This window comes from Ambystoma mexicanum, chromosome 13 (assembly GCF_040938575.1).
Source record: "Ambystoma mexicanum isolate Mex_15411 chromosome 13, UKY_AmexF1_1, whole genome shotgun sequence".
NCBI lineage: Eukaryota > Metazoa > Chordata > Amphibia > Caudata > Ambystomatidae > Ambystoma > Ambystoma mexicanum.
This window is the reverse complement of record NC_090938.1, coordinates 773,953,187-774,097,365: the sequence shown is the minus strand read 5'-3', so window position 1 is coordinate 774,097,365 and position 144,179 is coordinate 773,953,187. Positions and strand designations below refer to the sequence as shown.

Below are 144,179 nucleotides of genomic sequence, written 5' to 3'. Positions count from 1 at the left end.
CCCAGGAAAAGAGACCCCCCCTGGAGAAAGGAGACCCCCGGGAGCAAGGAACCAGGAAAAGAGACCTCCTGGAGAAAGGAGACCCCCCCAGGAGCAAGGAATCAGGAGTAGAGACCCCCCTGGAGAAAGGAGACCCCCCCGGAGCAAGAAACCAGGAAACAAGACCCCCCTGGAGAAAGGAGACCCCCAGGAGTATGGAACCAGGAAAAGAGACCCCCCCTGGAGAAAGGAGACCCCCCAGGAGCAAGGAACCAGGAAAAGAGACCCTTCTGGAGCAAGGAATCAGGAGAAGAGACCCCCCTGGAGAAAGGAGACCACCCTGGAGCAAGGAACCAGGAAAAGAGACCCCCTGGAGAAAGGAGACCCCCCCCAGGAGCAAGGAATCAGGAGTAGAGACCCCCTGGAGAAAGGAGACCCCCCCAGAGCAAGGAACCAGGAAAAGAGACCACCCTGGAGAAAGGAGACCCCCCTGGAGCAAGGAACCAGGAAAAGAGACCCCCCTGGAGAAAGGAGACCCCCCTGGAGCAAGAAACCAGGAAACGAGACCCCCCTGGAGAAAGGAGACCCCCCTGGAGAAAGGAGACCCCCGGGAGTAAGGAACCAGGAAAAGAGACCCCCCCTGGAGAAAGGAGACCCCCCCTGGTGAAAGGAGACCCCCGGGAGCAAGGAACCAGGAAAAGAGACCCCCCCTGGAGAAAGGAGACCCCCCTGGAGCATGAAACCAGGAAACGAGACCCCCCTGGAGAAAGGAGACCCCCCGGGAGTATGGAACCAGGAAAAGAGACCCCCCCTGGAGAAAGGAGACCCCCCTGGAGAAAGGAGACCCCCCCTGGAGCAAGGAACCAGGAAAAGAGACCCTCTGGAGAAAGGAGACCCCCCCAGGAGCAAGGAACCAGGAAAGAGACCTCTCTGGAGAAAGGAGACCCCTCTGGAGCAAGGAATCAGGAGAAGAGACTCCCCCTGGAGAAAGGAGACCCCCCGGGAGTATGGAACCAGGAAAAGAGACCCCCCCCTGGAGAAAGGAGACCCCCCAGGAGCAAGGAACCAGGAAAAGAGACCCTTCTGGAGCAAGGAACCAGGAATAGAGACCCTTCTGGAGCAAGGAATCAGGAGAAGAGACCCCCCTGGGGAAAGGAGACCCCCCTGGAGCAAGGAACCAGGAAAAGAGACCTCCCTGGAGAAAGGAGACCCCCGGGAGCAAGGAACCAGGAAAAGAGGCCCCCCCCCTGAGGAAAGGAGACCCCCCTGGAGCAAGGAACCAGGAGAAGAGACCCCCCTGGAGAAAGGAGACCCCCGGGAGCAAGGAACCAGGAAACAAGACCCCCCTCCCCTGGAGAAAGGAGACCCCCGGGAGCAAGGAACCAGGAAAGAGACCTCCCTGGAGAAAGGACACCCCTCTGAAGCAAGGAATCAGGAGAAGAGACCCCCCCTGGAGAAAGGAGACCCCCCTGGAGCAAGGAATCAGGAGAAGAGACCCCCTGGAGAAAGGAGACCCCCCACGAGCAAGGAACCAGGAAAGAGACCTCCCTGGAGAAAGGAGACCCCCGGGAGCAAGGAACCAGGAAACAAGACCCCCCCTGGAGAAAGGAGACCCCTGGGAGCAAGGAACCAGGAAAGAGACCCCCCCCTGGAGAAAGGAGACCCCCGGGAGCAAGGGACCAGGAAAGAGACCTCCCTGGAGAAAGGAGACCCCCCTGGAGCAAGGAACCAGGAAAGAGACCCCCCTGGAGAAAGGAGACCCCTCTGGAGCAAGGAATCAGGAGAAGAGACCCCCCCTGGAGAAAGGAGACCCCTCTGGAGCAAAGAATCAGGAGAAGAGACCCCCCTGGAGAAAGGAGACCCCCCCTGGAGCAAGGAACCAGGAAAGAAAGTACTGCCTAAAGGAAGGATGTGATATCTGGAAGAAACTCAGGGAAGTCAGGCTGGAAGCTTCTCAGGAAGCCCTGGACAGAGAGGCTGGCCTGGATTCTGGAAAGAAACATCTTCCAAACCTCCAGGGAATTGTCAGGCTGAGGCTGTCCACCAGCGATCCTCGGGTAAAAGGGAGAAAGACCTGAGCCATGGCAGGAGGGTGACAACATTGGTTGCCTGACAAGGCCCCTACTTTGGGTGGGCGAGTGGGTTGCACCCATTACTGCTGCTGTGAATGCTGAAAGAAAACTCAAGGTCTGGGAGAGACCCATTGTGAATCCTGACAAACCCAAAGACTGGGCGGGATGTACTGTAAACCCCGAGTAACAAGGGCTGGGAGAAGTCTACAAGTGGCTGTTGCATGGCAGAGGAACAGCCTGAGGAGAGAGAACCATGACACTTGAAACTTGGAAGAGTTGAGACCAAAGGTTAAAACAGAGAGGCCTAAAGGAGTGACCAGAGTGAGTAACTACTACAGGAACATTCCCAGAGGAGAACTTCTAGACAACAGAGTTGGACTTTGAAGACCAGGTTTGTGAAGCATTGACATTGGACTAAATGGGCTGCTAATTTAGGGGAGCCAGTGGGTTGAAAGACTTGATAAGATTAGGTGCTAGAAGTGAGAGGGGGGGGCACAGGAAGAAAGAGCTGTTTGATTCACATGGGGGCAAGTCAGATTGGTCCATTGTTATATGATGGATAGTAAAATTAAAAAGATCAGTGGACTCACACAAGGACAAATCATCGTCTTTGTCTGACAAAGCAGAGATTCCTGGGCTGGCAGTTTTCACGTTACATTTTGTACACTCCTCAAGTGAAAAATAATTGTTCATAGACTGTTGACTTTAGTGGCTCCCCTTTGGGGAAAAATGGTAGTATTAATTTACTCCCCAGTTCTTTTTTATTTAGAAGACCCTTAAAGGAGCCCTGTATTAACTTTTTTGATCCACCCTCCCCCCCGTTCTTATACGGGAATCTCCCATAAGACCCCCTGCCTGAGTTATTGGCGAGGTATGTTTTGGCGAGAGCGGTAATGGGAGATTTACGCCCTTTATCATTTCATCATCTGTAATATATAGGGAGGGACCGGTCTTTTTACTCAATGGATTACCACTACATAGAAGCATCTGCAGGTGAGAACAATTAGAGGCACAATTTAAATATGCTACAGAACCAGGGCACACAGCCTACAGTTCTGAATTAGCTGAGGCAAAACAAGCAACACAATTCATACAATGCAAAGGATTGCTAACCATCAAATATCACTGCAGCGGCACCTAGGCACATGGCCCACAGTCCCCGCCCTGCACTTCAGATACAATGACCAAGAAAAGATGTTCACTGTTTAGTGCCTCTACCATGGCTCCAAGGCGCTAAGCCCACAGTCACCGTCAGGCACTGTAGAGGAACACAAGAACGGTATAAAATATTGAATATGCATAAAAGGATGATGCTTCAGAATGGATAAATGTAAGGCGGTTCCAAATAAAAGAAAAATGAAAAAAGTGAAACTCCCATTTAAAAAGTCTGTCTGTCGGCTCCAAGGCTCCCAGCCCGCAGTCACCGCCAGGCACTCTGGTAGAAAGCAAGAACAGGATAAGTCTTTCTCCGAAGTAGATGAATATCGGGACGCTCCAAGGCTCCCGGCCCGCAATCGCCGCCAGGCGCTCGGGTAGAAAGCAAGAACAGGATAAAATGTCATAGATGTCTTTCTCCGAAGTAGATGAATATGGAGACGCTCCGAGCCCCCGGCCCGCAATCACTGCCCCGCAATTAGTTATGGACTCAAGGAGGAAGTGAATCAATTGCCTGGTTAACGTCAGCATTAAAGGAGGCCGCCGGATCCCACGTTCTCCGGCAGAGCAAATTACAGTCAGAACTGAAACTCAGGAGAGCCCAGGAGCCGGTGTACAGAACCCACTTCCAATAGTGGCAGCGTCGCTGAGATATGCAATTTACTGTTCATTGGTGATCGGTTCTCATACCACAAGGCCAGCCAGTTTCCGCTATGCAGACAACGATTGTATGCCTCCTTGGAAGACGCTATACAAATGGTACAAGCGGCAGGGAGGGGTGCCCTAATGGGAAAATCAGACATTGAATCAGCATTCAGACTATTGCCAATTCATAAGGAGAGCAGACTATTGCCAATTCACAAAGACAGCCATCATTTGCTGGGGTTTAAGGTGGGCAATAAATATTTTTATGACAAATGTCTGGCAATGGGCTGTGCCATTTCATTTTCTTATTTTGAAGCATTCAGTACCTTCCTGGAATTCACTGTGAGAGAAAAAATGAAGGAGGGTGGAATGTTACATTATCTTGATGATTTTCTGTTCATTGGTAAAAAAGGGACCGATGAGGGCAGGGCACTCATGGAGGCATTTCAGGGGTTGATGTCGCACATGGGGGTCCCGCTGGCTCCGGGGAAAACAGTGGGTCCAGCCACTACTCTGACAGTCTTGGGGATTGAAATCGATTCAGTAAAGGGAGAGTGCAGTCTCCCCCAGGGCAAGGTGCAGAAATTGAAGGACATGATAAAGGGTTTGAAGGGGAAGAGTAAAGCAACCCTGACGGAGCTGCAGTCACTGGCGGGTAACCTTCATTTCGCGGGGAGAGTAATACCTGCGGGGAAAGTGTTTGCCACAAGTATAGAACTGAAGACAGTGGGTCTGCAGCATGCCTCTCAACACGTCCTGTTGGGATCCAAGGTAAAGGAGGATCTCCGGATGTGGGAAACATTTTTGGCAGAGTCAAATGGGGTCTCAATCTGGAGGGAGGACTGGGCCAGCAGCAAGAGGCTCAAACTATTCACTGATTCATCAGGGTCTCACGGTTTCGGGGCAATCCTGAGGGTCAGGTGGTGCGGCAAATCGTGGCCGGCGGAATGGCATAGGAAGGGAATCACGAAGGACATCACACTGTTGGAACTGTTCCCCATTGTGGTAGCATTTAAGTTGTGGGGGGGAACTCCTTGAGAACAAAAAAGTATTGTTGTGGTCAGACAATTTAGCAGTGGTTCAGATTATTAATCTGGGGTCATCAAGCAATTTGAGGGTGTTCAAGTTGCTCAGGGAACTCACTAAATGCCTGCTGGCATTAAACATCGAGGTCAGGGCTTGGCACTTTCCCGGCGTCAAAAACACGGCCGCTGATTCTCTGTCTCGTTTACAGTGGGAGAAGTTCCGAGACAGCTGCACAGAAGCAAGGAAGGTGATGGCCCTGTTCAAGGACCAGTGGTGGGGGATGATTGGGGTGATCTGAGCTCTTTGATAGACACAGCCCTGGCACCAGGCACGGCAAAGAGGTACAGGGCGTGTTGGGAATGGTTCATGACATTTCAGAGGGATGTGTTGCCAGAGGGTCAGGAAGAGCTATCAGTGCGGCCCTTTGTGGGCTGGTCCTGGAGGATGGGGAAAATCAGAGCCTGGATGACGTTTCATTTGGCAGCTATAGCTCATTATGCCAAACTACGGGGTGAAAAGGACCCCACCAAGGAGCATTACATCACATTGGCCATGAGAGGATGGGCCAAGCAAGCGGTACTGAAGCCCGATGAGGCAGCCCATCGACAGAGTAAAGCTGCACAGCTTAATTAAATGCCTGAACATAGTATGCAGCTGCGAAACAGAGAGGGTGCTATTTACAGCGGCCTTCACAGTGGTATTCTTTGGGGCCTTCAGGGTGAGCCAGCTAGTGCCTAAGAACAAAGGGGGCAAAGGGAATAGCTATTCGCGTTTAAGGGATGTGCAGGCAAGCAGCACTCAGGTGGTCATTAATGTGCAGAGGTCAAAGACCGACCAGAAGGGGAAGGGGGTGGCACTGACACTGCAGGCCATCCAAATGAGTCTAGTATGCCTGGTGGCTGCCTTGGCCAACTTTCTTCAGCAACGACTGCCGTCGAAAGCAGGGGCACCATAGCTTCTGCATAGGGACGGGTCCGCCTTGAGCCGCTTCCAGTTCGAAAAAGTGATGGAGCTGGCTCTGGTGAAAATGGGGTTAACGGAGGGTCGGTTCGGGACCCACTCGTTCCGGATAGGGGCCGCCACGTCCGCAGCAGCCGGGGGCTTGGGGGTGGAGGACATTATGAAATTGGGGAGATGGTCTTCAGGGTGTTTCAAAAGGTATATCAGACCGGAAAAAATTTGATTTAACATGCCATTTCCTCTACTTCTCATTACCAGCGTGGCAAAGGAGGAGGAAGTGCATCGTTTGGTTAGTGGGGCATTTGTTTATTTCAAGGGCCAAGGCGAGCTGGACACCGCAGCAGGAGGAGCTGACGGCTGGCGAGTTCCGAATTCAGTGGCAGGGTGTGCCTGGGATGAAATGGGCGCAGCTACAGGGGCTGCTGAAAAAATTGCTGTGTAAGCAGCAAAGGCCAGATGTGCTGGTGATCCACTTGGGTGGGAACGACTTGACCAATTTGGGGAGGGGGGTCTTGTTGAGGGACATGATGCTCTCTTTGCAGGAGATATCAGCGCAGCTGGGTGAAACGGAGATCGTGTGGTCAGAGGTGATTCCCAGGGCAGAATGGAGGGGGCCGAGAACCACTCAGCGGTCAAAATCGAGAAAAAAACTGAATGGTGACATGGCAAAGTTCTGCAAGGGCAGAGGCTTCCAACACATCAGACATGGCCTGATCAACTTAAAAACCCCGGAGTATTTTTTAAAACATGGTGTGCATCTGTCAGCAATGGTGATGGAACTCTTCTTCTGGAACATATGTACTACATTTTTGGAGCTGTAAAAGGAAACTGGAAAGAGGGGGAGCCACGGTGGGCGGTAACCCACCTAGTGGCGTGGCGGTGTTTGGGCGACCAAGCACAAAAGACAGACTCTGGATGAGACAGAAAGAAGCCGGAAGGGTCTTCGCTCTTCTCGGACTAGCGCCTCTTGGGAGCCTAACGGCGGGGGCGTCTGGTGGTAACAACGAAGGCTCACCTTCCCCCAAAAAAGAAACAGCGCTCTCCCCACCCACGGACACCTGCAGGGGCAGGATAGGCTCAGGCACAACGGCTTGGGAGAGTTGGGCCTACTATGGACACTATACAAAGGTACAGGGGGAAGCAGGTGAGGTCGGACACGGAGCAAGCGCCACACTTACAGACTGGATTTCACGAATTATGTACAGTGATTCTTTTTGTTGTGGAAATAAAACTGCGGCCAAGTTTGCCATTTTTAAACTACTGTCTCATGCCAATTCATTTTCTTGTAAGAAAACAAGGTGCACCGAAGGAATGAGCGAATGATGGCTAATTGGCTATGGGTGCAAATGGACAAATGCAGGGGTTATGGCCGGTGCAGCTCTGTGTGTCTCCATCACCCCTAACACCCGCGTCTTCTTTCCTCCAGGATCTGGTGGATGGGGGTGAACCGCTGCTGTGGCAGGTGGGTCACCTGGGGGAGGAATATGACGAGTGGGGGCACCGTCTTCGAGGCCTGCTCCAGGACAGCCTGCTAGGGCTCGTGTGTGCTCGGGCGTGCCGAGATGGCGCTCCCTGACCTCGAAACCCCGACCAGCGGGTGTGATTATCACACGTATGCCTGACGCAGCGCTAAGATTCCTGGGGGCAAAGGTCGATGAGGTGCTCTTTCCTCCTCGGATCCTTATCTGCTGTGATACCGATCCCAGGCGAGGCTTTATTGCACTTATCAAACGTCAGTCTTATGATCATTTGCTGATGGGCGGGACTTCCGGCATAAGCTCTCTGTTTGCTGATTTACATATGACTGCAAGCAGCAAATGCCAGGGTGATGCGGGGCCCATGTGTCACATGATTCTGGAGTAAGGCGCCATCTACTGGCAACACATCAGATGCCCACTCTGCCATTCCTCTAGAGCAGGATCTCACATCTTTATTGAATCCTAAAGGAAGATGATGCCCAGAAAGGAAGATGATGCCCAGAAAGGCAGACTAGCGCCCAGAGCAACTTCCAGGACAAGCGGAGCAGCGCCAGCCTTTCACTGTGTCTGTCAGGGGGGTTGGTAGGTATGGAAAAGACCCTGGGCTAACGCCCCCTCAGCCCCCCCACCCCCTCTAGCAACGCCTCTGAACTAGGCTCTCGTGACCTCTTCTGTAATGCCCAAATTGGTCTTTTGCAGGACACTTGGCTTCTGCAAAGGGCGGTATTTGATGGCTTAACGGCATTTCATAATCTAGCAAATAAAGGTGATAAGGGCAGGCCCTTTGGAGGCATCATAACCCTGGTATCTAATACAATCCACTCTTATGAATGTATATTGGTCTCTCCTAATCCCAATATATTGATGGTAGAGATGCATTTGTATAATGAGAAGCAAATTATGCTGGTCAATGTATATAACCCACCAGGCAATGAGTATACTGTTGCCATTCAACAGAGTATCTACGAGTGTTTGCTCCATAAATGTACCTCGGATGGGGTGACTAACATAATATTGGGAGGTGATCTCAATTCCAACATTTTGTTATCTAATATGGGAGAAATGTCGAAAGCTGAGAGGTGGATCACTTTCATTAAGGATATGGAATTACTGGTGGTGAACGGTAGCGTGCATGATAAAACTACTTCCTGCAGTACTTGGATCAATGGTCGGTATGCATCTATGCTTGATTTTATATGCATGAGTGACAAGATGTATGACAGCCTTACTGGCAGATATTGAAAAATGAATTCAGTGACCACGCTCTGTTATAATGTATGGTTATGCTTGATATTAGGCCTGCAGATATAGATGCCATGGGGGGATTACTATCTCCAGCCAAGGTAATAGGATTGGATGGTCGGATGCTAACTTAGCTAAGGCAAAAAAATGGTGCGGTGGAATCAATATTGAGCATTTGCTCACATGCTCTGCTGATAACATCATTAGCTGGCTATCTAAGCACCTACATGAATTTATGCCTCGTGGTGGGAAGCTTAGACCTTACAAGAACACTCTAAGTAGAACGAGAGTGTATGATAGGGTTATAAGACATATGAAAAGAGGGATGCGCAGAAAACTGCGTGCTTGTGACTCCAGTGGCAATTGCCCTGAGATGGTGAACAATGAGAGGAGAAGGATCAGAAATACATACCGTAATTATCAGATGGTATCTGGTCTCTGAAAACAACACTAATTGGCAGTATATGGTCCGTCTCCTCATTGATAGGAATACCAGGAAATTCTGGGCGAGTTTCAGAACCCTTGGTAATGCCGGTAACTCAGAGCTAATGGTTCCCATTTATAGCCTTACTTGGGTGAGGTTTATCGCCAACAAATTTAAAGGTGATACAACTATTTTGGTTAAGAAACCTATACCTAAACTGACTATCCTGTGGGAAGATATTCAAAGGGTAATTAAGAATCTTAAATCCTCTAGAGCCCCAGGCCCGGATGGCCTCTGTAATGTCATTTTAAAGAAAAATCCAGATGTCTGGTCTAGTATATTGGGGATTCTATTTCAGAAAATCATTGATACAGGTGTCATGCCTAATTCCTGGAAGATGTCGCACATAATTCCGGTATATAAGAGTGGCCCACGGAAGTTACCTGAGAATTATAGGCTCCTTGCACTTTCTATTTGTCCAGTAAGATCTTCTGTACTCTAATTCTTCAGGAAATCACTAAATGGATTGACAGTAATAACATCTTAGATAAGGCTCAAACTGGCTTTCGTAACGGGTGTTCTACTAAAGATAATATATTTATAGTAAACACTCTTATTGAACAGGCTAAGGGTAAGGATAGGCTACCTTTGTATATGTTATTTGTTGACTTCTCCTCGGCTTTCGACTCAGTTGAGCACAAGAGGCTGTGGTCGAAACTCAAGTTGCTCGGTATGCCTCCCTATCTCTTGAATGTCTGTAAGATGATCTACGATGACAGTAAGGCCAGGATACGTATGGACAATGCAGGTGCACTATCTGAACCTGTCTCTATCGCTAAAGGGGTAAGACAGGGCTGTACCAAAACCCAATTTATGGTAGTGGGTCACAATAGCTGTACAAAGTCAGGCATTCCATGCTCGCTGGGTGTGATAAAGAAGGTAAACTACTACAAGTACCTGGGCTATGAGGTGTGTGGTGATAGAGGAAAAATTAACCCGTTGGTACAACAGAATAAAAGATCTAAAGTTATGGCCACACTAATTGCTGTTATGTCCTTTTAAAAAAAGACGTCTGGCTTTAGCCTGTTGGGAATAACGAACATATATAAGCAGAAGTTAGTGTCTATGTTTCTGTATGCCTTGGAGCCATCTTTTTCAGACTGGTCTGACTGGGCGGATGTGACTGAAGGCATCATATGGCATAGATTGCTTGGTCTCACCAACTATACCCCTGTTCAGGCGGTGCGGCTTGAAATGGGGCTTCTCTCTCTGTCTACCCAAATTGACCATAATAGAGCTAAGCTGTATGTGAAAATTAAATTTGCTCGCCCAGGTACTTTGCTGTATATTCTGAGGGAAGGTTTGGAGGGTGGAAAGATGGATACCCTGAATAAATTCAAAGAGAAAAATCTGCAACTTTTTGCTAAACTTGGTTGGACACCTAGTTGGGACCATGGTGAAGGGGCAGTGTTAAAATCTTTGAAAAATGTCATAGAGAAGTGGGACTGGGTCGCCCGTCATGATAGGGTCTCCACAGTGAGTTCTCTACGCACTTTTGCCAAAATGCCTTTTACATTTAAAGAGCCTCAAAGTTATCTCAAGCTCATGCCTTCCCAGACTAATCGTAGAATATTTCTAGATATTAGACTTAACCGTCTTAATGTTCTGAGCGTGCCGGGATCTTGGATGGATCTACCTGTTGAGAGAAGGATCTGTAGATTATGTGCAGACAATACCATGGTGGAAACAGCGAGACATGTTATTACCTGTTGTCAGAATATGAAATCTATCTATGACAAATATTTTGCCAAATTTCACCTCGACCAAATGTATATTGAAAGTGAAAACATTTGGTTAAGGTGCCTCTTGGGAAGGAGTAAGTGTCCGGTCATTGCCATCACCCAGATTTGCAAGGTGGCAAATCAACGCCTATGCATATTTGAAGATGAGGTCAAATTGCTAATGGACCTTGAGAATGGAGCTGAATAGGGTTCTGCTCAGGTATTGTGTGTGTTGCAATGTTTTTTTGGACTCCTAAGGTTACTTTGCTGTTCTGCTCAGTGTATTATTTTAAATATGTGTTATTTTATTTTATTGTTGAATCTAATGTATGTGTTGGTTTTGTAATGTATATATTGCTTTATTTTAAACTTGTGAAAAGTTCTATGAACTATAACACAATAAAAAAAAATAAAAAAAATAACTGGGCCGCCGTTAGCAATAACGAGCGGCCACCAACACGAGTGAATTTGAAACAGGGCACAATGATCCACAGAGAGCTGGATGAGTGCAAAGAACAGGAGGGAATGTAATGACAGAATTTGGCTTGAAGATATTCATTCCCTTTCCCATAAAAAATCCTGATGGACCATACATAAGGCCTTTATCGGGGAGGTGGAGCAAAAACGCGAGGCCCCAACAGCCAGTCTGGCGGCCGAGTTTTGAAGTACTTTCAACCGCTGGAGGAGAAAAGCCGGCTGAGCAAGATAAAGCGCGTTGAAATAGTCCAACGAGCCGGATGTAAGAGAGGACACAACAGGGGGCAGAGAGGAGAGGGCAGATAGGGTAGAACATTCCTTAGTATGCGCAACTTAAAATGGACTGACTGACAGACCGCGCTAATCTGGTTCTGCATGGTCAGGGAATCAGGAAACATTACGCCCAGGTTCTTAACTGGGAAAAGTGAAGGCAAAGGGCCAAGCCTTATACCAGTTCAGGGTCATGCTCTTTGGCTAACGATTGCACCTATCACTTTTCAGGGGCTAGTGAATCATTCCCTCAGTGGTCTCGAGAACGTCTGTGTCACCTACGTGGGTGGCATAGCTGTCTTCATTGACTCCAGGGAGGAGCACATGGGCATCTCAGGCAGATGTTGAAGGGCTTGACGTAGGAGCAACTATCTATCAAGGCTTCATAGTGCCAGATGGGGCAATGTACAGTGGTCTCACCTTGAGCATGAGGCTTCATAGTGCCAGATGGGGCAATGTACAGTGGCCTCACCTTGAGCATGAGGCTTCATAGTGCCAGATGGGTGTCACGATCTTGGCCTTGCGCAGAGGTAGCACGTACACCTACCTCCCCGTTGGGTCTTGGGGCCTGGAGTGTTAACAACACAGGCTTCCGTGACCCTCCGGGGAAAGAGGGTTAGGGTCCGCTTGTTGGTTAGGTTGGGGTGGTTAGGAAAACCGGGTAACAAGGTAGGAAAGGGAAAATGGAGGGATAAGGGAAGGTTGAGAAGTTTAGATGAGATGCCCCTCCTGGGGTTTCATTAAGCAGTTGAAACTTCGCCCAGCCCTCCTTCACTTGAGCACATATTCGTGGTTAGAAACCTAGATGTTGCTTTCTCTAGATTTCACAAGTAAACAGCATTGCCTTTTCTGCTATTTTAGCAATATGAGTATTACAAGCATACCCACTGATCAGCAAGAAACACATTCGAATTACATTGGTTGTAACAAAGTAACAAAAAGAAAGCACTTAGCTTCGGTTGTCAGCAGGAGACTCAGGGTTAATTCACCAATGTTCTATCGTGCTGTGCGAACAAGGGAACTCCGCTACAAGAACCAAAAAACAGGAGTGAGCGTACATACACTTGAGAATCAGATCATACATAGATATTACAACCCATGCTGCCGGAACCTGGCTTTAACGTTAGCAACATTAGAGTTTTAGATGAAGCATGAGTAACTTGTGCCTGAGCTCCGGCTCGCGAATTAGCGAGTGAACAGTGCCGGTGCTCCAATCGTAAGATTAACTGTGCCGGAGTTCCGGCCGTAGGATTAGCAAGGGTTAAAGTGTCGAAAAAACCAAACTCCGCTTCACTACTTGGAGCGGAGCTGCCCGGCTTCAAATCCTCTCCCCTAGAATTCCTCTGTTGCTAAGGTTTCCTGTTCTGCATACTAAGGTTTCCTGTTCCGCAGATCCTCTCCCCCAGACTCCCTCTGTTGCTAAGGTTTCATGTCCTGCAGATCCTCTCCCCCAGAATTCCTCTGTAGCTAAGGTTTCCTGTCCTGCAGACTAAGGTTTCCTGTTCCGCAGATCCTCTCCCCCACAATCCCTCTGTTGCTAAGGTTTCCTGTCCTGCAGATCCTCTCCTCCAGAATCCCTCTGTTGCTAAGGTTTCATGTCCTGCAGATCCTCTCCCCCAGAATCCCTCTGTTGCTAAGGTTTCATTTCCTTCAGATCCTCTCCCCCAGAATCCCTCTTTTGCTAAGGTTTCCTGTCCTGCAGATCCGCTCCCCCAGAATCCCTCTGTTGCTAAGGTTTCCTGTCCTGCAGACTAAGGTTTCCTGTCCTGCAGATCCTGTCCCCCAGAATCCTCTGTTGCTAAGGTTTCCTGTTCCGCAGATCCTCTCCCGCACAATCGCTCTGTTGCTAAGGTGTCCTGTCCTGCAGATCCGCTCCCCCAGAATCCCTCTGTTGCTAAGGTTTCCTGTCCTGCAGACTAAGGTGTCCTGTCCTGCAGATCCGCTCCCCCAGAATCCCTCTGTTGCTAAGGTTTCCTGTCCTGCAGATCCTGTCCCCCAGAATCCCTCTGTTGCTAAGGTTTCCTGTTCCGCAGATCCTCTCCCGCACAATCGCTCTGTTGCTAAGGTGTCCTGTCCTGCAGATCCGCTCCCCCAGAATCCCTCTGTTGCTAAGGTTTCCTGTCCTGCAGACTAAGGTGTCCTGTCCTGCAGATCCGCTCCCCCAGAATCCCTCTGTTGCTAAGGTTTCCTGTCCTGCAGATCCTGTCCCCCAGAATCCCTCTGTTGCTAAGGTTTCCTGTTCCGCAGATCCTCTCCCGCACAATCGCTCTGTTGCTAAGGTGTCCTGTCCTGCAGATCTGCTCCCCCAGAATCCCTCTGTTGCTAAGGTTTCCTGTCTTGCAGACTAAGGTTTCCTGTCCTGCAGATGCTCTCCCCCAGAATCCCTCTTTTGCTAAGGTTTCCTGTCCTGCAGATGCTCTCCCCCACAATCCCTCTGTTGCTAAGGTTTCATGTCCTTCAGATCCTCTCCCGCACAATCGCTCTGTTGCTAAGGTGTCCTGTCCTGCAGATCCTCTCCCCCAGACTCCCTCTGTTGCTAAGGTTTCCTGTCCTGCAGACTAAGGTGTCCTGTCCTGCAGATCCTCACCCTCAGAATCCCTCTGTTGCTAAGGTTTCCTGTCCTGCAGACTAAGGTTTCCTGTCCTGCAGATCCTCACCCTCAGAATCCCTCTGTTGCTAAGGTTTCCTGTCCTGCAGACTAAGGTGTCCTGTCCTGCAGATCCTCTCCCCCAGAATCCCTCTGTTGCTAAGGTGTCCTGTCCTGCAGATCCTATCCCCCAGAATCCCTCTGTTGCTAAGGTTTCCTGTCCTGCAGATCCTCTCCCCCAGAATCCCTCTGTTGCTAAGGTGTCCTGTCCTGCAGATCCTATCCCCCAGAATCCCTCTGTTGCTAAGGTTTCATGTCCTGCAGATTCTCTCCCCAGAATCCCTCTGTTGCTAAGGTTTCCTGTCCTGCAGATCCGCTCCCCCAGAATCGCTCTGTTGCTAAGGTTTCCTGTCCTGCAGATCCGCTCCCCCAGAATCCCTCTGTAGCTAAGGTTTCCTGTCCTGCAGACTAAGGTTTCCTGTCCTGCAGATCCTCTCCCCCAGAATCCCTCTGTTGTTAAGGTTTCCTGTCCTGCAGATCCTCTCCCCCAGAATCCCTCTGTTGCTAAGGTTTCATGTCCTGCAGATTCTCTCCCCAGAATCCCTCTGTTGCTAAGGTTTCCTGTCCTGCAGATCCGCTCCCCCAGAATCGCTCTGTTGCTAAGGTTTCCTGTCCTGCAGATCCGCTCCCCCAGAATCCCTCTGTAGCTAAGGTTTCCTGTCCTGCAGACTAAGGTTTCCTGTCCTGCAGATCCTCTCCCCCAGAATCCCTCTGTTGCTAAGGTTTCCTGTCCTGCAGATCCTCTCCCCCAGAATCCCTCTGTTGCTAAGGTGTCCTGTCCTGCAGATCCTATCCCCCAGAATCCCTCTGTTGCTAAGGTTTCATGTCCTGCAGATCCTCTCCCCCAGAATCCCTCTGTTGCTAAGGTTTCCTGTCCTGCAGATCCTCTCCCCCAGACTCCCTCTGTTGCTCCCCCTTCCTCTTTCCCCACAGATCTTGCTCAGTGTTTTATCCGCAGTGGTTTTGTTGCTCCACATTCAATCAGCAAATGTTTCAAGCTTTGGACAGTCAGACTTCACAGAGGTCCCAATTCCTTTCCAGCTTGGTTAGTTGTAATACCTCCCTTGTTTCCAGCATGTGAGCCCTCCATTTAGAGTGGGGACCGCGGCATGTCCCCCACTGCAAAGGATTCAAAGTGTTTTGAGGCACTAAATCGGGCCTTTGTGGTGATTATTGTTGCCTTCCTGTCATTGGAGAAAGTGTGTACTGCACCTGCTAACCACACCTCTCCCCCTCCTGCAGTTAGGCCTGGGTTGCTCTGCCGCTACTACCGCTTGGAAAGCCTCGTGGGTGAGGGAATCACCCGCAATATCTCAGCCAGGAAGATAAACCTAAAGACCCCGACCACAAGGCTGAAGTAAACTGTCCCTAACGAAGGGGACACTATTGAGTTCAGCAAACTAGGGTCTCTACCTTCAGAGCTACACAGCCACGCCTCCCCAAGCAAGGCCTGGTATCCTTGCATTGCTAGAGACACCCATCCCTGTGAGATGCTCATCTGTCCACATCTGCAGCCCTTCTCCACAACACCCTCCTCCCAGCCTCACAGACCTGGGTCCCACTTACAGCTCTGGCAATGCAACTCAATCCCGACTTGAAGCCCCTTGGATCGCAGCACTGGTACCACACAGCTTACCCAGGGCACCTCAGTGCTGAGCCTGCAGCACACTCTGAGGGTCTAGCACCCAGTGCACATCAAAGCTGAGCCTGCAGCACACTCTGAGAGTCTAGCACCCAGTGCACTTCAGCGCTGGCCTGCAGCACACTCTGGGAGTTTAGCACCCAGTGCACTTCAGCGCTGGCCTGCAGCACACTTGAGAGCCTAGCACCCAGCGCACCTCAGTGCCCCAGTGCACCTCAGCGCTGGCCTGCGGCACACTCTGAGAGTCTAGCACCCACCGCACCTCAGTGCTGGCCTGCGGCACACTCTGAGAGTCTAGCGCCCAGTGCACCTCAGTGCTGGCCTGCGGCACACTCTGAGAGACCAGCGCCCAGTGCACATCAGTGCTGGCCTGCGGCACACTCTGAGAGTCTAGCGCCCAGCGCACCTCAGTGCTGGCCTGCGGCACACTCTGAGAGTCTAGTGCCCAGTGCACATCAGTGCTTTCCTGCGGCACATTCTGAGAGTCCAGCGCCCAGTGCACATCAGTGCTGGGTTGCGGCACACTCTGAGAGTCTAGCGCCCAGCGCATCTCAGTGCTGGCCTGCAGCACACTCTGAGAGTCTATCACCCAGCGCATCTCAGTGCTGGCCTGCGGCACACTCTGAGAGTCTAGCGCCCAGCGCACCTCAGTGCTGGCCTGCGGCACACTCTGAGAGTCCAGCACCCAGTGCACATCAAAGCTGAGCCTGCAGCACACTCTGAGAGTCTAGCACCCAGTGCACATCAAAGCTCTGAGTGTCTAGCGCCCACCGCACCTCAGCGCTGGCCTGCTGCACACTCTGAGAGTCTAGCACCCAGCGCACCTCAGTGCTGGCCTTGCACACTCTGAGAGTCTAGCACCCAGTGCACAGCAGCGCTGGCCTACAGCACACTCTGAGAGTCCAGCGCCCAGTGCACATCAGTGTTGGCCTGCGGCACACTCTGAGAGTCTAGCACCCAGCGCACCTCAGTGCTGGCCTGCGGCACACTCTGAGAGTCTAGCGCCCAGCGCACCTCAGTGCTGGCCTGCAGCACACTCTGATAGTCCAGCACCCAGTGCACATCAGTGCTTTTCTGCGGCACACTCTGATAGTCCAGCACCCAGTGCACCTCAGTGCTGGCCTGCGGCACACTCTGAGAGTCTAGCGCCCAGTGCACCTCAGTGCCCCTGTGCACCTCAGCGCTGGCCTGCGGCACACTCTGAGAGTCTAGCGCCCAGCGCACCTCAGCGCACCTCAGTGCTGGCCTGCGGCACACTCTGAGAGTCTAGCGCCCACCGCACCTCAGTGCTGGCCTGCGGCACACTCTGAGAGTCTAGCGCCCAGAGCACCTCAGTGCTGGCCTGCGGCACACTCTGAGTCTAGGACCCAGTGCACATCAGCGTTGGCCTGCAGCACATTCTGAGAGTCTAGCACCCAGTGCACATCAAAGCTGAGCCTGCAGCCCACTCTGAGGGTCTAGCACCCAGTGCACATCAGTGCTGGCCTGCAGCACACTCTGAGAGTCTAGCACCCAGTGCACCTCAGTGCTGGCCTGCAGCACACAGCACACTCTGAGAGTCTAGCACCCAGTGCACATCAAAGCTGAGCCTGCAGCACACTCTGAGAGTCTAGCACCCAGTGCACTTCAGCGCTGGCCTGCAGCACACTCTGGGAGTCTAGCACCCAGTGCACTTCAGCGCTGGCCTGCAGCACACTTGAGAGCCTAGCACCAGGATTCTCATCTCATTCTGCAAATGTCGTCGATCAGCCTGGGTAAGGAGAGGGTGCGGGGGGCAGAACAGCACCAAAAGCACCTCAAAGCCCACGAAGGGCAAACCAAGGAAAGGGGCGGGGTAAGACCCTTTATAACGAGCAGGGTCCTACAGCAGGAAGCATCCAGCACCTGCAGTAGGACCCTGCCTACCCGCCGTGGAAGAAGGATTTTGTTTGTCAAGAAGAAAGTATTTTGTTTGTCGGATCTCGTGGGTGGCAGGATGTCGGAAGGAGGACCGCCCAGCAGAGCAGGCAGGAGAAGGACACGGTGCACCTTCCGGGAACAGGGGCAGCAGCGCCCAGAACGAGCAAGGACGTGCCGGGCCGCGGAGCTGGACCAGGAAGCTTGTAGGCAGGGTCAGCAGTGAGCAGCGGCTTCTCAGGATGCGGGGCTGGAAGAAAGAAGCGACCCCGGAAGAAGCGAGCGTGCGGAGGAGGACCAGGATAGTCGGCAAGTAAGGAGCTGCAAAGGCTTGGAAGCCGTGGCCATTATCAGGAGAACTTACCCGGTCTGCCCGAGGGGTGAAAAAAAAAGGGGGCCGTGAGCGGGTCTCGTTACTGGGCACCAGGGGGCAAAAGAACCGAGGGAACAGCAGTGCGGCGATCGGGCAGGCGCCTTGATACAAGGAAGTGTGCTTCGCTGTAAACCGCAGACCCGGAGCGCACGACAGAAGGGAGGGCCATGAACAGGTGCGCGTTACGTACCGGGCTGCTTGGGGGAGAGAGCCTGGGGATCAATCGTGCATCCTTGCAGCAAGCGGGCAGGCGCCCATAGTTGAGCTGCAGAGGGCAATGGCAGACCGGCCAACGGAGGAAGGCACCACCCAGTACAACACGCGGCAGGATTGTTAGGGGAACCACAAGCCTCCTCCAAGGTGGTTCTAAGCAGCAGAGGAAGCAAAAGAGAGCGGAGGGGAACAGTCAGCTGGGGGACAACGGCAGGAGCCTTTTGGAACATATTTTGTGCGGTGGTCAGTCATATTTTCGAAAAAGAAAATGTCAAAAGACAATAATTTCGAAAACATAATGTCGAAAAATAAAATATCTAATTCTTTTTTTGTAATGTATATATTTTTTTGGGGGTTTCGCGAGTAAAAAAAAAAGGTAAAAAAAAAAAAAAAGGGGGTTTTGGGGGGAACCCCACTTTTTCAAATAAAAAACCTAGTAAAAAAGAAATTCGATATTTTTTTTTCGACTTTTTTTCGAAAAAATGACTATGAACCATTTTGTGCATCTTGCTCTGCAACAAGCATTTAAAGAATGGAATTGGAGGCCGTTTTGGAGATGGCTAGGTTAGCTGCAGCAACACATGGGCCAGACTGGATGTCAACAATGGTGGCTCAAATGGGACAGGAGCTTCAAGGGCCCAGTCAGGTGATGAACAGCTCGCCACTCATGTTTCAGAACAGCGCAAGTGAGGGGACGCTGGTGGAGGTAGAAATACACGGCGTGGAAGAAGAGGTCCAGGAAAAGAAGAGAAAGAGGACAATGACAGTGAAGGCCAGGGCAAGCAAGGAGCAGGCCAACCCAACCAAAAAACCACGAGGGAAAGGGAGGGCGCAGGAGGATGCAGCCTTACCGGCTCCTACACCTGCTGAGGCTCCATGGGACCGTGGGGGCCCACCCAGCAATCCTGCAAGCAGACCGGTGGATGTAGCTGTGGGAGGATCCACGTCCCTTGAGATGGTTAAAGGTATGTTCATGGAGTGCATGCAGGCGTGGGGGGAAAAATGGGCAAGTGCCAAATGTATCTGCTAATGCCAGTATGCTTGATGTTGTGGGGAATAGTAATGGTGCATTATTCCAACATGGGACGACTCAGGGCTCAGGGGAGCCTATGGGTGGAAGGCATCAGGCCTGGTCCCCGGTGGCGGGGATTGGTCAACTGCCTCAAAGGGGGGATTTTTGTCGGTCGGTTTGCCTAGCACAGGTCCAGCTGGGGGGGTCGGTCAGCTGTCTCAGGTGGCTACTTCAGCAGGGACACAGAATGGTCAAGCATGGTGGGGACAAGGGCCCGGGGCTCTCAATATCAGTGGCGCGGCCCAGCAGCCTGCACCAATGGTGGCACAGGTGGGTCAGAGTTGGTGGGGGCAGGGGCCCGGGGCTCTACCTATAGGAGGGGAGAACCAGGTACAGCCTTCATCAGCAGGCCCAAGCAGCTTTGGGGCAGGGGGAGCCTGGGGGCAGGTGACCCAATATGGAAGGCTGAAAAAGGAGACCCCCCTGGGAGCAAGGACCCAGGAAAAGAGACCCCCCCGGAGAAAGGAGACCCCCGGGAGCAAGGAACCAGGAAAAGAGACCCCCTGGAGAAAGGAGACCCCCCCAGGAGCAAAGAATCAGGAGTAGAGACCCCCCCTGGAGAAAGGAGACCCCCCTGGAGCAAGAAACCAGGAAACGAGGCCCTCCTGGAGAAAGGAGACCCCCCGGGAGTATGGAACCAGGAAAAGAGACACCCCCTGGAGAAAGGAGACCCCCCAGGAGCAAGGAACCAGGAAAAGAGACCCTTCTGGAGCAAGGAATCAGGAGAAGAGACCCCCCTGGAGAAAGGAGACCACCCTGGAGCAAGGAACCAGGAAAAGAGACCCCCCCTGGAGAAAGGAGACCTCCTGGGAGTATGGAACCAGGAAAAGAGACCCCCCCTGGAGAAAGGAGACCCCCCCTGGAGAAAGGAGACCCCCCTGGAGCAAGGAACCAGGAAAAGAGACCCCCTGGAGAAAGGAGACCCTCCAGGAGCAAGGAACCAGGAAAGAGACCTACCTGGAGAAAGGAGACCCCTGTGGAGCAAGGAATTAGGAGAAGAGACCCCCCCCCCTGGAGAAAGGAGACCCCCCGGGAGTATGGAACCAGGAAAAGAGACCCCCCCTGGAGAAAGGAGACCCCCCAGGAGCAAGGAACCAGGAAAAGAGACCCTTCTGGAGCAAGGAATCAGGAGAAGAGACCCCCCTGGAGAAAGGAGACCCCCCTGGAGCAAGGAACCAGGAAAAGAGACCCCCCCTGGAGAAAGGAGACCCCCGGGAGCAAGGAACCAGGAAAAGAGACCCCCCTGGAGAAAGGAGACCCCCCTGGAGCAAGGAACCAGGAGAAGAGACCCCCCTGGAGAAAGAAGACCCCCAGGAGCAAGGAACCAGGAAACAAGACCCCCTCCCCTGGAGAAAGGAGACCCCCAGGAGCAAGGAACCAGGAAAGAGACCTCCCTGGAGAAAGGAGACCCCTCTGGAGCAAGGAATCAGGAGAAGAGACCCCCCTGGAGAAAGGAGACCCCCCTGGAGCAAGGAATCAGGAGAAGAGACCCCCGGGAGAAAGGAGACCCCCCACGAGCAAGGAACCAGGAAAGAGACCTCCCTGGAGAAAGGAGACCCCCAGGAGCAAGGAACCAGGAAACAAGACCCCCCCGGAGAAAGGAGACCCCCGGGAGCAAGGAACCAGGAAAGAGACCCCCCCCCTGGAGAAAGGAGACCCCCGGGAGCAAGGGACCAGGAAAGAGACCTCCCTGGAGAAAGGAGACCCCCCTGGAGCAAGGAATCAGGAAAGAGACCCCCCTGGAGAAAGGAGACCCCTCTGGAGCAAGGAATCAGGAGAAGAGACCCCCCTGGAGAAAGGAGACCCCTCTGGAGCAAGGAATCAGGAGAAGAGACCCCCCCTGGAGAAAGGAGACCCCCCCCCCCGGAGCAAGGAACCAGGAAAGAAAGTACTGCCTAAAGGAAGGATGTGATAATCTGGAAGAAACTCAGGGAAGTCAGGCTGGAAGCTTCTCAGGAAGCCCTGGACAGAGAGGCTGGCCTGGATTCTGGAAAGAAACATCTTCCAAACCTCCAGGGAATTGTCAGGCTGAGGCTGTCCACCAGCGATCCTCGGGTAAAAGGGAGAAAGACCTGAGCCATGGCAGGAGGGTGACAACATTGGTTGCCTGACAAGGCCCCTACTTTGGGTGGGCGAGTGGGTTTCACCCATTACTGCTGCTGTGAATGCTGAAAGAAAACTCAAGGTCTGGGAGAGACCCATTGTGAATCCTGACAAACCCAAAGACTAGGCGGGACGTACTGTAAACCCTGAGTAACAAGGGCTGGGAGAAGTCTACAAGTGGCTGTTGCATGGCAGAGGAACACCCTGAGGAGAGAGAACCATGACACTTGAAACCTGGAAGAGTTGAGACCAAAGGTTAAAACAGAGAGGCCTAAAGGAGTGACCAGAGTGAGTAACTACTACAGGAACATTCCCAGAGGAGAACTTCTAGACAACAGAGTTGGACTTTGAAGACCAGGTTTGTGAAGCATTGACATTGGACTAAATGGGCTGCTAATTTAGGGGAGCCAGGGGGTTGAAAGACTTGATAAGATTAGGTGCTAGAAGTGAGAGGGGGCACAGGAAGAAAGAGCTGTTTGATTCACATGGGGGCAAGTCAGATTGGTCCATTTTTATGTGATGGATAGTAAAATTAAAAAGATCAGTGGACTCACACAAGGACAAATCATCGTCTTTGTCTGACAAAGCAGAGATTCCTGGGCTAGCAGTTTTCACGTTACATTTTGTACACTCCTCAAGTGAAAAATAAATGTTCATAGACTGTTGACTTTAGTGGCTCCCCTTTGGGGAAAAAGGTAGTAATTAATTTACTCCCCAGTTCTTTTTTATTTAGAAGACCCTTAAAGGAGCCCTGTATTACCTTTTTTGATCCACCCCCCCGTTCTTATACGGGAATCTCCCATAAGACCCCCTGCCTGAGTTATTGGCGAGGTATGTTTTGGGGAGAGCGGTAATGGGAGATTTACCGCCTTTAGCATTTCCTCATCTGTAATATATAGGGAGGGACCGGTCTTTTTACTCAATGGATTACCACTACGTAGAAGCATCTGCAGGTGAGAACAATTAGAGGCACAATTTAAATATGCTACAGAACCAGGGCACACAGCCTACAGTTCTGAATTAGCTGAGGCAAAACAAGCAACACAATTCATACAATGCAAAGGATTGCTAACCATCAAATATCACTGCAGCGGCACCTAGGCACATGGCCCACGGTCCCCGCCCTGCACTTCAGATACAATGACCAAGAAAAGAGGTTCACTGTTTAGTGCCTCTACCATGGCTCCAAGGCGCTAAGCCCACAGTCACCGTCAGGCACTGTAGAGGAACACAAGAACGGTATAAAATATTGAATATGCATAAAAGGATGATGCTTCAGAATGGATAAATGTAAGGCGGTTCCAAATAAAAGAAAAATGAAAAAAGTGAAACTCCCATTTAAAAAGTCTGTCTGTCGGCTCCAAGGCTCCCAGCCCGCAGTCACTGCCAGGCACTCTGGTAGAAAGCAAGAATAGGATAAGTCTTTCTCCGAAGTAGATGAATATCGGGACGCTCCAAGGCTCCCAGCCCGCAGTCACCGCCAGGCACTCTGGTAGAAAGCAAGAACAGGATAAGTCTTTCTCCGAAGTAGATGAATATCGGGACGCTCCAAGGCTCCCGGCCCACAATCGCCGCCAGGCGCTTGGGTAGAAAGCAAGAACCGGATAGAATGTCATACATGTCTTTCTCCGAAGTAGATGAATATCGAGACGCTCTGAGGCCCCCGGCCCGCAATCACTGCCCCGCAATTAGTTATGGAATCAAGGAGGAAGTGAATCAATTGCCTGGTTAACGTCAGCATTAAAGGAGGCCGCCGGATCCCACGTTCTCCGGCAGAGCAAATTACAGTCAGAACTGAAACTCAGGAGAGCCCAGGAGCCGGTGTACAGAACCCACTTCCAATAGTGGCAGCGTCGCTGAGATATGCAATTTACTGTTCATTGGTGATCGGTTCTCATACCACAAGGCCAGCCAGTTTCCGCTATGCAGACAACGATTGTATGCCTCCTTGGAAGACGCTATACAAATGGTACACGCGGCAAGGAGGGGTGCCCTAATGGGAAAATCAGACATTGAATCAGCGTTCAGACTATTGCCAATTCATAAGAAGAGCAGACTATTGCCAATTCACAAAGACAGCCATCATTTGCTGGGGTTCAAGGTGGGCAAGAAATATTTTTATGACAAATGTCTGCCAATGGGCTGTGCCATTTCATGCTCTTATTTTGAAGCATTCAGTACCTTCTTGAAATTCACTGTGAGAGAAAAAATGAAGGAGGGTGGAATGTTGCATTATCTTGATGATTTTCTGTTCATTGGTAAAAAAGGGACCGATGAGGGCAGGGCACTCATGGAGGCATTTCAGGGGTTGATGTCGCACATGGGGGTCCCGCTGGCTCCGGGGAAAACAATGGGTCCAGCCACTACTCTGACAGTCTTGGGGATTGAAATCGATTCAGTAAAGTGAGTGCAGTCTCCCCCAGGGCAAGGTGCAGAAATTGAAGGACATGATAAAGGGTTTGAAGGGGAAGAGTAAAGCAACCCTGAGGGAGCTGCAGTCACTGGCGGGTAACCTTAATTTCGCGGGGAGAGTAATACCTGCGGGGAAAGTGTTTGCCACAAGTATAGAACTGAAGACAGTGGGTCTGCAGCATGCCTCTCAACACGTCCTGTTGGGATCCAAGGTAAAGGAGGATCTCTGGATGTGGGAAACATTTTTGGCAGAGTCAAATGGGGTTTCAATCTGGAGGGTGGACTGGGCCAGCAGCGAGAGGCTCAAACTATTCACTGATTCATCAGGGTCTCACGGTTTCGGGGCAATCCTGAGGGTCAGGTGGTGCGGCAAATCGTGGCCGACGGAGTGGCATAGGAAGGGAATCACGAAGGACATCACACTGTTGGAACTGTTCCCCATTGTGGTAGCATTTAAGTTGTGGGGGGGAAATCCTTGAGAACAAAAAAGTATTGTTGTGGTCAGACAATTTAGCAGTGGTTCAGATTATTAATCTGGGGTCATCAAGCAATTTGAGGGTGTTGAAGTTGCTCAGGGAACTCACTAAATGCCTGCTGGCATTAAACATCGAGGTCAGGGCTTGGCACTTTCCCCGGCGTCAAAAACACGGCCGCTGATTTTCTGTCTCGTTTACAGTGGGAGAAGTTCCGAGACAGCTGCACAGAAGCAAGGAAGGTGATGGCCCCGTTCAAGGACCAGTGGTGGGGGGTGATTGGGGTGATCTGAGCTCTTTGATCGACACAGCCCTGGCACCAGGCACGGCAAAGAGGTACAGGGCGTGTTGGGAATGGTTCATGGCATTTCAGAGGGACGTGTTGCCAGAGGGTCAGGAAGAGCTATCAGTGCGGCCCTTTGTGGGCTGGTCCTGGAGGATGGAGAAAATCAGAGCCTGGATGACGTATCATTTGGCAGCTGTAGCTCATTATGCCAAACTACGGGTGAAAAGGACCCCACCAAGGAGCATTACATCACATTGGCCATGAGAGGATGGGCCAAGCAAGCGGTACTGAAGCCCGATGAGAGGCAGCCCATCGACAGAGTAAAGCTGCACAGTTTAATTAAATGCCTGAACATAGTATGCAGCTGCGAAACAGAGAGGGTGCTATTTACAGCGGCCTTCACAGTGGTATTCTTTGGGGCCCTCAGGGTGAGCCAGCTAGTGCCCGAGAACAAAGGGGGCAAAGGGAATAGCTATTCGCGTTTAAGGGATGTGCAGGCAAGCAGCACTCAGGTGGTCATTAATGTGCAGAGGTCAAAGACCAACCAGAAGGGGAAGGGGGTGGCACTGGCACTGCAGGCCATCCAAATGAGTCTAGTATGCCCGGTGGCTGCCTTGGCCAACTTTCTTCAGCAACGACTGCCGTCGAAAGCAGGGGCACCATAACTTCTGCATAGGGACGGGTCCGCCTTGAGCCGCTTCCAGTTCGAAAAAGTGATGGAGCTGGCTCTGGCGAAAATGGGGTTAATGGAGGGTTGGTTCGGGACCCACTCGTTCCGGATAAGGGCCGCCACCTCTGCAGCAGCCAGGGGCTTGGGGGCGGAGGACATCATGAAATTGGGGAGATGGTCTTCAGGCTGTTTCAAAAGGTATATCAGACCGGAAAAAATTTGATTTAACATGCCATTTCCTCTACTTCTCATTACCAGCGTGGCAAAGGAGGAGGAAGTGCATCGTTTGGTTAGTGGGGCATTTGTTTATTTCAAGGGCCAAGGCGAGCTGGACACCGCAGCAGGAGGAGCTGACGGCTGGCGAGTTCCGAATTCAGTGGCAGGGTGTGCCTGGGATGAAATGGGCGCAGCTACAGGGGCTGCTGAAAAAATTGCTGGGTAAGCAGCAAAGGCCAGATGTGCTGGTGATCCACTTGGGTGGGAACGACTTGACCAATTTGGGGAGGGGGGTCTTGTTGAGGGACATGATGCTCTCTTTGCCGGAGATATCAGCGCAGCTGGGTGAAACGGAGATCGTGTGGTCTGAGGTGATTCCCAGGGCAGAATGGAGGGGGGCCGAGAACCACTCAGCGGTCAAAATCGAGGAAAAAACTGAATGGTGACATGGCAAAGTTCTGCAAGGGCAGAGGCATCCAACACATCAGACATGGCCTGATCAACTTAAAAACCCCAGAGTATTTTTTAAAACATGGTGTGCATCTGTCAGCAATGGGGAGGGAACTCTTCTTCTGGAACATATGTACTAAATTGTTGGAGCTGTAAAAGGAAACAGGAAAGAGGGGGAGCCACGGTGGGCGGTAACCCACCTAGTGGCGTGGCGGTGTTGGGGCGACCAAGCACAAAAGACAGACTCTGGATGAGGCAGAAGGAAGCCGGAAGGGTCTTCGCTCTTCTCGGACCAGCGCCTCTTGGGAGCCTAACGGCAGGGGCGTCTGGTGGTAACAACGAAGGCTCAGCTTCCCCCAAAAAAGAAAGGGCGCTCTCCCCACCCACGGACACCTGCAGGGGCAGGATAGGCTCAGGCACAACGGCTTGGGAGAATTGGGCCTACTATGGACACTATACAAAGGTACAGGGGGAAGCAGGTGAGGTCGGACACGGAGCAAGCGCCACACTTACAGACTGGATTTCGCAAATTATGTACAGTGATTCTTTTTGTTGTGGAAATAAAACGGCGGCCAAGTTTGCCATTTTGAAACTACTGTCTCATGCCAATTCATTTTCTTGTAAGAAAACAAGGTGCAGCGAAGGAATGAGCTAATGATGGCTAATTGGCTATGGGTGCAAATGGACAAATGCAGGGGTTATGGCCGGTGCAGCTCTGTGTGTCTCCATCACCCCTAACACCCGCGTCTTCTTTCCTCCAGGATCTGGTGGATGGGGGTGAACCGCTGCTGTGGCAGGTGGGTCACCTGGGGGAGGAATATGACGAGTGGGGGCACCGTCTTCGAGGCCTGCTCCAGGACAGCCTGCTACGGCTCGTGTGTGCTCGGGCGTGGTGAGATGGCGCTCCCTAACCTCGAAACCCCGACCAGCGGGTGTGATTATCACACGTATGCCTGACGCAGCGCTAAGGTTCCTGGGGGCAAAGGTCGATGAGGTGCGCTTTCCTCCTGGGATCCTTATCTGCTGTGATACCGATCCCAGGCGAGGCTTTATTGCAGTCATAAAACGTCAGTCTTATGATCATTTGCTGATGGGCGGGACTTCCGGCATGTGCTCTCTGTTTGCTTACTTACATATGACTGCAAGCAGCAAATGCCAGGGTGATGCGGGGCCCATGTGTCACATGAGTCTGGAGTAAGGCGCCATCTACTGGCAACACATCAGATGCCCACTCTGCCATTCCTCTAGAGCAGGATCTCACATCTTTATTGAATCCTAAAGGAAGATGATGCCCAGAAAGGAGGATGATGCCCAGAAAGGCAGACTAGCGCCCAGAGCAACTTCCAGGAGATGCGGAGCAGCGCCGGCCTTTCACTGTGTCTGTCAGGGGGGTTGGTAGGTATGGAAAAGACCCTGGGCTAACGCCCCCTCAGCCGCCCCCTCCCCCCGACCCCCCTAGCAACGCCTCTGGGAAAGAACTGGGAATGGTCCAGCCATTGGGCTGCAGGAGAAAACACGAGAATGATGCAGTTCCAGGAATGAACACCAAACACACATCACATAGATTCCAGTCACATAATAGTCACTAAAGGAGAAATGCAAAGATGGCGAATGGAAACATGTCCTGTGAGAGGGCTGAGAAGGTGGGTCCGGACCCAGAGTCATGAGGCAAAATGGGGATTCCTGAAAAAAATGTCTTCTTAAATGCGAACTGGTATGATGTAGAATGAGTTACATAATATTTCTTACAATGAAAACACAAAATACTGGTATGAACAGTTCAACAAAATAAGATTTGACTTCTTAACCAAGGAGCAAAGTCATGGACTTTGAAGGCAAAAGGAGCAGCAATGGGAGCTGGGCTGGAACTTATGAATGAGTCTCCACTTTTCTCTCTTATTAGTTTCTTGAATGCAAAGTGACCTTCTGTCAAATGGTGTCAAGTAGCTGTATTTATACAAGGCCATCGCTGAGCACTCAGAGCACCAATGTGTTACTGTAGTAATGGCTCTTTCCATGGCTGCTTTGGGTAGTTAGTGGAAAAGGATATCAGGTAAAGGGTCCATCACAGGCAAGCGCTAAAAGGGAGCAACCATGAGAGCTGGGTTCAAGCCTCGCCACCAATGCTGCCTGCTTTGGTTAGTTGGTGGAAAAGGATATCAGGTAAAGGGTCCATCACAGGCAAGCGCTAAAAGGGAGCAACCATGAGAGCTGGGTTCAAGCCTCGCCACCAATGCTGCCTGCTTTGGTTAGTTAGTGGAAAAGGATATCAGGTAAAGGGTCCATCACAGGCAAGCGCTAAAAGGGAGCAACCATGAGAGCTGGGTTCAAGCCTCGCCACCAATGCTGCCTGCTTTGGGTAGTTAGTGAATCCACACACTCCTTGTGACCTGTGGAAAGACTATCTCCAGCACCCTGTGTGACAGATCGCATCAGCTACCAAAGACACATCTGCATGTTAAAATGATTTCAATCAATCAGTGGATCATTTTTTTTATTGTTTTATTTAATTTATAGTGCAATTGGTTAATTAAAACCTTATACACTTAACATATAAACATTTATAAAAAAGAAGAGAAATCCATTAAAACAATACATTTACAAACAATTCTAAGCAATACATTTACAAACAGTGCTAAGCAGATTTAAAACTCCATAAATGGTATACATATTGGGTCTAATCCTAAAAAGAATTAGCAACAAGTCATGAACCTCGTACTAACTTGGCTCTTCAAATATTAAAATGTGTGGATTTAAGAAGGAAAGCATTGCTCACAAGCCCCCCCTATTAAAATAACATATGTACACCACTGACGCATCCTATGTAACTATACAGCTGAGATGAGGTTTATAATGGGAGAGTTCTAAGACTGGTTTAAGGACCGCCTTTTCTCAATTTCATTCCAAATATAGTATGCCGCTCCCACATACACTAAAGTGACTGCTGTATATAGGGCTAACCAACATTGATCTGTCAGTACCATACTCGGATCACTCACCAAATCCCTGTAACCTTTATTATACTATTCTTGGCAATATGTACAATTTGTCAATAGGTGTCGACTGGTTTCCACCTCCTTCTTGCACAGTCGGCATAATCTGTCTTGATACAGGACAGCCGTCCAACTCCCCAGGAATTCATAGCAGGTTAATACATTAAACCGAAGCAATAAGATGAAGCGTAGCAGCCCCGGGTTACACATTTTGGTAATGCCACTCTTTGGTTTCCCAATTTCATATCCGATCAAGGTATATTGAATGTGCTGTTTCTTCCTACTGAGTTTAGTGACGTTATTGCTCATATCCCACTCGATAGCTCTCTTTTTGAGGCGTTTTTGAAAGATGGTATCGTCCCCAGGCATCGGGATACGAATATCCTACAGGAACTTTTTCACATTCTTTTGCAAACCTGCTAGGAATTCATTCACATTAGTATTACCATCCATATTCGTAGCAATGATATTCACTAAACCGTCATAATTCTGTTCAGACATTTTTATTCTTATAAACAGTTTGCGACACTGCATTTTCCATTGCGTGTTAAGAGAAATCAAACCCAGTACACATCTTATGGCTTCGATGGGGACCGTATCAGAGATCTGAAGGACCGGGCGCCATATTTTACCTTCTAATCTATCGAACCAGGACAGATATTTCGCCTCTATTGTCTCCAGGGCGTAAAGGGTCCCTGGAACAATGCTGCTTCTGAGAACCCCTCCAGGGAGTTTCCCCCCTTTTTACCCATATACTGTTTGATAACATTCCATTTTCCCAGCATCTTGTTCTTTAAGGAATATTCATAGACATGTATAACAGGCATATTCATGATTCGAATACCTAAATATGGATACGTATTCACCACTTCAATCACCTCATCATTTAACTTACATATGTATCCTTGCTTTTTTCCCCAATTCAACCGGGACCCCATAATCATGATTTTGGGTTTTTTTACATTCATTTGCAGCTTATTTAACTTGGAAAAACGGGACGTCTCTATGGGGGGGGAAAACGGGGCACGTACCCCGGGCCCCCCATCCTGGTGGTCCTGGAGGCAGTGCTGAACACGTTGTGTGTGTTTTTTTAATTGTATGTGCGTGTGCGTGCAGGCTGCACTGCAGTGCAGCCGCGGCCCCTGAATCAACATTTGGAATCGAAACCACGGCTTCACAGATCACAGAAGTGTCAAGATTCAGGAACAGGGGCCTAGGACCCTGTTCCTGAATCTTGACACTTCTGTGACCTGTGAAGCCGTGGTTTCGATTCCCAATGGCAATGTTGATTCTGACTGAACAACAACAGTGGGGGAGGGGGAGGAGAACGACGCAGGACCACGAGCCGTGCGTTCCCCACCCCCACCCCGCAGGGAATACGGCACGTGCCAGCCCACTGGGCTGGAGTGCGCACTGGTGCGCAGCTTGCAGCCTCCTCCTTACCTTTAGAAGAACAAGCCAGCAGCAGCAGGCAGCGACACGCGCTGACTAAGCTTCCGAGGCTAAAATTGTGTGGCTAGCTTCCCAGAGCACGCTTCTTCACCAGGTCAGTGTGTTATGTTTTGTGGCTCTTACACATGGCGCCTAGTTGCCATTGTTATGGATTTGCAGCGCAATGGATTGCCTGGGAATTCGGTAGACTTCACTCTGAACGCTGCAGATTTGCTTGCTTTGGCAGACTGGTGACCAGTACTGTAACTTATTGAGTGACCTACATAATCGATATCACAATGCAACTTAAAAATGCAATAATGATTTGGCAGCTGTTCATAGAGGCACGCTGGCCTACAAGTGAATCAGGCAATTTCCTAATGGGCTAAACCTCGGAAAACCTAGAAGGGCTGGGGCAGAAAGGGTCTCCTAACATGGGCTACACTCTGCTTCGGCAATGCATTGCATACGATGTAGCACTTATTTATTTGCATTTTTTTAAAAGCCCGGGGGCATCGAGACGCTGTTCCCTGAATATGTCTTAGTTGCGTATTTATAACGTGCTTAGTACCCAGAGATTTCTAAGTGCCGACCCTGGGATCGAACATGTGTTGCTTCGTGTCGTCTTGTTTCCAAGGCGAGCGTGGTGACCCTGAGCTATCCTCCTTTCGTCTGTGATGGCAGCATTTCAGTATTTGACGATGCAGTGGGCATCTGGACTTATAGGGTCATAACTATACCTTCTATATGCCATTGTATGTGGCATAGTAGATCAGTGCAGGGCATATGAGGCTTCACTGAACATATGAAGGAGTCCTTGGACATGTGAACCTTTTCCTGTAACTGGCAAATGGGGCTTTACATGACATTAGATTCAGCCCTCCCCCATCTGAGGCCACACTTGGCATATTCCGGCAGCACCTGGACATGTGAGGTTGCACCTATTCCTGGCAAAAGGAGGTAGTGCTCGGGTATTTGAGTCTGCAGTTTTCTGAATGTATTTATTTATTTATTTAATGTATTTATTTATTTGCAGTTGGCATTCAGCAACTCTAATATATGTGAGGATGCACCTGTAGAGCGTACCTGAGACTTTATTTGGTATAGATGTCAGTACTTGAGCCTTTCAGATTGTGTTTCGGATATAATGCTGCACCTGTGTATATGAGGTGTACTTATCCCTGGCATATGAGACTACACGTGGCAAGTAATGCCAGTGCTTGGGCATTTTAAGCCACATTTGTGATAAGTAGGCATCACCTGGAGTTGTGTGGCTGTGCCTCGTATATGTTATGTTATTGGGTATTTGTAGTATAGCGCCTATTACGGCCCATGAAATCGCACTTGATCGAAATGCTTCCTGCCTTGCCTCAGTTCTAAACTGATTGAAAGGGTCACGTGCCTAATTAAAAGCAGGAATGATAGCGAAATATGCGATTACCCATTGAAACCGCTAGAGCAGGCTGTTTCATTACCAGCTGCAATGGAAAAAAACATCATGTAGGCCCTGTGACTAGCACTTTGCTAATATCCCCTACCCTTACTTGGGTGGCAAATGATACCAACATCCATCCTAATCCTGGCCAGATTAGTGTTCATGCCCATGTGAATGGCAATGCAAACCTCTTGCTGGACGTGCCTCCTTACTGGTACATAGCGCTGTGAACCCTCGGGCATTTGAGTGCTCATTAGTTCTTTCATGCAACAGCACCCTTATGCAGGGCACCGAGGCATTAATGCATTACGGTTATGGCCGCACACATGGCGCCATGCTTCTGCTAAGTTTTAAGAATACGAAACTTGCATTAGTTTAAATTACGGCATTGTAGCTTGAATGAATTCGGTTTGTGAAGATGGAATGGGGGCCCATTGGCGACTGGGACAAGAGAAAAGTGGAATTGGGGGGGTTAATGGCTAACGGGATGGGGGTTGGGTTAATTAGGGTCCTGCATGCAAATGTGGTTGCGGTTTTTGAGCACGTTTTATCGTTTGGTTCCCCTCATCACCTACTGAGACTACAATTTAGTCATTTGCCCTGTTTTAATGCAAGTTCAAAGTGGGTTTTAAGTGCTGGGGCGGGTGACTGCGGACATTATAAATGCAGGACTTATTTTACGGTGTCTGGGTTAATGCAAAGGGGTGCAGCGGGGGGGGGTAGGCCTACCGGTATGGGGGCTCCTCCTTTCAGAGTTACGTGGCAGCCACGATACGTTTCAGTAGTTGGGGACCAGCACGCAAAGGTTGATTTCGGTTCTTTAGCACAAATTTGTCGTTCTTCCCCCACGATACCTACTGAGACAAGTACCAGAATGCAATTTATAAATGTGCCACTTTTAAATGCACAATGTGGTTTCCCATGTATCTACCGCGCTTGGTGTAATGGGCTCTTGAAAAGGGGAGGGGAATACACACCACTGCCTTTATTCACATAATTAGCATAAAGATGTGTCTCAATTGGGCACGTGTTTTAAGCAGCACTAAGCTCGTAATGTCAGCGGCAGCATTAAAGGAAGGTAACAGTTCAGACCGTCCTTGCCATGTTGGCTTGGGTTTCGTAAGCGCCTTGAGCATGAGCAAACAAGTAATTTACCCAGACACCCTATTTTGAAATCAGTGAAATCCCCATTACAGGAGTGCACTGTGCACACTGACATTGCCACTTAAATTGACTTAAAAACTATCATTGGCAAAGAAATGGCTCCAGCCTCCAGCAATTCATGACACCCGCCCTCCTCTGTAAAGGAAGGTGCAGTTACTGGAGCTCAGGTGCTGGTGGGGGGTGGCAGGCCTTGCTCCCTCAGCCCCCTCTATAGAAGAAGGCAGAATTCCTGATAACAGGTGCTGGCGAAAAATGCTAGGGATTGCCCACACCCACCTCTGGAGATAAAGATGGCATTGCCGGTGCAAGGCATAACAGCTGGCCTTTAAGAACATCTAAGAGGGAGATTGTGCACGAGGAAGATGGGGGATGTGTTTTCCTTTGACTCAGAAAAAATCAATATTTAGGCTGAAAAAATGCAGAGCATTCCACCAAAAAGGGACTGTTGGTTGGCATAGTGCCAGGCTCTTGTGGGGTGGTGGTGAGCCCCCTCTGTAGAGGGAGAGTCCCCTGGGCACACCTTTGGAAGAGCTTGGGCGGGGGCTTTTGCCCACGGCCTCCCACTGGAGCCAAATAATTGCTCCGTGCTATGTGGGCCTGTCTGTGACACTGAACTTCTCATTTGTGGGGACCTGCTGTCACTGTGGCAAGTTCCTCCCCCTGTAATTACCCCCTCAATGAATGCCACTCTGCTCCCGCCCCCTCTGCCCCTCTTTCAGTTTCAGGCCTGGATGGTTTCTGCTGCAGGCCATGGTCGCTCCTCATTATTTTAAATGTGCAAGCTCGTTCAGTGTGACTTGATAGAACTCACACGACATTACTCAGAAAATGGACTCCATATGTATTTTCTTAATTATTGGCTCCAAAGCCAAAGTTTCACATACAGTTTTAAAAAAGTGCTAAGAATAATCCAATACTTTCAAATGTTTTGACCCAGGTGCATTCCAGCGGCAGATTCTCAAACACGAACATAAAGGAAAAAGCGCAAAGAATGCACTTTTTATTTGTGTTAGTTTTAGAAATGGACAGGTTACCTTTCCCCCAAAGGTGACCTGCACATTTCAGGGGGCTGGGGTGGAACGCAGCCCAAAAGGCACACTGGCCAGAGCCAGCCCCCTTTCACACATTGGCCTCAGGAGCACAGTCCCATCACTAATACATTTCAGGGCCCAGCACCCCCCTGAGTGCTCGGAGCACATTAAATTACAGAGGGCCTGTCACTGTGTTTCAGGAATAGAAATGTAAGTGGGCCAGCAGTGGTTCGTACTGGTGCTGTTCCATTTTCTAAAATAAATTCATGATAGGGTCAGGAATGACCCTTCCATGCAATGCACATTCCCCTGTGTCTGTTGCAACCAGGTGCAGTGGAATGTCTTTGTTGTCTGTGCATTTTAAGCCGCATGCCATATTTTAATACAGGGTCAGCTTTCAAATGCATAGAAAGCCCCCTGCTGTGATCTTCACATTCAAATGCTCTTCCTGCCTCATATGTCTTCCTGCTTAAAATGCGTCATACATGCTCACATTCAAATGCCCTTTCAGAGCAGGGAAAATCTTTTTTGGCACAAAGGACGAGATGCACTAGCGCTCCACGTCCTTTGCACCAAGAAATGTTTTGAGAATATTGGCTCATGCTCGCTACAGTAAAATGACTATCATGAGTCCTGGTTATTAGGTAATGCTAAAGTGCCAGTGCCACCTGCAAGCCAAAACTATAGCATTGGAAAACCGCTAGAGAGAAATGGCATATGAGGAGGGACACACAGCTTGTACGTGTTGTTTGGTTATTTACCCTCCTATTGACTGCCCATGACCATGCTGATCCTTATGGTCATTCCAACTCACTTCCTGCCCCTCTGCGCTCAGATCACATGGCCCTGTGATCTCTTTGAGCTAGCTTTTTCAAGCCTTACCATCACATGTGTGCTCAAAGTGCTGGCCAGTGTTGTTTCAAAGCAGTCTTCTGAGAGTTAATGACTTAATTGGAGCTGTAAACAAGCTACTGGTGTAATAAAAATGTCAACCAAATCTTCCCCCAGCCACTTGAGTTATAAGCACTACGGGGTGTCCTTCACTGAAGTCCTGTTAAATACAAGCATTGGCAAAGCCAACGGTTTTGGTTTGTATATAAGTATCGGGCAATTGCTAGGCGCTGCTATTACATGCCCAGGTACTCACACCTATTTGAACCTGCTATGATCGATTGCCAGTTAATACCGCTAAGTCACTGCCTTGCAAATGCCTTTTCCATGCCTACACAAAAGCCAACACTTTTGGCATTGCCAATGCTTTTTTCATGTTGTGCTGCTTTTAGGCTAGGTCATTGTTCACTTTTTGTTATTCTTGTTTGGTGAAATATTTGTGATGTAATGCTTTGGGCCGTATTTTATAGATTATACAATTAAATTTGCCTATTTGTTATAGCTGTTCTCATATTTTCGAGAAATCTTGGGACTGGGACAGTGCTGTCCAAAGAGACACAGCAATGTCTAACATAGCGCGGTATTATTCAGTATACACTACACATCCTTATGTGCTATGGGAAAACTGTGTGTCCAATAGAAACACTGGACAGAAAGCTAAACTAGTGCTTGGCTGATCGGGAGCAAGTTATGACAAACTACTGAACACACATTCTGCACCAAGAGATCTAAGATCAGATGTACATATGCAGCGCATGATCATAGCTATTGGGAGCATCGTCGCCCTATGATATTAAACACAGACGGAGTGCATGCGGTCTCTGCATTTCATTCTGTAGAGCATCATTGCCAAGTCCATCTCCAGGAGCTGCTGAGGCTTACTAATGAAGCCACTGACTTGAATCCGTAAAACGACCGTTGCCATCATCATCATTTATGTGACCTGCAGATTGCATGCAACCAATATTGTACATACTACAACTCTGAAACATTGATAGGCACTGTGAGGCCTTTTCAGGGATTTGATGCAGCACAATGTGGAGACAAAAATGGCTGCTACTCTGTATTTATTAAAATATGACAGTTTACTCAATAAAATGAGATTGCTCCTATTACAATGAAGTCCATTCCCCCGAATGTCCAACCTAATGCAGCCATTTCGCCACAAAGCATTTCAATGAAATGTATTTTTTCATTTAACCTCAATCGATGTCACTTAATTTCTGGTCTTATTTATCAATATTCTATTGTGTTTTAAGTTATATTCTTTGATGTTTTTTTTATTTTTTGGGGTAGGATATTCCTGTTAACCCTTTTTTATATTATTCGAAACAAAAACAAAGTGAAATGTCCTTAATATAGCATCCTCTTGGGGAAACAGATCACAGATGTATAATGTTTATATTTTATTAACAACTAGATAATCCATTTAAAGCTTAGAGGAGTATCTGTTGAATTAGACTCGAGATATGGAGGGGGCATGGGTGTCGTGTCGCGGGGGCGACATGGGTTTGGAGGGGGGTGGGAGTAGGACATGGGTTTTGGGGGGGCGACATCGGTTTCTGGGGGTTGGGGGGCCCCAAGGCTGTCTTTGCCCCGGACCCCCAAAACTGTTAAGATGGCCCTGCCAGGGCGTTAAGCATACGCTGCAGCCTTGCTGGTGTTTTATCCATGATGACAGTGTCATCCGCGTATGACAACCAGCTGACTTTAAAACCACCAATTTATGATATGATATGGCATTTGTAACGCGCCTATACACAAGTGTTTCAAGGCGCGACAAGGCAAGGGGGGGGAACAAGGGGAGACAGACAACGATCCTACTAGGCCAGGTGTCATTCAGATCGCACAAGTGCAAGGGTAGAGGGGAAGGGAAAAGTGCAGTACAGGGTTAGTAGAATACAAGATAAATAATAGGGCCAGCTGGTGGCAAGTGCAAGGTAAGTGCCGGGAGGAGGGGCTGTAGGATACAGAGACAGTCCCGTAGTGCAGGGAGGCAGTGCAGGAAGAGTGGCTAGGCCAAGGACCGAGATCGGTGAGTGGCCCAGTTGCAGATTCAGTGCAGGTTCAGTGATTTTAGCAGGTGAGAGAGGGAGAGAAAGCGGAGGCAAAGAGGAAGGTTTTGAGGTGGTTCCGGAACCGGAGATGGTTCTCCTCAAGTTTCAGGGGGGCAGGAAGGCTGTTCCAGAGGGAGGCCCCTGCTGCGCAGAGAGATCTACCCCCCAACTCGTTGCTTGGAGAAGCGGCTGACCCTGAGGGAGTTGGAGGTGGATGAGCGAAGAGCTCGAGAAGGAAGATATTTAGGAAGAGAGTTGAAGGTATTTTGGCCCAAGGCCCCAGAAGGCCTTGTGGACAATGCAGAGGGTTTTGAACTTAATCCTCGCAGCCACTGGGAGCCAGTGTAGTGATTTCAGTCCTGGAGAGATACGGTCCCTGGGCTTGAGGCCAAGGACAAGTCTCGCAGCCCTGTTCTGGATGAGTTGCAAAGGGCAGAGAGTAGAGGCAGGCAGATTTAGATAGAGGCTGTTACAGTAGTCCAGTTTCGAGAGAACCAGGGCTCTAGAGACAGTGAGCTTCCGAGGGTAGCCACACACGGTACCTAGGGTGTCCTTCATATCTGCTATGTACAGATTGTACAGTACCGGCAAGGATACACAGCCCTGTTTCACCCCCTTGTTTGTGCTTACTGGGGGCAGGGGGTAATAATTGCTCCTTTATCCAGACAGATCGTCACTGTTGTGTCTGTATACATCTCTTTTAAAGAATGTAACACCCTCGGACGCAGTCCCCATTTCGACAGCTTGCTCCATAATACATTCCTGTCCACACAATCGAAAGCCACTGAATAATCAATAAAACACATGTACAGATTTGTCTTTTTTGGGATGTATATGATAGAATATAATTCAGGAGAGTCAGATTATCCAAGGTACTAAGACCTTGTCTGAATCCAGTCTGTTGTGGGGCAATTCATTTCTCTGTACTACTCCATTGGCTAATGATTTGTAGTTGGAGAGTACAGAATATTTTACAACAGGTGTCTGCCATAGCCAGCAACCGATAGTTACCCGGGTTAGATCGCTCTCCCTTCTTAAATATAGGCACCAGCTTTCTTCCAGCTGTCAGGTATCTCCCACTACGCCAGATATTTGAATACATGACCCATAAAAAGGCTGCCCACTTAATTGGATTGCGTTTTATAACCGCATTGGCTAATCCATCAGGGCCCGGAGCTCTAGATGTGCTCATGTACTGAAGATCTTAATGATATCAGCCTCAGCAAATGGGAAATAGGTAGCATTATGCTTCCAGGCCTCTATTTTTGACTTATGAATGACGCCCTTGTTGCTATCCGGTCAATTTGACACCGATTCTGAGGAATGACATTTCGTGATTATGCCTAATGCGTCATGTTTCAATTCACATAGGCAGACGTTGGTATTTCTTATCATTAGACCAGTTTGGTAACGAGATAATTTCTTGCCATCAGAAGCTCAAGGGCCTTATTTCTTGTTTTATTCCAAGGTAACATTATTCGTTGTATACACTGCCCGGGGTATTCTCTAGTCCTGTAAACTTGAGAAAGTGCTACAGAGGCAGGTGTGAGGAGGCTGGTGATGAGCCAAGTGTGTAACCTGTGAGAGATCAAGTAAAAGTGAGCAATATGCGAGTACCATCTCAATAGCAACAGCGAGAAAGGGGCAGAGGTGAGCCAAGCCTTAATCAGCTTTATACATTTCTGAAAAAACACTGCTTTTGACAAGAAACAAACCGAAATCATGTCTATATGTATGTATCATGGTTAGAGGAGTGCTGATATGTAAGAACTAGAAATCCAATACACACCCACAAACCCCTCCCACACCCAAAAGGAGAATTCTGCCCCTAAACGCCCCCTCCTCTGGTGGCTTCACAAATAAAAAGACTGACAAAAAGGGGGCAGAAAAGAGAATTTCCCCATGTAGAAATGACATCACAACTCAAATGTAACTATGCAACATTGAGATGGCACTGCAGTGACAATATTCACTGTATCATCAGGCTCAGAAAGGTGTCGGCCATTTTAGACATTGCTTCTTTTACCCCATTCAAAACATGTCCCTGTTGCTGCTTATAGCTTTCAATATTGTATAAAATGGATGAAACCATGTGATCGCTTATGTCCAATCAAAAGAATATTTATTTATTGGCTCTTTATTGATTTGTTTCAATTTCACATATTGGCATTAAGCATCTAACATAGGAAAGCAGGGAAATATTAATCATTGTTAATAATCGTATATATTGGGATAGAATAGTAGTTAGAAGATGCAGAATTCGTCATCACCAGCTTCTTGTTACTGCTCAGCAGACTTCTATCTCTCAATTATTGTGATATTTTATTGATTTCCCCCAAATAATTCTCTATGAAACGGAAAGTCTGGTCTCCCTGAAGAGGAAACACGTGAAGTAAATGTCTTGGAAAATCGATTTGATCAGGACGCCATGTTTTCACGTCGATTGTGAACCTCCTCTCACGGTATGGTAAGGCATGTTCTCCCGGGATGGGGCACCCACCTCTGTCACCATGGACACCCGGTTTTCTCATCATGGGGGCCTTGTTCTCTGCTGAGGAAAATTAAAGACAAAATGCACTCATTTTAGGATCAGGGAAGCAGTGGAAAGACACATCTTGATACTTTCTTGTCTACTTTTAGAATAGTTCAATTCTAGTTATGCACGTTAAGAAGAGCATTGCCTTAAAAATATAAATGTATGCGAACACGGCAGACAGCACATCGAGACGGCTACAACATAGCAGTTCAAAAGAAGGAGAAAAGCAGCGGGAAGCGAGAGGGTGGCGAGGAGAGACGTGACCTTGCCCTTTTCATCCCAGACCCGCTGAACCTTTTTGGAGGAGAATTTGAGACCATAAACAATAGCCGAAGTGCCCTGCTGCAGACGTCAACGGTACACGTGGCAAGCCTATGCATATAAGGTGGAGCCGAGGAGACTCCCGCGCCCGTGGTACCGGCCTGGACTCCAAAGAAGCTAAAAGCCCAGCGATTAAGCACAATCGGTGAGTCAAGGGAAGAACCGATAAAAGCCAGGTTGTGTTGAGTGGAAATCGCAAAAGGGCACCTTTATGAAGCTGAAGCAATGAACTATGATTGAACTGTTGAAAGTATAAAGGGGAAACCAGTTGCAGAGGGAAACCAACACCACGTGGGTGTCAACTCAAGAGACTCTGGTCGAGCCCCATATTGAGAAACTACAGAAACCAGAAGGCCATAGGAAGGCTGCCAAAGGAAGCAAAGTGGTCATACGTGAGTGTCGAGCAAAAGCCCCATACAATCGAAATACTTTGATCCACAAGTTGGCTGAAAGTAGGGGAAGTGAATCCCAACTGATGAATAAAAGAAAGGGATGTTAATCCCGTGAACATTTGAACTGTAACAGAGCGATACAATACAAAAGGGGTCAGCCCAGAAGAGGGGGACCCAGGGGTGGAGTTGTCGCCCTAGCAGAAATTGTGAAAGTACAATACGAAAGGGGTCAGCCCAGAAGAGGGGGACCCAGGGGTGAAACCTTCACCCGTATCGAGTTTTGGAAACAAACTTTCATTTGTGAAAGGAACCGTTTGGTTTTATTGTTTGAACACTTCAGACTCGAAGGTAAGAGACTTTCTAAGGAAATGAGAGTTTGCCGCTCCTCACACAGGCTTGAGTGTTACCATGCAACCTCGCCCAAAGGTCCACCTGTGCCCCCGGGCAGTCCATCGACCTGAGCATATCCCACAGCTTTGTGAAGTTGACTTTGTCAAACGCCGTGCTCAGGTCCATTAATGCCAAATATATGGGCTCCTCCTTCAGACAGAGTGAGCCAGTACCAGGTAGAGATTAAGTGTCTGTTCTGCTGTACCTCCCCAATTTTCTAAAGATTGAATCGAAGAGTGAAATGGGTCTGTATGAGACAGGGGAAGCCTGAGATCCCTTCTTATAAATAGGCTGGATTACTGCCATAGACCATGAGGGTGGAATTGCCCCGCGCACATATGGCATTAAATCCTTGGGTCATCACTGGTGCTCAAAGGTCTGGCTCCATGACAAATAAGTCTGCCGGGATATTATCTGGACCAGGAGCTCGACTGCATCGCTGGCAACCAATGGCCTTCTTTATTTCCTCCACTGTAAACACAATGCTAGCCTCGGTGCCCGTCTCATTGCTGTGCTCTAGTCTACCCCTTTCTGCTTGTACATCGCCTGCCGCCGTACTCCCCACACTATAGAGTGAGGAAAGATGTTCCAGCCATGCCTCATCTGGAACATTAATGGACGGGGCCTCCATAGTGAATTTATACTGTGGACCCTTCTGGGCAATTTCCCAGGATAGTTTCGAGTCATTCTCCTTTGTGGCTGCCACCCAGGCTTCCCATGCTTCTTCCTCCATTTCTCGTTTCCTGGTGGCCAGAGCTTTCTTATAACAGGATCTGGTGCGTATAATGGAGATTTTAGGAGCACTATTACTACCCAAAACCTCCAGTAAGTTCTTCTTGGCTTTAGTGCAGGCAGAATCGAACCAACCCCCTCTGCTCTTACCTCCTTGCTTACCTGGAGGGCAGGTGAACACCCGAGAGAACTGCATCAACATACTTCCAAACTCCTCCAGTATGACCCTGCTCTCCCGGTTCCCCGACAGCAGGATATCAAGTTCACTCGAACTGGACACTACTGCCTTTTGAAATAATTCCTCCTTCCTATCATCCCTCCATTTAGCCCTGCACCTGGATGTATCAAGCGATATTTCCAGCGTTTATACCTGGCTCGACGCGTCCCCCCAACAGTTGACTTAATCCACAATTTAATGGGGAAATGATCACTGCAGATATCAGGGAGTACCTCAAACCCCCTTATGAGTCCCCAGTGCACTGCCAGAACACACAAATAATATAATTTTTAAGAGAAGGTAGCTCAGTGAGGCGTATCCCTGGCAACCACCCATTTGTGGTCCGTAGTCCCCACTAATGAAGATAGTGCCAGAGGCGCAAACCTTCCGCACAAGGCCTGGTATCCATCATGATGGGCGGAGGTATCCCGGCCACAGCATCCTCTGTGGCATCCTATAGATGTCTACCGAACCACCCCCCAGTTTTGCATTAAAATCACCACCCACGATCCAGCACACCTTCCCCAGAGGGAACCTTGTAAATAGTTCCTCCAGCGCGAGGCTTCAGACACCCAAAACATTTTTCTCATATTGCTTGTGGGAGCTATTGTAGAAATTAACTACTACAAGTCCGCTTGGCCTGATCTACAAAGCTTGACCACCAGGATGAAGGGCGCTGGGTTTGCCAGAACAACCTGCACACTCTTCAAGTGTGTTTTGACCAGGATACACAGCCCCCCATAGATTCTACCTCTCTTGTTTTTCTCTCTGCAATCCACTGATATGAGACAAAGCCATCAACACTAATTTCTTCCCGGGACCGTGTTTCTTGTAATAAAACGCTTGCTGATTACCCTTTGTTACTCTGTGCATGCTAATCTAGATTTTATTCCAGCCCCATTCCATGACAATAATAGCAGGGAATTTCAATGGACTCCACAGGGATGCAACAGTGAGCCCCACCTCTTGTGGAGATACCAGGAGCCCAGAAGCAGCCCCCGGGGACTGGCATCATTCAATGTCGTCTATGTCAGTGAGACAGGCAAATTGATTCTATGATAATGCCGGGCCAGGCGCTCTACCAGCCAGTCCGGTCACCCCCCTCATGCTTTGGGTCACACCATATGAGGGTGAGGATAGGACCACTTGGTGCGGGGTCCAACCAGGGCCTGTGGATCTATTTAAATGAGCACGTCTCGTGGCCCTAGATGTTATTTGTCGTTTGTCCCTGTCTTGGGGTTAGAAAACATTTAACAGAACCAACCAAGCCCTGCGATTATGATTATGACTGGAGGTACCCAAATTAGACTCAACCAGATACTTGATCACCTGTGTATGTTCAAAGGTCAGCACCACACCCAGTCACCCGCTACGGACTTGCCCTTGGAGCCCACCCAGAGTGTTCTACGAGCCATTATGATCATTCGGGAGTCTATGAGATCGCCCTCAATATGCGAGTTAACCCACTGCACTGATTTATTGATCAAAGCCCCACAGTCTTTGGGGCGCCCTGTTCCCAGAGTGGGTACGTTTAGTATTACACCTACTAATGGTAATGCTTCCAGTGGCAACTACAGGGGATATTGCTTTGGGTCTACCTTGTCCTGTACCTGTGCCACAGTTCTTCCAGTTGTTATTTGTTCACTGCCTGAGTTGTTTGGGGGTTTCAAGCACGAGATTAATGGCTGGGAGCACTCTGACATCTGGAGAGGGATATGTTGACTTGGAGGATGGCCTACCAGGGAATGTATCTCCACGGGGACCACAGGTCCTTTACCCCTGGCCTGTTCCTCATCTGCTCCACCATTTCTTTCCAAGGCTTCCCCCTGATCACTCCTCCTCCCGGGGGGATTACCGGCCAAACCTTGCTTGACCTTATTGCTCAGTGCCGCCACCTCTTTATTTAATGACCTCACCTGGTCGTCCCAGATCGACAGTGTCTTCATGATGTCTATCTTGAAGGTCATCAGAAAATTCATTACTAATGACAGTGAATCATTATTTAGGCCCTCCAAACCCCCCACACCTTGGGTGCTTAATAATTCCATTACCCCTGGGGAGGGGGGGGGGGTGGTGCTAAAACCCTCCCGGGGATCATTGTGCTGATCAGCCTGGTCCTGGGCACCCATTGCTGTGGGCAGTGTTTGAGCTGTGGGAACCCCGTCCACATTGGGCAACATACCTGGCATTGGCCTAGGGGTAGGGTTAACCCTCTCCCCCTCAGCTGTATTTATTGCCCCTTGTGTGTATGCAAGGGCAGATTTACGCAGGGTGGCCCGTCTACCTGTGGAGCCGATTGCCAACTCAGCCACCCTAATCTCCACATCCAGGCAAATTACTTTTTGGAGATAGGAGTCCAAAGTATCCCGCCTTTCGCGCCTAGCGGAACCCCAAACACACCCTCCGATGACACTGTTTTCTCTATCAATGGAGAATTTTCTTTAACCTTTTAGACTTTCTTTGAACCCTGTGGGGCAAGGAGGCTGGTCGATGCCTTGCGTTTCACCATGGTTACTGCCCGTAATGTCCCACACACAGTTATATTCCTTTATTCCTTTACACCCCCAGAGTAGCCTTAATCTACGAGATTAATGTATACGTGGGGTGGCGTGGGAGAATCAAATACGGATTGAATGTAGCGAGTGCAAGTTAATACCAAGTACAATTTTGCAAGCTTAAAAAATGTACAATAATAGGTAGAATTCATAAAATCCTAAACTCTGAATTCATAAAATCAAAATTGAACTTATTTCGGTCAGTATGAAGACCAAGAAAAGCACCCTGTGCAATGTACAATGTGCAAAAGACAGTGATTAAGAGTTGGCTGAAAGGTTGATGATGACGCATACAATTCCTAATTATAAAAGTACACCTTGCGCCAAAGTTATAGGACAGTCCAACTACTTTGATCCTTTCACCGGAGGTAAGGTGAGGGGAGTTGGGCCGGCTCTTCTGAGGGCCAGGGTTTTCCTTCCTGGGTGTACTCGTATTTGTCAATGTTCCAAGTGTTCTAGTAAATCCGGTCCCCAATTCCCTAGGCCACGGCAGCACAGACAGCGGCACCCTTTCCTGTGGGTATTTTTCCATAAAGGATACAAAGGCAGAGACTTTGTCCATAGTTTGTTGGAATTTTTCCCTTGTCCAAGAACCTGAAGTAGGTGTTTCTCTGAAAGGGAATGTAGCATCCTCAGGGTTATGATATGGGCTATAACCCAAAGCCTGGGACAAAGGATAAGAGGCTTCAGTGTAACGTGATGTTTTCTGAGTCACATGGGCTTGCACCGAAATCTGGGAATGTGTGCGTTTCGATGGTCGTTTGTCTTTTGAAGTACGCTCGGTGGTGTGGGCAGTACGCTCGGTGGTGTGAGCAGTGCGCTCGGTGGTGTGAGCAGTAGTGGGAATGGGCGTCTGTTTTGGGGCAAGTTTAGTTGAGTGCGCAGTTTAAACTTGTGGCCCATGTTTTACATGCGCGGATGTTTTTCGGTCGACGTTTGTCTCTTTGGACTGTCATGGCATGCACGAGATGAGGGTGCAGAGGACTGCGTAAAGGCAGATTCGCTGGAGGAGCATCTCTGTTCCATGTGGCCATGTTTTGAATAAATGTTTAGTCGAATGGCTTGGGTTTGTGTGGCATTAATCTCTCGAGTGAGCGTACGTATCTCCATGTTTTTTATGGCCGTGTGTGCCACTGTCGCCGAGTGTGGTCTCCATAGCGATGCCGCCGGCATGCCTTTCGGAGGGGAGACTGGCACTTGGGAAGCTCCTGTTCCTGTTTCCTCTTCAACGTCACTTTGTGCGCTGAATTCCTTCTCCTCTGTCTCTTGTGCGCCTGCTGACGCCTCGATGGAAGCCTTGGCCTGCATATCGTGGGCCGCCCAATGTTTAGTGCGCTGGTCCTTTAGAGTCTTAGGTCAAAAAAGCTGGCAGGCAGCACAGCGTTTTTTGGAGTGATCTTGAGGAAGGCACCGATTGCACACCTTATGGGTGTCCTTCCACGGATACATTTTATGACAGCAAGGGCGGAATTCAAAAGGAGTGTTCTCCATAATGAAGGATACTTGTAAAAGTGTAGGTAGAAAAGAGGAGAAGGCAAAAGGTAGACATTCTCTAATAGATATGTGGAATGTGAGAACCCCCTCTCTCCCTACTGTGTAGGCCAAAGGCCTGAGGTAGGCCGAAGCAGCGATGGCAGTCGATCAGGGGGCAAGTAATAAAAGGCTACAAGCCACAAGCTCTGCAACTTGTGACCGTCCACTATGACAGAAAGAAAGAAACAATCTGAGGGACTTCTACATGTGAAGGGCCATGGGTACTACAGACGTCACACTAGGGATAGTATTATAAATACGCCCAGTGACGTCCCTGATCAACTTTCGAAAACAAGTCATGCAATACTCTGCATTGACCACTAGATGGTGGCCTATGCAAAGCATGCAATTCTAAGCAGATCCACAAGCCTCAGAGAGATATATATATATATATATATATATATATATATATATATATATATATATATATATATATATATATATATATATGTTTTCAAAAGAAACTGGCTTGCCGTCAGTAATTCGAGGAGCACTCTCCTTCGTACCAAGCTTAAAGAATCAGACCGTCACCAGCATATCTATAATTGCTTCTTTAATTGTTAAAATACATCTTTAAATCTTCCCAAAAAGTCAATATAAATATATATATATATATACACACACACACACACACACACACACACACACACACTGATGAGTCACTATGTGTCATCACTTCTCCCCACGGGGGAGACCTTTCCCATGAGGCTAGGGATGTGTGGCCGCTACCCAATATTCCCCCTAGGGCTTGTTTAATGCAGGATGACCACATTGGGAGGCACTCCCCTCCTGGGGATAAAATAGACGGCACAACACCTCTACCCAAACCTTCCCAAGACCTCTACTTCATTTCCTCAACCCCCCCTCTTATAAGTACCTCCATGTGTTATTGTAATACTATAACCATTACACCTACTGAGATGAAGAAGATTTGTAGCAACATGAAGATTACACATGACCCAAGTACTGGCACGAAGAAGATGCGCGGAAGCATTGAGTGCGAGCCATGGAAAATAACGAAGGACGCTAATAGGACCTCAAAGATACCAATGGGTATAACAACTGAGAAGGGACTTACATGGTGGTCAAACAAGCCCCAGAGCAGCAGCAGGGGAGTAAGCTGTGGATTACGGGAGCAGAGAATCAGTGAGGACCAGGTCGCCGCGGACGCTGGCGGAAAGCAGAACGTACCTCTCTGGGACACGATGGGTCCAGACGGAAACCGATAAGGCAGTGGTATGACCTCCAGCATCAGGTGGACCATGTGGTCTGGTAACTTTACAGACACAAGACGCCGAGAACTGTGGGAAGGAGCAGACTGTTATAGAAGGTGAAACGAATACCGGCTCCAGTCCTGGGAAGAGCCACCAATGTACAACAAAGCCCTAGAGGGTAACGGGCAATATGGACTGGCCGGCAGAGATTGGGGAATAAAAGGGGGTCTCTGAGAAGCGCCCGAAGCACTGTGAGATCTAGTGAGGGGCCAAGAAGGTTCTGGGACCATATAGCAAAAGAAGAGTGCATCCGAGGAGGACTTCCCCATCTGAGTGGCATACATAAAACCACCGATATACAGAAAAGGCATAGTGAGGGGCCAAGAAGTGTCTGGGACCCTACAGCATATGAAGAGTGCAACCAAGGAGGACTTCCTTATCCGAGTGGCATATCTAAGAACACTGCTATACAGAAAAGGGTGTGGGCCCCTACAGTATATGAAGAGTACATTGGACGTGTGCATCCTCGTCCCAATGGTGTCTGGGGTCCACTGAGACACAAAGAAGGGTCTGGGACCCAGTGCAATGTGAAACAAATATGGAAGGAGAACCAGGGGAAGGGGGCCATTCCCCCTGGTCTAGAAGTTACCAGACGAGGGTCTGGGACTCTCTACAAAATAAAGAACATAATTGGCAAGAGTCAAGAGCCACACAGTGGTTGTATCAAAAACCAGGGAACAGAGTCATTCCCCCTGGTTTAGAATTGATGAACATTGTGAACAGTACATACCGGCCATGACAAGGGAGTCATTCCCCCTGGTTTAGAATTGATGAACATGCTGAACAGTACATACCGGTAAGGAGTACATACCGGCAAGAAGGGAGTCATTCGCCTGGTAGTTGAATTACTGAGGGTACGCCAAAAAGTGCGCCAGGTAATGGCGGCATATCCCTCGCTCAAAGAATGAATATTAACATTCAAGACATACAGGAGAAGGGAGCCATTCTCCTTTTCCACCAGAGTGTGAAACTTTGCCTGTGGAAAAACCAAACAGCCAGGGGAAGGGAGTCATTCCCCCAGGCCTTCTGTCCAAGGATGTTTTGATACCATCTTTTCAAAGAAACTTTTATATCCTCTTTTCTTCACAAGAACCTCCAACATTCGCTATGCGAAGGGAGTCATTCTCCTGGTGTGAGAACTTTACATTTATTAGAACTCTTTGGTTGTAGGGTAAGGGATAGAGACAGATTCTTGATACAGGACAGTGAACCTTCAGTGGACGGCCACACAGACACACAGACACACACAGACACACAGTCCTGTGCCCACCACCTGACATCACCCCATTGTAAGATGGCTTTCTGAAATCTGACCTGGTGGGCAGAGGTTCAGAAGGCCAGCCTAGTTTCTTGGAACAGGGTAACCGTCTGGACAAGCCAGACCTATCAAGGTAGCATTGGCGGTCAAGACTAGGGGCCTCATTCCAAGATTGGAGGTAGCCATGGAGTTAATTGCGCCATGGCTGCCTCCAATACTGGGTCCGCCACCGGTCTTGTTCAATGGGGACTTACCAGTCCATTCCGACCCTGGAGGGACCGGTAAGTTCCCCTTGAACAAACCATTCCCATTTGAGCCCCCATAGGGCTCAATGCGAAGGCGGAGGGCGCTAATAACGGGCTGGCGACTAGCAAGCCCGTTATTAGCACCCTTGTCCCTTAGCGGGACCCGTAAAGGACGTGTGGTCTGACCACACATCCCTTACGGTTCCCGCTAAGGGACCTCGGAATTGGGCGGTAGGGAATTACCGGCACCGGTCTCCTTACCGGTGCCGGTAATCCCCTACCGCCCAACTCATAATGACCCCCTAGGTCTCAGGAGGGTTGAGGGTGATCGAAAGCCCACAATGAGCACACACAGTGAAGGACACTACAAAATACTCTCAGTCAGGTGCATATCAAAAATACATATACAGTTATTGAAAGCCTTTTAAATCAAACACAAGCAAAGATCAACAGTAATACTTAAACCAAAACCACACTACTATAGAACATATATACTGAACCAATGGCCTAAAGGAATGGCACACAGTAAGGGTCCACAACTTGTAAGGGAAAGGAGAAAACAGTGCGAATATACTTCCGGCAGTCCTTCACTTTATCAACCCTCACTGAAAGGCAGTCCAGTCCCTAAGAAGAGTGGACCTTATGCGAAAATGTACTTTCGGATTCAGATGCACGCGATCGTGTGGTTGGGCAAAAATGGGATCTCTTGCAAGGGTTGGAACAGTTCAGGAAGGCAGGTGAGGCAGTGAAGAATAAGTTCCCACTATACGAGGAGGGTCTCCCCAAGAGGGCAGAATAGACTCCAAGAATTGGGAATAGCTCGGTAGCACAGGCTACCACGATAAAGGCAAGTGGCTCTCAAGGGACACTTGTGCGTAAAAATGGATGGATGCGCCAGGGGCCACCGGTAAGGGTTGCAAGTACTCACCGATCCAAGGTGCAGTCCGGACCAAACTTCGGCAGTCGAGTCCACTTCGGTTGCAGGTTCAAATGCTGCAAAAGTGCGGCTCTGCGGCTTTCAGCGACTGAGTTCCAGGGATCACTCCGTGGCGGGACAGTGGTGATTTCTCCTCTCATGGTGAAGGGATTGACTTGATTGCACTGCAACTCGTATCAAGGCAGAGGGGGGCGCAGCCGCAGCACACCCATGAAGTTCGTCACCACGGCTGGGCAACACGGTGACAGCGTGTACTCGGGATCAGGCGTACTCTCCTAATTCCAGACCTAGGGTGCCTAGGTGTACAAAACTCAGCAGGGGACAGCCTTGGACCCAGTACTTACGATTTCCAGTCTCAAGAGTTAACTCAAGACGGCGGCGGTTCCAGAGCAAAGGTCCTGCGCAAGTTGGTCAGTTCACTGGTTGGCCTAGGAATACTTCCGAAAAGGCTCACTTGCAGGTTAAGGTGGAGGTGCCGTGAATAGTTGTTCCCACTATTCAAATGGGGTGAAGCGCCTTTGCAGACCTTTGAGTTCGATCAGAAGCAGGGGGGTCCTGCGGGACGACAGCGGGCTCAGGGAAACCTTCCAGCGGGTCACCAGCAGGTCCTCGACTCAGCTTCTTAGTTTCAGGATGCTTGGATCCTATCCTAGGTTCAGTGAGAACTCGAGATCAACCTGGAATGGGTGTTTGGGCCCTTCTCTAATCCAGAATCTACTTTGCGCCAAAACGAAGCGGACCCAATGAGAAACCTGCTCACATACAGGCATGCCAGACGTAAACCAATCACGGACCAGAGTGGTCCCAGCCATTCCCAGCACACCAGACTCTCTGGCACCCAGGATGTGTATTGGAACTAGACAGTCCAGCCCACATCCTGGAGGCACACACAAAAGATGGCCAAAGGACAGAACAAAGGACCTTGTGGAATGGCCAGTAAACGTGATATGGACCGAAAGGAAGGATTTAAAATATGAGAAAAATAACAGCTGCCACAAGCTCTGTCCAAGGCACATCTTACTTCTACCAAAAAATTCTTTGAGGGTTCCTAGGGCCTTTAGACTCGAAAGGAAGACCCCTGCGCACTGGTAAAAATGTTGCAAAGAACTTGCAACAGAGTGAAAGGCTAAGGGAAACAAAGTCTCCCAGTACTGACTGTCATTAAGGGCATGTCAATTTCCCCATAATCCAGAAGGCTGTGCTCCACTGGCAAAACTCAGGCTAGGATGATCAGACAACAGCAAAAAGTTGGGGGGTTCACATCTGGAAGGAAAATTACACAGAACTGGAACACTCGCCCCTCCCAGACCATGGACAGGGGGACTAATCCACCCTTGGATGAGCTTCTTGTTCAGGTTGGTTAAACATTATGGACAACCCATCAGCATTGCCATGTTAAACACCTGGCCTATGCTCAATGGGGAAGTCAAACCTTTGCAGGCTTACGGACAACATGAGCAACTTAGGATTCTCTCCCTTCATGTTCATCAGCCACTTTAAGGGCTTATGGTCTTGTTTGCACAGTGAAGTGGGGCCCATAGAGGTAGGGCCGCAGCTTCCTTAGGGCCCACACAACAGAGAAACATTCTGTCTCTACTGTGGACCATCTGAGCTTTCTGTCCTTAAGCTGGCGACTGATAAAACCAATAGGGTGTTCCTTAGCCATCTCATCTACTTGTGATAGTGCAGCTCCTATCCCAGTGTCAGAGGCATCTGTCTGCACAATAAAAGGTCTTTGGTAATCAGAGGCCCTGAGAACAGGGGCCTGGCACAAGGTGTCTTTTAAGCCATCGAAGGCCTTCTCACAATCCTCAGACTAAGAGACCTTCTTGGGTTACTTAGGAGTTGTGAGAGCAGTCAGAGGAGCAGTTATGGTGCCATAGTCTGCCATAAGGTTTCTGTAATACCCTGTGAGTCTTAAAAAGGCTCTCACCTGGGTTTGTGTAGTGGGGGTAGGCCAGTCTTGTCCTGCTTGTACTTTACTTGGTAGCGGCTGTATCCTCCCTCCACCTACTTCATGTCCAAGGTAGACCATTGAACTGTGACCAATCTGGCACTTACTTGCCTTTATAGTCAAGTGGGCCTTCTGAATAGCCTGCAACACAATTCTGAGGTGTTTAACATGATCCTCCCAGGTGGCACTGAAAACTGCTATATAAACCAGATATGCAAGACAGAATTCATCCAACCCATTAATGACATGATTCACAAGCCTCTGAAAAGTGGCAGGTGCATTCTTCAACCCAAAAGGCATTACCCTGAACTGGTAAAGACCCTCTGGTGTTGTGCAAGCTGTCTTCTCCTTGGCATGTTCTGCAAGGGCTATTTGCCAATACCCTGCAGTGAGGTCAAATGTGCTTAGGTACTTGTAGGCACCCAGAGTATCCACCAGCTCATCAGTTCTAGGCAAGGGGTGTGCATCTGTCTTGGTGACTGCATTCAGAGCCCTGTAATCCACACAGACCCTCATCTCAGAGGTACCTGCCTTTGGAACCAAAACCACAGGGCTGGACCAAGGACTACTGGAGGGTTCAATCACCTCAAGATCTAACATCTTGTTGACCTCTGTCTTGATGTAAGATCTCACCCTATCCAACATTCTGTATCCTCTCCCTTTAGTAGGTACACTAACTCCTGTGACAATGTGATGTTTACACCAAGGTGTCAAACCGGGAGCTTGTGAAAACAAGGGGGAGAACTGCCTCAAAAACTTCTCACCTCATCTTGTTGAAAGAAGTTAGGCGAGGGGACACATGGTCACCCTCAATGGAGATGTCTGAAGGACTGCCCGGGAATAGATCAGGAAGAGATTCTGACCCTTGAAGCCAACAGCAGTGCAGCTATTTCAACTCTTGGGTTGAAAGCCTTCAGCCTATTTACATGGAACACCTTTGGAGCCGGACCAGCCCTTCCAAGGTCCACTAAATAGTTAACCTCACCCAGTGACCTCACCACTGTGTAAGGGCCTGACCATTTGTCCTGCAAATCTCTAGGCCTTACAGGATTCATGATTAGGACTTACTAACCAGGAGTAAAGTTGATGAGGGAAGCCTTCTGGTCATACCAATGTTTCAGCAGAGCTTGACCAGCCTTCGACTTCTCACTAGTTAGACCAACCAGGAGTACCATTTGTTTTCTGAGTCCTAGCACATAGTCCACTATGTTGGTAGTGATAGGGGGAGTAGGGATCTCCCACCCCTCCTTGACTATGGCTAAGGGTCCCCTTAAAGGGTGACCAAAAAGAAGTTGTAAGGGGCTGAAATCAACACTCTCCTGAGGTACCTCTCTGTAGACAAACAACAAGCATGGTAATAGAAGATCCCATGTTCTTCTTTGGGGTTCTTCCAGAGCCCCCATCATGCTTTTGAGAGTTCAATTAAACCTCTCAACTAGACCATTGGTTTTGGGGTGATAGGCTGAGGAAAACTTGTAAGTAACCCCACACTCCTTCCACATGGCCTGCATATACTTTGACATAAAGTTGCTGCCCCTATCAGAAACAACTTATTTAGAGAAGCCAACCCTAGTAAATATGCCAATTAAAGCTTTTGCAACTGACTTGGTTCAATGGGATGGCCTCAGGATACCTGGTGGCATGGCCGACTAGCACCAGGATAAACCTATTGCCTGAGGATGTTTGTGGGTCACGGGGACCAACAATGTCAATCCCTACCCTTTCAAACGGTACCCCCAAAACTGGGAGTGGTACCAAAAGAGCTTGGATTGTTGTGCCACTTTTCCCAGACAACTGGCATGCTATTGGCGGCATGGCTGCTGCCGAAATTGCGTCCGGGTCCACGGAATGAGGAATTACCGGGCCATTCCGAGTTCAGAAGTCCCGGTAATTCCTCCCTCCAAGGACCCGGATCCAGTCCTTCCCCATTCCCACTTCAGCCCCGATAGGGCTGAATGGGAATGAGAGAGGGAGCAAACAATGGGCCATTACGAGTTGGCCCGTTGTTTGCTCCCTCTTCCCCTCGCGGGACCCGGTAAGCACGCCTGGTTTGACCAGGCGTTACTTACCATGTCCCGCGAGGGGACCTCGTAATGAGGCGGTACGGGGTAAACGGCGCCGGCACCTTTTACGGCGCCGTTAACCCCGTACCGCCAGGGTCGTAATGAGGCCCTGTATGTTGCTGGACCTCACACCATAACATGATCATGGCATAACATGATCACAGAGACTGTATGATGCTGGACCTGGTTTATAGTGATATTATCAAAAAATGTTCACTGACAAACAACTTTTTCGAAAAAAAAATGTTGAATGTAAATGTGTCGACATTAGATAAATATAATGGAGATGGCCATTTTATCGAAACAAAATTTTCAAAAAAAAAATCGTTAACCCAATGCTTAAATGTCAGGGTTAACTTGTCTTAAAAAAAATGACGTTGTCATGGGGGGGTAGCCCACCCACCCCCCTACTACCCACGCAACCCTCACACCCTCCGCAACCAATACACAAATTATACGCATTATGAGTGCCCGAAAGCACATAAAATAACGATATACTAAGGGTTAAACAAGGAAGTAAAAGGCAAGAGCACCTTAAGTAAACAATGACAAACAGATGACGGTTGAAATCAAACAGACATTCGTGACAGAAACGGAGGTCAGAGACAAAGAAGGAAAATACAGTGTAACTGCGTGACATATACATACAGGTATTATTTAATAAAAATATAAAAATGGGAGGTAGTGTTTAATAAGTGTAATGTTATTGTCGTACATGGGCAAAAAAATATATAACGTGATTTTTGTTATTGTAGATACAAAATGAGCGACGCCTTCAAATATGTGAAGTCACAGAGAGGAGGAGAACAATTAATACATGAGGGTTACATGTATAACAGAGAATTAGTAAGAAAGGATAACAATTATTGGAAGTGTACGGAATACCACAAGACGCATTGCACAGGGAGAGCAATTACTGAAAGAACGATGATAAAATGAAAAGGTGAACATAACCATTTACCAGACAGAACGGCTATACTAGTAAAAAGAACAGTGAATGAAATGAAAGAAAAAGCCGTGGAAAACCCAAGTGAGGCCAACGGGTCTGAAATAGCTCGCACATGTACCAAAATACCGTTACATGTGGCGGCGCAAATGCCAGCGGGGAAACATATACAACGTTCCTTGAACCGTAAAAACCAACAAAAGGAAAATCTGCCTATAGCACCGAGGGGATACGAGGAAATATACATTCCAGAAATGTTTAGAAAGACAGAAAAAGGTGAAGATTTTCACAACGTGACACTAGAGACAAAAGATGAAAAGATAATAATTTTTACTACGAACAGTAACTTGCGACACCTTGGAAATTGTGATATTTGGCAAAGTGACGCCACATTTAAAGCTTGCCCGCAACCATTTCAACAGTTTTACAGTGTTCATGGATCAGTTAACCAAGGTCTTATTCCACTATTGTTCGTATTAATGCCGAAGAAGACAGAGGAATTATACAGATTAATATTTGAAAAAATTCAAGAAGCCATTCCTGAAAAAAAGCCTAGCACAATAGTAATGGACTACGAACTAGCCCAAATAAGCGCATTCAGAGGAGTATACAAAGAGACTGTAACGCTCACCTGATTCTCGCAGAGGCACCGGTCTTGACTGGGCGACTACCGTATCTTCAAAGGTGATGTGCAGCACCCGGTTGGCTCTTTGGGCTGGACCTCTGTGCACTGTATGCCTGACGTGAAGAGTAAGATGTCTGCAGATAGAAAATACGGGGTTAATGAACTGGGGTTATTGGGGTGTCCCTATCTCTTTCCTCTTCTAATCTCCTGTAGACCCCCACAGGTTAACGCTCTCACCTTAGGTAAGTGAATGCCGAGCTCTCCATCTGCCTCGGGGCAGGGTGCTGTAACCAGTTTCTTCACTGGATCGGTAGCGCAGGCCTCTTGACTTCAGAGGACTGCTGTCCGTCGTTTACTGCACGAACGGTAAGTTTCGAGTAACTCAAATGTCTTTAAAGTCTTTAATAATGATGTCTCTTGTTTTGCAGGGTTCCGGCGATGGCGGATGACGGGCTGAAGTGAGTTGAAGATGGAGCCCGTGTGAATGGTAGAAGCGCCTGGAAGCACGTAAGTAAGCGCTTGTTGCCAGCTTCACGATGCGCTCTAACTGTCTTTTTATTTTGCAGGTACAAGTTCGGAGCGGCTGCAGGGTGTCGGGATACCCACTGGGTTAGATGTGGAAAGGAGTAATGGCACGTGAGTATTAAAGTTCCCCAATGTCTTTAAACGCACCTTGTTTTGTCTTTCAGATGCGGGATGCAGCGCCGACGACCTCCGGAGCGTGCGAAGAGTTGGTAAGCTTTTGTCTTTCAGATGCCGGAATGCAGTGTGAAGACCTCCGGAGCGCACGAAGAGTAGGTAAGCCTTTGCCTTTCAGATGCCGGAATGCTAACCTGTTCTTTCTTGTCTTTATAGGTGTTGCTGAAGACTGGATTCAGGATGGTAAGCCTTTTTCCCTAGGCCCAGGACCGGATGCAGAAGACACGATGAGCGTTCTGCTGCAGAGGGTGCAGAATAACGCAAAGCAAGATTCATCCACCGGGTGTGGTTTAAATAGCCTCTAGTAGTGCTTAGGTGTCTCCTTCCACAGCCACGCCTAGGTAAGAAAAGAGTTCCTGGTAAGAAAAGAGTTCCTGCCTTCCAGAAGAGTTCCAGTGTTCTGAATCTAGGGAGTGGCTCCAGCCCCACCCAACAGGAAAAGTAGTTCCAGACAGAAGAGGATCAGAGGCTCAACTGGCAGGCAAGTAAGCAGCATGGTCTGCTGCAGGTAAGTCCACCCAAGCATTATGAGCCCGGCGCTTCCAGCGCTGGGACTGGGCATATTTATGAGCCTGGTGCCACTGGCGCCAGGACTGGGTCCAAAAGGTCCCAATTGGGACTGGTTGGCACTCGGAACCTGGGTTATGGATCTGCTTCCAAGGGAGTTGGGAAAACCCTGACCTTTTGGAAGCAGAGATCATGACAGTACCCCCCCTCAAGGCCCCTCCCAAACCGGGCTTCTCCGGGGGTTTTGGCTTGTCAGGAAATGTTCGGTGAAATCTTTTGATTAGGCGAGGAGCGTGGACATATTCAGCAGGTTCCCAGGATCTCTCTTGGGGGCCGTAGCCTTTCCAGTCAATTAGGTAGAATAGTTTAGATTTGGAGATCTTGGAGTCCAGAATGCTTTTGACTTCGAACTCGAGTTCTCCATCAACTAGGATAGGTTTTGGAGATTTGGTTAGTCGGGTTTGAGGTTGCACGGGTTTTAATAAAGAGACGTGGAAGACCGGATGTATCTTCATGTGCGGGGGCAAGTCCAACTTGACCGCTACTGGGTTAACTATGGTAGTGATGGAATAGGGACCAAGGTATCTTGGGTTGAATGTGCGTGGCCCTTTTAGAGATAGATATTTGGTGGATAACCAGACTTGATCCCCTACTTGATAGTGAGGGGCTTCCTTCCGATGTTGATCTGCTCCTTTCTTGTATTGTTCTTTAGCCCTTTGAAGGTGAGAAACAGCTTCCTTAAAGGCTTGGGTGATTGTAGAATGCAGGTAGTCTACTGCTGGTGTTTCAAGATCTTGGAGGGGATCCAACTCCGAGGTTCGAGGGTGACTGCCGTGCAAAAGAAAAAACGGGGTTTTCCCAGTTCCCGAATGGACAGAGTTATTGTAGGCATACTCGGCTATCCAAAGGATATCTTTCCAAGTTTTTTCAGTTTGTTGCAGCATGCAGCGTAAATACTGTTCCAGAGTTTGATTGGTCCTCTCGGTTTGTCCGTCGGTCTGAGGGTGGTGACTGGTCGATAGTCTCACATCAATTTGAGCCGACCGACAGCAACTTCGCCAAAAATGAGAAATAAATTGACTACCTCGATCCGAAATTAGAACCGAAGGAAAACCGTGCAGTCGGACGATGTTTTCGAGAAATTCTCGGGCCAGAGTTGCTGCTGTTGGCAAGCCTTTGAGCGGAATGAAATGCGCCATCTTGGAGAATAAGTCCACGATTACTAGAATCGTATTGTATCCGGAGCATGGAGGTAGATCGGTGATGAAGTCCATAGAAAGCGTATGCCAAGGGCGAGGTGGGATGTCAATAGGGCGTAAGAGGCCTGCTGGTCTTTCCTTTTGACTCTTGTTTTGGGCGCATACTCCACAGGACATTATAAAGTCTCTGATATCTTTTTTCCAAGACGGCCACCAGAAGTAGCGCTTGATCTTTTCTGAGGTCTTGGCTATACCGGGATGACCTTCCATTAAAGAGTTGTGATAACAAGAGATTACTTTTTTCTGTAAATCTGTGCTGGGTAGGTATAATCGTTCTTGGAAATACAATAAGTTGTCCTTTACTGCAAAGTCCTTTCCCTGCAGATGCCAATTCTGTATGTCTGCTGGAGTTACAAGTTGCCTGGCTTTATCCTTAACTTCCTCTATGGATTCTGTGGCGATTACACCCAGAATTCTTTGTTCGGGAATGATTGGTACAGGTTTAGGGTTGATCAAGTGTTCTTCCACTCCCATCCGAGAAAGGGCATCGGCTTTACCGTTCTTTGTACCAGGTCGATAGGTAATTATGAAGTCAAACTCGGCAAAGAATAATGCCCAACGGAGTTGTCTAGAGGATTGGGCTTTTGCGGTTTTCAAATATTGCAGGTTTCGGTGATCCGTAATCACAGTAACGGTGTGTCGGGCCCCCAGCAGATAATGCCGCCAAGCCTTAAAGGCAGACTTGATAGCCAGAAGTTCCTTGTCAGTAATCGTGTAATTGATTTCAGGAGGCGAGAATTTGCGAGACCAAAATGCCACGGAATGCAACTGATTGGTTACCGGGTCCTTTTGTGATAGAACCGCCCCCATGGCAAGGCTTGAAGCATCAGTTTCCACGATGTAGGGGAGTTCGGGGCGAGGGTGTTTTAAGATTGGTACAGAGATAAATTTAGTCTTCAAATCCTGGAAAGCTTGTTCCGCCTCGGTAGACCATTCAAAATGTTTGTTTTTCTTTAACAAGGCAGTGATGGGCTGCACTATTCGAGAGAACTCGGGGATAAACCTGCGGTAAAAGTTAGCGAAGCCTAACATGCTTTGCACACCTTTTACGGAGGATGGTGATGGCCATTTGAGAACTGCATCGACCTTCTTTGAATCCATACGCACTCCGCCAGGTGATAATATGAATCCCAAGAATTCAACTTCAGTCACGTTGAAAACACATTTTTCCAACTTAGCGAAAAGTTTGTGTTGACGCAATCATTCGAGGACCATTTTCACGTGTTTCCGATGTTCAGATTCCGATGAAAAATAAACGAGAATGTCATCGATGTAAACAACAACACACACATCTATGAGCTCTCTGAGGACATCGTTCATAAAATATTGAAAGGTGGCCGGGGCATTGCAAAGTCCGAAGGGCATGACCTGATATTCAAATAGCCCATACTTGGTGCGGAAGGCCGTCTTCCATTCATCGCCCTCTTTTACTCGTACCAAGTGGTAAGCTCCTCTAAGATCCAGCTTTGTATATATGCATGCTTTTCTGACTTGGTCCAGGAGTTCAGGGATCAAAGGTAACGGATATCTATTCTTAACGGTGATCTGGTTCAGGGAGCGATAATCGATACAAGTTCTAAGGTCTCCTTCCTTTTTTGGAACGAAGAACAAAGCTGAAGAGGCAGGGGACTTGGAAGGACGAATAAACCCATTTGCCAGGTATTGATCCAGGTATTGTCGAAGGTGAAGGTTCTCAGGCTCGGTGAGGGCATAAATTCTACTACAAGGAGGAGTAGATCCAGGTATCAGGTCTATCTGGCAGTCATAAGACCTATGAGGAGGTAGAGAGTTAGCCTGCTCCTTCCGGAAAACATCTTGGTATTCTAGGTATTCGGGAGGTAACTGGGGAGTCTCTGAAGAAATTGCTGCCAGTGCAACACCAGGTGGATGGTGACAAGTAGAGACACATTCTGGAAACTGGACCGTTCTTGCTCGCCAATCGATCAGAGGATTGTGTTTCTCTAACCAAGGTATTCCTAGAATAATCTGGAACTGAGGGGCCTTGATCACATCGAACACGATCTTCTCATGGTGTCCATCTTGACTTACTAGCGTCACCTCTTGAGTGGTATGCGTTACTGGCCCGGAGGCTATCTCCGTACCATCCACCGTAGTAATGACGTCCTTTACAGCCTTGGGACAAAGAGTTAGATTCATCCTCAAAACCATTTCATGATCCACATAATTGCCGATGGCACCGCTGTCGACGTAAGCTTCAATTGCATGTAATCGATCCGGATTATCAGGGCTAATGAGGACCATAGGTATCACGAAATGCGAGGTCACAGAACTGGTTTTCACGCTCGGCAAGAGGACCTCTATTCTTGTCGGGCGAGGTCGTTTCCCTGCTCAGAGTTGGTAACTGTGGTAACTGCAGCTCCTACTGCCTTCTTGGCAGGTTTCACCGGACAGTCTCGAAGAAAGTGCCCTGAGTTTCCGCAATATAGGCATAATTGCAACTGTTTTCTCCTTTCCCGCTCCCTTTGTGTTAGAGGACCTCTCAGACCCCCTATTTGCATGGGTTCCCCGGAGTCTACTCCTTTGGAAGGAGTTGGCGGTTTGGAAAATACTAGAGCATCAAACTTGGAACGATCGGCCTTCCTGTTCTGCAGTCTGTGATCTTTTTGAACGACCAAGTCTATATAATCCGAACAGTCTTGTGGGGGATTCACTACTTGGGCTAAAACGTCTTTGAGCTCTCCACGTAGACCTCTATAAAACAGCGTAATCCTTTTGTCCTCAGGCCATTGAGTTTCCACTATTAGTCTATTGAAAGATGCAATATAAGCCAAAAGGTCTTGATTACCCTGTCGCAACGAAAGAAGCTCATTGTCCAAGGCCTGCCCCTGTGCATGTCTTGCGAACAGTTTTTCCATACTAAGCTGAAAGGCTTGAAAATCATGGAGAACCGGATCATCTTGATTAACTAGAGGGATCGACCAGTCTGCCGCATTGCCACTAAGGTACGAAAGTACAAAAGCTACTTTAGCTTGATCAGTTGGAAAGGCTGCTGGCCGGCATAAGAAGTGCAACCGGCACTGATTGATAAATACCGCAAACCTCTTTGGGTCACCAGAAAATCGTTCGGGCGGAGCCAGAGGTACATTCCCAGGTAGGTTGATCTGCACTGGATTCATAGAGGATGTTGAAGGAAGATTTGTCCCTGATGCGGGTAGCGGGGTCTGTCCGGCTTGTGACTGAAGCAATTGTCTAGCAAGATCATCTGTTCTCTCCTTGGAAATAATTAGTTCCCTTCTTAGAGCGTTCATTTCCTGACGAGCTGCATGCACTTCTGCCCTTAGTTCCCCAAGTAACCGGGCTAGGTGGTCAGTATCCGAGGTTTCCATAGCGCCTGGGTGAGAGTTTTGCGGTAGGCTTTGCGTTCTGTAACGCTCACCTGATTCTCGCAGAGGCGCCGGTCTTGACTGGGCGACTACCGTATCTTCAAAGGTGATGTGCAGCACCCGGTTGGCTCTTTGGGCTGGACCTCTGTGCACTGTATGCCTGACGTGAAGAGTAAGATGTCTGCAGATAGAAAATACGGGGTTAATGAACTGGGGTTATTGGGGTGTCCCTATCTCTTTCCTCTTCTCCTCTCCTGTAAACCCCCACAGGTTAACGCTCTCACCTTAGGTAAGTGAATGCCGAGCTCTCCATCTGCCTCGGGGCAGGGTGCTGTAACCAGTTTCTTCACTGGATCGGTAGCGCAGGCCTCTTGACTTCAGAGGACTGCTGTCTGTCGTTTACTGCACGAACGGTAAGTTTCGAGTAACTCAAATGTCTTTAAAGTCTTTAATAATGATGTCTCTTGTTTTGCAGGGTTCCGGCGATGGCGGATGACGGGCTGAAGTGAGTTGAAGATGGAGCCCGTGTGATGAGTAGAAGCGCCTGGAAGCACGTAAGTAAGCGCTTGTTGCCAGCTTCACGATGCGCTCTAACTGTCTTTTTATTTTGCAGGTACAAGTTCGGAGCGGCTGCAGGGTGCCGGGATACCCACTGGGTTAGATGTGGAAAGGAGTAATGGCACGTGAGTATTAAAGTTCCCCAATGTCTTTAAACGCACCTTGTTTTGTCTTTCAGATGCGGGATGCAGCGCCGACGGCCTCCGGAGCGTGCAAAGAGTTGGTAAGCTTTTGTCTTTCAGATGCCGGAATGCAGTGTGAAGACCTCCGGAGCGCACGAAGAGTAGGTAAGCCTTTGCCTTTCAGATGCCGGAATGCTAACCTGTTCTTTCTTGTCTTTATAGGTGTTGCTGAAGACTGGATTCAGGATGGTAAGCCTTTTTCCCTAGGACCAGGACCGGATGCAGAAGACACGATGAGCGTTCTGCTGCAGAGGGTGCAGAATAACGCAAAGCAAGATTCATCCACCAGGTGTGGTTTAAATAGCCTCCTGTAGTGCCCAGGTGTCTCCTTCCACAGCCACGCCTAGGTAAGAAAAGAGTTCCTGGTAAGAAAAGAGTTCCTGCCTTCCAGAAGAGTTACAGTGTTCTGAATCTAGGGAGTGGCTCCAGCCCCACCCAACAGGAAAAGTAGTTCCAGACAGAAGAGGATCAGAGGCTCAACTGGCAGGCAAGTAAGCAGCATGGTCTGCTGCAGGTAAGTCCACCCAAGCATTATGAGCCCGGCGCTTCCAGCGCTGGGACTGGGCATATTTATGAGCCTGGTGCCACTGGCGCCAGGACTGGGTCCAAAAGGTCCCAATTGGGACTGGTTGGCACTCGTAACCTGGGTTATGGATCTGCTTCCAAGGGAGTTGGGAAAACCCTGACCTTTTGGAAGCAGAGATCATGACAGAGACAGGGATACAAGGTTGTTTTTTCACTTTACACAGGCCGTATGGAGAAAAATACAAAAACTTGGCCTGCACACCAAATACATGGAGGATAGCGATTACCAGCAAAATATTAAGAAATTATTTGCTTTAGCATTTGTGAAAGAGGAAAAAGTGATTACGTTTTCCAAGAATTTAATTGACACTGAGTACTACAAGAAAAATGAAGAACATTTAACAGATTTGCTAGACTACATGGAAGGCACATGGTTGGGACAATTAAAAAGAAATGGTACAAGAATGAGACCAAAATATACAATATAATTATGGAACTATTACGTTGCAGTAATTGAGGGTAGAGAGAAAACAAACAACATGCTGGAAGGGTGGCACAATAGAATAAACGAGATTCAATATCAACAACCCAACACTATGGCATTTCTTACGGGACTTAATTATGGAACAATCGGCACAAGAGTTTAAGTTATCTTAAACCATTTCACTGGAAAATGCACAAATAAAAAATAAAAAATATAGAGACTATGAACAATGAATTCAAAGTATAGTGAACAATTTTGAAACCCAAGCTGCATATGACTATTTAGAAGCAATAACGTATAATCTGAAACGTTAAGAATGTAAACAAGTCTACAGTCCCCCTACCAGCACCTATGTCTGACTTGAGCAGAAGAACCATCTCCGGTTCCGGAAGCACCTCAAAACCTTCCTCTTTGCTTCTGCTTTCTCTTCCCCTCTCCCCTGCTGAATTCCTGGCTGAAACTGCACTGGATACCTGGCCACCCTTTCTGATCTCGGGCCCAGGCCTCGCCAGTTGCCCACCTGCACTGCCTCCCTGGCAACCCCTGCGCCTGGGGACTGTTTCCTGTAACCCTACAGTCCCCCTACCCGCACCTATGTCTGCACTTAACTTGCACTTGCCACCAGCTGGCCGCTTTTTATTTATTTATCTTAATATTCTACTATCCCATGTACTGCACTTCCCCTCTCCCTTCCCCCACGCACTTTTCCCTTTCCCCCCTCTCTTGCACTTGCGCGATCTGAATGACACCTGGCCTAGTAGGATCGTTGTCTGTCTTCCCTTTGTTCCCCCTCCATTGCCTCGTCGCGCCTTGAAACACTTGTTATAAATAAAGGCGCGTTATAAATGCCATATCATATCATATCATATCATACTCATCAAAATAAACGATCTTTCAGAAGAAATCCAATTTCGAAAATCCACGTTGTCCCACGATAATCCATAAGAAAATGAGTGTTTGAAGGTCAAAAAAACAATCCAAATCCAAGGTAGCGAATAAAAGACTTAAAACCATTCCAAATAAAGCATCCAAAAACCATAAGGTTGATCCATGAAGCATCCAAAGTAACCGAAAATCCATAAAAAACGATGCCAAAGGGAGTATCCACAAACAATAAAATTAATCCAGGATGCGTCCAAAGTAATCAAAAATGCATAAAAAACCATTCCAAGGAGAGAATCCTTAATTCATGAAAATGATCCTGGAGGCATTCCAAAAAAACAAGAAAAACATTACAACAAAAATAAGTTTAATCCAGGATCCAAAAAGAAAAAAGCCAAGCGAAAAAAAATAGTTGATGTTTCCATATGTTCCGGAATCCGAAAATACAAACCAAAAAACACGCGCAATACAAAAAAAAACGTTCTGATAAAAAAAAATCCAGAGAGATGGGAAGAGCAGCAGCAAAGACGCCCGCCGGTAGCGAACGGACTCGCAAAATGGCGCTTACGCACACGTTACGCATGCCTAAGGTTTACGCAAAGACCTACGTTTATAAGAATAATATTATAAAGTTAAATTACAAATGTTATACAGTTTCGCCATCTAACGGTAAAAATAGTTAACAGTTATATTCAATGCATTTTAAAGTTCAATAAATTATTTAATATTCTAAAGAATAACTGTGTATTGTATTTCTAAATTAGATATAAATGTAGAAAAAAATGTATTAGAAAAAATTGATTTTCGAAGTAATATTTTCGAAATTTTGACTTTTGAAAATATTGCATTTGAAAAAATAACTGGATACCGCTGGACCTTGCACCATAACATGATCACAGAGACAGAATGATGCTAACATGATCAAAGAGACTGTATGATGCTGGACCTTGCACCATAACATGATCAAAGAGACTGTATGATGCTGGACCTTGCACCATAACATGATCACAGAGACTGTATGATGCTGGATCTTGCACCATAACATGATCACAGAGACAGTATGATGCTAACATGATCACAGAGACAGTATGATGCTGGACCTTGCACCATAACATGATCAAAGACTGTATGATGCTGGACCTTGCACCATAACATGATCAAAGAGACTGTATGATGGTGGACCTGGCACCATAACATGATCACGGAGACTGTAGGATGCTGGACCTTGCACCATAACATGATCACAGAGACTCTATGATGCTGGACCTTGCACCATAACATGATCAAAGAGACTGTATGAAGCTGGACCTTGCACCATAACATGATCAAAGAGACTGTAGGATGCTGGACCTTGCACCATAACATGATCAAAGAGACTGTATGATGCTGGACCTGGCACCATAACATGATCAAAGAGACTGTATGATGCTGGACCTGGCACCATAACATGATCAAAGAGACTGTATGATGCTGGACCTGGCACCATAACATGATCAAAGAGACTGTATGATGCTAGACCTGGCACCCTAACATGATCACGGAGACTGTAGGATGCTGGACCTTGCACCATAACATGATCACGGAGATTGTATGATGCTGGACCTTGCACCATAACATGATCAAAGAGACTGTATGATGCTGGACCTTGCACCATAACATGATCACACCATAACATGATCACGGAGACTGTATGATGCTGGACCTTGCACCATAACATGATCACAGAGACTGTATGATGCTGGACCTCACGCCATAACATGATTACGGAGACTGTATGATGCTGGACCTTGCACCATAACATGATCACACCATAACATGATCACGGAGACTGTATGATGCTGGACCTCACACCATAACATGATCACAGAGACGGTATGATGCTGGACCTTGCACCATAACAGGATCACGGAGACTGTATGATGCTGGACCTTACACCATAACATGATCACAGAGACTGTATGATGCTGGACCTCGCACCATAAAATGATCACAGAGACTGTATGATGATGGACCTTGCACCATAACATGATCACAGAGACAGAATGATGCTGGACCTTGCACCATAACATGATTACGGAGACTGTATGATGCTGGACCTCACACCATAACATGATCACGGAAACTGTATGATGCTGGACCTTGCACCATAACATGATCACAGAGACTGTATGATGCTGGACCTTGCACCATAACATGATCACACAGACAGTATGATGCTGGACCTTGCACCATAACATGATCATGGAGACTGTATGATGCTGGACCTTGCACCATAACATGATTACGGAGACTGTATGATGCTGGACCTCACACCGTAACATGATCACGGAAACTGTATGATGCTGGACCTTGCACCATAACATGATCACAGAGACAGTATGATGCTGGACCTCACGCCATAACATGATCACGGAGACTGTATGATGCTGGACCTTGCAAAATAACATGATCATGGAGACTGTATGATGCTGGACCTTGCACCATAACATGATCACAGAGACTGTATGATGCTGGACCTTGCACCATGACATGATCACAGAGAGTGTATGTTGCTGGACCTTGCACCATAACATGATCACAGAGACTGTATGATGCTGGACCTTGCACCATAACATGATTACGGAGACTGTATGATGCTGGACCTCACACCATAACATGATCACGGAAACTGTATGATGCTGGACCTTGCACCATAACATGATCATGGAGACTGTATGATGCTGGACCTTGCACCATAACATGATCACAGAGACTGTATGATGCTGGATAGAGTTATACATTTTAAAAAGACTCACCTTTCATCCTAGCGATCTCAATAATGCTCTAGAAGCTAGTTGGGGTTCCCAGAATATCGTGAAGGTTTGGGAGGGAAATCCTCCGCTACAGGTGTTTGGAGTCATCTTTCTTTTTCCTTCCAATCAGCGCATAGCAGCCTCCAGCTTGGATTTTGAAGAATAGTTTGTTGCGTGCAGTTTGGGATCTCCTCATTTATTTTCTAGAAGTTCTCTTTTGAGTGTTCAGGCCATCATTGAACTATTGGTTTGCTCTTTTCTTGGGGAGGCTCCAGTGGTTTTCTTGGTATAAGGAGCCAGCATATTGAGAGCGCGGGTAATTTCCTGATCCAGCTCTTCCAAGGGTTGCCAGGCATGTGGCGATTCACAAGACCCATAAGAAGCATAAACCAGATGAACTTCTGATAACTTCCGGGAGAGATTCCCCAGGGCCATTGCCTGTATTATTGGCCTGGAGGGGCAATTGCATTAGATGCATTGTGGGTAAGACCCGGGTACAGAGATATGTGTAGCCTCTGATAGAGGGATATTTAGTGTTATTTCACCATCTAGGACACGCCAGTTAATTAAATTAGAATGTTTCATAGTAGTGGCAAATACACCCCCATGACCAGCATCTTATCTGGAGTATCTAACATGCTTGACAGCAGATACCACTATTGGTGCCCAGAGGCCTCTACACTACTATGCAAGCGCTTGAGGTTTCAGTGTCAATGGTACATTTGCATATTAGTGCTTCGAGGGTCGCACACTGAAGAGTATTTGACAAGTTGGGTGTTTCAATATTAGAGTGAATTACAGCCACGCCCCCTTCTCCTCTTTATCCTATGACGAGTCACTATCTCAGGTGAGGGTGGGGTGAGCAGGCCTAGGCCTGAGCTCACCAGAGAAACAGGTCTCCGATGTGGCCATTAGGTTGCATTGAAATCCCTTAAGGAAGTTGGAGATATCCGACGCATTCTTAGTTGCTGGTCCGGCGTTTATGTTCCCCAAAGGTAATCAAGTTAGGATTTTAATTTGAAACGTGTGGGTCACTTCCTGTCTCCCTGCTACTAGTTGTCTTGCCCCTGTGGATTTGGTGTTAGCAAGGTTTGTTCTGGGGAGGGCATCGCTCTTGCTACCAGGTGTAACTGGGTTCTTGTTGGTATTTTTGTCTCTTTCTTGACTGGGGAAACTCGGGTTGAGGTTAGAGTGGCTGTTATTTCTCACAAATAAACGAGTTAATGCTGTTGTTGCCGCTGGTGCAGTAATTATGGAGGTGGTTGAGGTTAGGCTGCCGCCTAGTGGTGCAGTAATTATGGAGGTGGTTGAGGTTAGGCTGCCGCCAAGTGGTGCAGTAATTGTGGAGGTGGTTGATAGTGGTGCAGTAATTATGGAGGTGGTTGAGGTTAGGCTGCCGCCAAGTGGTGCAGTAATTATGGAGGTGGTTGAGGTTAGGCTGCCGCCAAGTGGTGCAGTAATTGTGGAGGTGGTTGAGGTTAGGCTGCCGCCAAGTGGTGCAGTAATTCTGGAGGTGGTTGAGGTTAGGCTGCCGCCAAGTGGTGCAGTAATTGTGGAGGTGGTTGAGGTTAGGCTGCCGCCAAGTGGTGCAGTAATTCTGGAGGTGGTTGAGGTTAGGCTGCCGCCAAGTGGTGCAGTCATTATGGAGGTGGTTGAGGTTAGGCTGTCGCCAAGTGGTGCAGTAATTATGGAGGTGGTTGAGGTTAGGCTGCCGCCAAGTGGTGCAGTAATTCTGGAGGTGGTTGAGGATAGGCTGCCGCCAAGTGGTGCAGTAATTCTGGAGGTGGTTGAGGTTAGGCTGCCGCCAAGTGGTGCAGTAATTGTGGAGGTGGTTGAGGTTAGGCTGCCGCCAAGTGGTGCAGTAATTGTGGAGGTGGTTGAGGTTAGGCTGCCGCCAAGTGGTGCAGTAATTCTGGAGGTGGTTGAGGTTAGGCTGCCGCCAAGTGGTGCAGTCATTATGGAGGTGGTTGAGGTTAGGCTGCCGCCAAGTGGTGCAGTAATTATGGAGGTGGTTGAGGTTAGGCTGCCGCCAAGTGGTGCAGTCATTATGGAGGTGGTTGAGGTTAGGCGGCCGCCAAGTGGTGCAGTAATTATGGAGGTGACTGAGGTTAGGCTGCCGCCAAGTGGTGCAGTCATTATGGAGGTGGTTGAGGTTAGGCTGCCGCCAAGTGGTGCAGTAATTATGGAGGTGGTAGAGGTTAGGCTGCCGCCAAGTGGTGCAGTAATTATGGAGGTGGTTGAGGTTAGGCTGCCGCCAAGTGGTGCAGTAATTATGGAGGTGGTTGTGGTGCAGTAATTATGGAGGTGGTTGAGGTTAGGCTGCCGCCAAGTGGTGCAGTAATTATGGAGGTGACTGAGGTTAGGCTGCCGCCAAGTGGTGCAGTCATTATGGAGGTGTTTGAGGTTAGGCTGCCGCCAAGTGGTGCAGTAATTATGGAGGTGGTAGAGGTTAGGCTGCCGCCAAGTGGTGCAGTAATTATGGAGGTGGTTGAGGTTAGGCTGCCGCCAAGTGGTGCAGTAATTATGGAGGTGGTTGAGGTTAGGATGCCGCCAAGTGGTGCAGTAATTATGGAGGTGGTTGAGGTTAGGCTGCCGCCAAGTGGTGCAGTAATTATGGAGGTGGTTGATGTTAGGCTGCCGCCAAGTGGTGCAGTAATTATGGAGGTGGTTGAGGTTAGGCTGCCGCCAAGTGGTGCAGTAATTATGGAGGTGGTTGAGGTTAGGCTGCCGCCAAGTGGTGCAGTTATTATGGAGGTGACTGAGGTTAGGCTGCCACCAAGTGGTGCAGTTATTATGGAGGTGACTGAGGTTAGGCCTCCCACAGTCCATCATTCTAGAATAGATTGCTCGCCTTTCTTCGGAGATCTGGCAGAATCTTTCCAAGAGCCAGGAGAGGACCGTGGTTTGCTTGGAACATGACTGTTCCATTTGAGTAGATGGTGGGCAACTGGCGGCCCTCCAGATGTTTTGGCCTACAACCCCCATGACCTCTCACTATTGACAATCCTGGCTAGGGTGGCTGGGAGATGCAGACCAAAACATCTGGTGGGCCACAATTTGCCCACCACTGGAGTAGATGCTAATGGTACCTTTTTTGTTCTTGGTGCATTTTGGTAGTGCAAAGCAGCACCATAACGCTGAAACCATTGCTACAGAGAAAAGAGAAGGAGATGGGGTTTCGGAAAACAGACACTGTTTGGCATGGCACTTGTGCGATCTGAATGACACCTGGCCTAGTAGGATCGTTGTCTGTCTCCCCTTGTTCCCCCTCGCCCCCCTACCTCGTCGCACCTTGAAACACTTGTGTATAGGCGCGTTACAAATGCCATATCATATCATATCATATCATAATGTTACTTCTTATAAGGACATCTGTATGTTGTGGTGCTGCGCCTCTCCAAGGAAATAAGTTGTGAGGACATCTGTAGGTTGCCTTTCATTGGAGAGGTGCAGTGCCACCGACAACATACAGATGTCCTAATAGGAAATCACACTGAGAGCAACACTGCAACACAGGACAAGGGCCTCTTTGCTTCCTGTATATTTTTAGTGTATGTCTACAGTCTGGTAGTTAATTTTCAAGTTGAGTCATTTCAAATGGCACAAACAAAAGTGAAAGGCATTTTGTTTCCTGTTTCACATTTTTTTCTTCAGTACCTTCCTCTCTTGTGCACTAGCATTCCTTCACACTGGGGGCAGTCATTCCTTCACACTGGGGGCAGTCATTCCTTCACACTGGGGGCAGTCATTCCTACACACTGGGGGCAGTCATTCCTATACACTGGGGGCAGTCATTCCTACACACTGGGGGCAGTCATTCCTTCACACTGGGGGCAGTCATTCCTTCACACTGGGGCAGTCATTCCTACACACTGGGGGCAGTCATTCCTTCACACCGGGCACTGTCATTCCTTCACCCTTGCCCTGTGATTCTTACCACTTTACATTGTCAGTCTTTACCCCCTTGGCTGTCACTTCTTTCCACCCTTGCGCCATCAATCCTTCCTCCGCTGTGCGCGGTCATACCTTCCTTCCCTGTGCGTCGTCATTCCTTCCTCCCCTTCACGCCTTCATTCCTTCTTCCCCTTCATGCCTCCATCCCTTCCTCCCCTTCACGCATCCACCCCTTCCTCCCCTTCGCGCCGTCATACCTTCCTCCTCTTTGCGCCACCATTCCTTCCTCCCCTGTGTGCCATCATACCTTCCTCCCCTGTGCGCAGTCAAAACCTTCCTCCCATGTACGCTGTCATACCTTCCTCCCCTTCACGCCTCCATCCCTTCCTCCCCTTCGCGCCTTCATTCCTTCCTGCCCTGTGCACCTTCATTCCTTCCTCCCCTTTGCGCCGCCATACTTTCCACCCCTTTGTGCCATCTTACCTTCCTCCCCTTTGCGCCGTCATTCCTTCCTCCTCTTTGAGCTTTCTCTCCTTCCTCCCCTTCGTGCCTTCATTCCTTCCTTCCCTTCCCATCATTCCTCCTCCCCTCCTCCCCTGTGTGCCGTCACTTCTTCTTCCCCTGTGTGCCGCCATACCTTCCTCCTCTTTGCGCCTTCATACCTTCCTCTTCTTTGCGCCGTCTCTCCTTCGTCCCCTTCATTCCCTCCCCCCCTTCGTGCCTTCATTCCTTCCTTCCCTGTAATTCCCTCCTCCCCTTCATGCCTTCATTCCTTCCTCCCCTTCGCGCCTTCATTCCTTCCTCCCCTTCGCGCCTTCATTCCTTCCTCCCCTTCACGCCTTCATTCCCTCCTCCCCTTCGTGCCTTCATTCCTTCCTTCCCTGTAATTCCCTCCTCCCATTTATGCCTTCATTCCCTCCTCCCCTTCGCGCCTTCATTCCTTCCTTCCCTGTAATTCCCTCCTTCCCTTCATGCCTTCATTCCTTCCTTCCCTTCCCATCATTCCTCCTCCCCTCCTCCCCTGTGTGCCGTCACTTCTTCTTCCCCTTTGCGCCACCATACCTTCCTCCCCTTTGCGCCTTCATACCTTCCTCCTCTTTGCGCCTTCATACCTTCCTCTTCTTTGCGCCGTCTCTCGTTCCTCCCATTCATGCCTTCATTCCCTCCTCCCCTTCGCGCCTTCATTCCTTCCTCCCCTGTAATTTCCTCCTCCCCTTCATGCCTTCATTCCCTCCTCCCCTTCACGCCTTCATTCCTTCCTTCCCTGTAATTCCCTCCTCCCCTTCATGCCTTCATTCCTTCCTCCCCTTCACGCCTTCATTCCTTCCTCCCCTTTACACCCGCTTCCCCACGCCGCCATGCGCCATCCCACCTTCCTTCTAATGTTGCACAATGCTCCTGCACTGTTGCTGGCCTGGTTGTCATCTATTGGATTATTTTAATTCTCCCTCGTGCTGCCATTAACAATTTATTCCTCTCCCCCACATTACTTCCCTCACCCCCTGGTGTTGCCCTTCTTTCTCTCCCAAGCTCTCATTGCTTACTCCCTGTGCCGTCATTCCTCACTCCTTCCCTCCATGCTAAATGTACAATGAAATAAACTACAAATGCCAAAACTAGTGGCTTTACCAATGCTTGCATTTAATCTGCTCCAGGTAAAAACCTGTTCCAGCTTAGACACCCATTGATCAGACTTTGCTCAGGGGTAGAAAGTGAGCACTCAAGGTTGAGTTGCATTTATTTGGGTGGTGTGAGAACGAGTCCATCATTTGCCCATTCTTTAGAACTGGTGCGCCAGCGCCTGTGGGGGAGAGGCAGCGCCTGTGACCCAGGCCCCGGGCCGCATGAAATGCAGAACGATAGAGGGTCGGGGAGCTTAGGCGCGGGGTGGGGGGAAAACGGCACGAAAGCGTAGGGAGGGGCGTCCGAATGGTGCCACAAGAAACAAGGCCCGGGAAGGGCAGGAAGCAGCACCTGGGTAGGTGTGAAATATAACAACAGGAGGGCAGGGGTAACCCGGCCGCCCCCAGGATGGAACAAAGGGCCGGGGGGAGTATAAGTAAGCCTGGAAAAAGGAGAGGCGGCACAAACCAGGTAAGAGCTCACCTCTCTCGGGTAGGCTCTTGGTACCTGGAGAAGGGAAAGAAAAAACGTTTGCTCTTGCGGGCTCACGCGCTTTCGACCTTTCAATAAACGGAACTCTGCAGCGCTCGTCGCTTGACCTTGAACGCGTCGACCGAGACAGCGCCGGAGCGAGAAGACGGAGAGTCGTGGCAGTTGCCAGAACCGGCAGAATTCAGACGCGAAAGATGGCGGATGGGAGAGCGAAGAGGGCCCGAGAATTCTCCGACTGGGCAAGAAAAGCTGAGAAGGAGTATGGAGCCCAATGGGTGCTGGACGTAATGCAGAAAGAAGAAAGGACGAAGGCAGCATCACCCCTACTGTTCATCGAACACAGCAGCAGTGAGGGCGAGGACGAAGTGCCACAAGTACAGAAGAGGGGGAGAACGGAGACCGGAAGAACGGAAGAGGAGACGGATACGGTGGGCAAGAAGAAAAGAAAAGACAAAAAGAAAGGTACTGTGAATAATAATGTTGGGAATAAAATAGTAAAGATGTTAAAGAATTGTGTCACGGTTTCGGGTAAGTCGCCCGGAACCAACGACAGGAACAGGAGACGAGGGAAGAAAAGCAAGAAAGAATGGTTTGGTAGTTCATCAGAAGAAACCAGCAGTGAGGATGAAGAAAGAGATCATTTAAAAGCTTGGGTAAAGTGGAAAGGAGTGGTGAGCAAAGAGAAACAGAGTGGGGTAGGGGGGGCAGGGATAGAACCCAAAGAGACCCCGGTCCCTACCCCACAGGGGGCACCAGTGGAGCCCAAGGAAGTTCCGGTCCCGTTACCACAAGGGACACCAGTAGTCCCAGTGCCACAAGGAGCGCCAATTGTGGCGACGCTGCAAAGCACGACGGTAGGCCCAAACACAGGGGCAGGAGTAACGGCAACGGCGGGAACGCTTGAAGCCGGGGCACCGGTCATGACAAAGTATGGCAGGTCAACCATGGGGAAAGATGCACAGGGCAGGTCAATGAAAGCGATGGCTTGGTACATAAACGACAAAGTAAAAGAAAAAATTTGGAGAAAGGAGTTGATCGATATATTTACGTTATTAGATTGTCAAAAAAGGGGGATGAATGTGGCAGTCGAAGACATGAAAGAGGATGAAAAGGGCCTACTCAAGAAGGGGCCAGTAGTTAGGAGCTTCGATAATTGGGTGTCGGCCTTTACAATAATGTCGACAATCATATTACAGAAATTCCCGGAGGACGGGGTAGCGTTAGTTGCTTACCAACAGAGGGTGCTGAAGGTCCACGCAGCGTTTGGGGGGGGACGCATGGCTAGAGTACGACCATGAGTTTCGGAAAGAGATGGACTGCTTCCCGGACATGGGTTGGGACGAGGAAAATTTCAACCTTTACATCTTCAACGTGCTGAAAGAAAAATGGGAGTCAAAGGAGCGGAATACTGGTGGTCAGCAGAGAAGGCAATACTGGCAGAGCGATTACAAGACAGATTACAGATCTAGTAACCGAAGATACGACTCCAGTTACGACAGGTACAGAGAGCGGAGTTTTCGGAGCGGAAATTTCGGACAACAGAGAGGATGGCAGAGCAGCCTGCCCCCAACAACACAGGGGGGGGCAGTGGGAGTCCGGGCACGGCTTGGTCAGAACCAGGGCAATGCAGGAGCTTTGAAAAAGGGGTACCATACAGCTGGGGCTGGAAGTGCAAATTCAGCCACAAATGCGAGAAATGCAAGGGAGACCACAGCAGTTCAAAGTGCACGAGGGCTGCAGCTCCGAGCGGCAGAAGAGACGAGACACGGAAATAAGGACTGAAACAGGAGGGGGGCCACGCCAGTAAAGATCGAGAGAATGGAAAAGTGGTTCCGAGATTACCCCGATCAAGAAGCGGCAAAGCAGATTAGGCAGGGCTTTAGTGAGGGGTTCAACATCCCGTTCACCGGCCAAGGGGCGCGAGATATTCCCAGGAATCTGAAATCAGCAAGGGAAAACATAGAGATGGTGACCAAGAAGATCATGAAGGAAGTAGAACTCGGCAGGGTGGAGGGCCCATTCAGGGCCCTACCCTTTGCAGAATTCTTGTGCTCTCCGCTAGGGCTGGTGCCAAAGAAAGAGGATGGGGAGTACAGGTTGATACACCACCTATCCTACCCCCCGGGGGCCTCGGTGAACGACGGCATTGCAAGGAGCGAAGCGACAGTAACGTATTCAGATTTTGAAGATGCAGTGGAATTGGTCAGAAAAGCAGAGGAAGGAGCATGGATGGCAAAGGCAGACATCAAATCGGCTTTTCGCCTGTTGCCTGTCAACAGCGGATCACAAAAATGGCTATGTATGCACTGGGAGGGGGAATACTTCATCGACAAGTGCCTCCCAATGGGTTGTGCCATCTCGTGCGCATATTTCGAGAGGGTGAGTTCATTTTTGCAATGGGCGGTGGCACAAGAGATGAGGGAATCCATGATGGTGCATTACCTAGATGATTTTTTATTTGTCGGCCCCAAAGGGGCAGACATGTGCAAAGCAACACTGGACAAATTCGTAGAAATAACGAGTGAGTGGGGCATTCCTCTGGCAGATGAGAAAATGACGGGGCCAACACAGGTGATCCAGTTTCTAGGTATAGAGATCGATTCAAACAACGGGAGGTGTCGGATCCCAGAGGACAAAGTGACGGAGCTAATCAAAACAATACGGGAGCTACAAGGAAGAAACAAGGCAACCGTCAAGGAGTTGCAAGCACTGGCAGGGAAACTGAACTTCGCAGGAAGAGTCATACCGCAAGGGAAGGTGTTCCAGAGAAGGATCGAGCTGAAGACGAGAGGTGCTACCAAAGGGCACCACAGGGTCAGGCTAGGTGGAGGAATCAAGAGAGACTTAGAAGTCTGGGCCGAATTTTTGGTGAACTTCAAGGGTACAGTGATATGGCGATCACCAGTGAATGAGGAAGGCAGAAGAGTGTTATTCACTGACGCAGCCGGTGGTTTTGGTTTTGGAGCAATACTGGGGAGAAAATGGTGTGCAGATGAGTGGCCAGAATCATGGCAGGTGGCGGAATGGACAAAGAACATAACGCTACTAGAGCTCTTCCCGATATGGGTTGCGTTATGCGCATGGGGGAAGGAGCTAAGCAATAAGGAGTTGGCGGTATGGTCAGACAACATGGCAGTGGTGCATGTGTTAAACAAGGGAAGTGCATCATGCAGTGTAGTGTTGGAATTGATGAGGGCAATCACATTGGAAAGCTTGATGTTAAATACATGCATAAGGGCGAGGCATATCGCAGGAGAGGAAAATGTGGTGGCTGATGCAATCTCTCGTTTTCAGTGGGAGAGATTCAGAGAACAGAGGCCGGACGCCGACAAGGAAAAGACGCCCACGCCACGAAAGGCATGGGTCCCGTTGAAGGCACTAGAAAAGAAAGCACGGTTGGCCTCAAGGTCGACTCAAAAGTGGCGGAAAAAGAGGGGAAAAGAGAAAGGGTCATCGACAAGCTGACCAGGAATGCCCTGACATACAAGACGGGTAAGCGGTACGCAAAGATGGTAAAAGATGTGTTGTTGGAAAGAGGCGTAAAAGTGGTGGATGAAATTTCAACGGAAAGAATCTGTGAATTCCTGGAGTGGGCATTTGCCAATGGTAAAAAGAAAAGCTGGGCAGCAGCACATCTGGCAGCGGTGGCATATACCGCAAAAGTGGCGGGTCTACCGGACCCGACTGACAGCGATAAGATAAAATATGCAATGAGGGGATGGGCGAAACTAGAGGGGAAGAAGCTAGATAGCAGAAGGCCAGTCAATTTTGGGAAATTGATAATTTTACTGAAAGTGCTACCTAATATATGCAGCAACACATACGAAACTGCACTGTTCAGGGCAGCATTCGCGCTAGCGTACTACGGGGCTTTCAGAATAGGGGAACTGGTGGCCAGGAATACAATGGCGGGAGACGGCCTGGCAAGGAAAGATATCAGTATGGGCGACAAAGGGATGTCAATAATGCTGAGGAAATCTAAGACAGACCAAACAGGGAAGGGGAGAGCGATAGATCTCAATTGCATCAGAGAGAAGGACCACTGTCCCAGATGCATCACCAGGGAATTTTTAGAGCTGCGACCAGAAACTGACGGGCAGCTATTGATACATAGGGACGGCCGCGCGCTCAGCAGGTATCAATTTCAAGCGGTATTGAAGCAGGCAGTGGCAAAGGCGGGATGGGAGCCAGCCGAATTTGGGACACTCTCCTTCCGAATAGGGGCAGCAACCTCTGCGTGGGCGGGGGGCCTGGGGACTAAGGGGGTGAAACGAATTGGGGGATGGAAATTGCAATGTTTTAAGAGATACATAAGGGAGGAACTGATATAAGATTTATCTCCCCCGTTTCCACAGAGGTCGGACCCTACAAATCGGCCTGGATAGTGGGGCACTCTTTTGTGACCCGGGCAGGCAGGTGGCTGGAAGAGGTAAATCAAGGACTACATTTCAGGAACACGATCACGTCATGGTGGGGCCTCCCGGGGATGCACTGGGCGGACATCCACGACAGGCTGTCGGACTTAATAGGTTACAGGGAACCCCCCGAGTACCTGGTTATACATTTGGGGGGGAACGATCTGGTGAGCACGAACAGGGGTAAATTGCAAAGAGAGATCTGCAAGTCACTGCATAGCTTGGCTCGCAGCTGGTGGAAGACAGACATTTTTATGTCAGAGATAATACCTAGAAGGATCTGGCATGGGGCACAAAAGAGACATGCGATCGAGACAGCGAGGAAGAAGTTAAATAAATCAGTAGAGAAGTACTGCAAGAGTACAGGTCTACACTTCATAAGACACAGTTTACACCGGAGCAACCCGGACATGTTCCACCAAGACGGAGTGCACCTATCAAAGGTGGGGATGGGGGTTTTTTCCGACAACATTTTTAGGGCACTCCAAGCAAGAGGCTGTAGGTACTGGGCTTTTGGGGGGGACCTGAGTGGGCGTAAGGGACACCCACTCAGGTGTGGCGGCATGTGCCCAGGAACGAAGGCTCAGGGATAACAAAGACTCAGAAGGAGCCTTGAGCGGCTTCGGAACTGGACACAATGTTCCCAAAAGCATATGTATATGTAATGGTTGTTATATTGGATTTTTCTGTAGAAAAATAAAATGCCTACGGCCTACAAATTTTCCATACACACAAAGTTGTCTGTAACTTATTATTAGCTAGGGATCTGGTAAGAGCAGCAAGGTGAACCCACACTACTCAGCCTATGGGAGCACCAGCGCCTGTGGGAGCACCAGTGCCTGTGGGAGCGCCAGCGCCTGTGGGAGTGCCAGCGCCTGTGTGTGCAGCAGCGCCTGTGGGAGCACCAGCGCCTGTGGGTGCAGCAGCGCCTGTGGGTGTGCCAGCGCCTGTGGGAGCGCCAGCGCCTGTGGGTGCACCAGCGCCTGTTGGTGGACCAGCGCCTGTTGGTGGACCAGCGCCTGTGGGAGAGCCAGCGCCTATGGGAGCGCCAGCACCTGTGGGAGAGGCAGCACCTGTGGGAGCGCCAGCGCCTGTGGGAAAGGCAGCGCCTGTGTGTGCACCAGCGCCTGTGTGTGCACCAGCACCTGTGGGAGCACCAGCGCCTGTGGGTGCAGCAGCGCCTGTGGGTGCGCCAGCGCCTGTGGGAGCGCCAGCGCCTGTGGGTGCGCCAGCGCCTGTGGGAGCGCCAGAGCCTGTGGGAGCGCCAGCACCTGTTGGTGGACCAGTGCCTGTGGGTGCGTCAGCGCCTGTGGGAGAGGCAGCGCCTGTGGGAGCGCCAGCGCCGGTGGGTGCATGGTGAATCTGGATTTTCTCTCACTGTGTAACTTTCTACAGGAAGGAGAGGGGGTGATAGCCATGCTTTCATGCAGGGCAGTTTCTAGTCAACTTGGTGCCCTGGGCGAAACACTAGAATGCGCCCCTTCCCCTCTCCCTCACGCCTGGCACACGTAGTCTTCCCTGGGGGTCACCTGAAGCTGGCTGTACAGCAGTTCTCCTCTCCTCTGGAGGTCACCTGCTGCTGGCTGCCCAGCAGTTCTCCTCTCCTCTGGGGTTCCCCTGCTACTGGCTGTACAGCAGATCTACTCTTCTCTGGGGTTCACCTTCTGCTGGCTGTGCTGCAGTTCTACTCTCCTCTGGGGGCTCTGGGGATCACCTGCTGCTGGCTGTACAGCTGTTCTATTGTCCTCTGGGGGTCACCTGCTGCTGGCTGTACAGCAGTTCTACTTTCCCCTGGGGTTCACCTGCTGCTGCCTGTACAGCAGATCTACTCTTCTCTGGGGTTCACCTGCTGCTGCCTGTACAGCAGATCTACTCTTCTCTGGGGTCACCTGCTGCTGGCTGTACAGCAGATCTACTCTTCTCTGGGGTTCACCTTCTGCTGGCTGTACTGCAGTTCTACTCTCCTCTGGGGGCTCTGGGGGTCACCTGCTGCTGCCTGTACAGCTGTTCTATTGTCCTCTGGGGGTCACCTGCTGCTGGCTGTACAGCAGTTCTACTCTCCCCTGGGGTTCACCTGCTGCTGCCTGTACAGCAGATCTACTCTTCTCTGGGGTTCACCTGCTGCTGTCTGTACAGCAGATCTACTCTTCTCTGGGGTTCACCTGCTGCTGGCTGTACAGCAGTTCTACTCTCCTATGTATGGGGGCTCTGGGGGTCAGCTGCTGCTGGCTGTACAGCCATTCTATTCTCCTCTCTGGTTCACCTGCTTTTGGGTGCTCATCAGTTCTGATCTTTTCTGGGGTTCACCCACTGCTGGCAGCCCAGCAGTTCTTCTCGCCTCAGGGTTCACCTGCGGTTGGCTGTACAGCAGATCTACTCTCCTCTGGGGTTCCCCTGCTACTGGCTGCACAGCAGATCTACTCTCCTCTGGGGTTCCCCTGCTACTGGCTGTACAGCCGATCTACTCTTCTCTGGGGTTCACCTTCTGCTGGCAGCCCAGCAGTTCTACTCTCCTCTGGGGTTCCCCTGCTACTGGCTGTACAGCAGGTCTACTCTCCTCTGGGGTTCCCCTGCTACTGGCTGTACAGCAGATCTACTCTTCTCTGGGGTTCACCCGCTGCTGGCCGCCCAGCAGTTCTTCTCGCCTCAGGGTTCACCTGCAGTTGGCTGTGTTGCAGTGCTCTCTCCTCTAGCGTCACCTTCTAGTGACAGCCTACTCTCCTCTGGGGAATCTCCCCAGCTACTGGCTGTACAGCAGTTCTCCTCTCCTCTGGGGTCACCTGTTGCTGGCTGTACAGCAGTTCTCCTCTCCTTTGGGGGTCACCTGCTGCTGGCTGTATAGCAGTTCTACTCTCCTCTGGGGTTCACCTGCTGCTAGCTGTACAGCAGTTCTACTCTCCTCTGAGGGGCAGGGGGGTCGCCTGCTGCTGGCTGTACAGCAGTTCTACTCTCCTCTGCGGGGCGGGTGGGGTCGCCTGCTGCTGGCTGTACAGCAGTTCTACTCTCCTCTGCGGGGCGGGGGGGACGTCTGCTGCTGGCTGTACAGCAGTTCTACTCTCCGCTGGGGTTCACATGCTGCTGGCTGTACAGCAGTAGTACTCTCCTCTGGGGTTCACCTGCTGCTGGCTGTACAGCAGTTCTACTCTCCCCTGGGGGTCACCAGCTGCTGTCTGCTCAGCAGTTCTACTCTCTGCTGGGGATCACCTGCTGCTGGCTGCCCAGCAGTAGTACTCTCCTCTGTGGTTCACCTGCTGCTGGCTGTAAGGAAGTGCTACTCTCCTCTGCGGGGCGGGGGGACGTCTGCTGCTGGCTGTACAGCAGTTCTATTTATTTTTATTTATTTTATTTTAATGTGATATAGTTTTATAAACAAAAACTTTACACATAATTCAACATAAAAATTACACATAAAACATAATGTACACATAAAATTACATTCTTATTCAATTTCAAAATTGCAACTTTCTCCAAATCAAATCAGAATCATATACACCGCTAAGACTAATCTGATGATTTATTTCCTGGCTATTTCAGAGGTGGATTGTTCTTTAAGTTTTACTTTGACCGTATTCCATACTCTGTAAAGGGCCAGATGAAGACTTACATTCAAGGTATTGATACACATATACCAGAAATCTTTTGATTTAATGTGATCTAAATTATGCACATACTTACTATAATGCTTCATATAAATGGTACTCAATCTGGGGCATAACATGAGGACATGTCTTGCCGTTTCGATGGCAGTTTTATTCATACATATCCTACAGAAGCGCTCTGATTTGGGAATAGCCCTTTCAGGGCCAAGGACATTTAGGACAGGAAGATGATTAATACGTAACAATAATAGGAAACGTCTCAAGTTATCTGAAGGGCATAAGTTCAAATATCCTTGTGCCTTTCTATAGGTGTAAAGTATATGGGATATGAACCCATAGCTGTGTAGGCTTTCAAGATGTTTGAAATTATTTTGCCAATCCCAGATTCTTAAACGCTCTCCCATTTGATATTTCAAATATTCGAAGTTCTCACTCCAATTAGGGATCCACTCAATCATCTCAAATAATAGTGTCATATCTCTTACATACTTAATCTGCTTATTCCCAATTATCTCTTCTTTCATTGTCAGCAGGAGAGGATTGCTAGTACTCAAATGCATCTTAATATAGAGTTCAGCTCTTTTCTTTAAGACTAGAGCTTTTAAGGAAGGTAACCCCAATTCTAGTCTTAGTATCGCCATTGGTATTCCTTGTGGGAGACCCAATAGCCTACGCCAAAACCTTCCCTCCAATACCTGGAGCCATTCAAGATTAAGATGAGTCAGAGCTTCCAGTCCGTAAGTAACCATAGGCACCAAGCATTGAATGTAAAGTTGGCGTGCTGCCCAAATGGAGTAGCCACTCTGCTTGTAAGAGAACTGGGAAATCATAGTGGTCAATTGTGCCGCCTTTATTTCGCGATTTTGTATACAAGAATGGAGATTCCCTCTAGAGTCAAATTCCACTCCTAGGTATTTATAGGAATGTGTATATTGGATTTCCAAGCCTCTGATCATCATTCTCGGGCGGCTCACCTTACCATGACTATAAAGAATCAGTTCTGTTTTCATATGATTTATTATAAGTTCATTCTCCTCCGCATATTTCCAGAGCCTCTCAGCCGAGCGAGTAATCCCACTGAACGTGTGGTCAAATATCACCACATCGTCCGCATAAGCCATGATTAAGCAATGCTGGGTACCTATTTTGGGGGGGCAGTTATACACCTCACGTAAATATTCCGGAATGTCAGAGACAAATAGATTATACAGGATCGGTGCCGTTACACACCCCTGTTTCACCCCTCTGATTTGCCTTATCACCCTAGTTGTAGCCCCGCTACCATCTAGCCGCAGCTGTACTGAGGTATCTTGATGCAGGAGCTGTAGATAGTAAAGCAATCCTTCGGGGCATGCCATTCCCCTTAATTTCCTCCACAGTTTCTCTCTATTGACAGTGTCAAAAGCTGCCTTAAAATCAATGTATAGAGCATACAGCGGAGGGTTATTCGGAGAGAGAGCTTTATCTCTGAGACTATTCATAATCAGCAGATTATGAGTAGTCGAATATCCCGTTCTAAATCCGCTTTGAAAGCGGTCCAAGATTCCCATCTTTTCTGCCCAAGTTTGTAGTTTCTGCAGAAGCAAAGAGGCAAATAATTTGCCCAAACAATCCAGCATGGAAAGCAGACGATAATTACCAGGATCCGTTCTGTTACCCCTTTTAAATACCGGTACAAGTATTGCTTTTTGCCAGGTTTCTGGGATTCTCCCCTCAATTAATACCTTTTCGAAAAGTATTTTTAGGAGATTGGCCCAGAAAACCGGGTTACTCTTCATGAGTATATTAGAGAGGCCATTCGGTCCTGGTGCACGGGAAGCTTTAAGTTTAGTGATTTTATCTATAAGTTCTTCCAGATGTACCGGGAAGGGCATGGGGATATGTATGGTTGTGCCGAAAACCTCCGCCCTATCATCTACTGTCCCGTTACGTTTCTCAAGAAAATTGACCCATTCTTCAGCGTCAATCGGATTTGTTTGAGGAGTTTCCCTGCTTCCCCTTGCCTCCCCCAGTAATGCCCAAATGTTGCGGGAATTTCTTGAGCAAATAGTTCTCACGGTTTTTTGCCAGCATGCTAATTTTTTTGATCTTTTCCAGTATTTTAACCATGCCCTATACTGATTTTTAATCTTTTTAGTTTCAATGTGTAGATTAATCAGGGATTGTGTATTGGCCCTGATTCTGCGTATCTCCTTTCTTAATAGACGTTTAGCATCTCTTATTACTTTATCATAGGTCTCAATCGGGCCCTGTTCTCTAATAACAAATGATGATTTTTTAGTTGCGTATTTGCCTGTAGAATTATAAATCCACCCTTCAAGGTCCTCCATAGATAGGTTAGTAAACATGATGTGATAGTCATTGTTCCAATCACCATAGTCCTGACTTGCTCTAAGTATGTTTTTCTCGGACCATATTATTCGTGAACTAGCGTGATTAACAAGCAGGCTTCCTGTCGTTATTGTAGGGGGGGATTTAATACCACTGTTCAGGGTAAGGCTGAGACCATTATGATCACTCCAATCATTGTCTACTATTCTCATGTCTTTAACTAAGGATGCTACCTCAGCACTGATAAAGCAGTAGTCAAGCGTACGACACTTCACACCCACTCCCCATGTGTAGTGTCCCGGGTAATCACTGATAGTTCGTCCATTTAGACATTCCAGATCCCAGCTCCTCATAAAACATAACCACTTCTCCCCTTCTTTATCATTACAGTCATGCTGCATAATGGAATGCGGGTACAGGGACTTGTTGTTAGACGTGCCTCCTTCTCCTTTCATAAGGCAATTAAAGTCACCTGCAATAATGATGAGGTTACTTTTACATTCATTTTTCCACGCACTCAACAGATCATGCAACCTGTCTTGAATTTGGTCACTGGCTGAGGCATCATAAGGGTTATAGAGATTGATCAACAGTAACTTGGCCCAATTATCCTTAAATAATATAACTACTTCCACTGCTTTGATATTATCCCCCATTTCAGTGAATATTTCTCTGGATGTTATTGATTTCCTTATCCCAATCATCAATCCCCCATATGGTCTACCCATTTGCCCTTTTTTGGCAAGAGTATGATACAACTTATAGCCATCTATTACAATCGGTGCAGTTAGCCAAGTTTCTTGCAACATGAAAAAGAGGTGATTTGTGATAAAAGTTAATGACCCATTAGTCGCCGTAAAATGTTTAAAACCCCTGGTGTTCCATGATAATACTGAACAAGTTCAGGGTTTGTTTAGAGCCCGGGGTAGCGCCTCTGCTAGCCATTTAAGAGTGTTCTGAATATCACTCATTTGAACTTGTTTCCCAACAATTGGCAGGGAATTGGTTTCACCATTGATTTGGACAGATTGCATTTTATCATTAATCAATGGATCTATATCGTGAGGGTTAACATCTACACCCAACCCTACTTGCATCAGATAGTCTTTATGTTTTCGAATCAGCTGAGCTGAGGCCAATACCGTACAATGTAATGCCGTCACATTCGGGTTAGTAGTGTGTAGAGGCTCCACAAAAGAGAAGTCCTCTGATCTGATGACTCTTAATTGAGGGATCATGTGGAGTTTTCCAAGCATAGCCGATCGTGATAGCCATTTGCCACTAAGTTTCTGATTCAGATTCTTCACAATACAGATCTTATTTCTTTCACATTTCTCTTCTTTCATTGGCACCGAGGCGTCCTTCTCCGGGTTCACACTTTCATAGATACTATTAACACTATTCCTTTGCGGAGTAGGGAATTGATTATCCATAATATCTTGATTATCAGTAAGAATAGAATCTTGACTTGTGTTGCTCACCGTCGATACATCTTTGGGTTGCTCTGGCAATATCCAACTGGTAAGTGTTCCCGGGCCCTTCTTTAGTAGATTTTTCCTTTTCTGGGCCCTTCTTTTTGCTTTTCTTGATTTTTGCTGCGGCTTAGCAGTATTAGGTAAGGGTGAAGCCACCATCACCGGCACATTCCTTAGTGCAGCTCTCCTCGCAATTCTGCGCTGTTTTTTAGTCAAGTGGGTATTTTCTTCCTTTATAGGAGACACAGTCCCCTCAATGTTCGTGTCAATAGCCGATAATTCCGGCTCCTTTATTTCTTCGGGCTGCTCTTCATGAGCGAAGTCAATGCCCGAGCCAGGTAAGTTCAGCTGCAGAACAGTATTAGCATGTATTTTCCCACAGAGTTTTAATAGTATTTTTGGCGCAAATTGCAATGAAGACATTGACGCCTGCAACTCTGCAATAGCTTCGGAGTTCAATTGTGAAGATTCATTTGATCGATCTTCGTTATGCCTCCTGGATTCTTCAAGATCGATCAATAAATTAGGTGATTCAGAGAGTCGGCCCTTACCAGAGATCTCTGATGAAGCATTTATTGATTTTAACACTTGCGCTTCTACTATAGGACTTACAGCTCTCTGGGTATTCTCGGTCTCAATACTCCCCACCCTGCCAGTATGCGGGGGGGCCATTGATTTCTGTATAGAGAGACATAGATCGAGTAATGAATTGTTGTCAATATCATCAAAATGTGTCATCTCCAGGGAACGACTTCCATTATGTACTATCGACGATGTCTCCTCAGTATGTTCACAGCTACGTACACATGGGATTTTTCCAAATAAAGCAGGAATCGTTCCTCTAGTATTAACTGGAGCTTTCAAATTATTCCCCCCCGATAAATTGGTGGCGGGCATATTTATATTGTCGGTCTTGCCTTTCCTCAGATTATAAGAAGTTTTAACAGCGCGTGTTTTTGGAGGCATATTATCTCCAGAAAAATAGATGCAGGAGATTTTATTTATTTATGTCCAAATAATAAGTCACTCCTTACAGACTCCCACAGCTCCCAGAGGTAAAATACGCAGTTGCTGCGCAGGCAGACTCAACCCTTTACCTATCGCTTCCCTGTCGTCCACAGGAAGTCCAACGGTCGATTTCCAGCATCAACCAGTAGGTCTGTGGACAAGAAACGACCTCCACGGGTTCAGACCAAGGCCGACTGGTGCTGTTTTGCTGCGGTTTTCCCCAGCCTTACCCCTCGCTCTCTCCAGGTACTGGACTGCTGCCCAGCACTGTACGTGCAGGCCTGCCCTCCCGCGGCTTCAGAGGGGCTTGCGGGGGGCTCTCAAGGAACTCACCGTAATTCACTATCACCCTCTGTCATCCGCGGTACGCTTCACCAGGTGATAGCTGCTCCCAGCGGGCCACACACAGCCCCGACGCCTCCCGGCGCGTCTCCAGGATCGCCGCCAAACTAGTTCGCTCTCCGCTCCCGCACACACCACTCCAGGCCGACACAGCCCCGAATCGCCGAGTTGCCGGGACGCTGTAGCAGTCACTGGGCGGTCTCTTCCGTTAGAGGAGCGCACCTTCTTCCGCGTCACTGTCAAGCCGCACTGAGACCGGAACGAAAGGGTTTCAGCCACTTCCGACAGTGATAAGATTACAGCAAGACACAGAGAAAGTAAAAAACATCAGCAGACAACAAGCCCTACAACCTAGCATCAAGTTCTACTCTCCCCTGGGGGTCACCAGCTGCTGTCTGCTCAGCAGTTCTACTCTCTGCTGGGGGTCACCTGCTGCTGGCTGCCCAGCAGTAGCACTCTCCTCTGGGGTTCACCTGCTGCTGGCTGTACAGCAGTAGTACTCTCCTCTGGGGTTCACCTGCTGCTGGCTCTACAGCAGTTCTGATCTTTTCTGGGGTTCACCCGCTCGGTAAGATGAGCAGAGAAAAATTATCCAGGTTTTTTATAGATGGGGAGATAGTTTTACTCTCTCAGGAAATAAAATAATGATTTGATAGTTGCCAAGAGTCAATAGAGAGACATAAGTACAATGCAAACATAGAAAGGAACATATAATTGCACACATGCATGTGTATATAGTTACTGCAGCTGTCTAATGGGATAAACTAAAACAAATATAGAACTGAAGACCATGTGGTTTGAAAAGAAGTCGCCAAGAGAGAGAACAGCAAAAAGAAAACCATAAAACAGTTTATAAATAAATACTAACATTACTTAAGACCTACCAATGGTTGTAAATAACCACTTTCTAAAAGTGCCACTAGGGGTCAGTGTTGGCCAGGGAATGGGAAACTAGCAATTACCGAGAAAGCAAGTGATTCATAACCATGTAAAGTGGCTTTCCTGCAACAGAGATGAGCCGTAAAATATAAGTGAAACTCCAAAAGACAGGAAATATCACTGAAGAAATGACTCCACACCAAGCGCCTATAGAAGGACATTATATAATAAATATTGCACGCAAAACTAACATTGAAAAGCCCTTCTGGTGCGGACGCGGGTGACGTATGAGCAAAGTTGCTACAGTTTTGCAATATAAATGTGAGAGCCGCATATATGGGGGTGTAGATAGGCTGGGAAATTGGCGGTGGAGGGGGCAAAATGGGGAATGCAAAGGGCGTCTCAAACTCAGATGGTAGATGTAATGGCATTGAACCATCTGGATCAAAATACCAGTGCCCCCCCTTTCAGATACAGAACAGTAACCCCAGCCCCCCAAAACAAAGGACAGTGCCCGACTCCTCCCTCATTTCTCTCCCCACTTAAGAGGCAAAAGTACCCCGCACTTCTTAAACATCCCAGGACAGCGCCCACAAGAAGTAGTTGCCCCCCCTTTGCAAGAACTTCAGTCCCGTCTCCTCCCCCCTGAAGTAAACTGACAATTGAGCCCCCCTACAACGGACACTGCAAGGACGAGCAGTGCCCCCCGAATAAGGATGAGCCACTGCCCCCACAGCTTCTCCCGTCCGCGGACACGATGAGCCAGGAATGAGCGGTGCCAGGATCCAGTGTCACCTCACCTGCAAGAGAGAAGCCCGGCTCAGAAACCAGCCAATCACAGGGCGCCAACAGCCTGTCAGTCACACCAACAGCGAGAGCTCAGCCAATCACAGCCTCCTCTCCCAAACACCTGCATACCCCGCCTACAGCCAGGGCCATCGTAAGCATTTTTGGGGCCCAGGGCAGGGACACCTGTGGGCCCCCCTCCACCGAACAAAAAGGAATTAAGGGGTCTGAATATCTGTTCACGCCCCTCCCGCCCCATCGTGATCATCACTCATAGCTTGATATGCTGCCTCGCAAAATAAGCGTAGGTTCTCCCTTTCAGGCCCATCACCCCCTTTATTCTTGTGATCAGAATGACAAAGAAGTAGCATTTCAAGGACAACATTCGCTGTCCACAATAAGGTACTTGTGTTGTAGCATAGGGACAGGACACTTTTCCTCACTAGCAGCCACAAGGAAGGTATACTGGCCATAGTATGAGTGCAGGACACAGATCATATGAAAAAGGTGCACATAATACAGAATAAACAACTCAGATTAGCCACCTCACATAATGCATGGGTACAGGAGACCAGTTGGAAGCAAGAAAAAAGCTACACATATCATAGCATACATAGTGAATGAAGATAGAAGCTTCTAGGAAGGTGTCTGAGACTGAGATTAAAAGGGCATATTTTTCAAGTAGTGTTACCATTGGAGAGCAAAGAAACAAGTGGTTGTGGTGTGCAATATATAAATGCTCACTAGTATTATAGGGGAAGTAACACTTTGACCAGAGTGGCTTACCTACAGATCCAAAAATATTTGGAGCTGCATCAACTATTAGGTACCAGACAATCAGGCTTCAGGCCTCAACATGGCACCGAAACTGTGCTCATTGATCTCAAAACCCAGGTCGATGAGCTGAGAGATCTTGGAAAGACTGCCCTACTCCTCCTCTTGGCTCTCTCAGCGGCATTTGACCTGGTGGATCACGATGTGCTATGTACCCACCTGGAAACAGCAGCCCACTTCTCCACACATGCCATTGCGTGGATCAAGTCGTTCTTAAGTGGCAGAACCATGAGGGTTTTCTCTACCTCTGCAGCGGCTGACCCAGTACCCATCACATGTGGCGTTCCCCAGGGATCCTGTGTCTCTCCGACCATGTGTAACATCTTCACAAAGCCCCTGTTTGATGATCTGGACCTTCTGGGTGTCCCCTACACAAACTATGCAGATGACACTCAGATCCTCATCCCACTCTCGGGGGATTATGAGCAGGACTTGGCCTTGGTGAATAAGATATACCTCATCATCCAGGCATGGACGGCCCGTCATGGTCTCTGCCTGAATGATGGCAAAACGGAACTCATCATACTAGGGAATACACAAAACATCAAAAGACTGAACAACGACTATTCATCATTTGCTATAGATGGCCACACCATCAAAGTAGCAAAAGAGGTAAAAACACTAGGTTTTTACCTCGACTCTTGCCTTTCCCTAACAAAGCAGGTGAGTGCGATGGCCTCTAGCACCGCAAACACCTGTAAGCTGATTAGAGCAGCTAAACCATACCTGTCCACTACCAGCTGCCTCATCCTATCAAGAGCTCTGGTATTATCCAAATTGGACTATTGCAACGCACTATACATAGGGTCTAATAAACACTTGCTGCAAAGAATCCAAACCTTGCAGAAGAATGCCCTTAGAGCCGCACTAAGAATCCCAAGAAGAGAGCATATATGGGACATCAGAAGGCAATCTAACTGGCTCTCCACAGCTGACAAAATGAAACTTAAAACAGTATCACTAACCTTCAAAAGTATTACTGACTTAGCCCCCAAATACCTAACAAAGATTCAAAAGAAGAACTTCCAATAGACCCACCAGAGAAGCATATACCAACCAGCTAGTTGTGCCCCCATTTAAGTTGAGCACAGCCGGAGGCATCAGCTTCCCTGTCAAAGCGGCCCAGCTGTGGAACTCCCTCCCATCTTCCTTTAGATCTGACCAATCCTATCCACACTTCAGACTTAACTGCATTAAATGGCTCAAAGAAAATGACCTATAACTGACCGACACTAGGACTACTCACGCCTGACCCGTCTGTTAACCTGCAGCTGAACGCATACTTATATGCTCATCTCCCCCGCTTACTCCACCTTGCTCTTTGACTTTCAATGTATACTGTGTATACACCTCTGTGTACAAATACCTGTGTATATAACCATGTATATTGTCATCCTTTGCTGTCAATGCATCCTGTAACTACTTGGAATGTGTAACTGTAACATGTAAGCTTAAAGTATTCTTGAACACGCGCCCCCGTATACATCCGGGTATGGCGCACGCTATAAATAAAATAAACAAACAAACTATAGCCATTGCAAGCATGTGTGAGGCTTTCTTGAAGACCATACCCTGAGGACGAAATCACTCTGAAGGGTGACATTTTTAAAAGGTTATGGGACTGGTAATTTTAACAGATTAGGAAATATGAGATTAAATGAGATGAGGATCACACATTGGTTAGGCAGGGATGCTGGGATTCGGACCCTTTCTGCAAATTCTGCCATTTTTTTTTTCAATTCTTACCATGAATTTAGACAATGCCATTTTATAGAAGTGACATGGAAAGTACACACATCCCAAAACCCAACATGACAGTATTTTAAAAACCAAGTTTTATAGAAGCGTATTATGCAAAATGACGATGATTCTAGCTTCATTGTCTCCATCATCAAGGGAAGTATTAAAGCACTAGCAGTCTAACTGATGTTACCTTAACAGATTGTATCTGGGTTTCTCTTTTGTATTTTAAAGCTTTAATACGCTAAAAACACAGGCTTGTGAAATTGTTATTTATAAACATGCAGATAAACCTTTGAATTGTACAAAAAAGCAAAGTGTTTTTCTGTCCAATGAGCAGACCTAAAAATGTGCTTGCCAGAGGCCTGCAATATCGGGTTGCTTTCTTCTGTGTAGAACCCCTCCCACTCAAATGGCCTATTTAAAAGGAAAGATCAGCTAATGGGCTATAAAATGCCACCAGCATGTGAGAAGGCAAACCTTTTTTCGCAGAGGACAGCACAGTACTGTCAGTGATATAAGATGATTTGTCCAGGATCACTGTATCATCTGCTAACAAAGCCAGGACACGAGAATGAATGCCTTGGTGTCACAGTCTTGAATATGGTTACACTTATGCTTATCATTAGGGGTGGCTGCCTAGGTTTTACAACCACCCATCTGAAGAAACCGATTTCTGATTTCTAGACCGTCACCATACTGATGCTTTTTATTTTTATAACAACTGCTATCTGGTGTAGTTACATTGCCGATAATAGCACCTGATGTGCTACAAAACAAAGTACGTATACATGCAGGTTTTTCGACTTCAGATATAGGAAAGGCTGAGTCGGCCTTGCTGGAATTGGTTTTGTATTCTTGCATATGAACACGGACACCTCTGCAATGAGTGCTTAACACACTAAGCTATAATCTGAACCATTGCAGCTCTCAAATGTATCAATATGCATTTCGTCTTTGGCTGTTGCACATGATCAAGAGGGCGCCCACAGAAAGGTGAGACTGCTACAGGAGGTGTGCTATAGTGAACACACAAACTATGTATACTAGAGTGAACACAGAAAGCATCAGAGGATGAATTAATCAGAGCAGAAAGTTCTCGTCAACAAAAGACAGGCAATAGGTTTAACCTCAGCAGCCTGCCATAAAATATCCCAATCTGTGCCATTTATGTTTGGTCAACAATGGAAACATACTTCAAAAGATCATGCAGCCTTATGGGGGGCCCCCTCCAAGGTGGGGGCCCGGGGCAAGTGCCCCTTTTGCCCTCCATAAAGATGTCTCTGCCTACAGCCCAGCAGGAATGCAGCTGTTCCTCGATTCTTACATGAAACCCAGAGGGACCCCCAAATTCAAGAGATGACGGAGAGACCTCTCCCCCCTCCCAACAAGTCTCCTCACTTCCTCATTCTCCACCTCCATCAGTCACCTTCATCTCAGGCCCCAGGGGGTCTTCGGGTCTGCAAGGAATGGGGGGTTCAGAGGGGTGGGGGGGCGATGAAAACGAAGAAACAGAGAGAAGAATGCAAGAAGGGGGGAACGAGACAGCCAGAGGAGAGAGCAAGAAAGTAAAGGGACAAGCAAAGACGGCAGAGAGGAGGAAGAGGGACACAGACGAGAGACAGGCAGAGAGGAGACAGTGAGGCGGTACAAGAGATCCGCAGAGAAGAGAGGGAGAGACGAGACAGCAGAGAAGAGAGGAGAGTGGGAGGGAGCGGGGCACAGAAGAGAGACAGGCAGAGAGAAGGGAGAGGCGGTACAAGAGATCTGCAGAGAAGAGAGGGAGAGACGAGACAGCAGAGAAGAGAGGAGAGTGGGAGGGAGCGGGGCACAGAAGAGAGACAGGCAGAGAGAAGGGAGAGGCGGTACAAGAGATCTGCAGAGAAGAGAGGGAGAGACGAGGCAGCAGAGAAGAGAAGCAGAGAGGAGAGTGGGAGGGAGAGGGACACAGAAGAGAGGCAGGCAGCGAGGAGAGAGAGGCGGGTACAAGAGATCCGCAGAGACGAGAGGGAGAGACGGGACAGAGGAGAGGGAGAGAGACACAGACGAGAGGCAGGCAGAGCAGAGACAGTGAGAGGCGGGTACAAGAGCTCTGCAGAGAAGAGAGGGAGAGACGAGACAGCAGAGAAGAGAAGAGAAGAGAAGAAAAGAGTGTGAGTGAGAGGGACACAGAAGAGAGACAGGCAGAGAGCAGAGAGGCGGGTATAAGAGATCCACAGAGAAGAGAGGGAGAGACTAGACAGCAGAGAAGAGAGGATAAGGAGAGGGACACAGAAGAGAGGCAGGCAGAGAGGAGAGAGAGGCGGGTACAAGAGATCTGCAGAGAAGAGAGGAGAGTGCGAGGGATAGGGACACAGAAGAGAGACAGGCAGAGAGGAGACAGTGAGGCGGGAACAAGAGATCTGCAGAGTGAAGATGACGACGAGGCACAGTAGAGTGAGGGGAAAAGAGACATAGAAAGAAGAGGAGACAAGGAGGACAGACAGACAAAATAGCACGCAGAGGAGAAACGGGAGAAAGAGACATGTAGTGACGGGAGAACAAGAGAGAAGTAGGGCGAGAAACTAACAGAGGAAGCCAGAGAAATACAGGCAAAGAGAAAGAGGCGACAAGAAGAGAGCGACAGAGGGAGACCGGGTGAGTGACAGAGGAGCATGGATAGAAACTTAAACAGGAAGACAAAATGGAAAAACAGAGACAGGCATACAGGAGAGAGAGAGAGAGAGAGAGAGAGAGAGAGAGAGAGAGAGAGAGAGAGAGAGAGAGAGAGAGAGAGAGAGAGAGAGAGAGAGAGAGAGAGAGAGAGAGAGAGAGAGAGAGAGAGAGAGAGAGAGAGAGAGAGAGAGAGAGAGAGAGAGAGAGAGAGAGAGAGAGAGAGAGAGAGAGAGAGAGAGAGAGAGAGAGAGAGAGAGAGAGAGAGAGAAGAGAATAAAGGTCTGCAATGGGGAGAGACACTAGGAAAAGACAGAGGAGGAGGAACAGAGAACATGGACTCAAGAGAAGCAAAGACAGAAGAGATGGAGAGGAAGACAGAGGGGCAGAGAGTGGGGAGAATGAAAGGGAGATAGAGAGGGATAATAGGAAAGGACATGCAGAGAGGAAATAGAGGGGCCGGTGACCAATAGGCAGACAGCAAGGGAGATGGAAATCCCAGCAGAGGGGGAGAGGCAGGGAGGAGAGAGGGAAGGAGACAGAAAACTAAAGAGGAGGGAGAGAAATGAAGAAATAAAGGCAGGGGTGTCCATGAATGGCTCACGCGCCTTGCCCCCCTGACCCCACACACAGGCGCTTCTCTCGTGTTTTTAATGCAAATGCTGGATATTGCTTGAGATTCCAAAAGTGTGGTATTGGATTAAAGTATGAAATAAACCCAGAGGGGGAGAGAGAGAAACACAGCAAGAAACAAAGAGAGACAGAGAGAAACACAGCAAGAAAGCACTATTAGCAGGCAGAGAAACACAGCAAGAAAGAAAGACACGCAGAGAGAAACACAGCAAGAAAGAGAGACAGACAGAGAGAAACACGGCAAGCAAGAGAGACAGGCAGAGAGAAACACAGCAATAATGAAAGACAGGCAGAGAGAAACGCAGCAATAATGAAAGACAGGCAGAGAGAAACCCAGTAAGAAAGAAAGGGAGAGATGCAAAGAGGGAAACACAGCAAGAAAGAAAGATTAGCAGGCAGAGAAACACAGCGATAATGAAAGACAGGCAGGGAGAAACTGCAAGAAAGAGAGACAGGCAGAGAGAAACACAGCAAGAAAGAGAAACAGGCAGAGAGAAACAGTAAGAAAGTGAGACAGGCAGAGAGAAACACAGTAAGAAAGAAAGGGAGAAATGCAAAGAGGGAAACACAGCAAGAAAGAAAGGGAGAGATGCAAAGAGGGAAACAGCAAGAAAGAAAGGCGGAGATGCAAAGAGGGAAAAAGCAAGAAAGAAAGAGGCAGAGATAAACACAGCAAGAAAGAACGACAGGGAGCAAACAGATGTACAGAGAGACCGGGAGTAACAAGCAGAAATGAGAGACAGGGAGAAACAAGTAGAGATGAGAAACAGAGAGACCGAGAGAATCAAGCAGAGATGATAGACAGGGAGAAACAAGTAGAGATGTGTGACATAGAGACCGGGAGGAACAAGCAGAGATGAGAGACAGGGAGAAACAAGTAGAGATAAGAGACAGAGAGACTGGGAGAAACGAGCAGAGATGAGAGACGGGGAGAAACAAGTAGAAATGAGGGACAGAGATACCAGGAGAAGCAAGCAGAGATGAGAGACAGGGGGGGCTTGAGAAACAAGCAGAGATGAGAGTCATAGAGACCGGGAGAAACAAGCAGAGATGAGAGACAGGGAGAAACAAGTAGAGATGAGAGACAGAGAGACCAGGAGAAACAGGCACAAATGAGAGACAAAAAGACCAGGAGAAACAAGCAGAGATGAGAGACTGAGAGACAGTGAGAAACAAGCAGAGACTAGAGACTGGGAGAAACAAGCAGAGTTGAGAGACCAGGAGAAACAAGTAGAGATGAAAGACAGAGAGACCGGCAGCATATGGACATCAAGAAAAAGCAAGGGGAACATTGGAAAGAGGCATGAAAAAGACAATGAAAGAGAGAGAGACAGAGAGTAAGAAAGAAAGACAGCGGGTCATTTTGCAAAACCCTGGATGTGAAAAAGTGTAAAGACAGCATTACACATGAAATCCTGTCTTTTTTCCAATGTGTGGGATTTTCTTTTCGTTTTGAGGAGACTGGAGGCACTGAACAGAATAACACTGTCCATCCTACATCCTTGCTCCACCCCAAAACAGCACATGGTTTAACACCAGCACACAATTCCACGCTGGCATAAAACCAATGGATTCCCTATGGATTCCGCCTGCTATTTACACCTGGTAAATGCAGGAGGATTCCACAGGAGCTCATGGTCAAGGTCTCCTGCCATCGTTTAATGGGGAGGCGACTCCGCTCGGTCCTTAAGCTTGGTAACTGTGTGATCATCGACAACAATGAGTCAAAGGAGGGCTCAATCACTAATGAACCTGCTAACAAATAAATAAAGAATGGTAAAAAGAGCAAAAAGAAGGCGCACAAGAAAAAGGCTCATACTAAACAGGCTGATTTTAGTGGCAATCCAGGATGGGCAACGAGCCTAGCTTGATTAATTCCAGCTGAAGAGTTACTACCCTTGTGATCAGTGATCAGGGCTCATATGACACTCTACTATTAGAAGGAAATAAGACCAAAGTCTCCGCTTAACATGCTACTAAAAAACAAAACTACATCAAAAGGCTTCCAGCTGCTGAGTCTAATACTCTTTCTACTAGAGGTGCCTCCAGAAATAAAGACAACATCGCAGGAACACCTGTTCCCCCTAAAAGCACTGGCTCATTTATACAGACTACAGGAACTATTAAGTGCCAACCATTACCCGAAGATTCCCACATTCTGGAAGATTTGGAAAACCCTTTTCCAGAGGACAATCATGGGATAACATCTAACGCCATTGCTTCGGACACGCACCCTAACGGCTCCACCTAATATCCGTCCATGAGGAAAATGGAGTCGCTAAATCAGTAAATGGGAACAGGGGCCTCTACCAACCTCATTCTAAGCTCACAAGGCGACGCTATTACTGTCGCCAATGATGCTCTTGGGTTAAGACATGTTGATGTTCACTCTCCCTTGGAAGAGAAAGAAGGATCGGCTGCTACCAGCTGGCAGCGCTTACCCTCAATTCTACAACCACAAAATCCACGTAGATCCTAGCGCACTTTTACCATTTTGTCCTGGAACACCTGAGGCTTCTCCCACTTCACTGAACCTGATGGTTTATTAGAGAACATCCCCAATTTGTGTGTATTGGCATTACAGGAAACCTGGCTCCAGGATAACATGGAAATCAGCGGCCGCCATTCCATTCAAACTATGGCTACAAGGGGACTCCAGGGCGACCAAAAGGAGGATTGATCATTAGTGTTGATAATACTTACCAAATCACCAAGATCAGCACTTCAGGCGACTCAGTGCTTGCTGCTATTATTATCTGGGCCCCGAAGTGTGGCCATACAACTTCTCTATTAATCATCAACATTTATGATTTACTCCCGAGGCTTTATCATGCTAAACAGTCTTTGCCCAGGTGTATCGCCAGAGTGATATACCAGAGTGACTGACAATAGTGCATTGAGTATGTCTTTGTAAACATCAACATGTACCCAGATATGAAGGTCTTAACAAGAACAGAAAGTGACCACGTTCCCCTCCTCTCCTATATAAATTACACTGAGCCAGCTCATGGTAGTGACCCCATCAGCAACTTACTATAAACCAAGGGCGAGTTGGAATCCAGGTAATATTAATAAGGCTGTTTGCTTGATCACTGATCTCGAATTAGATTCACAAGCCACTTGCAGTGCAGAGGCCTTAATCAACCGCAGCACCACTTTCCTGCTAGCTGCATTGCAGACGTGGGCCTGATTCAGAGGTGCATGTTAAAATGGAAAAGTGGTGTGTCTCTGGGCCTGATTCAGAGGTGCGTGTTAAAATGGAAAAGTGCAGTGTCTCTGGGCCTGATTGAGAGATGCATGTTAAAATGGAAAAGTGCTGTGTCTCTGGGCCTGATTCATAGGTGCATGTTAAAATGGAAAAGTGCTGTGTCTCTGGGCCTGATTCAGAGGTGCATGTTAAAATGGAAAAGTGCTGTGTCTCTGGGGCTGATTCAGAGGTGCATGCTAAAATGGAAAAGTGGTGTGTCTCAGGGCCTGAATCAGAGGTGCATGTACCAATGGAAAAGTGCTGTGTCTCTGGGCCTGATTCAGAGGTGCATGATAAAATGGAAAAGTGCTGTGTCTCTGGGCCTGATTCAGATGTGCATGTTAAAATGGAAAAGTGCTGTGTCTCTGGGCCTGATTCAGATGTGCATGTTAAAATGGAAAAGTGCTGTGTCTCAGTTGAATGACACATCTTTCCATGAAGAAATGGATTCTGATGTAATCCGAGAGTGGCGGCAATATATCAAGTCTGCCACTCCTGCAAAGCCGGGATTTACAGCATAGCAACAGCCTTGCCAACCACCTCATGTGTAAGGGGCTGGCAAGGACTGTATTCTGAAGGTTAGAGCACCCTTTCTGCACCAGCCTAAAGAAGCGTTAATTAACAGCACCCTGGAGGTGTCGTTAGTTATGAAAAGAGGCGGTATTCCTTACAAAGTGTTAGCTGTTCAATAAAAAAATTCTAGACTGTCTGAAAGAAGTTTTCTTTTCAAGCTGTCAGTGCCACATTTTCTGCGTTACAGAAAGTGCTGCCGTGACTCTACAAGCTGACGACACTTTCTGTGCTGTGGAAATGTGTCTTTTCTGTTTGCTTTTGACCAGAGATGCTCTTTACTTTACTTTTACTTTATTGAATTTGTATTGCGCACCTAAAATCCCGGAGGCGTGAGGGCGCAGGTACCAGTACCAGGTACCAGTAAACACAATATTAGCAAACTCCAAACCTTGCAGAACAATGCCCTCAGTACAATATTAGGTATCCCCAAAGGGCAACACATCTCAGACCAGAGAAGAGCCGCCAACTGGCTTGTCATCAATAACTGTATCAAGTTCAAAACTCTCAACATTACAGATAACTGCATGAATAACAAGGCATCTGCTTACCTCACAGATAAATTCATCAATCATACTTCTGAACGGCCTATCAGAAGAGCCCAGGCAAACAGCATCAAAATCCCCAATTTTAAATGGAAAAGAACGGGAGGTTCTAGCTTCCCTGTACTAGCTGCTCACCTTTGGAATTCCATACCAGACTCACTCAGAGCTACCCCTTCCTTTCACGTGTTCAAAGCCAAAGCTAAACGCTGGCTCCACACTAATGACTGTTCATTTCAACCTGTATGTATCTGAACACTTTGTATATTGAATGTAAATACTCTGTATCAGTAATCTCCCTTTCCTTTCACGGAAACTATGCTACAATGTAATATAATATTTGATCTACATATCCTCTGCTAACATAAGTACTGCATATTAACTATGTACCTGTAACTAAATAACGTGCATGCGCCCAGTTGCTTAACGGCCAGGTGCGCTCTATAAATAAATAAACAACAACAACAACAACAACAAGATCAGAACAAAATGGGCAAAGGCATAACAATCCCCTTGCACTTAGTAACTACTGTTCAAATATTGAATAATCAGAGTAAACAGGTTCACAATAATCAAGAGGACAAAGAACCATAGGAATAACTCTCTGAAGATCTAAATTCAAAGAATAACATTACAGTTCCAGGTCCCTTTGGGTAAATATTAGCATCGTCTGAGAAAAGCAGGTAGGATGCCAGCACCACAGCCCACTAAAATACAGTCACAATTGGGGAGCAGACACCAGTCACTCAGATCTATCCTCCGAATAATCATGAAGTCATTGAATCGGACTACTCCTGGACCAGTTCGCTGGCACAACCAGGCAATAACCTCATTACTCAGGGCTTCTTTAGGCTCTTTTTCTTTGGTTTTCTGAGTTTGCCTAAGTGTGTCCCCATGGCTATACTGAGGCTCGAGCTGGGTATTGATTCACTCAAATCTTTGGTCCTGAAGAAGAGATCTATCATGTACATAAAAATGATGAATGGACCATCTAAACCTCTCCTAGAAAGGAACATGTTATTTACATGTAACTGTTGTGCTCCAGCGCATGGGTCTGGCATGGATTCACATGCTCATGAATATTCCCTGTCGTCAGGCTGGGAACCCTCGGTAAAGAAAAAAATCAGTTTCATTTCTGAACGATCTTTCTCCTAACAACCAATCACTGAGCTCTGGGTCATACTACCCCCAGCCAATGACTGCCCTCCACCCAACCCCATCCCCTGTCAGCCATCTTCAGATTTGGTGGCATGTAAAATGGCAGTAGGACCAAGAGAAGAGCCGCAGAGGGGTAGGAGGGAGGGTTTGCATGTGAATCCATGCCAGACCCATGCTGGAGAACAACAGTTACAGCTAAGTAACTTGTTCCTTCTCCAGCATGGGGTCTGGCATGGATTCACATGCTCATGAATAAAGAATACATAGCAGTACACACATGCACAACCACGGGAGGTGGCAAGGCTCAACATAAGCATCTCTTACCTCCTCACTAGGCTCACCTTCAAGCGGACAGATTGTGTAGCACTGCTTGGCCGACTCTGGACTCCTCTCTGAAATCCCTGTTGATGCAGTAGAATCTCGTGAAGGTGTGTATCGACCTCCACGTTGCAGCCCTGCAGATGTCCAGCAGGGGAACACCAGACAGGAACGCTGTTGTAGCAGAGATCGCTCTGGTAAAGTGGGCTCTCGGACGGGCAGGCAGCAGTCGGTTTGCCAACCAGTGACAGTGGGAGTTACAGACAGAGAGCCACCTTGAAATGGAAGCCTTGGAGAGGGCCTTCCCATGGATCACATGACCAAAGTTAACAAAAAGCTGAGAAGTCTTCCGGAAACTCTTCGTGCTGGCCACGTAGAACTTCAGCGCTCTAGCCACATACAGCAAGTACAAAGTCCTTACAGCCAGCGACGAAGGCGTCGAAATACACACAGGTAACACCAAGGGCTCATTTAGATGAAAGTCCGACGGCACCGGTATCAGGTAATATTATCCCCACCAAAAATATCGTCGTACATATGGTCGTTTGGAACGGCCATAGGCATTATTTTTTCAGAGCGGGTGTTGCAGGGGTGTCCCCCGCTCCTTTAAAAATAATGCGTGGGTTGCGGGGGTGCCCCCGCAGGTTCCATGCCTTAATATTGCTGCAAAAATATGGCGATATTTTTGTATGGCAATATTTTTGCGGGGATATTAACACATGGAACCACAGCACCGTGGGCATGAGGGAGGGGTGCGTCCGCAGCACCACCCCCCTCATCTCGTGGAAAGTCAAGTAAGGTGGTTTACAGAGAGGGCCTGGATCTCCCCCACTCGCCGTGCAGAGATGAGGGCCACGAGAGAAGCCATTTTCCACAACAAAAACGTGAGTGGTGCAGAATGCAGAGGCTCGAATGGAGGACTCATGAGCCTAGTCAGCACCACATTGAGTTCCCACGCCGGGCCCGGAGCCTTCACCGGCGGGAACGAGTGGAATAGTCCCTTGCCGAATTCCTTGACCAATCGATGCAACCACAAGGATGGTCGTCCTGGGGATCTGGTCTAGCGGGAGATGGCCGCCAGATGAACCTTGATGGCGGCGAGGGCCAGCACTGACTTGGCCAACGACAGCAAGTATGCAAGCACCTGAGGGGCCTTGACCTTCAGCGGGTCGATCTTCTTAGAACGGCACCAAATAGCGAATCTCTTCCACTTCAGTCTGTAGCATTTCAAAGTAGATGATGCCCTAGACTTGGCGGGAACTTCCTTGCAGTCTGCCGGGAGATCATAGCCACTGAATTCTAGCGCTGTAGGAGCCAGGCATTCAGGTTCAGAGACCCTGGGTCGTGGTGAAGAATGGCACCACCCTCTCGGGCGGGAAGATCCATGACCACTGGCAGCTTGACTGGCGGTGCTGCTGACAGGCCGAGAAGGTCCAGGTACAAGACCTGCCTTGGCCACGCCAGTGCGACGAGTATCATCCGGCACCGGCACTCTTTGAGTAGACTTATGACTCGAAGTAACAACGACAAAGGAGGGAATGCATACAGAAAGAGGCCTTCCCAAGGGAATGAGAATGCGTCCCCCATGCTCCCCTCCTGGCAAAACCTGCTGGCAAATCTCTGGCACTTCGCGTTTTTCGTCGTCGCAAACAAGTCTATCTGGGGATTGCTCCACTTGCGGAACTGGTTCTCCACTAGGTCCTTCCGAAGCTCCCACTCGTGGCACGAGTGCAGTTCTCTGCTCAGGGAGTCGGCGACCGTGTTCTTGACCCCCACCAGAGGAAACGGGACGAGGAACATACCCTGAGCGACGGCCCAATGCCATAAATCCTGTGCTTCTTTGGAGAGCGCTGGAGAACTGGCGCCCCCCTGTTTTCTGATGTAAAACATTATGGTGGTATTGTCTGTGAAGATCCGCACCATCTTGCCCCTGAGGGACGGCAGGAACGATCTGAGGGTCCTAAACACTGCTTGCAGCTCCAGTACGCTGATGTGCAACGACTTCTCCTCTGGCAACCACAGGCCCCTGGTTTGAAGATTCCCGGTGTGGGCGTTCCATCCCTCCAGGGAGGCGTCTGTTGTCACCATCTCCTGATACGGTGGGACCTGGAAATCCACGCCTTCGGTGAGATGAGAGCAAACGCCCCACCATCTTATCGCTCAACGCAAACCCTTTTCGAGAGAGATCTTGTCTTGGAAGCTTCCAGACACATGAATCCAACGGGGGTCGAGGAACTCCTGCAGCGGCCGCATCCGCAGCAGGCAGGGCCAGATGAGGTAAATGCATGACGACATCATGCCGAGCAGAGATTTGATGGTCCTCAGCGTGGCGACCATCAGAGCGAGCAGTCGTTGCCCAATGCCCAAGGTGGCCGCCACACTCTCCTCCGACAGTGATGCCAGGCATAATACTGTGTTGAGACGGGATCCCAGGAACAGCATGTCCTGTGATGGAGTCAAGCAGGACTTGGCATAATTCACTGAAAATCCCTGATCTGAGCAGGAGGACGGTCCTCGCCGTGTGTTTGATGGCAGTGTCGCGCGAGCCAGCCCGGATAAGCCAGTCGTCCAAGTAGGGGTAGACGCGGATCCCCTGCAGCCGCAGATGGACTGCCACTGGCGCCAGGCCCTTGGCGAAGACCCTTGGCACCAACTTCAGTCCGAAGGGAAGGGCCTTGAACTGGTAATGCTTCCCCTGAACGACGAAGTGCAGAAACCTGCGGTGACCCTTGTGTGTCTGGATGTGGAGGTACGCATCCTCCAGATCCAACGACGACAGAAAGTCCCCCTCTTCTAGCTGTCCGAGAGCGTGTTGAAGGGTGACCATACAGAACTTCTTAATGTACTTGTTCAGACAACGCAGGTCGAGAATGGGCCTCTAGTCCACGTTCTTTTTGGACACGAGGAAGTACACTGAGTAAACTCCGGCGCCCCGGAGTCGCTTTGGAACCAGCTCTATCGCCACTTTTTGTAGCATGGCCCAGACCTCCAACAGCAGTTGAGGGATGTGGTTTTCCTGCCGGGCAACCGTGTTATTCGGGGACACTTCCGCTGGAATTCTAGGGTGTGTCCGTGGGCGAGAGCGTCCAGCACCCATCGGTCGGTGAAGATGACTTCCACACGCTGACGAAGCTCGCCAGCCAGCCTCCCACCGGAGTGCACGGGTGGGGGCCCGATGTCACAGCCGATTCAGTCCTGCTTGGGGGCCGCCGGGTCACCTTGGGAACCCTGGCAGCAGCGACGCCTTCCACCGAAGGCTTCGGAGCGGCCTCGGTTAGACTCCTGGGCTGAGGAACGGGAGGGTTGGTGGTAGGAAGAGGAGCCCCTGCCGTAACCCTTCGAAGAACGGGGAGACTTGCCTCCTGACCGAAAGAACGGCCGTCACTGCTGCAACGTGCCTAGGGCGCGTGCCGTCTCTGTGTCCACCTTGATGGCATGCAGAGACTCATCAACAGCCTTCCCGAAAAGGTTGTCTCTGTCAAAGGGCATGTCCAAAACCCTTGTTTGGACCTCCTGGTGAAAATGAGTGGCCCCTTGGGCCAGCCACCGCAATGAAAGCAAACGCTGTTGCCCATTTGGCGGAAGCCCGCGTCAGCGATGTCTGTGGCCACCGTAATGGCGTGGTCCGACGCAACCTTGCCCTCCTGCAAAATCTCGAGTGCTTCCGACCTCTTGTCATCGGGGAGGAAGTCCAGCAGGGGTGTGATTTTGAACCACAACTCCCGGTCGTAGCACGCTATGATCGCGAGGGCATTGGCGGCTTTGATGGTCGTTGCCGCCGAGTAGATAACCCATCGTCCCATTGCATCCAACTTCTTCCTCTCATTGTCCGGAGGAGTGGATGCAGCTAAAGTAGAAGCAGCGGACGGCATCTTCTTGGCGGCCGCCGAGACCACCGAGTCCAGAGAGGGCTGGGCCCACAAGCACTTGGGGGCAGAGTCCGGGACCCTGTACTTCTTCTCAAGGTGGTCCCGCTTCACCGGGGCCATGGAAGGGTTCTTCATGAGGGCGAGGCCCTCTTCCCAAATGTCATCCAAGAGAGGGACCAAAAGGATGATCTTCCTCTTCGTCTCCCGGCGTTTGTACAAGATGCTTTCCTTCTTCTCCTCCGGGGCGAGCTGGAAAAGCTCCGAAGCCCTGGAGATCATTGCGTGAAACGAGCCAATTTCGTCCAGTGGTCACCCAAACCCCCGTTGTCGTCCGTGCCAGTTGTTGTCGCCGTATCCAGGTCCGTCTCCTCCCTCGGGGGGAAGATGGGAATGGAGGGTGGCAAGGAGGAGGAGGGTGCCTCTTCCTCTTCTTGGACAGTGGATCCCCCATAGCCAGCGGGTCGGCCGGCAAGGGGAGGGGTCACCGGTGTAACAGGTTTCCTCTTCTGGATCTCAGGAACCAGAGTGTGCAGGGTGTAGAGAATGTCCGAGAGGTCCCTCTGGGGTGGCTGAGGTGCCGGGTCCCTAGGAGGCCTCTCGGGAGTCAGGCAATGGGGAAACTGTGGAGCATGGGTAGAGCCACGGCCCTCGTCGTCCTGCTGCCCTTCGTCGTCCTCCTCAACGGTGTCTTCTCTGTCCTCACCCTCGTCGACGCCCTCCTCCGCGCACTCACCATAGGGCGCCGCCTCGACGTTACCTTCGTCGCCCAACCCCCTCATGGATGGTATGAAGGCAGATGAGCTCCTCCTCCTCAGAGATATCCATGCCCTGGAGTACCTCCGTACCCCCACTTTCTTCGCGTCCAGTGGAGATGGTCGCGGGAGATAACCGGCATCTGCTTCACCAGGGTCCCCTTTGTTGGCTTGAAAGATGTTTCCCTCCTGTCAGGGAGGGAGACTCTCACCTTAGGCAGCGTACCCCGTGGGTCCGCCTCTGTGGCCTTCGAGAAGGAAGCCACCACCAGCTCAAGGGAAGGCAGACCTTTGCAGGGCCTTCACGGGCAGGGCCGGTGCCTTGTCCTGACGGGCCTTCTTCTCCCTGGGGGACAGGTCGGCACCACTTGGCCTTCTCCGTCACTGACTTCTCCAGGGCTACCTTGAGCTTTCCCGGATGGTCCAACTTCCTCTTGGATGAAGCGCCTGAGCCTTGGCTGGTGATAGAAAAGGCCGGAGATGATAAACGCGCCCTGGCTGCCGACGAGCCCACCGCAATGGTGCTCCTGGGAGCAGTGGACTTGCAGTGCTTGGCCTTTTGTTGGACCCCTGCAGGAGGGGCGCCCTCAAAGGTCTTAGAAGCCTGCTCAGGTTTCTTGGAACTGGGAGAGGCATGCTGCTGGGACCCACCCAGAGCAGAGGCCTTGGCCTGCAGCCAATCCGCCAGTTGTTTATGCTGATCTCGCAGCGTGCGAGGTGGCATCTCATGGCAAAATGCACTATCTTCTTCCACGTGCGTCGGGTACAGGCAGTAAAGGCACTTGCGATGCTTGTCATCCGCGAAAACATTCCTTGTGCTGCATGTGGAGCAAAATCTGAACAGAGGGGCTGAATCCTTCTCCTGCGACATGGTCCACGCGCTGAAAGCTTGAGAATCTTCTGGAAGCCTCCACGAACAAACTCCAGGGGCGCTGAAGAATCCAAGAAACGTGTCCCCGAGAATCAGAAAGTAGATCGATGGGGTGCAAGGCTCGATTGACCGACAAATAGAGCAAAATCTCTCAAAAAGAAAAAACAACGCAGCAAAAGCCTAAGAGCTAAACACGAGGACTCCCAACAAATGCATGTGCGGTAAAAATATGAAGATGGCTGCCAGGGGAGGGGCTTGAATGGAGGGCAGTCATTGGCTGGGGGCAGTATGACCCAGAACTCAGTGATTGGTTGCTAGGAGAAAGACCATTCAGAAATGAAACTGAAACTGATATTTTCTTTACCGAGGATTCCCAGCCTGACGACGGGGAATATTCATGAGCATGTGAATCCATGCCAGATCCCATGCTGGAGAAGTCTAGGTAATTTAGAGCAGAGATTGGAAATGAAATCCAGCTTTAGAAAGAGTATAAACTCTTTATTTAAAGATATAGGTTGGATCCCCAAATGGGAGAAGACTATTTCAATCTCCAGCATCGCTTTGAAAAAAAAACGCCTAGACATGTGGGGCTGGAATGAACATTTTGGACATTTGAGCTTGTTAAAAAGCTATACCTTTGTGCCTGATATGTTATACACCTTCAAGAAGAAGCAACCCTATTTAGTCTTATCTCCTTCAATTCAATTGAGGAGATTCATTCTTCTATTACGTATTAATAGGATTCCAGTGTAGAGAGTTTTGGGCCCTTCACTTGCTCTGCCGGAACAGGAGTGTTTATGTCGTGTGTGCCTTGAAAAGGCACACACTGAGTCAGCTACACATTTAATGAGAGAATGTGTACGATTGGGTCCAGTATACATGAAACACACGAGTAAATTCGTATACCAACTTGACACCATTAAAGATCTGTCATTCTGGAAGAAATTCTTAAATACCTATAATAGGGGTTTGCATATTGCCACATTTAATTACGGTACATAAAGAAGGAAATGAAAATGCACTTTAACGTATCTGCGCCCCGGTTAAATGGGGCACAGAAGGTGACGAGGATATGGTGACCCTGATTATTTCAATATTTCAATATCTCCTTATATGCTGCCAGGTTGCTGAGTTCCTTATCAGTTTTTCGTTTATTGTTGTACTGTTTAAATTGTTTAAACTTGGAAACCTGCTTTTATGTATTTTAACACACTACTGATGCATCTTATTTATTAGATATGCATGGTGACAACTATGAATTTGACACTGATTGTGATTAATGGCTGATTGATTGTTGATCGTCTGATACAGCGGCTTTCTAACTATTTAACTTTAGATGTCAATAAGTATATGTGTAAGTGCATGTCATTTCTGGTTTTACTTCTGTGTATTGCTATTTTGTGTATTATTTATTGTATATGTGTAAAGTTTTAAATTAAAACTATAACACATTAAATAAATAAAATAAAGATACATTTTGAATGAGAGACCTGCGGGGAGGACAGGGTGGGCTTGGCCTCTCTACATTCTGATACATTTTGAATGAGAGACCTGCGGGGAGGACAGGGTGGGCTCGGACTCTCTACATTCTGATACATTTTGAATGAGATATCCGCGGGGGAGAGGGTGGGCTCGGGAAACTGTACATTCTGAATGAGAGTCCCCCAGAGAGGAGGGGGGGGTCAGGAATCTCTACTATCTGATACATTTTGAATGAGAGACCCCCGGGGAGTAGAGGGTGGGCTCGGAACTCTCTACATTTTAATACATTTTGAATGAGAGACCCACGGGAGGAGAGGGTGGGATGGGGAATCTCTACATTCTGAATGAGAGACCCCCAGAGAGGAGAAGGTGGGCTTGGGGACCTATACATTCTGATACGTTTTGAATGAGAGACCCCCACGGAGGAGAAGGGGGGGCTCAGGAATCTCTACTTTCTGATACAATTTGAATGAGAAACCCCCAGGGAGGAAAGGGTGGGCTCAGGAATCTCTACATTTTGATACATTTTGAATGAGAGACCCCCGGGGAGGAGAGAGTAGGCTTGGGAATCTCTACATTCTGAATGAGAGACCCCCCGGGGAGGACAGGGTTGGCTCGGGAATCTCAACATTCAGATATACTTGGAATTAGAGACTGCCAAGGTCGAGAGGGTAGGCTCGGGGACCTCTACATTCTGATACATTTTGAATGAGAGACCCCCAGGAAGAAGAGGGTGGGCTGAGCAACCTCTACATTCAGATACATTCTGAAAAAGAGACCCCCAGGGAGGAGAGGGGGAGGCTCTAGAATCTCTACTTTCTGACACATTCTGAATGAGAGACCCCCAAGGAAGACGGAGGGGCTTGGGAATCTCTACTTTTGGATACATTTTGAATGAGAGACCCCTGCAGAGGAGAGTGTGGACTCGAGAATGTCTACACTCTGAATGAGAGACCCCTGGGGAGGAGAGGGTGGGCTCGGGAATCTCTACATTTAGATGACAGATTCTGTAGGAGAGAGCCCTGAGGAGGAGAGGGTGGACTCAGGAATCGATACATTTTGAATGAGAGAACCCCAGGGAGGACAGAGTGGGCTTGGGAATCTGTACATTCTGATACATTTTGAATGAGAGACCCTCAGGGAGGAGAGGGTTAGCTTGACAATCTCTAAATTATTATTTTTTTTAAAAACTTTTATTTATTAAAGAGCAGTGGCATCGCCAGGAATCAAATTTAGGAGGGGCACAGAGGGGGCCAAAGACAAAAGTGGGGGGGGCTCCTACGAAAGGTAATGTGTGATGTCACACACACTCCTGCAGAGAGGCTTTTGTGCACACCAACTACCCACACCCCACTGTACCTCCCCCCCTCCCATCAGAATGCAGGCACAAAACAATTCAGTGACAAATGGCCCACCATTAGCAGTTTCGTGGCTACATTCTGATGGGAGGGGCTGCAAGCTGCTCGATCACTGCTCGCTTTGCGACAAAAGGAGTATTGCCATGGGATCTGCAGGCATTTGTCTCAGTGATTGTCACAAATAACACCTCGAACAGAGAACACAGTCACTGCTCGCCTTAGGTAGGGGGGCACAAGGGGGGGCACAGGGTTTCAGAGGGGGGACACTGCCCCCCCCAGACCTCCCCTAGCAACGCCACTGTTAAAGAGAGCTGCTTCATAGCGGAGCCATTACATAGACATTACATTGAGCATCAGGCATAATTACGTCATATATTCACATAGATGGTGATAGATACATTAAATCATGGATAAACTGGGGGCGTTGTATCAGCCTCGGGTAGCAAATTACACAGATAAAGCCGCAACAGTGTCCATATATCCTTGGGGCGACAGGCTGATGGGACAGACAGTACAGAGAGTTCCTCATTATCATTTACCATACATAAGTCTTTCAGGAAGTCAGCTCGATTAGGTCTCGCTGAGGACTTTCAACATTTCAGAATACATCGCTTGGCAATGATACACAAGATGTTAAACAACTGCCTTGTGGTTTCCTTCACCTTACCGATATCTCCAAATAAGTATTTTAAGGGAGATGGGGACGCCGGGATCGACGTGATTTCCTCCAGGAGTTCTGCTACCTCCTGCCAGAATTCCATGTGGTAAGCCCCTGCGTCTGGGGTGTCGCATTTCGGGCAGAATCCTGTACAGCCCTCTACAAATTTGGCTAACCTGGCTTTAGAGTAGTGCAGTTGATTTAAAATTTTAAATTGTATCAGTCGCAGCCCAGAGTTCATCGAGACCATTTTGGTAAGTTGGCAGTAGCGGGTCCATTTGGTGTCATCTATCTCAGTACCCATGTCGCGTTCCCAGGTCTCTTTAATAGTGTTGCGTGAGGTGGAGTGTGCCTGTACCAAAGTATATAACATCGAGACCCCTTTGCCATGGCCATCCGCGGACACCACGGCTCTTATACATTCATGTGTTGAAGGTTCCGGGGGGAACAATGGCCACCTGGCGGCGAACGCAGCACTCATTTTGTGGAATTGAAAGTGTTTAAGCTGGACTCCGCCCACTGCGCCGATTAAATCTGTAAGCTCACAGTATGTGCCATCCGGGAACATGTCCTGCATTTTAAAGAGTTTATCTGGATCCCATGATTCCTGGAGTGCCCTGTCAAAGGTAGGGGCGATATTGGGGAAGTTCCACAGGGGGATCTCTTGGTCATATGGGGTCTCTAGGCCGATCCTCTTACATATCTTGGACCAGGCTAGTATGGTGGTGCGTACCGGGTCAAATGCGCAGATGTCTTTGTAGTTAGAGTTGAAAATGACGGAACGTATATCATTGGGGTGGGCAGCATGTTTCTCCAGGGGTATGTGGGCGGCTGTGTCCTCCGGGTCGAACCAGTGTTTCGCAAACTGCGCTTGAGCTGTTAGATAGTATAGTTCAAAGTCAGGGGCGGAGATACCACCTTGCGAGAATGGTTCCACCATTTTAGCCCACCCTAACCTAGCTGTCTTTCCGCTCCAAACAAATGAAGTTGCAAGTGACTGGAGCTTTGTAAAGAATGTCTTTCCAGGCCAAATTGGGATATTATTAAAAATAAAATAGGAGTTTGGGGAGTACCACCATTTTAAGAAGTGCCACTCGACCGTATAATGATAGTTTGTCCACAGTTGGAGTTTGGTCATCAGGTTTTGTAGGAGCTCCCCAGGGTTTTGTGTATATAGTGTTTGTTTATCCCTGGTTACCATAATTCCCAAAATAGCGCACCTGTGTAGGAGCGGGTTTAAACCCCCTTATCCCAGAAAGGTCTCCAGTGCTTGGGGTCAGTGGGAATATTTCGGATTTTGGGACCTTGATTTTATATCCAGAGAAGTTTGAAAATGTGTGTTTGTCTGTCATGATAGGTTGTATATTCTCCTGTGGGTTTCGGACGTACAGTAGGGTGTCATCCGCGTATAATGATATAATCTGTGGGGGACCTGGCATCCTGAGTCCTCTTGGTGAGTGGTTCTTCCGGATGTACTCGGCCATTGGTTCTATGGTAAGTGCAAATAAGATGGGAGAGAAGGGGCAGCCCTGTCGGGTTCCTCTGTGTAGGAGGAATGTGGGTGACATGGTATTGTTGGTCAGGACCCTGGCCAATGGTTGTGTATATAGTAACCGGACACACTTGATAAAATATTGACCAAGTCCGAACCGTTCGAGGACCAGAAATAGATATGACCAAGAGACCGAGTCGAAGGCCTTTTCAGCGTCCAGAGCCACGATGGCCACCCTCGCCCCCAGGTCAATCTGTGCCATTACGCAGAATAAGCACCTAAGGTTTAGGGCCGTGGATCTAGTTGGGATAAAGCCGGCATGGTCGGGGTGTACCAGGATTGGCATATACGGCAGGAGTCTAATGGCTAGTACCTTAGCGAAGATCTTTGCATCAGTGTTTATCAGGGAAAGAGGTCTATAAGAGGCCATGTCTTGTGCTGGTCTGCAGGTCTTAAGGAGTACTGTGATAATTGCCTCCCGCATTGATTCTGGGAGGGAACCTTGGTCCATGGCTTCCTCCCACACCTTCAAAAGTAAAGGGGCTAATGTATCCTGGAATTCTTCATATAATTCGGCACCTATGCCGTCTGAACCGGGAGCCCGACCAGAGGATAATGTTTTGATAGCCACAGTGACTTCCTCAAGTGTGATGGGCTGGTCGAGTATGCTTCGTGTCTCGGGTGTAAGCGTTGGGAGGTCTAGATCGTCTAAGTACTTAATTATGTCTTCCCTAGATTTCACGTCATGATTAGAGTACAGGGAGGAATAGAAGTCAGCAAATGTGGCGTTGATGTCCTGCTCTTTATTTACCGTTGCTCCCAGAGTTGTCTGTATACTGGGGATAGGCGTGTGGTGTCTATCGGCCTTGAGCATGTTGGCCATGAACTTATCGGCCTTATTGCTCTCCCCATATCTGCGGGCCTTGGCTGGGGCGGACATGTATAGGACCTCCCTATTGGCCAGTTCGTTAAATTCCTTTAGTGTGGTGTGGATATTCGATAGGGTTTCTTTGGTAAGAGTGGTACTATATTCGGTTTGTAGGGTGTCTATTTTGGCTTCGGTTGTGCCCAATTCCCTACGCACGGATCTCAACATTCCGGTGGACTTGCCTAGGATGGCTCGCCGGACCCAGAGCTTGAATGTTTCCCAAAGAATAGCATAGCTGCTCACCGACCCTTCATTAGATTTAAGGAATTCCTCAATTTCAATATGGAGCGCCTCAAACACGTGGGAGTCTCTAAGAATTGTGGGGGGCATCCTCCATCGTCTAGCTATCGACGGAGGGTCCTGTTGATTGATATTGAGCATTATTGGTGAGTGGTCTGAAAGAGTGCAGGGGTGTATTTCGCAGCCGGAAACAGTTCTAGAGAGGGATGAGCTGATAAGCCAGTAATCTATACGTAAATGTGAATCATGCACGAATGAATAGAAAGTGTATTTCCTCTCGTGTGGGTGTAGTGTATGCCATACGTCAATTGTATCCGTTTGTTCCATTATTTGTTTCAAAGCTAGTGCGGCCTTAGAGGGTGCCCTGGGGGTAGTCGAAGAGCGGTCAAGGGATAGATCAAGTACTGTGTTCAAATCTCCTCCCCAAATTACTTGTGCCTCGCCTGATGTGAACAGCATATCTAGTATTGTACAATAGAATTCAGGGTCATACACGTTGGGTCCGTATGTGTTGATTATTACTGTCTGTCGCCCCACTAACTCCCCCCAAACCAGCGCATATCTGCCCTGTGGGTCTATCTTACTAGAGTGATGTCTGAAACACAGTTTGGGATGTATGAGTGTGAGAATTCCCCTAGATTGGGCAGAGTATTCCGTGCAATATCTGTGACGTCCCCATCGTGGAAGGAATTTGGTGTTGAAATTACTGAGTGCATGTGTTTCTTGTATATATGTTGTATTATGTAGGCCCCGATTTTCCTGGCTTTGACTGGGTTGTTAAGCCCTCGGATATTACAGGATAGTAGTTTAATATTTAGACCCTTGTTAGCCTGTGTCGTAGTCATATCTGGAATTGTTTGTCTGTCCGTTGTGTTGCCGCATCTCCGCACAATGCGGGGCTCCCGCTACAAAACAGCTCCCCGATTTTAAAGTTGTAACGTCCCCAAACAGCCCTGACCAACTGCCAGGGATAACCATTTCCCGATTCCCTCTCCCCCCCCACCCGCACCATCAACCCCAACAAGATGATATATCCCTTTACCCATAACTTTTGGAATTCTCCTGAGGGTGCAAGTTGCATTCACATGGCTGCAGTTCGAAGGGGCTCATGGCCCTGTTTCAAACAAGTGGTGGTCCGGGCCACACTACCACCCTCAGGTTTTAAACTTTATAAAAAGGATATGGTATGAACGTTTTGTCAGCCGGCAGGATCTTTTGGTTCCTCGTTAGGCCGTGGCCGTATGTTCTGGTCTATTGCTCGATCTCTGGGGGGCAGAGGGATGGAGGCTTCAATATATACCATGGCTTCCGTGGGATTTTCAAAGAAATGTGCACTGCCCCCGTGTTGGATTCTCATCTTCGGAGTGCATATCGGACGAGGCGTAGTCTCAGTTGTCTTTTAACTGGTTTGTAGGACCTTCTTAATGTTTGCACATTGGTCGAGAAGTCCGGATAAATATGTATTCTACTGTTCTCGTAGTGTAGAGTGCCTTTTTCCCTGGATATTCTCAGGATCGTGTCTCTATCTCTGTAGTTGAGAAGGCGGGCTATTATCGTACGGGCTGGTGCTCTGGGTCTGGGGATTGGTGCCAGGGTGCGGTGGGCCCTCTCCACATGAAAGTGGTCCGAGAAGGATTCAGCGCCCAGAAAGGTTTTCAGAAGGGTTTCCACTTGGCGTTCCATGGAACCTTTACCAAAGGTTTCTGCGGAAGCCAACTTCCCAGCGCTTCTCCAAAAATTCCATGCGGACCTCACGCGATGGGACAATCTAACCATATCCTGGTTGGGGCGCTTAAGCGCGATAAAAATGACATGTCACCTGAGATTTCTGTACCCCTTTCAAATGCTCCCCATCCAGATGCCACGCCAATTCTTCACAGAAGTCAAGAAGGCGATTTTAAAATTCCTATGGCAAGGGAAAAAGCCTAGAATTGCGTACTCCAACTTTACACTACCGAAAGACAAAGGTTGGATGGGTCTCCCGGATATCCAAAAATACTACGAAGCGACTCAATTACGAATCCTCATTCCCCATCTTCGTAACCAGAAAACACCACAGTGGATCGCTTTGGACAATCACTATTTGTCCCCAGCAACAATCTCTGAGTGGCTATGGCCCCCTAGAAGGAGAGTACTGAAGAAATCTAGGGCACACCCGATGTTTGCAACCATATGGGATATATGGCGGGAAGGCAGGGATATGGAATAAATCATCACATGGCCATAACCGTTAAGTCATCTTTGGTCACTGGGCATTAATGACCAGATCCCTAATGTGGAAAGGTTCCAAGCTTGGTATGAGGCAGGCCTAGAAAGGGTGGGACAACTCCTGAAAAAGGACTCCTTCATTGCACTCCCTGAACTGGAAGAAGCGCTCGGAATAGGCACACTGTCCGCATTCCACTTTCTTCAGATCAAAGGTGTTCTGACGAGACCCGAATGGAAGGACAAGTTGAGAAGGGAACTTACCCCGTTCGAAACCATACTCGACTCCAGAACGGAAACAAAAGGGCTGATATCTGTTTTGTATAAAACACAAATGGAGGCTGGAAAAGGCTCAACTGAAACACTTAGGCTAAAATGGGAGAGGGACATGGGTGAGGACATTGACCTGGAGACATGGGATAAAATATGTCGGGCCACACCTAAGGTTTCGATCTCGTGCCAGTATAAGTTGCATGCGATTAAACTACTGAACAGATGGCAATATGACCCGCGTAGGCTCTCCAAAGTGTATCAGTCATCTAGTCCACTGTGTTGGCGGGGATGTGGGTCCACGGCAAATTACTGGCACATGTGGTGGGATTGCCCTCAGATTAAAATATATTGGAACAAAGTGCTGGGATGGATCAGGGACCTAGATGGGATACAGCGGACAGCGGACCCCTATCTAATTCTATTTGGACTCGGAAAAATCGAGGATGAGCTGAGAAGGGTCACAGATATAGCAACGCAACTGTTGTTAGCCGCGAGGGCCCTATTGACTATTAAATGGAAATCCCCTGTAGTCCCCACCGAAAAAGAATGGGTTAATGTGACCTCCAACATGTGCACCATGGAAAAAATCACAGCATCTATACACGGGAAAGTCACGCAATGTGACATCTTGTGGCTGGAATTTCTCAATAAATATATGCCGGGAATAGTACACTAACACTCAGCGCATGACCAGTGCTATGACCCATTCCCACGAAAGATTACCAACCAACAATGCACATAACCGCAGACAGTGAGACATCATGATAACCTCCTGAACAAGGTGGTCCCCAGAGCTTGACATACCCATCAACCAATCTTCCAAACACTAGACAACACATCCCACGGCAACAGTTTACAAAGTCTTGCGGGGGGGGAGGGAGGGATGGAGGGGAGGGAAAATGGACGAAGAGCCGTGGATGTTTATTGACACTCTAAAAAGGAATTACAAATGGACGGAACGGAACACAAGGCTTTTGTTGAAGTGTGAAACTGAATCTTAACTGTTTTTTCTGTTGAACAGCAATATCTGCTCTTTTGTTGTGATTGTTAACCTAGGATGTTAAAGCTGTTATCTGTTTGAAATAAACTCCAAAAAAATCAAATTTAAAAAAAAAAGGTTTCTGCGACCCCAACTATGCGGATGTTATTTCTTCTGGACCTTGATTCGAGGTCCTCACATTTGTTTAGAGTCTTTTGGAGGTCCCCTTTCAGCTGTGCAATGTCTCGGCTGTGCTGTGTTATCACGTCTTCATTTGTACTGATCCTATTTTCTGCATCAGTAATGCGTGTGCTCTCCTTGTCCACTCTTGCTTTCAGGGAGCTGATTGTTGCCACAATGTCATCCAATTTACCATTCACTGTTAGGAAGCCATTTTGAACCATTGTCCTTAGTCGGTCTTCCCTCTCGTCTGCTGAGGTTTCGGGTTGACTGTCCATTGTCATTTGTGGTTTTGTGGCCGACCCATGAGGCTGAGAGCTGGCAAAGGAGTCCATTGGACTGGTTTTCTTGGCACCCACCCTTTTCTTTTTGTGGCAGCCCATATGGTAGGTTGAGTGGTTTGTGTTCTCCCACGTCCCTATGTTCTGCGGGTCTATACTGTCTGGCAGTCTTGGGTGGGTTGTGGTATTGTTATATGTGGTGGCAATGTTCCTTTCTGCTACCCGTGTGGGGCTTGTATAGATCAGCCACAGTGGTATGATATTATCCAGGTTATGCTGGGATGCCAGTTGTTATGGCTGGGTTGCGTGTTTAGGCCACCGGCAGAAGTGTTCGGACTCTACCAGTTGTTGAGCACTGTTATTTCAGGTATGGCTCTGTGGCCAGATGAGAGATCGCAGAGGGTGGGTAATTGTCTGTTCAGTTCAATGCTAATTGGTGTTTGCAGCATGTGTACAGTGTGCTTGCTGTGCTGTGAGCCGGGTCCTCCCACCCTCTAGCAAGGGGTGTATGCGTCCCCCTTCAGTGCTGCGTAGTGTAACATCTTGGTTAATCCCAGAAGGCCAGATCAAACAAGTATTGGGCATGCACCCCGTACCTTTGTATCTCTGGTCTGTGTCCCCACCGTGGGGTTGGCGTATGGTCCGGCCTCGGGGGTAACAATATCACCTGGGTGTAGCAGATCTCCCGCGGTTGGTATGCCTCGAGGGCGGGGGTCAGTCTTCGTTGGCTGAGGGGTCCTGTGAGGGGTTGACAGGGACCCGGAGACAGTGGGAAGCACAGACGTTTCAGCAGCCCCAATGTCTGCCTTATTGCCATTGTTTGTCCCCAGTTTCTTCCCAGGGTGGTAGTGCAGGTGGCCAGTGCAGATCGATGTAATACTTGGGTTCAGTTTAGGTCGCACTGAAGATATAATAGCTTCCCTGCCGCCTGTCTTGTTGACTCTCAGTGGGTAGAGAGTGCGTGGGATGCGATGGCTGGGTCGGCTAGTATGGATCACTTTTGTAAGGGGCTATGGACCTGGGTCTCCCCGGGCTGTCTCGTGGCGTAGGGCAGGCGTGATGCAATTCCCCACCTCCGGGATGGTGCATGAGGGTCCGCTCTCCGCAGGCCACCTGGTTACTTCACGTGCACGTAGTAGGGATCGCCCTCCTCCTGCACGTCCACCCCGTCGTGAAGCAGTGATCCGCGTGGTGTGGGGCCACACCAGCACCAGTCGCTTAGGACCGCCGCGTCCCTAAAGCGTATGTGGCTCCACTCAGACCATGGGTCTGTGCTCCTCCAGTGATCGTGGTGTGAATGGAGGGCCGCTCGGCTGCAGGGGGTTGCCCTGCAGCGCACTGCCCCGGTAGTGCACCTCTCTGGGACTCCACTAGTCCCCCGGTGTCTGCTGCGCAGTTCGTAGCGATGCGGAAGGGTCTCGGTATACAGCCGACGGTGAGACCGAGCGCCAGCCCCCTCAAACGCCTCCCCTGGTCTGCTCCGGGGGTGCACACCTGCGGCTTACTCTGGTCAATATGGAGTGCTAGTTGGACTAATCCTCCCATGCTACACTGGGCTCCCTGGTGTTGTGGCAGCACAGTGTGTCCCCTCCCCCACTCGGCCCACAGCGGGTACCACGCCTCCGGAGTGCCGTAGTTTTCTCGCGGAGCTTCACCACAGGTGCGTCCTCACCGCTCCCACAGCGCAGGTTCGGAAGGCAGTATCTCGGAAGGGTGGGCCGTTTTTTGTAAGGCTTTGACGGATCGGTGCTGCAAATCTTCCGCTGTGTTTTCTGGTGGCTAGGTGGCCCCTGACAGGATTAATTTTGTAAACTGATAGTTTACGGGCCGGAGCTCTCCTCTCAGGCAGCCATTTGCTTGGTGCGCAACAGCGTCCCCGAGAATCTCTACATTCTGATACATTTTGAATGAAATATCCCTGGGGAGGACAGGGTGGGCTTGGGAATCTCTACATTTTGATACATTCTGAATGAGAGACCCCGGGGCAGGAAAGGGTGGGTTCAGGAATCTCTACATTTAGATGACAGATTCTGCAGGAGAGACCCCCGAGGAGGAGAGGGTCGACTCAGGAATCGATACATTTTGAATGAGAACACCCCAGGGAGGAGTGGGTGGGCTCAGGGATATCTACTTTCTGATACATTTTGAATGAAAGACCCCCGGGGAGGACAGAGTGGGCTTGGGAATCTGTACATTCTGATACATTTTGAATGAGAAACCCACAGAGAGGAGAGGGTGGGCAGAGGAACCACTACACTCTGAATGAGAGACCCCTGGTTAGGAGCGGGTTGGCTCAGGAATCTCTACATTCGGGTACATTGTGACTGAGAGACCCCTGGAGAGGAGAGGGTGGTCTCGGGAATCTCTACATTCTGGTATATTTTGAATGAGAGACCCTCAGGGAAGAGAGGGTGGGCTCGGGAAGCTCTACATTCAGATACATTTTGAATGAGAGATCCCTGGGGAGGACAGGGTGGGCTTGGGACTCTCTACATGATGACACATTCTGAATGAGAGACCCCTGGGGAGGACAGGGTGGTGTGAGAAACCTGAAGGTGTCTCACTTATTAGTCCCCGGAGATCTGTCATGCAGGTGGCCAGGACACCACCATCGCTTTGGCATCCAGTTCCTGGGGGTGGACCAGTGCGGGAGGATCACCTGGGTGAGTGGTCTTGGGGGAGTGGAAGTGGGACATTGAAGGGTGAGACAAGGTATCCCCTTCCACATAACACATTTTCCCCATCCTACTCTGTAGGATACCTAGAAACTCAAACCCCCACCCCGTTTTTTGACACAAACACTTTCTCACAGACCAATTACCACGAAAGATAAGGGACTAACAGCTGTATACCTGACAAGTCCCAACACAAGAGTCAGGCAGAGTCAAGCAAATGCCGCTAATTAAACACACACCTGACTGCCTTTTCCCTTCCCAATAGGGATAAAAGGCAGAGCATGAGAACACACTCTAAGCAAGGCCAAAAGCATGAGGAAGCAGCGATTCCAGGACGGCAGTTCAAAAGAAGGAGAAAGGCGGCGAGACCCGAAAGGACATCAAGGAGGGAGTTGCCCTTGCCCTTTTCAACCCAGACCCGCAAAGCCTCTGACAAAAGAAATATAAAACTGGAATCGCAGTTGGCGAATGGTGTGATGGATTTCAGCGGTACATGGAACCCACTCGTAGTGATTGTCAGGGCGGGGAGACGAGGTTGCCATTTTGGTACCATCCTTGATTCCAGTGGCAAAAGAAACACCAACGAGTTTGGCACAGCCAGTGAGTCGGAAGAACCGGAAAGGGGGCCTGACGGTGTTAGGCTCAAGGTTGCAGTGGCAAAATTAAGAAGATTAAAGCTACAAAGCTCTTTTGTGATCAAACTTGGTACCAGAGATAGAATGGTCCGGCGTCACGTGGGCACTCATTACCACCTGTCCTGAACAAAGAGACTGTGTTGAACGGAAAAGGTATGGAAACAACAAGTACCAAGAGGCCATAGGGAAGGCTGACGTGAGTTGTCAAGGTGGTCATATAAGGGTCCAGCCAAATCCCTTGTACAATCGAAAGTCCTTGTCATGTTGATAAATCTTTAAGTATCCGAGGGAATTGTGAAACAGGTGTTTGAGGGCATGCTGTGGCAACCCGTGGGTGTGTGAAACCCGCACTTGTCATAGACACTAAGAACGACGCATCGAGACCCGATCGCCCTTCGGAAGTCTCTGTGAGTGAAGTTGGCAAGTGCTTTGGAAGGTCTGAGCTGGGATGAGGGGGACCTAAACTAGCTGGATGTTTAAAAAGACACTGAGACTCTCTGATATTACAAGTAAAGAGATTCTGATGATATGATAGGTTATTTATAACGTGCTTAATACCCAGAAGGTGGACAAACGTGAACCCAACTGAGGGATGTCCACAGCCCGACTGAGGGAGGCTAACGTGAGAAGGATCGGAGCCCGGCTGAGGGGGAATCACGGGTGAAGAGTAATCGCCCGACGTAAGGAGAAATAGAAGGTACTTTTGTTTTGTCGTTTTGTGATACATCAGGCCCTCTGAAGCCAGAGACTTTGCATGAAAGAGTCTTGGACACAGATGGTCCTGATATAAAAAGAAACCGGAACTGTAACCTTGTGCTGGAGAAGCGCAGGAGTGTGCTGTGCTCACGAGTCCCGTCTTGCCCCGTGCTAGAAAACGTGGGAAAGAGAGACCCTGGCAATAACATCCTGACATCATTTTGTGAACACTTCTTTCTTTCTTGTGAACATTATCCCACACATATTTTGTAACATAGCAGTAAGGATTGGCAATAGGTTTCTTGGTATAGGCCTTTTATATTTGACTAGACTCCACTTGGACAGTATTATTATTATTTCATGGTCGTAGCTTGCTCCCATCTTAGAATTAGGTTTAGATTAGGCGTTTATCTCACCGATTGTACAGTTTAATAAACACCCTTGAACTGTGATCACTTGTGTCTGTCTTGCTTTGATACCATGCCTTTCTTACAGTGGGCACAGGGATATCTACATGCTGATACATTCTGAATGAGAGACCCCCCTGGTGGAGAGGATGGACTCGGGAATCTCTACATTCTGATACATTCTGAATCAGAGACTCCCGGGGAGGAGAGGGTGGGCTCAGGGATCTCTACATTCTGATACATTCTGAATGAGAGACCCCCTCAGAGGAGAGGGTGGGCTCAGGAATCTCTACATGATACATTCTGAATGGGAGACGCCCGGGGAGGCAAGGGTGGGCTCGGGAATCTCTACATTCTGATACATTGTGAATGAGAGACCCTCTGGGAGGAGAGGGTGGGCTCAGGAATCTCTACATGATACATTCTGAATGGGAGACGCCCGGGGAGGCAAGGGTGGGCTCGGGAATCTCTACATTCTGATACATTGTGAATGAGAGACCCTCTGGGAGGAGAGGGTGGGCTCAGGAATCTCTACATTCTGATACATTCTGAATGGGAGACGCCCGGGGAGGCAAGGGTGGGCTCGGGAATCTCTGCATGATACATTTTGAAGGAGAAATCCCTGGGGGGGCTGGAGGGGAAGAGGGTGGGCTCAGGAATCTCTACATGATACATTCTGAATGGGAGATGCCCAGGAGGAGAGGGAGGGCTGGGGGATATCTACATTTTGATAGAATTGGGGGTAAAAGGAGGATTGCCCCCGTTTGTATTGCTTTGCTTTCATATCTTTATGTTTAAGATTTGGGGGGGTTGGCATTTTGGTAAATTAAGTGTAAGTATAAGAGGTCGAGATTCAGGCAGGTGATCATTTCAAGACGACTTTTAGGACAGGTGAGATTTTAGTAGGTGATTAAAAGACGGATCACTTTTTGACATATATTTTTCATTGTATTTGTCTACTGCCTATTTTTCACTGAGGTGGGGGTTGGAAGGGGAGGGGTTGGCGAGCTGGGGGAACAAGGATATTCATGGGCCTCCACCCATATTTTACCAAAGGAAACCATGAAAATCAAATCAGTGATGAAAAATGCCCTGTAAAACAAACAGAACCCACAGGGATGGAATTTAACTTCACAATTCCTGGGATGAGAGCGGTGCCTTTAAAGATACCTCTCTCTTCCAAGTCCTTCCCAGGAAAAAACTGCCAGGGACATTTTCATGGACACTAACAGGGAGAGCTAACTTCCCATTAACTATCTGAAGGGAAATGTTAGCGACAGGGAAGTCTTAAGGGGGCACTAGAAAACGTAGTGGCCTGCAGAGGACTATTTGTTAGAACCTCTGGCCCAAAGAAAGTGCTGTCAATAACAGTGACACTGGAAGTAGTGTCTCTGATTCCAGTGGTAGGGTGGCTGTGCACTATAATGGAATAGACATACTACGTATTGGAGGGAAATACCCCTCTCCCTGTCCCCTTTCTGGGACTTGACCCTCCCACATTAAGCAAAGCTGAAAACATCTCTGGGATGTCTGCACAAGGGCAAGTCTCCCAGTGACCAGAGGCCATGCTTTAGGCACTCTGCTCAGCAGTCTCTTTAGGACAGCTAGGCTGACCTCTGGGATGGTCAGTTTTTCCACAGTCCCAGCAGGTGCTGGGGAGTCTGGGAATTACTGAGGAACCACCACTCACCTTAGGGTTACTGGTGCCATCCTTCTTTTTGGACCCAGCCACGAGGGGTTACCCACTTCTACTTTGAGGCCCTGTAAGAAGGGAGAATGTTGGCCGGCCTTACCTGTCCCCTGATCACTGTGGTGAACTCGGTGAGAGACCCACAAGTCAGCCATCTTTGCTAGTTCCCTTGGATCACTGATGATGGAATTAGCTAAGTGCTAATGCAAGTCAAGGAAGTAGGCATACAGGGGGGTATATAGGGTTAGACTGAAGTAAGGGCCCCGCACTGAGTTTGAGAGAGAAGGGAGAGGCTTGCAAGGGGTAATGTAAAACCCAGAGTCTCTATTTTTAAATCACACAAAGAAATGCTAAATCTCCCAGAAGTTAAGATGGAGCCGGGGTCTGTAGTGTGTAATAAATGTGAGGAACAGAGGACATCCACCGGGATAAAATTGAGGGCACATCGAGGGCACATCAAGGCAAGAGGAGACATACCTGCCCAAGACATTCTTCACATCCTAGAAAGAGAAAGAGGACAAGATAAATAGTCATCCCACATTGTTCTAAACGTTGATTTCCATTTTACAGAGAGTCTGAGCTGTGATTCAAGGAAAGAGTTGGGTTGCCTCATTATCGAGTCTAGGAATCAGTTGAGCCTTCTGGAAAGTTTCTGGTCAGACAATGCCAAGCTGCGTGTCACAAAAACAGACACTGACCCACCCCCTATCCGGTGTTTCAGAGTAATGGAAGCAAAACGTCACCCAAAACCTTGAAGGTGACCTACTGTCCTCTCGCTTTAAAGCCATATCCTGGGGTTTCTAAACAGTTTCTTCTGAGCTGCTGGTTTTGTTGACACACTCTGCCAGCTTGGCATTACTGAGAGGTGCTGAGGTGGCACTTTGCATCTGCAGCACCTACACAAATGGGAATGAACATGACATACAGTGACTTTACAGGCATGCCAGGCACTAACTGGCATTAGAGGAGTTTGAAACTGCACTTTACATATGATGGCAAGAACTGCACAAATGTGAGACTGCACATCCTGCACTCAGCATTAGAGGGCATTACTGGGGCATTTGGACTAGACTAGCTGACCTAGCGCTCTCTCTCTCTGTGCGCTGTCTCACTGACTATTTCTCTCTAGATCTATGGTATGATGCACGCTCTCTCTCTCTCTCTCTCTCTCTCTCTCTCTCTCACAGTGCCGTCTGTTTTTCTCTCACCCCATTCCCCATCGCTCTCCCTCGCTCTGTGGACTCTCTCTCTCTGCCTCCCCCTCCCCTCCCCCCCCATCGTTCTCTCTCTCTTTCTCTCCTGGCTCTCCGTCACTATATATTGCTCTCTGTGGGCCTCTCCCTCTCTCTCAGTCTCTGTGGTTGTGCCACTCTCTGCAGGGTGTTGTGTTAGTGGGCGAGAGCAGTCTCTCATGCTGTCCCTCTCTCTGTGAGGTGTATTGTGAAGTTCACTTTCTTGGTTCTCTCTGTCTGTACAGTGTGGTGTGCTCACTCTGGTTCTCTCTGTCAGCGTGGTTTGTGCCTCGGTTAGAGAACAGAACCTGCAAGATAGCACTGGTGTAGTCTGGTGTGCACTCTCTCTCAGTGTCATTGCAGTCTAGTTTTCTCTCTCCGTCTGTCTGTATCCCTCTGCTTCTCTGTCCCTTCTGTTAGGCAGAATCCTGTGCAGTTCCCTTAGGGAACACTGCAAAAAGATTAAGACTACAGTAGTAAGCAGTAAACCCAATTGGTAGCAGTCTGCACCACCCAGATTTACCTGGTAGCTGTGGCTGAGCAGTCAGACTTCTCTCAAGAAGAGTTAGGCAGTATGTAGAGTATACACAATAGGTCCAAAAGTACTGTAGGGCTAACAAACACTGACCAGAGCTTTGTATAAAAGTATAGAGTTATTTATTTAAAAACACACTTGAAGTAATATACTAGGACTCTCAATCAAAAGCAAGTTAAAACACAGTCAGGTAAAGTATACACACCTCCCTTAATAACTATCAGACAAGTCAGGGTTAAAGCACACTATTTGTTAAGACAGAAGTGAGCGCTTAACCTAGATGGCATTCCAATAGTTTAGGTTAAAAAGGGAGAGAAAAGGCAGAGCATAAAATAAAACAGTTCCCAACACTTTTTAAGAGTTCAGAGCAAGGGAAGAAAGGCAGGTTATACTGTAAAGCCAAAGTTCATAGGCCAGGCCCACTTTAAGTGGAGCAAAGCAAAATGTGCCCAGGATCACACGGTTTAAAGTGCACTAAAAGTCTTTGCAGAGTGTCAAAAAGAGGTTGGTATAGTTCAAGAAACAAAGTTTAGCAGGTCTGGGGCCAACCCAGTATAGAAGTCAAGGATTTAAGGGTCACCTTGAGCAATCTGTAGAAAGGGAGGCCAGGCAGGACACAGTACCTTAAATGGGAAGGAAGCTCCAGCGTGGGCAGTTGTTTCTGGCAGTGGTTGCAGTTTGTTGTTCCAGCCAGAGGAAGAGAGGCTCTGGTCAAGGAGGAAGTTTGGAGTCGTTGCACTGCACAGGGATGAAACCAGCCGCGGAGTTCCTGATTAAAAGGTGTAGTCCTTTTATTCGCGGTCAAAAGTGATGCGCTTGTCTATCCGGCCGCCGGGGTGCTTGGCACGGGTGATTCGACCAAGTAACGTCTTTGGAAGCGAAAAAGGGCAAACTGGTTGGTCCCACCAGCTCAAAGGGAGAAGACTCTCCAGCAGAAGATCTTCCCTGTCGTTGGAAAAGTGGTGAGTTCGTTGCAGCAGGGCTTCACCGGTGGTGTTGTTGGGTTGCAGGTGGCTCAGCTTCTTCCTCGTCGGATTCTTAGGTCCTGTGGTGACTTCTGAAGTTCCAGTCCCAAAGGCCCTGCTTTTATGCAGAAAAAACCCCATTCATCAGCCTAGCTGTCAATCACACATGCTAAGTGGTGAGCCGAGCGCTCACCACTGGGCCAATCAGAGTAGAGTGCGACTTGGGTTGCAGAGGCAACGCAGTCCAGGGTGCCTATTCCCCCCCTCCACCCCTCCCATGGAACCCAGACAGAGTGGCACCACTTGAAGGGCTTCTGTGGAGAAGCCCGCCAAAATAGTGGAACAAAGGGCTCGACCATGGTCAGAGTTACAGAGACGGACACAAACGCCATTTTGGAACCGAGTTCTGGCAAAAAGACCCAACCGGGGAATTAATATTAGATAAATAAACCGGTGGTATCTTTAACATTGCACCAAAAAGTGGTGCGTTTAAAATCAATGGGAAAATCCCATAGAGAAGATTCCTGTGGAATATTTCGCGTGGTAACCACTGCCACCAGCCAGAAACTCGACAAGGGGGGACTGGACAGTGCCCTCTTGAAAACAGACCCAGGGGCAAATATATTAACCCCTTCCAGTACTTCCACAATATTATGGTTTGTACTGGTTTGGTTCAGAATTTTGGACTAGTAAAGCCAATGGTGACTTTACATGCCCTGGGAGACAGTAGTCAGTCCCAGGGTATGGAGTCTATGTTTGGGGGTCACTGTGACACCCCTGTGTTACTGCACTGAGGGTGCTGTGTAACACACATAGGAAAAACAGATTATACCCTATGGAGTAAAAAGGCTACCCCATAAGCACATAACAAGTCAAAGACATACTTCAAATCATGCCTAAGAGTGGGAGGAAAAGAGTCTCACTCTTAGCAGGAGAAAAAAACAAACCCCAAAAATCCAGCAAAGCTGCTGGGGGACTCACTAGGTTTGGGAAATTAGCCTTGAAAGAGAATTCTCCCTAACACCTTCCACCCCCACCAGACTAAGGGACAGGAGGATTGAATCCACTCCTGGATGAGTCTCTTACCTCTAGTAGGTTACAAAAATCCTAGAGATACCATCAGCATTTTGGTGGTGACACCCTGACCTTTGCTTAAGTTGAAACTCAAAGGTTTTCCTTTGTAAGCTATGGGACCCACACATCCTTTGAGAACTATCTTTCTGCTTAAAGTTATAGGGGATCTGGTTGACCAGTCCCTCAGAAGTTGGTACAACTTCTGAACCTGTGTTAGGCTTTTTCAAGGGGTCCTTATAAATGATTCCCTTAGATCTAGAGGGGCCTCCAGAGTTCCTCACCACCTCTCTTGTGGGAGCAGGTTGGGTCTCAGGCCTCTTGGTTGGAGGGGTTGGGGTTAGGCAATCTACCTGCTTCCCCTTCCTCTTATATCTAACCTTACCTACTTTAGGAGTTTCCCCCCTAATGTAAGTATTTGGGTTGGAGTCTTCTGTGGAAGGTCCAACAGTCTGAAGGCTTTGGGCCTTAGACTTTTCTTTTCTGGTTTTCCACCAGCACTGAGAATTACCAGTTCTCTCAGGTCCAGATAGTGGCCTAGTTGGTCAATCCACCTCTTCCTCAGAAGCAGGGGGAGTCAGAGTGTCAGTAGCGCTCTTGCCCTCGTAGTGTAGCCGAGGAATTCTTCTCGCCAATCTACCGAACTAATTGATACAATGAACAAGCAGAACCATTGATTGGCGGAAAGATGGAGTGCCAACGATGAACCCAGAACAACAATGGACAGGATACTGGGATGAGACGTCTTCTCAAGGTGTACAGGCAAGACCCCCAGACAACTGCAAGAAGAGCAACAATCACAATGGTGCAATTCGAGGCAGTAATTCAAACATCAAGAGAGAAACCAAACACTAACCTGTGCAGTAAGAGGAGTTTCCGAAAATCCCCAGAAAGGAGAAGAAGTAATGTGGATGGGCTTGTGGCAAACCAAAATTCGAAATGTCATGGAAACAACCAGATAGTGAAAGCAAACAGGAACCAGGAGGAGAAATCCAAGCAGAGGTCCAAAGTGCAAACACCTAACCCGACGGCACGAGGACGCCTAAGGGTACATTAAGGCAGTCTCTAGTCCGTGTACCACTGATGAAAAGTTCCCAAAGCAATCCAAGCAAGTAGAAGTTCCAAAGTCCCAATGCAGGAGTAATGTAGAATGTAGTGGGAGATAGACGATGAACAATCCTGAGGCAGTTCGGAAGGAACCGCAAGTGGGAAAAAAGTACAAAAAGATGCAATGCGAGGCAAATCCAAAGGCGGTCCGAGGTCGAAATACTAGGCTGGCAGCAAAAGTACAAAGGAGCAATGCAAGGCAATTCCGATGGAGGTCCGGGTCAAAATACGGGGAAACAAATCGGAGAAAAACAAGGACAGAACCTGGATACGAGATAGCAAGCCGCTAGAATACAAGATTCAGAAGCACCGGCATAACGTACAGGCGTGGCTTAAATAGGGAGTCACATGAGCACAATACATCCCTCAGCGTGCACGGTGAAAACTGAATGCCGTGAGAGGACGCCAACGTCTCCATGCCAACTTCCAAGCTCCCGGCAGACAAGGTCTTAAAGGAGCAGTAGCCACCGTTCTTTGGCATGTACGAGACCCATAAGTCTCACGTCTCGTGGAAGCCGTGGAAGCTGGATAATTACGCCATCCTAACACAGATGAATTCTGCCAATACCTGACAGTTTCCTTCCCCAAAGAGGCCCCTACCTTCCGAGATTTCCAAAAACGGGACAACAAAGCCGGGGCATGTAGGTTCTCAGTCGGTTCCCAGGTGCGATCCTTCGGACCATACCCCTTCCAGTCAACATAGTAGTGTCTTATACCGTTCCGTACCTTGGTGTCCAAGATCGCCGAAACCTCGTACTCCATTGCATCCCGAACTCTGACAGGCGGAGGATGAGAGGGGAGTCGGGTATCGGGACGGCACGGTTTAATCAAAAACACGTGAAACACAGGGTGAAGTTTCCATGAACGCGGGAGAACCAAACGCACCACTGCCGGGTTAATGGCATGCGATATAGCATATGGACCGACGAAACGTGGGAGCAACTTCTTCCGACCAGGCAAGCGTAAATGGCGAGTAGATAACCACACATTCATGCCCGGGTGATATACAGGAGCGGGGGTACGATGCCGGTCTGCATAAACCTTGGTCCTGTTCTGAGCATCCGCCAACTGTTGTTTGACCTGGACATGGGTGCTGGAGATGTCCCTAACACAGGCAAGAGCAGCAGGGTTATGTGTTGGCAATTCAGGGGCAAGAGGTAAGGAACGCGGATGTTGTCCATGAAGGGCAAAGAAAGGAGAAACCTGCGTTGTAGAATGAAGCGAATTATTTTTTTTTTTTTATTGAATTAAAGTGTTTTTGGTTAATTAAAACCTTATACACTACAAAATTATTACATCAACCATACATGATTACATATTACACATAAAAAGAGAAACATTAACCAACTAGTTTATAATCAAATCTTATTTACAATCTAAAACACGTTACAAAACACATCGCATTACTCGCTTCCAAATATAAAAGGCTGCCCCAATAAAGACCTTAATTTCTCCGTCATAAATGGCTGACCAAAATTGGTCCGATTCAATTCTTCGCATATCCCCTACAAAATTTGAATACCCTTTATTATAGTATTCCTTTAGATTAGGGCATAGGGTTAAAATATGTCTTGCTGTCTCCACCTCTATATTACAGTGTCTACACAGTCTTTCTGCACGGGGGATTTTTGTTCTTGCCCCGATAATTTCATTACAAGGGAGAGTATTCAAGCGTAATAGTAGAATGAATCTTCTCATAGCTTTATTTCCCGTGTTAAGCAGGTACTGTCTTGGTGTGGCAGGCTTGAGGCCTTGAAGAGCATAAATGGAATATCTAGACTTTGTATGTAAATAGGATTGATTTTCACACAGATCCCAAATAAAAGCCTTATCTTTAAGGTTCTTCTTAATATACATTAAATTATCTTTTCCCATATTTACATTATATCCCAAGACTTCTAAAAATGATAGTACTATTTTTTGTAGGTTTAAAAAATAGGAATTCTTAGAACTGTATTCACTTTTATTTAGCCCTATAAGGTTGAGCAAGTTTCCTTCATCGCCAACCCCCAAAATTATTCTAAAATAAAGTTTGCAACATTCAATTTTCCACAGGGTCGAGAGTGATATAAGCCCCAATTTGCATCTTATCGCTTGTATTGGTACTGAATTGGGGAGTCCTAGGGCTGGTCTCCAAATCTTCCCTTCAAGTAGGTGCAGTTTACTCAGATATTTGATTTCTACTGTTTCCAGCGCATACAAAATTCCAGGAATAATACAACTTTTATATATCTCAAGCAGTCCTTCTATAGAGTGGCCACCTTTACTGGTAATATAATTTCTTATGACTTTCCATTTCTTTAATATTTTTAGATTTACCGCCTCTTGGAAAAAATGTATTCAGGGATTGCTCAGAATCGGCATCCCCAGATAGGGGTAGGCCTCCACAACCTCCAATTTTATAGAATTTATCTGCCATCTAGAGAGAAGTTTTTTCTTTTCCAAATTGGTTGCTCCAAATACCATTACCTTAGTTTTATTAATATTAATACTTAGGTTATTCTCTTCAGAGTACAATAATAATCCATTTAACATTCTTTGCAACCCTACTGGCGTTTTATCCAAAAGTACGGTGTCATCTGCATACATAAGGCCACAAATGGGTTTTTCCGCTTTTATTGGTGGGAAGTTATTAATAGTGGAAAAGCTTTCCCACATATCTGAGACATACAGGTTGTATAATATAGGAGATGTCACACATCCCTGCTTCAGTCCAGTGTTAGTAGCGATATCTGGAGAGGTCATCCCTCCTTTACCCAAACAGATTAAAACAGTAGTATTCCTATACATTTCCTTCAAAAAGTGCAAAATTTTGGGGCAAATATTTTTCTCACTTAGTTTCTTCCACAAAAGCCCCCTATTGACACTATCAAAGGCTTTCGAGCAATCTACGAAACACACATACAGTTTTTCCCCCTTATCTTTGACCCTGCTATGATGTAATTCAGCATTGTTAGGTTATCAAGGGTACTGTATCCTTTGCGAAAGCCAGTTTGCAAGGCAGGCAGAAGTCCCTTTTCCTCTATCCAGTTGTTTAAACTCTCCACTAAAAGGGAGCAAAAGATCTTACAGCTACTATCTGCCATGGCCAGCAATCTATAGTTATCGGGCAGTTTTCTATCCCCCTTTTTAAAAATAGGGACCACTATTGCTTTCCTCCAGCTATCCGGTATGCGGCCTGTCCCCCATATACCGGAAAAAAGCTGTAACAGAATCCCTGCCCATTTCATAGGGTTTTGTTTAATAACAGCATTAGCCAGCCCATCCGGGCCTGGAGCACGTGAGGATTTCATTTTTGAGATCACTTTCTTAATATCCAAAATACCAAAGGGAATAGTATCTTGGTCATATAGATTTATCCCAGTGGGATTAGCAGACATGTCACTAGTCTTGAAGTAGAGGTCGGTAATATATTGCTTCCATGCATCTTGACTCACATTTGTATTTTCTCTACAATCCCCGTCCATCAGGAATTGTCTATATAAATACCAAAATTTTTTTGAGTCATGAGTTTTGCATATCTTATATAAGCACCTCCAATTAACATTATTGGTATTATACTTATAATCCTTGATCCAATTTTTGTACTGAGTCTTTATGTTTCTAATTCTCTTACTTCTCTCTTCTTCATCCAAGTCATATGTCTGCTTAAGTTTACTAATCTCACCCATCATTTCTTTTTTTCTATCATAGATCACTTGATCATATTTGTGGGAGTGATTTTTACCCCTTATGTTTTTCACAATAAACTTGCTGTTTGACCTCCGTATTATACCCAGCAGATTAGTTATAGGATAGAGACCATTCAATGCAATATCTTGCCCATCTATGGGTAGACGATCAAACAGCTCATTAAAGATGGTTAAATTTTTGTCCAACCAAGTAATCCTATTTCTGCCAGCTGAGAATTGTATATTCATCACATTATTCACATCCCATTTCTTTTCCAAACCATTAGTAAATACACCCCTAATGGGTGTATGGTCACTCAGAGTGGTATCAATATGTTCAAAAGAAATAGTGGACAGGTTTAGTTTTTTGTTTACAAACATATAGTCTAACCTATAGCCTACCTTCCCATTAGTCCAAGTTACCCCCATGCCTGGCCCTATATTCGGTTCTAGATATTCGAGATCCCAGCTAGCCATAAGGTTCATCCACCGACAACCCTGCATAGTCTGTGTATTTAGGCCGTCCACCAGATTACCCTCTTTAGTTTCCAAAGATGCAATGATGGCCGTTTCATCCCACAATTCTTTGCACCTATTCATCTCCCTTATGGCGGAATCACAATGGGCATTAAAATCACCCACTATACAAATATCGGACTCTGGAGATTCCTGAATCCAACTTTCAATAGTGTGGTTAATATAATCCCCAATTTCGTGAATATCTTCCCGTTCCGGTTGGGAGTAGATGTTAATAAGAAGGAAATTCCCTAATTGATTTCCCCTATCTATGATAGCACACATAACATTAGGTAGATTTCCATGCATCTCATACTGTTTAAATGAGAGATGATTTTTTACCCCAATACATAGCCCTCCATAAGGCCTGCCTTTTTCACCTTTATGGGCAACTTTGTTCCAAATGCTATATCCATCTAGTAGAATTTCCCCAGTTACCCAAGTTTCTTGTAAAGCAAAGATGTCACTCTCCAACAACAATTGAATGCTTTCCTTATGTAGTAGAGATTTAAAACCTCTACTATTCCAAGAGAGGAGACTGAATGTTTTAGTACATACCTTATCTCAATTTTGATTTCTGATATTTGTCTCCGATAAGTTAACTTGTGCATTTATATTTCCTGATTCCGTAGTAGTAGGAGGGACTCCCACACCTTCCATATTTTTATTTTTCCTATCATTATGAATAGCAGAGTGGCATATCACAATTTCATAGTTATTGTCCCATACTCCATCAGAGTATTCTCTTATGAGGTCAACAAAAACCGCAGATCTAAATTGGACAATAACCCAGTTTTCCCAGCTTCCATATTCAGGAAGGATAATAGATTCAATATCCCCTGAATTAATATTTTGTAGCTGTGGGATCTGTGACAGTTTATTAAGTAACCAGGCCCGGTTTAGGAAAGGGCTTTTATCTGTGCAGGATTGTTCTGTGATTCTAATAATTTTCCCCACTATAAGTTGATGTTCTTCATTGTTTCCCACACTATTTACCCTGATTGTTTTTTGCTTACTATACATAGCCAGTCGTTCCATCTCTTTTGTATAAATTTCCCTTTCCTTTTTAGTAAGGGGCATGATGTTATTATTATATGGGATTTCAACATATTTAAAGTTATTTTCTGTAGGTGCCATATCCTCAAGTTCACTTTCCTCAATAATATCATCCTTGCCCTTTAACCAGTATTCTAGCCCCTTACTTTTAATTTCCCCTTTTTTCCTTTCATCCGATTTCTTCTGGTATCCCAAGATTTCATAGTGGTTCCCTACTTCTACACATTCAGAATCTAATGGGGCAGTGTTAGCAAGAGCCATAGAATTTCTTTTCACAGTTTTATTTGCTTTAGTCTTGGCTATCACCATCCTATTGCGAGGGTTATTTTTATTATTTTTTTTCCTATTTCGCCTAGTGCGCCTCTTAGAGCCTTGGGCTAACCTTATTTCTATCTCACTCGTACTATTATTGATCTCTTCGACTAGGTTTTCCCTAGGGTTGAGTAGTTCCGTACGGGAGGTATTAGGCTGTATCATGGTATTCTCATTTTCTTTTTGAACTGCCAGAACCAACTCACTCAAATCTCCTATAGCATCATTTGGCTCCATGGTATGCCTTTTCCCCTTATAAAAATCATTGCCACAGTATTCCTCTATCATAATCCCAAATGATCTGATATTATCAATATTCTGTAGTACCAATGATTTTGTGTCACTCTGTTCTTTAAGCAAATTAGTGCAAATGGTCAAGAGAACATCCATCATGGTAGTTAGGGCATCTAATTTCTCCCCTGATTTCAGTGAGTTTTCACTCCCCCTACTTCTATTACTGTTTTCAACAATTTCAGATTGATTTCCCCTAGAGTGAGATGTCTCATCACACGAATTAAATTCATCTTCTCTGTGTGCAAATTTATTCAAATCTGGGGAAGCTGACAAATTAGACCCGATTATGTTGTTCATATCGGTATCTTCAACTATAGAGATTTCCAGATTAGTACCAGTTCCCATAGATTGTCGCCTGAAGTTATGTACTAGTGTCAATAGCGAGTTATTATCTATCACAGAGCTATTAAAGGGGGGGGGAGAGGTTCTATTTTATCAGATACCGTTACTTTTTCTTTTATAGTTAGAAAACTGAGTATTTTAGGTTGTTCTAAAACACCTTTACCTTCGCCAGTAAGTTCATTCTTACCACCCTTCTTAGATTTTTTCCCATAACCAGGCTTCTGAGTGGCTAAATTGGTATTCGGTGTAGATATATTATTCTTCCCCTTTTTAGTTCTCAATTTATGAGATTGTGTACTCGGGGCCATATTAATATAGCACAAAGGGGGAAATATATACAAATAAAATATAATAAAGGATAAAATAGGATTAGTATTATTATATGTTATTTGTCCTTAAGAAGTCACATCACCATGCGATCTAAAAAGTAGAAATATTAGCTCAGTCCTACTCCAACAGGGTCTTTAATATATATGGCAGGACTCAGCCAAGTCAATGGTACAAAAAACACTGCACTAATTAATAATAAACAGGGAAGAAGAAAGAGCCTTCGCAGTCCCTATAAAGCTTGAAGTGATTACAGTGATCAAATAGAGGACAGATCTAAAGAAGGGCAGCCAGTACCATCAATTAATATGTAATCGAGTTAAAAACTAGGAATAAACAATTTCATATTAGTTATTAGTTAAGGACAGGTGGGTTAACTTACTTCTAGACCTAGTATTGTTTTTTCTTTAGCGCACTCCACGCATATAACAGCCTTATAACAGCCGGCGCCCTTTACCCCTGACGGGCTTAACGCCGCGAGAGGGTGCGTCGCAACAGTTTAAGTTCCCCTCAGAGGGTCACGTGATCCTCCACGTGACCACAAAAGCCACGCCTCCTCCAGGAAGCGTGAAACGGCAAGAGCAAAATGCTCGCAATGCCGTGGGAGTTCTTTAGAAGGGCAGCGCTCAGGCAGTAGCGTTATGTCCACAGATTAGAGGCCCCACAGAGATGCAGGATTATCAGCGCTCCGGCGCCACACAGCAGTTTAAGTTCCCCTCAGAGGGTCACGTGATCCTCCACGTGACCACAAAAGCCACGCCTCCTCCAGGAAGCGTGAAACGGCAAGAGCAAAATGCTCGCAAAGCCGTGGGAGTTCTTTAGAAGGGCAGCGCTCAGGCAGTAGCGTTATGTCCACAGATTAGAGGCTCCACAGAGATGCAGGATTATCAGCTCTCCGGCGCCACACAGCAGTTTAAGTTCCCCTCAGAGGGTCACGTGATCCTCCACGTGACCACAAAAGCCACGCCTCCTCCAGGAAGCGTGAAACGGCAAGAGCAAAATGCTCGCAATACCGTGGGAGTTCTTTAGAAGGGCAGCGCTCAGGCAGTAGCGTTATGTCCACAGATTAGAGGCCCCACAGAGATGCAGGATTATCAGCGCTCCGGCGCCACACAGCAGTTTAAGTTCCCCTCAGAGGGTCACGTGATCCTCCACGTGACCACAAAAGCCACGCCTCCTCCAGGAAGCGTGAAACGGCAAGAGCAAAATGCTCGCAATGCCGTGGGAGTTCTTTAGAAGGGCAGCGCTCAGGCAGTAGCGTTATGTCCACAGATTAGAGGCCCCACAGAGATGCAGGATTATCAGCGCTCCGGCGCCACACAGCAGTTTAAGTTCCCGTCAGAGGGTCACGTGATCCTCCACGTGACCACAAAAGCCACGCGTCCTCCAGGAAGCGTGAAACGGCAAGAGCAGAATGCTCGCAATGCCGTGGGAGTTCTTTAGAAGGGCAGCGCTCAGGCAGTAGCGTTATGTCCACAGATTAGAGGCCCCACAGAGAAGCGAATTATTATAAGCAAATTCGGCCAATGACAGTACCGAAAGCCAATCGTCCTGGCGCTGAAAAGTGAGACATCTTATATATTGTTCCATAGTGGCATTCAGGCGTTCGGTCTGCCCATCCGTCTGAGGATGGTAGGCACTCGAAATTCGAGCTTCAATACCCAATGCAGCTGCCAAGGCCCTCCAAAGGCGTGAGGTAAACTGAGGACCACGGTCGGAGATGATCAGAGAAGGAAGACCAAACAACCTAAAAACGTTCCACAGAAAGAGATCTGCCAGTTTAGGAGCAGTAGGGATCCCCCGACAAGGTACAAACAATGCCATCTTAGTGAAATAGTCGATGATCACCCAAATAGTGTCAAAACCTTCCACCACAGGTAGTTCCACAACAAAATCCATGGAAATGGATGACCAAGGGCGATCTGGAATAGGCATAGGCTGTAGCAGACCCACCGGTTTGCAATGTGATGCTTTGCACTGAGCACAAACAGAACATGTATTTATATAATCAGTGACATCCTGCAATAAAGACGGCCACCAACACCATCTTTTCAGTAGATCAACAGTTTTCCTAATACCTGGATGAGCAGCCAAGGATGAATCGTGACACCATTGTATAGCAGTACGCTGCGTCTCTGGAGTAGGCAGGAATATTTTACCCTGATTATAGGGTAATGAATTTACTATCTCCAGTCTATATTTGACCACTTCTGGCGAATCGTTTCGAAGCCAGTCCTGTATTATGGACTTAAGTGACGGACGTAAGGAGCAACTACACACCACCTGAGTGAGTAACAAGGGTGCACCAGAGATGTGAGAGGATTCGGCGGTTCCATGTAGGCGAGAGAGAGCATCCGCTTTAGAATTCTGAGAACCAGGACGATAGGAAATAGTGAAATCAAACATTGAAAAGAACTCATGCCAACGAGCATGCCGTGCGGTGATGCATTTCACTGATTGAAGAGCCAAGAGATTCCTATGATCAGTGAACACCTGGACAGGCACTCGAGAACCCAACAAATGATGTCTCCAAACCAAGAAGGCGTCCCGGATAGCCAACAATTCACGCTCAGTGATTGTATAATTCCTTTCATAAGGGGTTAACTTCCTCGAATGAAAGGCTACTGGATGTAAACCTGCATCATCCGGGCAATGCTGAGACAGGATAGCACCCAAAGCGACATCCGAAGCATCAGCCTCGACTATGAACAGTTGGGTTGGATACGGGTGCTGGAGCACTGGTGCTGAGGTGAAAGCAGACTTCAGGCAATTAAAAGCCTGTTGTGCTTCCCCATTCCAATGAAAGGATTTTTTTGAACTAGTCAGAGCCGTAAGGGGACAAACAATGGCTGAGAAATCTTGAACAAAACGTCTGTAAAAGTTCGCAAATCCTAAAAAGGATTATAACGACTTCAGATTGTTGGGAACCGGCCAATCCAAAATGGCAGAGACCTTAGATCTGCTCATCTGAACCCCTTTGTTGGTGATGTTATAGCCAAATAATTCAACCTCTTGTACGTGGAAGGTGCACTTTTCTAGTTTAGCATAAAGATGATTGTCCCGTAGACGTTGTAAGACTCTACTGACATGAACAACATGGGTTTCATAGGAGGGGGAGTAGATCAGGATGTCGTCCAAATAAACAATCAAATATTGATCCAACATGTCATGAAAGACTTAATTGATGAAGAATTGGAAGGTGGCCGGGGCATTACTTAAACCAAACGGCATTACAGTGTATTCGTATAGACCGTACTTGGTTTTAAAGGCGGTCTTCCATTCATCCCCATCACGTATGCGTACTAGGTTGTACACCCCACGTAAGTCTAGCTACGAAAATATTTTGGCCGAGCCGATCTGATCGAGCAAGACCAATATCAGGGGAATCGGATATTGATTCCTGACTGTAACAGCATTCAAGGCCCGATAATCAATGCAAGGGCGAAGGTCCCCCTCCTGCTTCGGAACGAAAAACAGAGGGGAAGCTGCCGGAGAACGTGAATGCCGAATGAAGCCTGATTTTACGGACTTGTCAATATATTCTTTAAGGATGGCATCCTCTTTGGGTGTTAACGAATAAATCCAACCAGACGGTATCTTGGCCCCTGGAACCAATTCTATAGGACAATCAAAAGGCCTGTGAGGAGGAAGGATTTCTGCCCCACCTGCGTCAAAGACATCCAGATACTCTCGATACTCTGGGGGTAATTGAGTGTTAATCACGGCCCCTATAGTAGAGGGAGAGTCCATGAGTGCATGGCTTGGGCTAGAGGTTTTCTGAACTGATGTCAAACAGAACTGGTCACAATGTTCTGAAAGGAAACTCACTTCCCCCGAATGCCAGTCCACCACTGGGTTGTGTAGTTTCAACCAAGGAAGCCCCAGGATAACCTTAAACTGTGGGGCGGCAATCAGATCAAAAGCGATTTCTTCAGTGTGCCCGCATTTCGTCCTCATGACCAATGTACTAGTACGTTCAGTCACCGGACCAGAAACCAGAGATGAGCCATCGACCGCATTCACGACCTCGGGGCAGTCTTTGGAAACGATCCGTATACCCAACTCTCGAGCGTAAGCACCGTCAATATAGTTACCCGTGGCACTTGAATCCAAAACAACTGAAACCACCCGCTTACCGAGGGAGGTGGAAGCAAGAGTAACAGATAGACAGTATGGTGTAGACATGAGAGGGTCACTGCAAGAACCACCCGGCAACTGAACCCCCTCTATTGCCGGGCTTTCGCGTTTCCCTGTTTCTTAGCAGGTTTCTTAGTGCATGATCGTAGTAAATGATTCGATGATCCACAATAGAAACATAGAGCATTCTTTTTTCTGTGTTCCCTTGTTTCTGCAGACAAAGGCCCCCGCAATGCTCCGATTTGCATTGGTTCTGAAGGTCGGGTGACAGGCGTGGAAGTGGTGGTCGTAAGAGGAGGAAGCGGTCTCCGTTCCCCCCTTCTCTCTGCTTGTCTAGAATCAATCTGTAATACTAGATCAAGCAACTCAGGAAAAGCGGTAGGGATTACAGGTACTGTGGACAGTGTGTCTTTAAGGGAATCAGACAACCCTTTATAAACTAGGGATGCCTTATTTTCCTCTGGCCAATTAGTTTCGGCAACCAATTGATTAAACTTGGCCAAATATGCCAAAAGGGTTGAAGTCCCCTGCTGTAAACCCAATAATTGTAAGTCGGTGGCTTGTGTGGCATGCCGTGTATCAAAAACCCGACTGATATGGTCAGTGGCCCCACAGACATAGCATGTTCCGAATGCACTCTGGAATGATGGCTTGTTCTGACCTCCTTCTGGTTTGGGCCCAGAAGGTACACTAGCCTGATGGGGTTTCCCTGGTGGCTTACCCGGGTTATTTTGTTGTTTGTGGCACTCTTTGGTATGGGAGGTATTAGAAATCTCTTGGTTGCCTTTTGGTGGCTGCTTTCCCTCATCCTTTTTCTGAGTGACCCCTGAATCCTTGTGAGTGGCCCTGTTGGCAACCCACAAGTCAGCAGCCTTAGCTAGCCTCTTGTGATCTATTTCCTTTGAATCAGCCAAGTGCTGTCTGAGCTCAGGAGAGCAGGCATCATAAATAGTCTCCAACATAACAAGATTTCTCATTCCCTCATAAGTGTTCACTCTGTAACCCTTAATCCATCCCTCTAAGTTCTTCAAACTTTCACTCACCAAGGTAGCCCAAGGGTTACCATGAAGCTTTTTGAGTGTCCTAAACCTCTTAAGGTACTGTGAAGGGGTCTTCCCAAATCTAGCTATCAAAGCTAGTTTCACACATTCATAGTCCATCCTATCCACCTCCCCCAATTCCATTACCACATCAGATGCAACAGAGGGGAGCCTAGAGAACAACCAAGGAAGCAACTGATTCCCTGTGACGTCCTGGAGCCCATGATTATATTCAAACATAGCCAACCAATCTAACACATCCAACTTAGGTTCATACATACCCACAATCTCTTTAGGCATCCAGGGTCTTTTGGGACTGGAACTCCTAGAGGATCCGGGGAGAGAAGAATTTTCAACAGACAATTTCTTCATCTCTAGCTCATGCTTGAGCTCCATTTGTCTGAGCCTTAGTTCTTGGTGCTTTTGTTCAGATTGGGCACTAATTCTCTTGAATTCTAACTCAAGTCTCATTTTTTCCAGTTCAATGAATTCAGGACTTAGTGTGGGACCTGGTAAGGGTCCAGTAGGCAAAGGTTGAGGTGGCAGAACAGGCAGAGGCCTAGTGGGAGCAGTTACATCAGTCTCACCTTCCTCTTCTGACTCTACAGCAATACTGTCATTACTTTGATCCATATTATCCTCAGTCATATTGTCTACATTTGCTGGGGGAGTAGGTTCCTCTGAACCACTACCCAGACTTTGGTTTGCTAACAATCTTTCTATCAATTCTATTTTCTTGCCCTTCACAAGAAGATCTTTATGTCTACACAGAACTCTTAAACAATCAGCAGTTTTGGCAGAAAGAGACTCCTGGCTGTAACTTTCCATAGTTTGACTTGTTAGAAAATAGCCTTTTCAGTGCTAAGCATGTGGTTAGTTGCACTAAGGTCCTTATAAGCACTCTAAAATGTATACTCAATACAAATCCCACCGCTGTACACCAGGGTTAGGCAGAATCCCGTGCAGTTCCATTAGGGAACACTGCAAAAAGATTAAGACTACATGTAACGCTCACCTGATTCTCACAGAGGCGCCGGTCTTGACTGGGCGACTACCGTATCTTCAAAGGTGATGTGTAGCACCCGGTTGGCTCTTTGGGCTGGACCTCTGTGCACTGTATGCCTGACGTGTAGAGTAAGATGTCTGCAGATAGAAAATATGGGGTTAATGAACTGGGGTTATTGGGGTGTCCCTATCTCTTTCCTCTTCTCCTCTCCTGTAGACCCCCAAAGGTTAACGCTCTCACCTTAGGTAAGTGAATGCCGAGCTCTCCATCTGCCTCGGGGCAGGGTGCTGTAACCAGTTTCTTCACTGGATAGGTAGCGCAGGCCTCTTGACTTCAGAGGACTGCTGTCCGTCGTTTACTGCACGAACGGTAAGTTTCGAGTCATTCAAATGTCTTTAAAGTCTTTAGTAATGATGTCTCTTGTTTTGCAGGGTTCCGGCGATGGCGGATGACGGGCTGAAGTGAGTTGAAGATGAAGCCCGTGTGATGAATAGAAGCGCCTGGAAGCACGTAAGTAAGCGCTTGTTGCCTGCTTCACTATGCGCTCTAACTGTCTTTTTATTTTGCAGGTACGAGTTCGGAGCGGCTGCAGGGTGCCGGAATACCCACTGGATTAGATGTGGAAAGGAGTAATGGCACGTGAGTATTAAAGTTCCCCAATGTCTTTAAAGGCACCTTGTTTTGTCTTTCAGATGCGGGATGCAGCGCCGAAGGCCTCCGGAGCGTGCGAAGAGTTGGTAAACTTTTGTCTTTCAGATGCCGGAATGCAGTGTGAAGACCTCCGGAGCGCACGAAGAGTAGGTAAGCCTTTGCCTTTCAGATGCCGGAATGCTAACCTGTTCTTTCTTGTCTTTATAGGTGTTGCTGAAGACTGGATTCAGGATGGTAAGCCTTTGCCTTTCAGATGCCGGAATGCTAACCTGTTCTTTCTTGTCTTTATAGGTGTTGCTGAAGACTGGATTCAGGATGGTAAGCCTTTTTCCTTAGGCCCAGGACCGGATGCAGAAGACACGATGAGCGTTCTGCTGCAGAGGTTTCAGAATAACGCAAAGCAAGATTCATCCACCGGGTGTGGTTTAAATAGCCTCCTGTAGTGCTTAGGTGTCTCCTTCCACAGCCACGCCTAAGTAAGAAAAGAGTTCCTGGTAAGAAAAGAATTCCTGCCTTCCAGAAGAGTTCCAGTGTTCTGAATCTAGGGAGTGGCTCCAGCCCCACCCAACAGGAAAAGTAGTTCCAAACAGAAGAGGATCAGAGGCTCAACTGGCAGGCAAGTAAGCAACATGGTCTGCTGAAGGTAAGTCCACCCAAGCATTATGAGCCTGGCGCTTCCAGCGCTGGGACTGGGCATATTTATGAGCCTGGTGCCACTGGCGCCAGGACTGGGTCCAAAAGGTCCCAATTGGGACTGGTTGGCACTCGGAACCTGGGTTATGGATCTGCTTCCAAGGGAGTTGGGAAAACCCTGACCTTTTGGAAGCAGAGATCATGACAGTACCCCCCCTCAAGGCCCCTCCCAAACCGGGCTTCTCCGGGGGTTTTGGCTTGTCAGGAAATGTTCGGTGAAATCTTTTGATTAGGCGAGGAGCGTGGACATATTCAGCAGGTTCCCAGGATCTCTCTTGGGGGCCGTATCCTTTCCAGTCAATTAGGTAGAATAGTTTAGATTTGGAGATCTTGGAGTCCAGAATGCTTTTGACTTCAAACTCGAGTTCTCCATCCACTAGGATAGGTTTTGGAGATTTGGTTAGTCGGGTTTGAGGTTGCACGGGTTTAATAGAGAGACGTGGAAGACCGGATGTATCTTCATGTGCGGGGGCAAGTCCAACTTGACCGCTACTGGGTTTACTATGGTAGTGATGGAATAGGGACCAAGGTATCTTGGGTTGAATGTGCGTGGCCCTTTTAGAGATAGATATTTGGTGGATAACCAGACTTGATCCCCTACTTGATAGTGAGGGGCTTCCTTCCGATGTTGATCTGCTCCTTTCTTGTATTGTTCTTTAGCCCTTTGAAGGTGCGAAACAGCTTCCTTAAAGGCTTGGGTGATTGTAGAATGCAGGTAGTCTACTGCTGGTGTTTCAAGATCTTGGAGGGGATCCAACTCCGAGGTTCGAGGGTGACTGCCGTACAAAAGAAAAAACGGGGTTTTCCCAGTTCCCGAATGGACAGAGTTATTGTAGGCATACTCGGCTATCCAAAGGATATCTTTCCAAGTTTTTTCAGTTTGTTGCAGCATGCAGCGTAAATACTGTTCCAGAGTTTGATTGGTCCTCTCGGTTTGTCCGTCGGTCTGAGGGTGGTGACTGGTCGATAGTCTCACATCAATTTGAGCCGACCGACAGCAACTTCGCCAAAAATGAGAAATAAATTGACTACCTCGATCCGAAATTAGAACCGAAGGAAAACCGTGCAGTCGGACGATGTTTTCGAGAAATTCTCGGGCCAGAGTTGCTGCTGTTGGCAAGCCTTTGAGCGGAATGAAATGCGCCATCTTGGAGAATAAGTCCACGATTACTAGAATCGTATTGTATCCGGAGCATGGAGGTAGATCGGTGATGAAGTCCATAGAAAGCGTATGCCAAGGGCGAGGTGGGATGTCAATAGGGCGTAAGAGGCCTGCTGGTCTTTCCTTTTGACTCTTGTTTTGGGCGCATACTCCACAGGACATTATAAAGTCTCTGATATCTTTTTTCCAAAACGGCCACCAGAAGTAGCGCTTGATCTTTTCTGAGGTCTTGGCTATACCGGGATGACCTTCCATTAAAGAGTCGTGATAACAAGAGATTACTTTTTTCTGTAAATCTGTGCTGGGTAGGTATAATCGTTCTTGGAAATACAATAAGTTGTCCTTTACTGCAAAGTCCTTTCCCTGCAGATGCCAATTCTGTATGTCTGCTGGAGTTACAAGTTGCCTGGCTTTATCCTTAACTTCCTCTATGGATTCCGTGGCGATTACACCCAGAATTCTTTGTTAGGGAATGATTGGTACAGGTTTAGGGTTGACCAAGTGTTCTTCCACTCCCATCCGAGAAAGGGCATCGGCTTTATCGTTCTTTGTACCAGGTCGATAGGTAATTATGAAGTCAAACTCGGCAAAGAATAATGCCCAACGGAGTTGTCTAGAGGATTGGGCTTTTGCGGTCTTCAAATATTGCAGGTTTCGGTGATCCGTAATCACAGTAACGGTGTGTCGGGCCCCCAGCAGATAATGCCGCCAAGCCTTAAAGGCAGACTTGATAGCCAGAAGTTCCTTGTCAGTAATCGTGTAATTGATTTCAGGAGGCGAGAATTTGCGGGACCAAAATGCCACGGGATGCAACTGATTGGTTACCGGGTCCTTTTGTGATAGAACTGCCCCCATGGCAAGGCTTGAAGCATCAGTTTCCACGATGTAGGGGAGTTCGGGGCGAGGGTGTTTTAAGATTGGTGCAGAGATAAATTTAGTCTTCAAATCCTGGAAAGCTTGTTCCGCCTCGGTAGACCATTCAAAACGTTTGTTTTTCTTTAACAAGGCAGTGATGGGCTGGACTATTCGAGAGAATTCGGGGATAAACCTGCGGTAAAAGTTAGCGAAGCCTAACATGCTTTGCACACCTTTTACGGAGGATGGTGATGGCCATTTGAGAACTGCATCGACCTTCTTTGAATCCATACGCACTCCGCCAGGTGATAATATGAATCCCAAGAATTCAACTTCAGTCACGTTGAAAACACATTTTTCCAACTTAGCGAAAAGTTTGTGTTGACGCAATCTTTCGAGGACCATTTTCACGTGTTTCCGATGTTCAGATTCCGATGAAGAATAAACGAGGATGTCGTCAATGTAAACAACAACACATACATCTATGAGCTCTCTGAGGACATCGTTCATAAAATATTGAAAGGCGGCCGGGGCATTGCAAAGTCCGAAGGGCATGACCTGATATTCAAATAGCCCATACTTGGTGCGGAAGGCCGTCTTCCATTCATCGCCCTCTTTTACTCGTACCAAGTGGTAAGCTCCTCTAAGATCCAGCTTTGTATATATGCATGCTTTTCTGACTTGGTCCAGGAGTTCAGGGATCAAAGGTAACGGATATCTATTCTTAACGGTGATCTGGTTCAGGGAGCGATAATCGATACAAGTTCTAAGGTCTCCTTCCTTTTTTGGAACGAAGAACAAAGCTGAAGAAGCAGGGGACTTGGAAGGACGAATAAACCCATTTGCCAGGTATTGATCCAGGTATTGTCGAAGGTGAAGGTTCTCAGGCTCGGTGAGGGCATAAATTCTACTACAAGGAGGAGTAGATCCAGGTATCAGGTCTATCTGGCAGTCATAAGACCTATGAGGAGGTAGAGAGTTAGCCTGATCCTTCCGGAAAACATCTTGGTATTCTAGGTATTCGGGAGGTAACTGGGGAGTCTCTGAAGAAATTGCGGCCAGTGCAACACCAGGTGGAGGGTGACAAGTAGAGACACATTCTGGAAACTGGACCGTTCTTGCTCGCCAATCGATCAGAGGATTGTGTTTCTCTAACCAAGGTATTCCTAGAATAATCTGAAACTGAGGGGCCTTGATCACATCGAACACGATCTTCTCATGGTGTCCATCTTGACTTACTAGCGTCACCTCTTGAGTGGTATGCGTTACTGGCCCGGAGGCTATCTCCGTACCATCCACCGTAGTAATGACGTCCTTTACAGCCTTGGGACAAAGAGTTAGATTCATCCTCAAAACCATTTCATGATCCACATAATTGCCGATGGCACCGCTGTCGACGTAAGCTTCAATTGCATGTAATCGATCCGGATTATCAGGGCTAATGAGGACCATAGGTATCACGAAATGCGAGGTCACGGAACTGGTTTTCACGCTCGGCAAGAGGACCTCTATTCTTGTCGGGCGAGGTCGTTTCCCTGCTCAGAGTTTGTAACTTTGGTAACTGCAGCTCCTACTGCCTTCTTGGCAGGTTTCACCGGACAGTCTCGAAGAAAGTGCCCTGAGTTTCCGCAATACAGGCATAATTGCAACTGTTTCCTCCTTTCCCGCTCCCTTTGTGTTAGAGGACCTTTCAGACCCCCTATTTGCATGGGTTCCCCAGAGTCTACTCCTTTGGAAGGAGTTGGCGGTTTGGAAAATACTCGAGCATCAAACTTGGAACGATCGGCCTTCCTGTTCTGCAGCCTGTGATCTATTTGAACGACCAAGTCTATATAATCCGAACAGTCTTGTGGGGGATTCACTACTTGGGCTAAAACGTCTTTGAGCTCTCCACGTAGACCTCTATAAAACAGCGTAATCCTTTTGTCCTCAGGCCATTGAGTTTCCACTATTAGTCTATTGAAAGATGCAATATAAGCCAAAAGATCTTGATTACCCTGTCGCAACGAAAGAAGCTCATTGTCCAAGGCCTGCCCCTGTGAATGTCTTGCGAACAGTTTTTCCATACTGAGCTGAAAAGCTTGAAAATCATGGAGAACCGGATCATCTTGATTAACTAGAGGGATCGACCAGTCTGCCGCATTGCCACTAAGGTACGAAAGTACAAAAGCTACTTTTGCTTGATCAGTTGGAAAGGCTGCTGGCCGGCATAAGAAGTGCAACCGGCACTGATTGATAAATACTGCAAACCTCTTTGGGTCACCAGAAAATCGTTCGGGCGGAGCCAGAGGTACATTCCCAGGTAGGTTGATCTGCACTGGATTCATAGAGGATGTTGAAGGAAGATTTGCCCCTGATGCGGGTAACGGGGTCTGTCCGGCTTGTGACTGTAGCACTTGTCTAGCAAGATTGTCTGTTCTCTCCTTGGAAATAATTAGTTCCCTTCTTAGAGCATTTGTTTCCTGACGAGCTGCATGCACTTCTGCCCTTAGTTCCCCAAGTAACCGGGCTAGGGGGTCAGTATCCGAGGTTTCCATAGCGCCTGGGCGAGAGTTTTGCGGTAGGCTTTGCCTTCTGTAACGCTCACCTGATTCTCGCAGAGGCGCCGGTCTTGACTGGGCGACTACCGTATCTTCAAAGGTGATGTGTAGCACCCGGTTGGCTCTTTGGGCTGGACCTCTGTGCACTGTATGCCTGACGTGTAGAGTAAGATGTCTGCAGATAGAAAATATGGGGTTAATGAACTGGGGTTATTGGGGTGTCCCTATCTCTTTCCTCTTCTCCTCTCCTGTAGACCCCCAAAGGTTAACGCTCTCACCTTAGG

The 144,179-nt window shown here is 48.1% G+C and overlaps 1 protein-coding gene across 1 annotated transcript; it reads left to right on the top strand.

Moving 5' to 3' along the window:
- Positions 1 to 715: 715 nt before the first annotated feature.
- On the top strand, positions 716 to 1,894 carry LOC138520565 (uncharacterized). The gene has a single exon (XM_069632905.1). The coding sequence runs from the start codon at positions 716 to 718 to the stop codon at positions 1,892 to 1,894; it is 1,179 nt and encodes a 392-aa protein (XP_069489006.1).
- The last annotated feature ends 142,285 nt before the right edge of the window (positions 1,895 to 144,179 follow it).

Excerpts from the sequence above, each read along its gene's own strand:
- LOC138520565 (XM_069632905.1), top strand. The coding sequence starts at position 716 with ATGAAACCAGGAAACGAGACCCCCCTGGAGAAAGGAGACCCCCCGGGA.